General features: G+C 50.6%; 3 protein-coding genes and 2 long non-coding RNA genes across 9 annotated transcripts; 4 read left to right on the top strand and 1 right to left on the bottom strand.

The window, feature by feature from the left end:
* The first annotated feature begins 1,413 nt into the window (after positions 1-1,413).
* Positions 1,414-27,665, top strand: CORO2B (coronin 2B). Of its 2 annotated transcripts, XM_086620075.1 has the most exons (13): positions 1,414-1,464; positions 3,799-3,801; positions 9,889-10,089; positions 21,660-21,776; positions 23,431-23,580; positions 23,858-24,022; positions 24,611-24,727; positions 24,828-24,932; positions 25,342-25,438; positions 26,248-26,360; positions 26,717-26,807; positions 26,919-27,058; positions 27,534-27,665. In XM_086620075.1, exons 1-13 carry the CDS (start codon positions 1,414-1,416, stop codon positions 27,663-27,665), a joined length of 1,482 nt encoding a protein of 493 aa, XP_086476201.1. The 2 variants fall into 2 exon arrangements, with proteins under 2 accessions (XP_086476201.1, XP_086476200.1); XM_086620074.1 differs by lacking the exon at positions 3,799-3,801.
* Positions 27,666-33,574: 5,909 nt separating this feature from the next.
* On the bottom strand, positions 33,575-55,664 carry ANP32A (acidic nuclear phosphoprotein 32 family member A). Of its 2 annotated transcripts, none has more exons than XM_086620173.1 (8): positions 55,468-55,664; positions 39,789-39,938; positions 39,529-39,651; positions 38,191-38,389; positions 37,890-37,988; positions 36,287-36,384; positions 35,207-35,267; positions 33,575-34,992 (listed from the first exon to the last, which is right to left on the bottom strand). In XM_086620173.1, exons 1-8 carry the CDS (start codon positions 55,519-55,521, stop codon positions 34,931-34,933), a joined length of 846 nt encoding a protein of 281 aa, XP_086476299.1. In that variant the 5' UTR covers positions 55,522-55,664; the 3' UTR covers positions 33,575-34,930. The 2 variants fall into 2 exon arrangements, with proteins under 2 accessions (XP_086476299.1, XP_086476300.1); XM_086620174.1 differs by having other exon boundaries at positions 37,890-37,976.
* A 329-nt stretch (positions 55,665-55,993) lies between these two features.
* Positions 55,994-57,829, top strand: LOC147527831 (uncharacterized). 2 transcript variants are annotated; one of them, XR_015222542.1, is made up of 4 exons: positions 55,994-56,050; positions 56,781-56,837; positions 56,942-57,072; positions 57,323-57,829. It is a non-coding gene; the product is annotated as an uncharacterized LOC147527831 (long non-coding RNA). The 2 variants fall into 2 exon arrangements; XR_015222543.1 differs by lacking the exon at positions 56,781-56,837.
* Positions 57,830-73,163: 15,334 nt separating this feature from the next.
* On the top strand, positions 73,164-85,092 carry LOC147527830 (uncharacterized). The gene is made up of 3 exons (XR_015222544.1): positions 73,164-73,255; positions 73,330-73,448; positions 85,073-85,092. It is a non-coding gene; the product is annotated as an uncharacterized LOC147527830 (long non-coding RNA).
* Positions 85,093-95,258: 10,166 nt separating this feature from the next.
* Positions 95,259-104,961, top strand: NOX5 (NADPH oxidase 5). 2 transcript variants are annotated; one of them, XM_086620355.1, is made up of 15 exons: positions 95,259-95,378; positions 95,688-95,838; positions 96,576-96,786; positions 97,493-97,727; positions 98,306-98,459; positions 99,481-99,656; positions 99,996-100,178; positions 100,865-100,997; positions 101,490-101,632; positions 102,970-103,014; positions 103,348-103,472; positions 103,877-103,961; positions 104,148-104,247; positions 104,382-104,548; positions 104,830-104,961. In XM_086620355.1, exons 1-15 carry the CDS (start codon positions 95,259-95,261, stop codon positions 104,959-104,961), a joined length of 2,160 nt encoding a protein of 719 aa, XP_086476481.1. The 2 variants fall into 2 exon arrangements, with proteins under 2 accessions (XP_086476481.1, XP_086476480.1); XM_086620354.1 differs by having other exon boundaries at positions 95,688-95,843; positions 96,485-96,786.
* Positions 104,962-121,896: the final 16,935 nt, after the last annotated feature.

Here is a 121,896-nt window from a genome sequence, read left to right as displayed (position 1 = left end):
CTGGATTTCATGCAAACCATGGTTTTTTTTCAAATGCCGAGCAATTGCTTCTCACAGAGAAGCACAGATTCAAAAATTGAAGCCTTTGGAATTATAGAATCATGGAATCGTAGAGTGGTTTCGGTTGGAAGGGACCCTAAAGACCATCCAGTTTCATCCCCCCTGCCATGGGCAGGGACACTCTCCACTATACCAGGTTGCTCAAAGCCCCATCCAACCTGGCCTGGAACACTTCCAGGGATGGGGCAGCCACAGCTTCTCTGGGCAGCCTGTGCCAGTGCCTCAGCACCCTCAGAGGGAAGAATTTCTTCCTCAGATCCCATCAAAATCTCCCCTCTTTCAGTTTAAAGCCTTTGTCCCGTGTCCTGTCACTCCACGCCCTTGTCCAAAGCCCCTCTCCAGCTTTCCTGTAGCCCCTTTAGGCACTGGAAGGTGCTGGAAGGTCTCCCAGAGCCTTCTCTTCTCCAGGCTGAACAGCCCCAACTCTCCCAGCCTGTCTCCATAGCAGAGGTGCTCCAGCCCTCGCATCATCTCCGTGGCCTCCTCTGGCCCCGCTCCAACAGCTCCATGTCCTGCTGATGTTGGGGACCCCAGAGCCGAATGCAGCACTTTGCACCATTTGAGAGGTTTGCCTGGTGTCAGGCTGCAAAAGAGCTTTTCCCCGTGGCTCAGTGCGACCTCTCCCCTGTTTCAGGTGCTTGCCAAAGCCGGTTGCACTGAAAATATCTGGCAAAAAATAGTGTTCCCCCTTCTAGGTTTCCCCAAGGAAGGGGCTGCCCTGGGGAGGCTGCATGGACCAGCCCCTCGCCTGTCACAGCCGCTGCAGCCGGGGCAGGATCTGGCCCCAAACCCCGCACGGGGATGGCATGACACAGCAGCCTGTGCCCACGCCAGTGCTCTGGGGGCTTCGTGCCAGCAGCGGACTCGCCACTGGGCAAACTTTACCTGGGCGTGGGAATAGATGTTGTGTTACATCCCGCTGCTGATCCCAGGGGTTCTGGACAGGTTGATGAGCACGTTCCCGGGCTGTGCATGAGTCAGGTAATAAGTGCCATGTACGTAAATGCCCCCATTTGCCCAAAACCTATTTGTGTCGGAATAACTTTCTTCTCTAGAAGGAGGTAGGCGGCGATGCGTAATTATCCGAAATGGGGCTGGCAGTCACCAAGGAGGAGGAGGAGGGGGCTGGTGCGATGGCTCGGGGGGCTCAGCCTCGTGCCCTGCCGCCGGCGATGCTCGGCTTGTGCCAAAACTGCCCGGGAGCAGCTCCGTGGGGGTCGGATCCTGCCACCAGCCGCTCGCCGCCGCGGAGGAGCAGGAAAGGGGGTTGCGTGTGGTTTTTATCTCGACCTCCCGGGATGGTGAATTGAATGTTTTTGCTTTCCCTCTCTGCACAGAGCTCTTGTCGAGTCAATGAGAGACCTCCACAAGTCTAACGTGCTGGGGAGCAAGCACGGCAGCCTGGTGAGTGTCCCGCGAAGGGCAGCTTAGGGAGGCTGGGACAGAGAGAGACGCAGAGAATCAGTAGCCGAGCCCGAGCAAGCCAAGAGCCCAACTGGCTGGCTCTGCTCCCAAAGTCGCTTGGCACTGAAGAGAAACCGCTTCGGTTACGCTGGAGGCTTGGCATTTCTTTAGCCCATCCACTTTTCAGCTGAGCTGGGGCTGGAGATGCGCCCGGGCGCTCTGGCTGGAGCATCCATCCTGCGGCACCGCTGGATCGGGACTTTCAGACAGGTTTGGTGGCCGAGGGACACCCACCCACCCCGACATGGGTTGCTCATGTGGCGGAGTTGTTATTACAATGACCAAGGGGATGTGCCTAAATGTTAAATCTTACGGAGCCTCGTTAGCGCGAAAGCCATTAATGTGAACAAAAGCCGTTTTCAAGGTTGGCTTGAGAAGCATCAGAGCATTAGAGGGCTGGAGAGATTAAAGTCAGCATTTGTTTGGCTCTAATCTAATGTGCATGGAACAATAAGCATTTGATGACTAATTCTGGCGATGCTGGGTATCTTATCAAAATAGAGCTGTTGAATTTCAAGCTTTTCTTTAGGGAGTGGATTCCAGCGGCATAGATCCTACATACATGCTTTGCTAATGCACCGGGCATGCACGGAGCAGATCCTGTCCTCCGTGTCCGGAGGAGCCCGAGCAGGACACGTCTCGGGGTGGCCCCATCCTGCTGCCACCTGCGAGGGCTCTGCCAGCTCCTGCCTGGGTGTTTTTCCCTCCGAGTGGAAAAATGAGTGGTTTTGCTCAAGCAAAGCGAGTGGGGACGGGGTCGGGGCCGGGAGGTGGCTTTGCGGGGGCTCCCCCACCACGCGGTGGTTGCAGGGTCAGTGTTTTGCTGTTCGCCAGCGTTGGTTTGGGGTATGAGCACAGCCTGCCCATCGTGGCACGGGTCCGCTGCCGCTGCCCGGCGCAGGACCTGGGATCCTCCTCGAGCCCGTGGACTCCCCACATCCTTTGGGAAGGAGTTTAATCCCCGTTTTGGCCACGAGGCTCCTAAATCCCCCAGTGCTGGTGCTTACCAGTTGTGGAGGAGCATCGGGACTGGAGCGGGGTTATCCCTGCCCCACAGAGACTTTGGGGACAATGGAAGGCACATGGCAGCATGCTCAGGAGTGTGGCACGGCAGTGTTTTTTGCAGTAGTGTTTTTTTCCTCTGAAATAAGCCCTGATGAGCGATTTTGATGTTTCCTTCCCTGCTCTTGGCACGGGAGAGCTGTGAGGATTGTCTCTGGGTGATGGTGGTGGTGGGGATCGGGCACCCCTGTGCTTCCCACAAAACTGTCTCCTTGGTCAAGATGTGCCAAAAAGCAGCTCTTGTTTTTTGCCCAGTACCACTTTGTTGCCATAAAAGCTGTTTGATACTCGGAATGTCGACCTCGAGCACCGCTGACCTTTCTGATGGAACAGAACTCCTGCCCAGCAGCTCCCAGGGATGTGCGGGCAAAGTGCTGGCTCCAGAGAGGAGAGAGGGAAAATAACCCTGTGCAAGGGGGGCACGGGGGAAGTGAGGAGGTGGGTTTCATTTGTCTTTGGTTTTCTTCCTTTAAAACTGTGTCTTCGCTTTAACTAGAAAGCCCCAGATGGGGAATGCTGGCCAGAACTTCTCCCTGTGCCAGGAGGAGGCAAGAAAAAAGGGAATAACGGGCTTTTGGAAAAGCACTGTCTCCTGGAGTGCCACAAAACCCCTCCTGAAAGCCCCAGATTTTCCAGGCAAAAAATGAGTATTGGATTCCCTTTTCCCGACGCGCTTTTTCATGCAAATATCTTCCTGTTGCCACTCAACCACAACCCTGATGCTTATCCATGGGCAGAACAACAAGTCGTGATGAAAGAGCACCGGGTACCCATTAAAACCTCTCCAAGGCCACGGGAGATGCCACGTGCCATTGCAGTGACCCAAAGAACCCCCTTGTCACCCCCCCCGGGGACACAGTGCGAAGGAGAAAGAGCTCCGCTGGGCTGGGGCTGGACGGGGGGGTAATGCCAACCCCCCCCAAATTACTGCTTCATACAGGTGGAAGCAGAAATTAATTTCTCTGAAAGCTTTCGTGATCGAGACGGATTAAACGGCACTATTTATAGGATACACAGATTTTTTTTCGGGATTCCAGTTCCAGATTCCGGTGGAAGTGCCCGTTGTGGCGTTAGGGGCTCTTTGCGCAAGCTCTCGCTCCCGGCTGCTGTTGCCAAGACTCCCGGTGCTTGAAAAGATGCTTTTAAAAATAAACCCGTTGAGACAAGAGCTGTGTCCTGCTGCTGCTGGTGGGCAAAGGCTGGAGCTGCCAGCAGGTCAGAAACCCTCCCAGGAGGGGCTGGGTTTTTGCTTCTCGCTCCCTTTTTGGCTTTTTTCCAGGCGAATGGCTGTGCTGTTCCCAGGGGGATGTGGGCAGGATTGGTGCCCACGGGTTTTGCGTGCGCTGCTGGGATGCTGGAGTCACATCCACCCGCCCCACGGCATCCACTCTGCCCGGCTGCGAGGCGGGTACCATCCTCCATCCTAGAGAAATACCTGCAAAATAAAAAGTGATTTTTTTTTTTTTTTCTTTTAATGCAATTGCTGCTGACGCTGCTCTCTGCTGTAAAACTGAGCGGCAGCCTGAGACACCCACTTAAAAGCTTATTTCCCCTCCCTGCAAGAAGCTGGAGCTCGCGGGCTGCCCGGGCCGGATGCTGCAGGATGCCTCCGTTTCTTGCTCGTGTGCCAGCCGTGTGATACGTGATGCAAAATTGCAGCTCTTGGGATAGATGGGGAAAAAGAGAGAAGCTGGCTCACTGCAACCTCCATGCATGGGCCAGCCCGTGCTCCCGGGGAGGAAAACTTGCCCGTCTCTTCCTTGGTAGGGGGCTGCAGCCGCTCCGTGGCACCATCACCTTAATCCAGCCCTGCTGTGTATGGAGAATCTCTTGTTAACTGGCATACATCCCATGCTCCTGTCCATATTCTGCTCCTGGCAATGGAGCAGGGTCAGATCAGGATAGTAACGCAGCTCTGCAAAGGAGAGCGTGGCTGCAACGCCGGGCTCCTTGCCCAAAATATTGTCCCTGAGGTCTTTCCCCACCTTCAGGTCTGTGCGTTTTCCTCTGGTTTTGAGGAACAGCACCAAAACCCACCCAACGACGCGCAGGAACGATCCGGCGCTGCTCTGCGTTTCGCCTTCAATGATATATTTTTGCTGAGGAGGGATGTTCCCCCCCCGGTGCCCGGCTCGGGTGCCCGGCGGTGGCAGATATCGTTGCTCCGATTATGAAACCTCAATGAGCTGCTTTGTTCCTTTGTTTGGAGAGGAGGAGCGGGATGGCAGCGCTGCCCTCCCCTCCCCGGGGCTGCCTTGTGCCCCTCCCCAGGGCTGCTGGGGGGAGCAGGGGTGGGGGAAAGGGGCAGGAGATGCTCCACACTGGCCTGTATCCCTGCTCCAGGCTTCCCAGCACACCTGCTTGCTGCTTTGACTGTTGTTGTCCAAGAGATTTCCACGCTCCAGCTTGGGATTTTGGGACACAGTCTTCCCCTCGAGCACTTAAATAAGTAAAACGTTGTAATGAGCCTTAAAAACGCCGGAGCGGAGTGGAGAATTTCTCTGCTGCTGCCTGTTTTGTGAGGTTAACGTTGATGCTGAATGTCGGGATTGGGGATGTGATTTATTTTATTGCCTCACTTCAAAGTGCTTTGTAGTATTCTCATTTTTCAGGCAAGTTCTGCTCAAGCTAAAACAAGGGAGGAGTTTGGTAATGAAGGGAAAAACCAGAGTCCAAGAATAATGTGGAACTAGAATGAACCTTGGAAATGGTGGCACGTTAGTCTGATTCTGGAGATGGATGGAAATGGCTCCAATAAATCAATAGTATTTTTTTTAATACCTCTGAGCCATTGAGGGAAAAATGAAAACACCCATTAGCGTCAGCAGAATGTTGAGAATTACTCAAAAAGCGAGTTTCATAAAAATTATGTCTTGTAGGATTGCAAATGCTCTGGATAGTAACGTAGAGAATTGCTGGATGTGGCACGTGGTGGTGGTGGCAGGAGCTGCTGGGAATTCCAGCTGAGCGGGGCCGACCGGGGCTGCAGGGACGGCTGTGGCTTCACGCACGTGCAGCGGGGCAAGCAGCACGCAGGAGCTAAAATTAGCAGGATTTTGTTGTCTTCCAGCATCCTCCGTCTTCCCGAGAGCAGCCAGCAGCAGCAGCACGCCCGTCAGCTGCGGGGTGATGGCCCAGGGGGCCACAGGCATCCCTGAATTCACCCCAAATCCCTCTTTTTCATTTTTCCGTTCTGGAGCAGAGTGTATTTGTAGGGGGAAGATAATTTGCGGTGAAAACGGTAGGTTCTGAGCAAACCCAGCTTTGCAAAATTTGAGTCAAATAATTTATCAGCCAGGAGAAAAAGGAAAAGGAATTTGGAACAAAACCCCCAAGGGTCTGACGTGCCACGGTTCGTTTCCGTGGATGCTGAAACACAGATGGAGAAAGGCTTTAAATCCAAGGGGAGGACAGCAAAGGCAGCGTTTCGCTTTCAGTCCTGAGGAAGGTCCCTGGCCCATGGGGGGCCACCACGGCCAGGTCGTGGCCACCTTTCCCCGCGCCCCGTGGGACGTGAAACCCTTCCTCCTCTCCATCCCCTCCTCGTCTTCAAAAGCCTTCGCCGGCTCGGCCAGGAACAAGGATGTTTGTCCAGTGCCCAACTCCAGCGTGTCCCCTCCGAGTGCGGAAACCCGGGGAGTGACGGACTCTGCGAAGCAGCATATGGAGCGAAAATAAAGAAGTAAAGAGTAAAACTATTTCCTGTTTGAAACTATACCTCTACCCTGGATTGCGGAGGCTGTGGAAGAAGAGATTTTCATCCTCCTGGCTAGAAAATCGGACTTGTTTTCAACAGTTTTCCATCATAAAATGGTGTTTCTTGTGAAACCGTGGATTTCTCTGGGAAGACTTCCCACGCACAGCCCTGTTTGTAGCGGGAGGGCTCAGCATCACCCTTTGCACGTTGCTTTTTTGGTGACTTTCTTCCTTCTGGTATCCCTAAGGTCCCTTGGTGGCCTCATGCTCTTGTCCGCATCCTTTGGGAGCCGCCAGGTGCTGGGGAGATCTTTCGGACCGGAGCCGTGGTGTCCCGGAGGCACTGCCATGGGGGCTGCCAGCAGAAACCAAAGGGCTCCTGCTCCTTTCCTCATCCCCTGGATGCTTGGAAGCCCCCTGAGATGACACTAGCTTCAAAGACAAGGTTTAAGTATACATAGTGGGGAAAAATAAGTGGAAGGAGCTGGCAGCACCTCCACCTGCCAAACCCGGAGGTGTAGACGCTGCTTTTCCCAGGACACTTTCCAGCCAGAGAACACAACCTCTGCCAAAGCCACGTGCTGACAGGGCAGCTGTGGAGGTGTTTCAACGTGGTCCTTTCCTGCCCACCCACCTCTCAAGCACCTTGCTCTGACCACGGGACCAAACGCCAGGCGACGGGGCGAAGGATGCTCAGCTTTTGATTTTTCGAACCAGAATCGACGTCGATGCATCACTGGCCCATCAGCCGCTTTTCCCTGCTCCTCCTGCATCCCAGGGCTGATGCTCCCCGCAGCCGGTGGGGCTGGGACCCCTGTGAGCCTCCCACCCATCCCCAGGCCCCCGGCTCTTCCGTAGGGCGTGGGAGCTATTTCTGGCCTGGGAAAGCCTCCGCCAGCTGCCAAACTCAGGAATCTGCAGGAAAGGTCCCAGCCAGCAGCCACCCGCCGCACAATGCCGGCTCCGGGCAGCCCCTCGCCAGGGATTTTGCCGGCGTTTCCGGGCTGTCTGCATCCCCAGGGCGATGTGATGCTGTTTACAGGAAATACTGACTGAGGTTAAAGGAAAGAAACTCGGGATTTCTCCAGCGAAACAGGCACTTGAGCTTATTGCTTCCCCCCTGGCGTGGTGGGGGCTGCGTGGAGACTTGCCCAGTTTTTTTGGGAAAGAATAAAACAGAGATGCAAAAGTGCTGAGGTCGCGGCAGCAGCGTCGCTCCCGTGTCTGGGGACCGCGGTGAGTAGGGAGCATCCACGTGAGGACCCCATGAAGGGTAAAAACCCATCTCCAGGCTGCCTGGAGTTCATTTGTGTGGGCACTTTGGTTGGCAGCGACTCGTTAAGCTGAATTTCTGGAGGTAGAAAACGTTGGGAGCCCCTTTTCTGCTACTCCCATGCGGCAGGAGGGGTTTTGGCAGGAGGAGTCCATGGGATTGCGCCCGTGTGGGGACACACTACAAGGCATCTGAGAATTTTAGTGGGGAAAGGATTGAGGGAACGGCCCTTTTGGTAGAATTTGGGGATATTTTTTGTGGTAGGTCTGGAGCGGGGGGGCTCGGACGGCAGAAACGAAAGCAAAATCAAAGTCTTGGGATCACGGAGCCAAGTGAGAGCTTGAAAAATATCAAAATACATTTTTGTGCTTTTTTAATGTTATAAAAAAATCTCATTCTGGTATGAAAACTCGTCTGTTCAGACAAAGGAAAATGGAAGATTTAGTGAAACTCTTGAAAGCCGCTCCTCAGGCTGCGGTCGGGGTGTTTTTCCTTGCCCTGCCTGGCTCCGACCGCTTGGGTAGGTTTGGCAAAGATTCACAGCCCTTTGTTGGATGTGAGGCTGCATTTTTTCAGAGAAGAAACCTCTCCAGCCAAAAAAAAAAGTCTCTCTGCTCTCGTTTCGGGTTAAATCCTCAAGGATCTGTGTCCTTTTTCCTTGCAGCCTGGGGGTTGCTGACGGTATTGCCTCCATGTGCTGCCGTGCATCCTCCAGAGGATGCGCCCAGCGTACGTGCTGCTGGTGGGATGGCAAATACAGCTGGGATTTGGGGGGTGATGGGTGGATACGGGTCAGGGCAGCGCAGCGGGATCCTCGCACAGGACTCTGCCTATGGGCAGGTTTCCTGCAGGCCGGGTGGTGGGTGCTGTGAGGATGATGGGCACAGCAGGTTCTGCTTGCATGAGGTCATGGAATCATGGAATCATAGAATGGTTTGGGCTGGAAGGGACCTCATAGATCATCCAGTTCCAACCCCCCTGCCACGGGCAGGGACACCCTCCACTACACCAGGTTGCTCAAAGCCTCATCCAGCCTGGCCTTGAACACTTCCAGGGATGGGGCAGCCACAGCTTCTCTGGGCAACCTGGTCCAGTGCCTCACCACCTTCATTGTAAAAAATTTCTTCCTTAGATCTCATCAAAATCTCCCCTCTTTCAGTGTAAAGCCATTGCCCCGTGTCCTGTCACTACATGCCCTTGTCCAAAGTCCCTCTCCAGCTTTTCTGTAGCCCCTTTAAGTACTGGAAGGCTGCTGGAAGGTCTCCCTGGAGCCTTCTCTTCTCCAGGCTGAACAGAGCACTGCAACATGTCCCTTGACCCCAGCCCTGCAGTGCTTGGTGATGGCTATTACCCTCTGCCACTCCTCACTCTGCCTTTTGCCCAGTAGCTGTGGGTCAATCCTGGGCTTGCTCATAAGAGGCAGTGATGGAAACTCTACTGCTTCCACTCTTAAATCATTGCCCTTTGCTATTCAGGAGACGCTGCTTTAAGTACACTCTTACACACTTTTGTCAAGAGATGCTGGTTACGAAGACGTGAGTGGCTACGAGTCCTCAGGCACGCGATTACGGGCGTTTGGGTAGAGCTGAGTGCTTACGTTGCTCTAAGGTGGCTTAAATGCTTCTGCTCTTCTGCACGTTCAAAGTGCCTTAAATCTTCACAGAATTTATCAGGAACACTTGTGCTACCGTGGGGATCGTTCAAAAGAAGTCCGAAATGAAAAAAAAAACATCTTTTTTTGACTTAGAAAAAGCAAATTAGTGAGGACAAGCGGAAGCATGCTCAGTTCTGCGCACGTGACTGCGGCGCTTGGACTTGCTACGGGGAGGCTGGAGGAGCTGGTGGGTCCTTGGGCTCCCTGGGCTGCTGGGATCAGCTGGTGGGATCCCAGGGAGCATCTCACTGCTGGGAGCAAGGGCAGCCAGCCGGCAGCGAGCGCTCCCGCGGCGCTCCGGGTTAACCCACGCAGGGAGACCCGTGCAAAATAAGCCGAACGCGACGCGTACCAGCCCTGCGATGCTCGCTCCCTGCCTGAGTGCTCTTACTCAGCCCTGGTGCGTGCTTTCCTGTGCTCCAGACCCATCCCTTTCCAAGCCATCGCATTAAAAGCCTTAATTCCTTTGTCATACGCACACGAGGTAGCGGTGCCGTGTGCTCCAGGGAAGTGGTTCCTGCTGAAGAGGAGATGAGCTTAAATTTTGCAACAGCAGAGAGCCTTTTCGTGCCTTTGGCAAGCAGGACCTTGCAGGAGGGGTTGGGAATTGGAAAGCGACTGGGAAACAACACAGGTTGGGTATTTTGGGCTGGCTCAGCCCTCTGTGTTTGCCCCGCAGATGTCATGGCGCCCGCAGTACCGCAGCTCCAAGTTTCGGAACGTCTACGGGAAGGTGGCGAGCCGGGAGCACTGCTTCGACGGCATCCCCATCACCAAGAACGTCCACGACAACCACTTCTGCGCCGTCAACGCCCGCTTCCTCGCCATCGTGACGGAGAGCGCCGGCGGCGGCTCCTTCCTCGTCATCCCTCTCGAGCAGGTAAGAGGTTTGGCTCTGGATCCGGTCCCTCGGCGCGGGGTGAGGGCACACGCTCCATCCCGGGATGTGTCGAAGTCTCTGCTGTCCCTTACTGGGGTTTTCAGTGGGGGGTTTACAGCTGCCTCAGAGAATTGAGGTTTTTTTCTTTAAGAAGAAAACGAAACATTTGTTCAAAGAGGTTTTGGTGAATCTCCATGAGCACGTGCCAGCGATGCGGGCGCTGGGCACAGCCCTACCTGGTCCCTTCCCGGTGGCCACGGCCACTGGGGTTTGTGACCCGGGATTTCACAGCTCCTGGAAAGCAGGGGAGTCCCTGCGGAGGCCCAGCAGGTGCCACCTCCTTGCCCTTTATCTCAGCTTGTCCATAGAATCTCAGCCCTCAAACCCAAAGCCCTGCACGGCCTGAGAGGAGGGACGCGGCTGCGACCCCATCACCCACCCGTAGCCCCTCCCGAGCAGCCGATGCCCAGGAGCCACGTGCCGTGCGGAGGGCTCTGCGCTTCGGTTCGCAGCTGTGCCCGTCCAAAGCGCTTTGCCCAGGAGGAGCCCCGTGTACCCCTCTGCGCCGTCCATCCCGTCGGCAGCACGTGTCCTTTCTCCCCACCGCACTGGGCTTTTGCTTCCCCAGTTAGGACGTATCCCCCCACGTGAATCCGCACGTCTCTCGCTCGTGCAATTTAAATTCCCAGCAATTCAGCTGAGGTTTCAGAAGTCAGAGGGCTGGAGCACCTCTGCTATGGAGACAGGCTGGGAGAGTTGGGGCTGTTCAGCCTGGAGAAGAGAAGGCTCCAGGGAGACCTTCCAGCACCTTCCAGTGCCTAAAGGGGCTACAGGAAAGCTGGAGAGGGGCTTTGGACAAGGGCGTGTAGTGACAGGACACGGGGCGATGGCTTTACACTGAAAGAGGGGAGATTTCAATTAGATCTAAGGAAGAAATTCTTCCCTCTGAGGGTGATGAGGCACTGGAGCAGGTTGCCCAGAGAAGCTGTGGCTGCCCCATCCCTGGCAGTGTTCAAGGCCAGATTGGATGGGGCTTTGATCAACCTGGTATAGTGGAGGGTGTCCCTGCCCATGGCAGGGGGGTTGGAACTGGATGATCTTGAAGATCCCTTCCAACCCAAACCATTCTGTGATTCTAGCCACTCCGTGGGACGGCACTTGGTGTGCAGAAAGTGGTGCCTGGTGGGAGTGGTGGCTCCTGGCCAAGAACTTGTCTCCGTGGCAGACACAGACCTGCATCTCTTGGAGGAAAAGCTAGGCAGCAGTGACCTTGAACATGAAATACCACCTTTGCTTTGCTCCTGAAACTCAAGCACAGGGCACTGCCGCGGGGTACCATGGTTGTGCTGATGTTGCTGCTCTCCCACCGGTGCTCCAGTGTGTGGACCAGCAACTCTGAGCTGGTACTGGTATCGCACCCCGGAGCACCCTTCTCTCACCCCACAGCTCTTGGGCTGCAGGAGGGGACACAGGGGGTCCCAGTCACTTATTCTCAGGAGCATTTTTGCCATTGGAGGAGCTGCACACGCTCTCCTTAAGGATGCACCGACCTCCGGTAACTTGGCAACGCAGCGCGCGTGAAGACACACGACATGCATGGGGAGATGGTGGGCATCTCTCAGGCTGCCGGACAACAAAGTTGTGATGCCAAACCCGCTGGCATTGCCAGCCGGGAGGGGAGGCTGGCAGAGCCGCCCGCGGCGGGACGGAAGAGCGCTCCCCTCGGAGCCCCTCCACGCCCTGGCGTTGCTCGGAGATGCTTTCCCCACGTAACGTTCCCATCTCTTCCGAATTTTTCTTGCGTTTCTGGAGTGGAATCAGCTACAGATGGGAGAAATTATAATCAGCGTTTTAATTGCAGCGCACAGCTTGACTCTTATTAATATTCAGAAAACCAGGAGCTTTGTTGGAGCGCTCCAGCCTCCGTCTCTGCCTCCTCCCCGCGCTGCGAGGACGCCCATCCACACCACGCTTGCTCGTGCTCCTAAATCCTGAGCTAATAACCCGGTGCTGCTGGAAAATTATCCTTTTTTTCTCTGGCTACATCCTGGTCCCAGTGGGCCAAGAGCAGAGGGAGTGCGATGCCGTTTGCAACCTGTTCCGAAGGGCTCGTCGGCCCCGTGCGGAATTCCTGCCAATGTTCCTCCCAGTAAATCCCAGCCGGAGCGGACCTCGGCGCTCCGTGTCAAGTGGCTGCACACGCCTTTGTACAATCTAATAATTTCATTTTTTATTTTTTCTTTTTTTTTTTAAACAGGGGCTGATTAGCTCATTAAGAGTAAACTAATTTTCTTTGGAAATCAGCAGCCTTCTAATTAATTGGCATCCATATTTAGCCGAACGTAATTAAGGTAACCTAGATACTGCAGATCTGCTCGGGATTTGATTTGCTGCCATCATTTTTTTTTTTTTTCCCCACATCTCTGCCCTCTGTTCTGCTCAGAGATGTCCACCAGAACCCCCCCCTGCTTTATGCTCCCAGTGACAGCGCGTTTGCATACGCTGGGCCATATGTTCCTCTGCCCGCACATCAGAGATGCCGGTTCCTCGCGTATTTACGGAGCCATGACGGGGATGTGTAACCACTTCTGCAAAGCTGCGGAGGTTGGAAGGATGGAGCATGGCTGCATTTTGTTGTCCCGTCCTCTCCACCCAGCACTGCAGCAGAGCTGGGCCAGGACTCCAAAATTCCAGAGCTTCGGTCACTGGGAGCCAGCATCCCCCCAGCACCGCAGAGGTTTTGTGCTATAAATATCCCCGGAGAGCGGGCGAAGGAGGGTTTGTGCGCTGCTGCTCGGGCTGATGCTCAAGGAGATGACGATTTGCTCCCCAAACCATAGTGACAGAAGGATTTGGTCTGGGGAGGGGACATCAAAAATGCTTCTTTTGAGTCAGCAACAACCCATTGCTGGGTTGGGCTCCATCGTCGTGAGAAAAATCCAATCTTGCTCAGAGGGTGCAGTTCTGCAGGAAGGCAGCTCGGTGCAATTACCTCCTCGCCTGTGGTCCAGCATGGACCACACTTCTGCTCCATCTGCTCCGACACTCCCGAGCCACCCCCCTACTCTGCCTTGTGAAGGGATGTGTGAACGGAGCGGGGCTGGGCGAGCAGGACCCATGAAAGGACAGAAGAGTCAGGATTTGGGCTTTGTTTTTTAAAAAAAATCTGTGCAAAAATCCCAGAAGCCTCAGGAATAGTGTGGCTACATTTTTTTTAGCAGAGAATGTGCTTAACTGGGAGATTCTGAAATCAGAGGTTTTACAGCAGTGTTTTCCCCGCGGCTGCACATCCCTGAACGCCAACACTGAACCCATCATCACCATCATCATCAGCGGCACAAAGTCACCCATGGAGGAGCCTTCACCTCTTCTGGGCTTTCCAGCACTCCAGGGTGTGTTTCGTGGCATTTCCAGGTTTTTATTGGTAGCGACGAAGCATTTCTCTTCCTCTGGAGTGAAAGCTGTGGCTCTCGCATCCATGTGTGACCCCAGAGCTGGGATGGGGCCGTGTAGCCCCAGGACCACCCGCTCTCCCCTTCCCAGTGACTTTCCAGCCCTAAACTCTTGTCTTCAGCTTGGGTCCCTTTAGTCTCCCAAACGCTTCAGCGTTATCCGAACGCGCGGGGAGCCCCGGAACACGCCGGCCAAGGAAGGGACAAACACATGGCACTTTTTGGAGGTGCTGCATTTGCAGCCCTGAGAGCTGCTCTGCTCCCCGTCCCAGGGCTGGGACAGCTTTTAACAGCAGTTATTAAATTAAAAAATAAATTAATGTGTCTGTGCAGCAGCTCACCTGCACTCAGGAAGCTCGGAGAACCGACGTGCTTTGAGCAGCACTGAGGCTTTCCCAGCCCTGGGATAGCCAAAACAACTGGGGAAAAACCAGCTCCAGCAATATGTGGGTTTATTTCAGCTGTGCCTTGTTTAATTGGCTTCATATAAACCAGGCTGGGGGGTGAGGAGGGGAGAAGGTCTGAGGGTGGTTGTTTTTCAGCTTGCTGGGGTGGCCATGCGCTGTTGCTGGGGGAGGGTGGCTGGTGTTGCTCGTGCTGCAACAGGAGGGTTTTTGTTTCTCCAGGGGATGAGGATTGCTTGTTTTCCCCGGCCAGACAATGTTATCTGCCTGCGTGGCTGAAGGAAGCAGCGAGCAGGAAAGGGGAGTCTCTGTTTACATGCAGGAAGCTGAAGTCCGAAGCTGTTTCTCATGCCAGTGCTGCCAGTTGTAGCTGTGCTTGTTGTGCTCGAGCTGCCTGTGGTGTGGGACTGGTCCCTCGCCCGGGGGTGGATGCCTGTGCCCATGGTGTGAGCAGGGGGGTCCCAGGGGGCTGTCAGACGACCGAGCCCTGCTGTGTCCCCATGTCTCTTTCTGCTGCCATGGGGGTCTGGACAAGCCTGCCTGGAGCAGGGCAGCCCATGGATATGACAGACCCATCGCTGATCCCTGTGGAAGTTCCAGACCCCCACGGCAGCCCTGGGGAGATGGGGATGTTGCCTGTCCCTTTGTTACCTGGCACAAGGGGATGCAGCAGAGGAGCAGTGCCACTGTCCCTTGCCTGCTGGGATCAGTGGCAATACCTGGTGTGGGTGCCCTCCTGCCAGCCTGGTGGCTGGGTGGCAGCTGGTGAGCGGGAGGAGTGGGCTGTGTGCCCTGGGCAGCCTGCCTTGAATCCAGGGTGGGTCGTCTTGGCTCAAGGTCCTGGTGGCATCTGCTCTGTCTGTGCACTTGTGGCATCACCCGAGGGACCCCAGTGCATGACCCCAGCTCTGTGGGGGCACCTCGCTGAGGCTGGGCAGAGAATGGGCAAGCTCATCACCCAGCTGCTTTCCTTCCTTCTGGAGCTGCTGCGCTTCAAAGTACCAGGAGGTTTTCCTGCAGGAGAAAATAGTTTTCTCTATTTCTTTGTACTATGAACCAGTTTTCGTGTCCTTGGAGCTTTTGTACCTTTCAATGTAGGACACGGGGGAGTGCCTTGGTCTGTGCTAGGGGTTTTTTTTCAGTTTTCTGAGCATTTTTCTCTATCTGATCTTAGCCTGCAGGAGACATCTCCTCTTACTTGGAGCTGGCCAGGAAAAAAAAAGACAGACCTGAGACTTAGAAAAAAAAGCTGATGCTTCAGCATTACTGTTCCACGTTGGAACACAATCCCATGTCCCTGAGTTTATCGGAGAGCAGCTGCAGAAAGCCCAGACTGGGGCTCTGGCCGGTTTTAAGCCCCTGGATCAATCAAAAAGTGTCAGTGTAAAATTTTAATGCTGCCCTGAGAGCCAGTGGTGGGTCAGAGGAAGGAATGAGGTTTGGAAACGTGAGTCCTCGGGTCACCAGGAGCTCGGGAGGGGAAATGGGGATTTTTTTTCCCCCGTTAATGGTGCGGTGTTTGCAGCAAAGCCCGGAGAAGGGAGGACTGGTTTTGACTGGGCCGTGGCAGCGCAGCCCTGCCTGCCCCCTCTGCCGGTTGCACACCGAGAGAAGCCCCGGCCTCGCTGGGGAAAACCCCCCTTTTGTTCCCAATAAACACGGATTTCTTTTTAGCATCCGTAATCCAATTTAACAGGCACGTTATATGGGCTTTTTGTCTTTTTAATTAACAAGCTCGAGCCCGGCTACTGCTTTTGTGGTGCAGATAAATAGTTCTGCAGCAGAGCTTCGGGGTTTTAGTCTCTGCAAATGGTTTGTCACAGGCTGCCATGTGCATCCGTCACGGGATTTAGGGTTTGTAGGGTCCAGTGGGGCTGGAGCAGCTCTGCCGGTGGCTGCCCCGGTGGAGGGGATGCTGCTGGGCAGAGGAGGGGGTGCTGACAGCCCACAGCAGTGCTTATATTTAATGTAATGGTGTTTCTACCCACACGAGAGGGGTAACTGATATTTAAACCTTCATCCTGGCAAAAATGACCTTAAGCAATGCTGATTTATTTTCCTGTTTTTTCTCCTTGCATGGTTTGGTTGTATAACAAGAAGAGTAATTAAGTCATCTATAAATTGATGTGATTTTTTTTTTTTGTTTTATGGCGAGTAACCTGGTAAATCCAGGTCCGTTTGCTTATCCCGAAGCACCCCTGAACATGGAGTTTGCCAGAGAGGAGCCTTTGAGGCAGCAGTAGCATCATTGCTCCTGGGGAAACTGAGGCACGGACGCTTGTGATGTTTCCTCCAGGATCATGGTGTGGAGGCTGAGGCAGAGATACCATCCAGCTGTGCCACGAGTTGCTAAAACCTGCTTGGATTGCAGCCTTTCCTGCTTTCCCCTGCTCCCCACAAAATCGAGGGTGGCTGGGGAAGATGCCCACGGACCTGGGGGTGTGCCCTGTCCCACCCAGGTCATGATCCTGCTGGGAATACGTGTGGATGCCCTATCTCCTTGGCCTTGGCTGGCTCTGGCCAAACTGGGACCATGCAGTCACTGCTGTCTGGTGGTTTGTAGCTGCTGGAGGCTGGATGTGTGTCCTGGCAGAAGGGAGGCTGCTAGGAGAGAGCAGACAAGGTGGAGACAGGCTTGAGGCACCTGCCTTTGCATGTATTCAGTTGCTGGAGAGAAACATAAAATCATGGAATAGTTTGGGTTGGAAGGGACCTCAAAGACCATCCAGTTCCAACCCCCTGCCATGGGCAGGGACACCCTCCACTACACCAGGTTGCTCAAAGCCCCATCCGACCTGGCCTTGAACACTTCCAGGGATGGGGCAACCACAGCTTCTCTGGGCAACCTGGTCCAGTGCCTCACCACCCTCAGAGGGAAAAATTTCTTCTTTATCTCTAATCTAAATCTCCCCTCTTTCAGTTTAAAGCCATTGCCCCGTGTCCTGTCACTACACACCCTTGTCCAAAGCCCCTCTCCAGCTTTCCTGTAGCCCCTTTAGGCACTGGAAGGTGCTGGAAGGTCTCCCCGGAGCCTTCTCTTCTCCAGGCTGAACAGCCCCAACTCTCTCAGCCTGTCTCCATAGCAGAGGTTCTCCAGCCCTCCCATCATCTTCTTGGCCTCCTCTGGACCCGCTCCAGCAGCTCCATGTCCTTCTGATGTTGGGGACCCCAGAGCTGAACGCAGCACTGCAGAGGGGTCTCAGGAGAGCAGAGCAGAGGGGCAGAATCCCCTCCCTTGCCCTGCTGCCCACGTTGCTCTGGATGCAGCCCAGGACACGGTTGGCTTTCTGGGCTGCCAGCACACGGTGCCGGCTCATGTTGAGCTTCTCATCAACCAGCACCCCCAAGTTCTTTTCCTCAGGGCTGCTCTCAGTCCGTTCTCCACCCAGCCTGTCCTTGTGCTTGGGATTGCCCCAACCCACGTGCAGGATCTTGCACTTGGCCTTGTTGAACTTCACTAGGTTCTCACAGGCCCACCTCTCCAGCCTGTGAAGGTCCCTCTGGATGCCATCCCTTCCCTCCAGTGTGTCCACCACACCACACAGCTTGGTGTCGTCAGCAAACACCTCCAATAGCAGCATCCTTCCACCTGCACATAGGAATTTCCTTGGGAATTATTTGTGCAACTGGGGCAGCAAGTGCTGTCTCTTGGTGCAACACCTCCGCTGCCCGGTATCCCATCCCCTTGCGTTCAAACTCTCACTGCTCTTTGCTTTAAATAGCTGGTGCTGCAGATGTGATGCCCAGCTGTGCCCAGAGCCCTCCTGTTACCTCCCCTTCCCATAGGCTCTCAGCAGCGTGGCAATGGGTTTTCTGGGTCCCTGCCAGGGGTTTGGCCAATTTCTCTCTTGCTCCTGCTGGTTTCGTTTGACTTGGATCCTAACGAAGATCAGTTATCCCGTGGTGACCTGCCCTCGTACCGAAATCAGCCAGGGATCTGCCTTGGGTCAGGGAAATCTGTGTAATTTCCTCCTCTTTGGTCCTCGAGTAGGAGAGACCTTCTTTAAAAAGACGGCAGTAAATGTATTTGCTCTTAATCTCAGCCACTGGAGACTTGTGTGTACTCGAGGATTTCCTGGGAAACCCTGTAAATCCCCTTCGGCTCAGGCAATGCTTCCCTCACCCCCCTCTAAAAGCTAATAAGGGATCAGAGAGCATCTGGGAAAAGCTGCTGGGTGGGGAAGGGTGGCCTGGCCAGTCCCTGGGGCTGGTGGTGGGTGCTCCTTCCTCAGGGAGATTCCTCACCCTCCCACGCCGGGAGATGCTGGCATCGATGCCGGCGGGATGCTGCTATTGTTTCTGTAAAGTTTTCCGTGCACGATGGGTTTGAGGGTGGAGTTGAATAAAGGTTTTTCATCCCTGTTGGAAACACGAGGATTTGGAAACGTTCTGGGTTTGTGTTTCCAGGGAAGCTGGTGAAAAGCAGGTTTTGTGAAATACAGCTATTAATGTGATTTATCCGAGTTTCCTGCTGGTTTGCTGCGAAGCAAACGCGGAGTCGGGCCGTGGCGAGACGGCGGCTTGTGCTGCTTAGAGGGTCTGAAGTGCTGATGCTTCTCATCGCTTGAGTCTGATGATGATGACGATGATGGCCAAGAGGTTCACTGGGATGGACTTGGATGTCAAAATTGCTCATGATCTCACACCTCTCACAGCGACGCATTGATGACTCAGAGCACTTAAAAGTGGTGCTTCTAAGCATAGAGAGGCTTTTGTCCTAGTGATGGTCCCCCCCTTCCCTGGGAAATCTGACCTCCTGGGGCTGTGTGTCCATCCCTCCTGGGCTCTGCTTCCAACCCTTCCCAGGGGAAGGCTTCCTTCTCCGTCACCCAGCAGCAAAATAACTGAATCCAACCAGCTGCAGAAATCCATCGTCCTTTTCTTCCCGTTCTCCCCCAGCCATAATACAAAGAACTTTCTCCTGGAGAAGGGAGGGCTTTGAGGGGCTGGAAGATCTTCTCCTTCCAGTGTGTGCCGGGGAAAACATGGGATGGCTGGAGCCTGGAGAGCCGCGGCACGCTCTGGCTAAAGCGCCGGTATCTGGGTCACCGAGCTTCCCCGAGCCGGGGTCAGGGATCCGCGATTAGGATTCACCGCGGCTTAACGAACGGCTGCTGGCGACTAAATGGGAAGCCATGGCACGAATCTCTGATTATTATTTTTTTTCCCCTCTGTATTTTTCTTTTTATTTCCTTTATTTGGCTCCTTCTCCTCATTCCGGTGCCCTGGGCACGGGCACAACCCACTGCTGTCCTCCCTTCAACTAATTTTAACCAAAACTCTTGATTTCTTGGGCAGGAGCTATCCCAAGTCACCAAACTCTGTTTCGTCCTCTTGCAAACCTAACGAATTTTGACAGAAAACCATCAAATCTGCTTTGTGCAGGAAATCGCTCGGCTGGTTGCCTAAAATTAAGGTGATTGCATATTAACTTGTGCCGTTGAGAGGTCCGTGCGCCTGGAATTTAGCAGCTGCCACCTGAATTTCTCCTCTAGTCAGTGCATTAATAATGTCAGGCTAATGCAAATGTGGAAATAGGGGGAAAGCCGGATAATCGGAGCCGTTTGGGAATGCCATGTCTGCTGCTGTACTTGATTCTAACTGGTGAAGCTCTGCTTTGCACCCCGTTAATTCACAGGAGGGTCACTGGTGGGTACGTGCGTTTCTCTCCATCTCCTGTTTCTCCTCTTGGGGTTTTTCCTTCCCAAATCTCAGCTCCTCGTCCCGGGGGCTGCATCCCTGCAGCTCCTGCTTCGCTCCGTGTGATCCTTGAGTGCAGGATGAGACCCCGAGCATCTCGTCCTGGGCACGGGGCTGTGGGGCACAGGGCTGAGCTCTCCCCACCTGCGAAAGGAGGGCAGAATTATTATTTTTTTCCCATAGGAAAACTTACAGAATGTGAAAAATAAGGTTTTTTTCATCACTTTTCACGGTGTGATTTTTGCAGTGGGAGTTGGGGAAAGGCAATAGCTGCCCCGGGGGCTCCGTGGGGCTCCCCAGGCCACGGGCACCTCTTGCCCCGTGTCCCGAGTGTCTGTACGGGCAAACAGCCCCCCCAGGTGCCCGGCCCAGCGGGGGCATCCAACATACCAGGACACCAAGGAAACGGCTGCTGAATGTGAATGCTGCTTTTAGATATTGAGATGTTTTTAGTGAAAAGCAACATTTTCCCTAAATCTCCCCCCTCTGCCCCTTTTAGAAAAATCAGTTTAGTGGAAAATCAAATTTTTGGTCAAATCTGTTTTCTAGGCTCCGCATTGGAAAGACTTTATTTTTATTTCCGTTTCCCTTGCCTTACGCCCTGTACTCTCAGCGCTTGGTCAGTCGATGCTTTCCTGGGGTCCGTTGGATCCCAGCAGGAAGCTGGAGATGGATTTTTGGACAAGGGCGCGTAGTGACAGGACAAGGGCGATGGATTTAAACTGAAAGAGGGGAGATGCCGCTGCATCCCGCCCTCATCCCGGCTGCGGTTCACCGGAGCTGCGCCCGGCCGTGCAGCCGGCACCGGGGCTGCCTGGCAATCAGGGAGCGAATGAATTCCAATAAACCTGCCAGGGGTGGGTCCCTGGGCCTGATCCTGCTGCCCGGTGCACTCCTGGCCGTTGCCCTGCGCCGCGGATGGTAAAAACGCAGCGTGTTACCCTCGGTGCGTTTCTTTGTCCGTGTTAAATGGAGCTGGGAGCTCGATCCATGGAAAGGTCAGCGCCGGAAGGGCTATGAAATATTTAGTGGCTGCGTCGTGCTGACCTAGTTAGTTTGCACGCTCCGGAGCGTGCCACCGGCTGCGGTGAGGAGCCAATGCGGGGGAAGGAAGGGCGGTGGGGCAGTCGGCTGCAGAGCCACCCTGCAAGGTCCCTCCAAGGTCCCTGCAAGGAGCGGGGAGTCCTGCAACCCATCAGGAACCTTCTCCTGAAGCCTTTCAGGAGGCTGTGCCAAGTGCTGTGCACAGTCCTCTGCTGTGGGGCTCTGCAGGTCCTTGCTGTGCTGGGGTGCAGGACCTGGAGCATCCCTAGAAGTCTTGCAAGGGCTCCCATCTGCATGGAAGGGTCCCATCAAGAGGTGTAATGGTTGGGTTATGAGCGTCGTTAAGCGAGAGTCTTCACAATCCCAAAGGCACTGGAGATTGTAGGTGCCCCATCCCTGGAAGTGTTCAAGGCCAGGTTGGATGAGGCTTTGGGCAACCTGGTGTAGTGGAGGGTGTCCCTGCCCATGGCAGGGGGGTTGGAAATGAAGGATCTTTGAGGTCCCTTCCAACCCAAACCATTCCATAATTCTGTGATTTGTCTGGCGACGTACAAGTTCACACCTCGCTCAACATCGCTCCTAAAGTTTGGGAGAAAAGTACCAAACGTTTCATGTGTGACCCAACGGCTGGTCAGCCTCGAGGTCCAGGGATGGTTTCAGAGCCTCTCGAGTCCCTCCCAGCCCTTTTGCTCCTGGTTTCAGACCGTTGTCCAGAGCTCCCCAGCCAGTGGTGCCCCCTCCCTGGGGTGGGCAGACCCACAGATCAGCTGTGGCCACCCCTGGGAATATTAATGGGGTAAAACCAATCCCCGGCTCAGCCGGGCATCTGCTCCAGCCAAAAGCTGCATCCCAGCGTGAACCACAGACCTCTCCTCCCTAACAAGGCTCCAGCCTTAAAAAACCCTGATTTTATCATTAAATTTTATCTTTTTTATCTTTTTTTTTTTTTTTGGTTTATTTTAAATTACAGACAGGCCGGATCGAACCGAACTACCCGAAAGTTTGTGGTCACCAGGGCAACGTGCTGGACATCAAGTGGAATCCCTTCATTGAGAACATCATCGCGTCGTGCTCCGAAGACACCTCGGTGAGCTGGGACGCTTCGGGCTGGCACCTCTCGGGGTGGGGGGGACGAGTGGCCGCAGCCGTGCAGCTCCGTGCACCCTCCTTTAATTTGGCACACCCGGAGGTTGTGGGAATGGGGCTGCCGGAGGCACCGCGGGTGGGTGATGGCTCAGCGGTCTCAGAAACAGAGAGGGGGCACGGGATGGATGCAGAGCAACAGGAAAATTGTGCCAATCCTGGCTCTTTATTTTCTGGAGATGAACAAGTCCATCCCAAAGGCTGTATCCTAAAGGAAAAAAAAAAAAGTCTTTGTATGAGGGTTGTCCCTTGTGCATCTGATCTTCTCTGAAGACCAGAAGATCTTCTGATCACGATCCATCGCCCGTTCTGCGCGGCAGGAGCCAGGATTTGGGGTGATCCAGTTTTTAGCCAGTTACAAATCTGCCTCGCCTGATCCTCACCGTTTCACTGTGTTAGCACCCAACGTCTCATCCTCTCCTTCCGTGTAGTGGCATTTTTGTTAGCCGAAAGCTTGTCAAGGAAGAAAGTGAGTGGGGGGAAAAAAATTCAGATCACGGCCATGAATCATGGTGAGCTGTCTCCCACTCTAAATGATAACCATTTCCTTACAGTCGCTGGGGAATCGGAAGTGCTGGGAGGGAGGGAGGGCAGCGGGAAGACTGCGTGAGCCATCGTTAAACCTGAGAAATTAAATAAAATTGCCCCAGGCTGTCCAGTGGAGGGGGTTCCCCCTTTGATGGAGCTGAGTTGGAGGGGAGCAGTGCCACAGCCGGGTGGGCTTGTGGCTCCCGGTGCCACCCCGCACCCAGGTGCTGCTTATGGGCAGGTCCTGCCTCTTCGGGATCTCTGCGCTCGCTCCCAGGAGGTTTAACGAGGTTCACCCAAGAGTCTGTCAAAGAGAGACGATGCCCACGTCCTCGCAGAGCCAGAGCAGCAGAAAACAGAGTATTTGCATGGGATCTGTCACCCCGAGGCACCGTCGGTCCCAGGCTGGGGACATCGCTGCCACGGGAGACACGGAGGACCTGCCACGTGCACCGCCAGCCTGGGGGGAGCGTGGTGACGCAGCCAGCGGTCCTGCTCCGGAGTCATGGCTTTCCTCCGTCGTTCCGTGTGCGGAGAGAGGACAGTGTGTGCAGCCTTGTCCCTCGGACATTGCTGTGGGTTGATCCTCTCCAAGGGGATGATCAGTTCAGCCTGGAGAAGAGAAGGCTCTGGGGAGACCTTCCAGCACCTTCCAGTGCCTAAAGGGGCTACAAGAAAGCTGGAGAGGGGCTTTGGACACAGGTGTGGGACACCTTCCACTACGCCAGGTTGCCCAAAGCCTCATCCAACCTGGCCTTGAACACTTCCAGGGATGGGGCAGCCACAGCTTCTCTGGGCAACCTGGTCCAGTGCCTCACCACCCTCAGAGGGAAGAGACTACCCATTTTGGGCTACCCTTTGCCCCAACACTTGCTGGTCAAATGGGACGGACTCTCCGTGCTCTCCCCTGCCCTCGCAGGGGACCGGATCGACACCAGGACAACCATTAGGATGCAGGATGAAGCCGCTGGCATTGGGGCACTGATTCGGCAGCTCAGAGCCCCCCCTGGGTGGGTGTCAGGGTCCTCCCAGGGCCCCCAACTCCCCCTGACACCTGCCCTGTCGCACAGGTGCGGATCTGGGAGATCCCCGAGGGTGGCCTGAAGAGGAACATGACGGAGGCCGTCCTGGAGCTGTACGGGCACAGCCGGCGCGTCGGCCTCGTTGAGTGGCACCCCACCACCAACAACATCCTCTTCAGCGCCGGCTACGACTATAAGGTGAGCCCTGCAGAGGCTTTCCCTGCTCGTGACACGGGTGGGGGTCACCTGGGTGCAGAACGAGCCGCTGCACCCACAGCAGACCCTTGTGCAAGGATCTTGCACCCGGGCGTAAGGACTATTTTAATTTGGCACCAGCAGCAGCCAAACGATGGTGATGAGGGGACGATTTCAGCCAAAACAGGAGATGTTAAGATGCCTGAAGCAGACATGGAGGTTGCAGGAGGGGTGGGTGGGGGTCTCCAGGGGTGGAGACACCAGGGCAACCTTCCCGCAGGTCCTCATCTGGAACCTGGACATCGGGGAGCCAGTGAAGATGATCGATTGTCACACGGACGTCATCCTCTGCATGTCCTTCAACACCGATGGCAGCCTCCTGGCCACCACCTGCAAGGACAAGAAGCTGCGGGTGGTGGAGCCGCGCTCCGGCAGGGTCCTGCAGGTACGGTGCTGGTGCTGCGTGGGATGGGATGGGATGGGATGGGATGGGATGGGATGGGATGGGATGGGATGGGATGGGATGGGATGGGATGGGGAGGTTAGAAATAAGCTCTGGGGGAGGAATCCCTACTGAAACACGTTGAAACGTTTTCCAGGTACCATCCATAGATGATGTGGTGTTTGGTCGTTGTTGTAATTAGGTGGAGATGATGGGGAGGGCTCGGCCTCATCCCAAGCACAGGACCTGGAGACTTTTGTTCTTTTATTAATTAAGGATTTGTGGAAAATAGGAGGAATTGGGGGAGGGGGTGCAGGAAGTTATTGCAGAAAGTTCTAGAAGGAGCTACAGTTTGGAGGCAGACGGTTTCTCAGTCAAGGCAATATCTGACACTCAGGAGGTGGGCATTTTAGTTTCTGATGAATCGTGGTGCCTCCGTAGGGGCGACTGGCATGGAGCCGGTGTTTCACCAGGACGAGGCAGGGGAGGTGTTGGGGGGCAGCAGGTTGGGTACCCGCCATGGAAGGGGCTTCCCCAGGGCAAGGGCCGGGTGTGGGGGGAGCCGCCAGCGACCCCGCTGCTGTCTCACAGGAGGCCAGCTGCAAGAACCACCGCGTCAACCGGGTGGTCTTCCTGGGCAGCACGAAGCGGCTGCTGACGACGGGGGTGTCGCGCTGGAACACGCGGCAGATCGCCCTCTGGGACCAGGTGGGTGCCGGGACCCCCCGCTCCATCCCCACCAGGACCCCCAGCTTGGCACGAGCATCGGGACATCCCACTTCATAACGTGCGTTTCCCGGTTGTGCAGGAAGACCTGTCCATGCCCCTGATAGAGGAGGAGATCGACGGGCTCTCGGGTCTCCTCTTCCCGTTCTACGATGCTGACACTCACATGCTCTACTTGGCTGGCAAGGTATGGGTACGAGTATGGGTATGGGTGCGGGCATGGGTACAGGTACAGTACGGGTACAGGTATGGGTGTGGGTACAGGCTGCTCATCGCATCCCACAGCCACAGGGGCTGCGGCATCTCCCAGGGCACTGGGGAGAAGAGCTGGATGGGCAGCAGGGCTGTGCCAAGCCCCGAGCACAGCGCTGGGCAGCATTTTGGCCCCCAAAGGCGGGTTTGGAGAGGTGCCCGCCGCTGTCACGTGAGCGGGCGGCATCTGGTGGGACCGTGCACAAAGCTGTGGTGGTCCAGCCTGTATCCCCCCACCAGCGTTTCCCGAGGGCGGGGTGCTGGGGGGGGTGTTACCGTGGTCTTTATCCAACCTCGTGTTTGCCAAAGCATTAAACTGTCCCTCTTCCCTGCGCTCGCTCCAGGGGGATGGCAACATCCGGTACTACGAGATCGGCTCGGAGAAGCCCTACCTGAGTTATCTGATGGAGTTCCGCTCCCCGGCCCCGCAGAAGGGACTGGGTAAGGACAGCCACGCCGCCCGCCCTGCGCTCGGCACGTGCAGAAGGCAGATGGTGGAAGGTGCTTAATCCAGCACCGCGTGTGCGTGGGTTTGGCACGGGTTTGGCGGGCGCTGTGCCAGCTCTGGCCACACACCCCACACCTTTCCCAGGGGACATCAGTCAGTGATTCCGGTGATTTCTCCTGAATAAAAGCTGCTCATCCCTTGCCCGATGTCCCTGCAAACCCCACCCGGTGTGGCCCAGCTCCGTGCCCCGGGTCTGCAGGGTGACGACCGGGACTAACGTAGCGAGGATCTGGATCTGCTGATGGAGAGCAGGGACCTTTTGGGGTTCTCTGTGCCGGGAGGTGGGTGGGTTCGATGTGGATGGATCCCCGCTGGCCACCCAGGGTTCGCAGCACCCAGGGGTTATTGGCGTGGGTCCAGAGGAGGCCACGGAGATGATACGAGGGCTGGAGCACCTCTGCTATGGAGACAGGCTGAGAGAGTTGGGGCTGTTTAGCCTGGAGAAGAGAAGGCTCCGGGGAGACCTTCCAGCACCTCCCACTGAAGGGGCTACAGGAAAGCTGGAGAGGGGCTTTGGACAAGGGCGTGGAGTGATAGGACAAGGGGCAATGGCTGCCCGGAGAAGCTGTGGCTGCCCCATCCCTGGCAGTGTTCAAGGCCAGGTTGGATGGGGCTTTGAGCAACCTGGTGTAGTGGAGGGTGTCCCTGCCCATGGCAGGGGGGTTGGAACTGGATGATCTTTGAGGTCCCTTCCAACCCAAACCGTTCCATGATTCTATGATTGTCTGTGCCTCCTCCGCAGGGGTGATGCCGAAGCACGGGCTGGACGTCTCGGCCTGCGAGGTCTTTCGTTTCTACAAGCTCGTGACGCTCAAGGGGCTGATCGAACCCATCTCCATGATCGTGCCGAGGAGGGTGAGTCCCTCAGGGTGCGGGGGCGAGCAGTGTCCGGGTGTGTCCACAGCGGGTCCGGTGTGATGGAGATGCCCTTCCCTTGCCACGCTTTCCTGACTGGTCCAACGGCCACATCTCTTTGCACCAGTCTCACACCTCCCAGTCGTTGGCGTTCCCAGCCAGGGGATTCCTGGGGGATTTCAGTTTGGCGTTTGGCTCCCAGCACCATCTGTAGCTGGAAGCAAACCCAGCTGGGACCAGGCTCTGCCGCAGCTTGGCACCCACTCATCCTCCTCCGGTCCCACGGCTCGGTGACCGGCTGGCAATTCCCAGATCCAGCACGTGTGCCCCGAGCTTTTCTTTCCCCGTGTTTTCAGTCGGAAACGTACCAAGAGGACATTTACCCCATGACTCCGGGTACGGAGCCAGCCCTCACGCCGGACGAATGGCTCAGCGGGGTGAACAGAGGTAAAGCCGCCGGTGCCACGCGGGTGGGTGGCACGGCGCCCCGAAACGGGCCGGGCGGCGGGACGGGGCCGTGGCACCCCCCGACCCCCTCCCGTGCTCTGCCCTACACAGATCCCATCCTGATGTCGCTGAAGGAGGGCTACAAGAAGACATCCAAAATCGTCTTTAAAGCACCAGTGAAGGAGAAGAGGAGCGTCGTGGTCAACGGCATAGACCTGCTGGAGAACGTGCCGCCCCGGACGGAGAACGAGGTGGGGCAGCGTGGCCCCGGTGAGGGAATGGGAGGGGATGGGAGGGCTGGGGGGGGCATTTTCTGGGTGCAGCTTGGAAAGCCACCACTCTGTGGGTCTCTGCTTGTACCCCCAAACTGAGGGACCCGGGCACCGTGCTTCCCTGCGGGTTGAAGCATCCCGCTCCGCGTTAACCACAGAGCACCCGACAGCGTTCAGCTCCCAAAGTATTATTTTTTTAATTAAAATCCTCCTCTGGGAACAACATATATGGAGGCGCTGAGGAAACAGCAGCACTCTGTCCCGGAAGGAATTTATTTTGCTGGAGCTGAGGTTGAAGATGGCACGTGTAGGGTATCCCCGAGCTGGAGGGTGGAAAATGGGATCGGGGGGAGCGGGCAGCCTGGCAGATGGAATTGTGCTGAGGCAGCAGAGTTAAGAAGCGGCCCCGGGGAGCGGCTGGTGAGGTCCCTCCAGCTCCCTCCTTCCCTTCCAGCTCCTTCGGATGTTCTTCCGACAGCAGGACGAGATCCGCCGGCTGAAAGACGAGCTCGCGCAGAAAGACATCCGGATCCGACAGCTCCAGCTGGAGTTAAAAAACTTACGTAACAGCCCGAAGAATAATTAACTTCCAGGGACGTTTTATAAATAAACTTTCTTTGTTTATACTCGCTCTTTAATTTTATTGTATCCACTTACACAGAACATGAGCCAGAAGTCAAGTGACCTGCCAAGAGCCCACTCGCTAACTGGAAATACGTCCTCCCAGTCTTGTCTAGCACTAAAACCCGCCGTCACCGACAGCTCCTGCATGAGAGGCGGCCGGGGCGGTCCTGGAGTAAGTAGAACCACGTCCCCTCCGTCGGGATTCACCGGCACGGGAGAGCGGAGGCGGCGGCGACTCCTCGGGAAAGCGCGATGCTTCGTTGCTGTTCGTTTTGATTTTTGATTTTTCCTATGCAAAAAAAAAAAAAAAAGGCTACAGTGGGTGCGGAACTGGAACGGGGTGCGGGAAGGGTTGGGATTTCCAGCAGGATGCTGCCGCGGCGGCAGCCTGGGACCCTTCCCGTGACGGCGGTGCTGCTGGGGGCCGTGGCTGTGGCACTGCTGGGTGGGCTCTGGCATGGCCAGGCTTTGGCAGGAGCAGCGTGTGGTGCCCCCGGGATCCAGCCTGGGGAAGGGAGCTGCTCCGCGTGCATCCGTGCACATCCATCCTTTTCTGTAAATGAAACGGAGCGGCCGGCTTTCCGGACCAGAGAGGGAGTTTTGCTCCCTCCACCTCTTCGAAAGAGGGACCTACTCTCCTCCTGTCCGCTGGGACACGTGCCATGGGGAGGGGGGACGGGTGTCACCCACCTCATCCTGAGGGTCCCCGGGCGGGCGCCACGGCGCTGCCCCGAGGGATGGACCCGGCGGGTGCTCCGTGGGTTCAGCACGTGTGTACAATCACCCCTTTTTTTTTGTGGATTAGGCCTGTAGCACAGGGAACAACACCAAATATCGTTAGTTTACCTAGATAGATATATATATATTTTCATGAAGTCAAGTTGCTGAACTGCCGGGCACTGCCAGGGCAGCGGTTCCTCCCCTCCGTTGATTCACGTTGTGCCCCGTGCCCGCTGCTTCCCCCTCTTTCCGTGACATGTGCTGTCATTGCCTATTATTTATGCTGCCACCCGATAGTGATGAAATAAAATGTTTTCAAGATACCAAACCCTTCCCCTTGCGTCCGTTCTTTGCCGAGAGGCCGTGCGTGGCGGCGGGTGCCCACCCGAGAAAGGGTGGTGGGACCCCAAGGGGTGTTTTTTGGGTGTGCACAAAGGGGTCCTCTGCTTGTGCCACTGCTCTTCCCCCGGGCGGGGAGGACCCTGCGGGCTCAAGGGCTGGTGGCCCGAGGCTCAGCTTGATGCCATGGGATGGCTGCACGGGGCTCGGGCGTGTGGCACGAGGAGCAGAAGCCCTGATTGTGCAGGGAAGGAGGTGCTGGGAGCTGCCCCGGCTGGTCTGGGCTCCTCTGCAAGGTGAGCGGTGTCAGGGGGAGACGTTCCTTGGGGAAAGCAGCCAAAGATGAATCATGGAATGGTTTGGGTTGGAAGGGACCTTAAAGATCATCCAGTTCCAACCCCCCTGCCATGGGCAGGGACACCCTCCACTACACCAGGTTGCCCAAAGCCCCATCCAACCTGGCCTTGAACACTGCCAGGGATGGGGCAGCCACAGCTTCTCTTGGAAACCCATGCCAGTGCCTCACCACCCTCAGAGGGAAGAATTTCTTCCTTAGATCTGATCTAAATCTCCCCTCTTTCAGTTCAAAGCCATCGCCCCGTGTCCTGTCACTCCACGCCCTTGTCCAAAGCCCCTCTCCAGCTTTCCTGTAGCCCCTTTAGGTACTGGAAGGTGCTGGAAGGTCTCCCCGGAGCCTTCTCTTCTCCAGGCTGAACAGCCCCAACTCTCCCAGCCTGTCTCCACAGCAGAGGTGCTCCAGCCCTCGCATCATCTCCGTGGCCTCCTCTAGACCCGCTCCAGCAGCTCCATGTCCTTCTGCTGTTGGGGACCCCAGAGCTGAACGCAGCACTGCAGGGGGGTCTCACGAGAGCTGAGCAGATGGTTTGGGTTGGAAGGGAACATTAAAGGTTGCCCAGTCCAGGCCCTCTGCCGTGAGCAGGATCTTCAACCAGATCCGGTTGCTCAAAGCCTCATCCAACCTGACCTTGAATGTTTCCAGAGATGGGGCATCGACCACCTCCCTGGGCAACCTGTTCCAGTGCCTCACCATCCTCATCATAAACCCTTCCTCCCTTTTGTCTAGTCTGAATCTCCCCTTTGTTTTATCTCATCCCACAAGCAGAAGGAGAAACCACTATCGAAGCCCCTCTCGGCCGCTTCGGTGCCATTTGAGGTTATTTATGTCTCACGGCCTTATTCGAGGGGTGGTTTGGGACTTACTGTGCTGGGTTCTCTCCGGTAAGGGAAGAGCCGCCGTTCCTCCAAAGCCCCCCGAATCCGTGCGACACGAGCCCAATGCCGGCCACGGGTGGTGCTGATTAACGAGCCAATTAGCATATCTGCAAACCTCAGCACAATCCAGCGGCATTGCTGCCTCTGTTGCAGGTGAGGGGGTGTCTGGGGGTGCAGGATGCGGCCCCGGGGGGGGTGGGTGGCCCTGGGTGGGCTCTGCCATGCAGCGTATGGCATCGCACCCCGAACACGCCACAGGACCCCTTGCCTGGAGCTTTCGGGCTGCTCGGGAATCGTGAGACCCACCCCCTGCCCTTGGCTCTTGACAAGCCCATGGTGCCCTTGTGGGTTTTTTTGGATGGTCCTGGGTAGTTCGCAGTGTTTTCCAGGGTCTAAATGAGCCCAATGAGTCTGTAACCTCCCGGATTTTTTTTTTCTCTCCCATCCTTCTTGCAGACATTACAGTTTCTTTAAAGCCTCCCAGCTGCTCCCTGCTCCTGCAGCGTCAGCAGAGCTCATCTCTCAGCTCCCCAGGATGCCTCCAGGAACTTCATCCAGCCTCAATAAATTCACAAACACCTCATTTGGTGAAACACTGGACCAGGTTGCCCAGAGAAGCTGTGGCTGCCCCATCCCTGGAAGTGTTCAAGGCCAGGTTGGATGAGGCTTTGGGCAACCTGGTGTAGTGGAGGGTGTCCCTGCCCATGGCAGGGGGGTTGGAACTGGATGGTCTTTGAGGTCTCTTCCAGCCCAAACCGTTCCATGATTCTATGATAATTTAATCTGCAGCATTTCCCAAGCTCTCCCCTTCCAGCCCCAGGCTGAGGTCTCACCCTTCCTGTGCTGCTGCTAATTGCAATCACCTCTCCAGCACAGCCAGCCTCTTTGGGGATAACAGGTTTTAAGGAAAAAGGCTTTAAATATCTCAGCTGTCCGGAGCAGCCGGCCCCTTCCTTCTTCAAGCGGGGCCACGGGGTGATTTCTTTCCTACTTTGTTTTTCCCCTCCGTATTTCTGCTGTCCCTCTGTGCTCATCCCCACCAACCTGACCTACTTTCTGCTTTCTGGAGGTTTCGCTTTGTTCGAGGTTTGCCCTCCTCGCACGCTTCCTAGCTGCAGGATTACTGCTAATTCTCTGTTTTCCAACATTCTCCGAGCGCCTACTTGAAAAGGTTTCTGGTGATCAACACCATCCCCTCCCAAATTTATAGATGAAGAGATAAGATCTGTTTTTTTTTTTTTAAATCTAAAATTAAGTAAATGCTGAGGAGAAGCCACTATGGGGTTTATTTTGATTAAATGGGAGTTTCCCATCAATTTGCTGAGGATGCCGCTGGCCCCTCCGTTTTCTGACATCCTTAAAATCAAGGGGAGCTTTGCACTCGCCCAACTCGGCCCCGCTTGGTTCAGCACCTCCAGCTCCACACTCGGGGACCCTCCACGGGGAGCTCAACTCCCTCACAGCAAAAAAAAAATGATTGGAATTTTTTACCAATTTAGTTTTTAAAAATTATGCACCGCTGCCTTCCGACCTAAAGCAAGATCTCCAGAATCCGACTTTCCCACCCTCTCCTCCCGGGAAGAGGTTTTCAAACACCAGAGAATTTGGGGCTCAAACGGAGCTGAAGCTCCGCCGGGCTCCGCGGAGCAGCCGGCTGCTTCTCTGGGCATCCTGGCAAGCACCGGGGACGTGCCATGTGCCACATCGACCTGACGGCCGTGCTCGGAGGTACCCGCTTTAGCCAGATGTGACCAACCCAGCTGTTCCACAGCATCTGGAAGGGCTCAGCAGGGAACCACCTCATCACCTGCCATACTGTCCAGCGCTGGAAAACGACGGTAAAATTAGCAACTACAGCAAAGCTGGTCTACAGGGATGTTCGGAGCAAGGACCGGTGGTGTTCTCATGGGAACGCACGTTTGGCAAGCGCCAAGCGTGATGGAACAATAAAAACTCTGAACAGTGAGTGTTAAAGTCTTGCCAAAAAGTTTGACAGGGCAAAGCATCAGCTTTCCCCAACTATCGCTCTCCTCCTGCGTAATTGGATGACGCTGACAATTATTTGGGCTCAGAAGGTCTCCCTGCCCTTCACCACAGCCCCGTGCCCTTGCTCCAACCACCACAAACAGTACAAGAAAGCATTATCAAATCATAGAACCATGGAATGGCTTGGGTTGGAAGGGACCTCAAAGATCACCCAGTTCCAACCCCCCTGCCATGGGCAGGGACACCTTCCACTATACCAGGTTGCCCAAAGACGACCATCTCCCAGCAGATCAGAGCTTCAGCAGAATCAGTGAACAGGACTGGGGAGCAAACTGCTGCAGTTTTCTTTGAGAAACCTAATTAATTCCAAAATAAGCCTTGAAACAATTAACCGTTTGGAGAGAAGAGTCACTTAAGCGACACCCAGGCCGTTCACTGCGAACACCGGGTGAAGAGCTGAAGGGTTTCTGAGCGCTTGCAGGGTAAGAGGAAAAACTGCTGTGCCAGCTGGAGGCAGCTCACTAGAGCCCAAATGTCACTTCAGCGTCACGGTGCGAGCCTGGCATCGCTGTGCCTCCTGCACGCAGAGGGGGCGTTCACCTGGGCATCCTCGTTTGCCTCTCTGGCACCTACAGAGGCTCATCGTGCAGGAAAGGCCAGCTCCAGTTGCTGCTGGTTCCTCCTGAGAGCTGAAATAGAAAGCTGTGCCTTTGGAAAAGCGAGTTTCCCAGTACAAAGGCGAACTGAAGCCTTGGGCTGAGCGGGTTCAGAGCGCCACAAGCGGGTTCTGCAGCTGCTGGCCCTGCCCCTGCCGTACCCAGTGCCAAACTGGTTGCTCTGCAGGAGCCCGACCCTGTCCTGCCAGTTCACGGTTTCGGTTTCACAGCAGCTGGCTGGGGAGGGAGTGGTTTGCCCAGTTGGATTTCCTCTTAAAAAAAAAAACAACAAACCAACAACCAAACAACAAACCCCACCCTACACAAACTTCAGGATAGTGTAGTTTCCCACCTATAGAAAAAAGTCTGTTTTTTTTTTCCCCCCAAAGAGCTCCAGTTCAGAAGAAATACGTGATCCTCCGCAGCTTCTCACGCTCTCGCAGGGCACAGAAACTGCACCTGAAGCCCACGGAACACGCTACCTGCTGCGCCGTGCACCTGTAATTCCCAACTCTGTAATTCCCAGCTCGTCTCAGGCCACCACAGCTCCCAGACAGACCAACCCAGAGCTCTCACCCTGAGCCGCAGCACCGCGCTCGGCCGGAGGAAATCAGGGGTTCTTCCTTCTGGGCCTGGATAAACAGGGATAGCATTAAACAGTAGAAATGAACACGCTCAACTGCAATAATCACGCCAGTAACACGGGAAAAAAACTCAATCTGAAAGCAAAATGGCAAACCATTATTTGGATTAAAGCCACAGCCTCTCCTTTGGTTTCACCCAACCATGGCTAAGAGTCGTTTTTATGGAGCAAAACGTATCATCGAGCTACTAAAAATATCAGGGAACCTACCAGAATAGCTTAGTAAATGCCTTTTCAAAAAGGTATGTGATTCCTTCCCAGTGGCCCGTTTTACTCAAATAAGCCACAGAAAAATTGTATAAAAAGATTTATTGAAATTCATCAATGACAAACAGACATAAAACTCAAAGTTTGGCTCTTCTGGGAAAAAAAAAAAAAACTGTTGCAAATGTATTTATACAGATGAAATATTGACTAGGAAATACAAGTCACTTCTAAAGCTATTTTAAAGAGGGATATGAAAGTAAAACTGTACATTCACTAGGTATTTTTCAGTCATTTTACTGACTTCCACTAGGTAAGAAAATACAATTTTGTATTAGTATCTCGTGCTTGAGTGTATGAAAAGAAACCTCCTACCCTACATGCTGAACTGCCTCCTGTATTTAGGTTTGTAAAAATTTTCAAAGTATATAGCACAAGTGGAAGTAGTTTCTCATCACTTAAAATTGACTAGGTGTTATATATTACAGACCAAAATAGTACACACCTTATTTAAAAGGGTTGAAACATTTTTTTTATTACAATTGTCAAATTCATTTCACTAGTAACTCAGGAATTAGGAACACTTTTTATATATATTTATATATATATTTAAATGCCTGCCATTTTCAGTGGATTGGCTATACCCTAGCCAAAAAAAAAGAAAAAAATAACCCCAAAAACAAACAGAAAGGAAAACACACAACACACAGGGCGGGGGAGGAGGGCGGGGATTTCAAATTCACCCCACAAACCAGATCCAAAGGAACACCCCAAGAAAAACCAAGAGAAAAACGTTTGGTCACTATTTACAAAGAGCAAAAGAAAAGGTACCTACAAAAGCCAGGAGAGCTCGGCTGAAAATGGCAGTCATTCACGGACAGGCAACAAAGAAATCACTTTATCCATATGCCATTCTCACACCTGTTGCTGTGGAGGGATGCTCTGCCCAGGTTTGCAGCATCCCCCAAAAATATGCTCACAACCTCGTTAGTGACTGGCAGCGGTGGAAAAATCCCAAGGACCAACGCTATTCAGCTGTCTCAGAACAGAGTATGTGTATTCGGGCTCTCATCCGCTGATCTTCAACTTTTTTGTCTTTTTTGTTTGTTTGTTTTTTAAAAGATGTCAGACTATCCACTCCAATAATAAGAAACAAATTACCACTTGGTTTATACTTACTATTGCAGTTACAGGGACTAAGAGAGGGACAAAAAGAAAAAAAATTAAAATGAATAGGAGGAGGAGTGGCAGTAAAAATAGTATTTTATTCCCTTGCCCACCCAGTCTGCTTCTCCCTCTCGTTCCCACAGCAACATTACAATCAGGAAAAAAAAAAAAAAAAAAAGAAAAAAAAAAGAAAAAAAAAGGTTGGGGGTGTGGGGAGGGGAAATACAGGGTAAAAACAGTCAAATCACAATAGGAAATTTTCAAAATAGGTTATTCAGTTTAGTCGTCTTCATCCCCTTCGTCTTCAGGTTCTCGTTTTCTCTTCTGTCCCCGCTCTTCATCTAGAAAACAAAACACCATTTGAATTACGTGAGTGCTCCTCACGCTGCTGAGAAGCTGAACAAGTTCAACAAGCTTCTACTTTGGCAACTGGCTTGCTATCAAAGGAGCAGGAATACAAACATGAGCCTGCTTCTTTGAAAAAGGTAATTTACTTTAAAAAAAAAAAAAAAAAGTATTGTTTTATCTCTAGCAAAAACTGGATTGCTGCCATACCGGGCTCTTCTTCATCTTCATCGTCATCTACTTCACCATCATTGTAGCCTTCTTCATCCTCCTGGATTTAAAGGAGAAAAAAAAGAAAAAAAAAGGCGGTTTCAGTGCAAGACCTTTCACAATTTGGCAATATCCAACAGCATTTTACAACAAAGTCCTTGAAGCATCTTAAACAAAAAGCAAACAAAAAGGCAGACGCTTCCCACGTGCTTATACAAGTGCAGGTTTTGCCACTGGATGTGGGAAGGGGTTCAGCCGCCACTCAGGAGGGGCAGCTCAGGATCTAAGATTGTTTGGCCAGATAACATGGACTTGCTACAGTCAAAAGTCCCTGGAGAGGGACTTTTTCCAAGGGTGTGTAGTGATAGGATGAGGGGTAATGGCTTTAAACCAAAAGAGGGGAGATTTATTAGATCTAAGGAAGAAATTCTTCCCTCTGAGGGTGGTGAGGCACTGGACCAGGTTGCCCAGAGAAGATGTGGCTGCCCCATCCCTGGAAGTGTTCCAGGCCAGGTTGGATGGGGCTTTGAGAAACCTGGTGTAGTGGAGGGTGTCCCTGCCCACGGCAGGGAGGTTGGAACTGGATGGTCTTGAAGGTCCCTTCCAACCCAAATCATTCCATGATTCTATGAAATTTTAGCCCCATACCCTGTGTTTCTCAGCAGACCCTACACACAGGAGCTGGACTACACTACGAATTTAAGCATCCTGAAGCATCACCAGGTACTTGCCCAAGGAGGAACCTCTGGGAGCGCAGGGTCAGTAATTTATGTAACGGCTCTTCCTCTATAACCCCAGCCCTGCCCAGGCCCCACAAACCAGCCCTGCAGACGTCCCGACAGTATTTTTGGCAGCTCGATAAACAGAGTGATTTCACGTCAATGGTCACTAGATGGCAGCTGGCTCACAGACAGGCCCATCTCAAAGCCAACCCCCCCACACTGGGATGCTTCTCAAGTGCAAAATAAAGTACACACTTCAGGTACTACAGCCGCCAGTATGTGGTCCATTTCTCACCCAACTATTCCCAGGTTAGAGAATGGTCACTCCACAGCCATTATTAACTGCATAAATCCTTACCTCCTCTTCTCCGCTCACATCCTCCTCTTCTCCTTCCTCCTCTTCCTCCTCGTCTTCTTCGTCTTCTACTACCTGAGCATCATCATCATACTCCTCCTCTATACAGTCAAACAAAATTAACCACTCAGACATTTAAAGTTTACTTTTTTCCAGCACTGCTACCTGAGATGGGACATCCTATCGACACAAGGAGCAAACTGAAAGCGTTGCCTAAAGGCAGTACAGAACTAAAGGCAGCTCCCCAGCTGCCAGACCGGGCTCTTTAGCCCAGTGGCAGGGTGGTGTGGCAGCTGCACCCATGGTCTGAGCTGCTCCAGGGCTGCAGGGGCCTTGACAGTAAGCCACGGCAGCCTCAGGACTGCTTTAGCTTCAGCTGCTCCAGTTCCCACTACTAATACGGATTTTTGAGCCCGTGGGACACGTGGAGCTCTTCATCTGCAAGCGTCCATCTGCTCCCACCAGGGACAGAGCAGAACTTTACAAGCCAACCATGCACTGGGACCCCCCCCCCCCTTGCCTTTACGCTGCCAGAGCAACACAAAAGGGTCACACCCCATCCGCCTGATGGGTTTGCAGTCTCTTTCCAAGAGGAAAGCGATTAAACGCAACCAGCCCAAGCGACAAAGCAGAAATTGTTTTTCCACGCTGCAGGAATGGTGTTTTGGAGCTTTTTCATGCATCAGAGTGCAGGCCCAGACTTGTGCTCTGCCGAGGAGAAGCTGTCCCCGCTGAAAGCGCGTGCTGCTGGCGGAACGCACCGCGCTGCCAGGCACCGCGGAGCACTCGCCCTCTCGCCAGGGCTCACGCTCAGCACTCGAGGCAAAACTGCAAGTCCAGCTATTCCGCTTTCGCTGTGCAGCTGGGTTTGAAGAGTCCAGCAAATTCCCCAAACCCAGCCGGATACTCATCCGACCGGCACGCCGCTGCCTCCGAGCGCAGCCTGCCGGGGCGGCAGAACGGCGCCCACGGAACGGTGCCCATGGCACGGCAGGACACACCGTGTGTTTTCCTCACATTAAAAAGTCAGGAGTGCCCTTCACAGACCGCGCCCCGGGCAGACTCCAACACGTACACCCAGGATCCCCTCTTCTGCCCGATCCCATTTTGTCCTCACGGAGCAGCTACCAACTCCTGCTAATGCCCTGGCTTCTTTACTTCATTCTTTGACTCAGCTCCTTTTTCCTGTGCCCAGCCCGGTTCTCCACCCTGCCCTTCTGCACCAGGCTCTGGGCAACTGCTCATACTTCCCTTCGTGCATCATGCTGTTCCTGGAAAACTGCAGCATGTCAACGCCATCCTTCCTCACCCATTTCTGCCCCACGTCCTCGTCCCCTGGGGTGTGCTGTTTCCTGAACTCCTTCTGTGTCTTACTCCTCCTCCCACCCTTTCACTAGAGATAGGACAGAAAATAGCTCTTTCAGGCCCTGCCCATCTCCTCCCCCCTCCTTCATTCACAGGACACCATGATACTCCTGCTTTACATCAGTCAGAAGGACTTGCTGAGGATGCCCTTCTACTGCCAGCAAGTCAGAGCTGGAAGCAAAACAAACCACGCAGCACAACAATCTTTCAACTTGTGTACACTAAGCACAAATTCACATACCATCTTCATCTTCCTCCTCGTCGTCTAAGCCCTCCACGTAGCCCTCTGCATCAGAGTCCGGCGCTTCTTTGTCATCCCGATCTTTCACTAGGGATAAGACTGAGAAAGTAGCTCTTTCAGGCCCTGCCCATCTCCTTTCCCCTCGTTCCTTCAGAGGACACTGAGGTACTTCTCCTTTACGTCAGGAAGGAGCTGCTGAGAACACCCTTCTCTTGCCAACAAGTCAGAGCTGGAAGCAAAACGTACTAGGCAGCATATCGATCTTTTAACTTACGTACACTAAGTAGCACAATTCACATACCATCTTCATCCTCCTCCTCGTCCTCTAAGCCCTCCACGTAGCCCTCTGCATCAGAATCCGGCGCTTCTTTGTCATCCCGGTCGTAGCCATCGAGGTATGTGAGTTGCGGGAGGAGCTTGAAGACGTTTTCTCTGTAATCGTTCAAGTTGGTTACCTCGCAATTGAAAAGATCTAGACTCTTCAGGTTTTCTAACTTTTTCTGCAAAGAAAGGAAAGCCTCTGAAGTTCAGCGTTACGGTAACTCTCTACGGAGCAGAGAATGCAGCGGCAGCCCGAGTCAACGTGCTCAAAATCTTGTCCTGACAAAAGAGACGGTTTGGTCTCTGCCTGCTAACGTGGCGTGGAACAGAAACCTGCAACGCCCGGCCATCGCTGCTTCGGCATCTGAGAGGGGAAAAGGCTCTCAAGCTCAGCACCTCGCGAGAAGACTGAAGTTTGGAAAGAGGGAATGTGCAAAATCACACGTGCTGCGAGGGGCCAGCCTAAGAAAACACCGTAGTCCAGTCAATTATCCCAAAAGCACAAGGCAAGATACTGGAGCCAGCAGTCAGGTATATTTAAACTACCACTTTCAATGGAAGAAGTTATTCTTTGGACACAAGAATTTTGCTAAGAGAGATTCAAAAAATTGTAATGATTGTACCTTAGCCTTCGGAAGAAAGAAAAAAAGCTTAGAAATTGAACAGGAATTCAATTCTTGTTAATTTTTTTTTTTTTTTTTCTGAAGAGGAGGAGGTGGTCTGCATTGCCCACAGTGCTTTGAAGTACTAACAATAAAAGTACAAGCAGTTGAGGATTTGTATCAAATCCTAGGAAATATCTCCCTTCTGGAGTTCAGCGCGTAGATCAACGGGGACACCAGGAAAAGAATAAGCCTGAAACTGGGAGCAGTTACAATCCTCTCTCTAATCTGTTTACTCCATGAGTTTAACTGCTCTGCTCTCCCGTTCTGCTGGGGGAGAGGCAAGATGGACTCATCCGGGATCTGCTCCTCGAGATGTTTTAAGAGCAAGTAATTAGGAAAGAGCAAGTAATTAGAAGAACAAAGGGCACACACACCGATAACTAGAAAACAGCACCACCGGAATGGACACTTGGATGCTTTTTGGAACCGCACCAGCATGGAAAACCAGCAGAGCCGCAGCCGCTAGAGGGAAGCAGCCGTTCACGCTGCCGGTACAGCCCCGGGGCAGGGCTGAGCCCGGCAGCGACCTGGCCGGAGCGATAAGCACCAAAGAAGACGCCCCACTACAAGCTGCTTCAGACTTTCCAAGCCTGAAACGCCTCTACTCATCACAAAATTGAGGTCTGACTTCATCCCGTGGCGCACGGACTTACCAGAGGTTCTATTGTACCGAGATCTTTTATTTTGTTGCCGCTTAGATTTAGATGTGTGAGGTTCGGACACTTTTCTGCCAACACTTCCAGTCCTCCTGAGATTCTGTTGTCGCTTAGCTCGAGCTAAAAGGCACAGAAACATCTTGAGTTTTTAGTGCAAACATGTATCACAAAGCAGTTTGGTCAGGTAAATTATGTTTTTATAGGAATAACTACTTTACACACAGAGAGAGAGATACAGCACAGGACATTTTATTTACCTTCTTAAGTTTGTTTAACTTTGGTAAGTTTGCAACTGAGGTTAAGCCTACGTTGATTGTACTTAAGAATTCCAGCTCTTCAAACTCATCTGTGAGGCCTTCGATTTTGCCTTCGTATGACCTACAGTTGTCAAGAACGAGTTCTTTAACCTGGAAAGAGAACAATGCAAAATAAGGGTAAGACGTGGAGGATCAAGCTTTCACCCACGAGCAAAGGATGACACGGATCAGGCAAAAATGAAAGGGATCCCAGTAAACCGGCGGGTATGCCAAAGGTTGTTTTCAGTGCCTGACCCCTACTTTTGCTGGCATACCGGGTTAGCCATGTTTCATGGACACAGATATTTGGCTTTGCTTCAACTGTCCACCTTTGTATCACTCTGCAAATGGTATACACAGTTCAAAACCATTAATCCCAGCTTAATCGACTGGGTTGTTAGGAGTGGCATCGTCTCTGGTAAAAGCAAGCAGTGATCGTTCTAAAAAATACGAAAACAATCTATTTTTAAACGAACCTACAACTCTGACACTGTGTACAAAACTCGTGTTGCAGAGCTTCTCTCTGCGGGCAAAAATTATTCGCGCTTTTCAAGCGCGGAGAGATCGCTGTCTGCTCAGACACTCCTGAAACCAAAAGCAGGTACTGGTGATCCTACACCAGGTCTTGGTGGAGGAGTCCTCCACCCTCATCCCTCCTCACCAGGGCAGCTCGACAGCACTTTAGGGGAAGATTTTCTCCACGGAGGCGACTCCTTTTTTCTTGTGGAATTAGATGGGATGTGTTGATGCTGCTGGCAGGGGGGTTCGGCAAGCATCCCCGCTGCGGCGGCACTGCACCCCTTATCTCCCCTGCCCCATCCCAGCAGGGCAGCTTGAAGGGAGAGGTGAAGATAACGTCCCCATGGGCTGAGCAGCACAGGCCCTGCCCGACAGCCGGAGCCGAGCAGCCCCATGGGTGTGCACAGCAAGTTACAGTCCACAGGGTTTCGTGGGGTTTTTGGGTTTGTTTTGTTTTAAATAGAGCACTGCTATTTTTGCAGGTGCTATCTTCAACGGACACAAGACAACAGCATCGATGCAGGAGAGTCCCTAAACACACCCCACCCCGAGTAAAACTGCTCCTTTTCACCCTAAAGCCAGGTCACCCCTCAGGGACTCAAGTCCCTTCTTAGCCAACGTGAGTTTTCCTGGGCTCTCAGGAAGCTCTGCTGCCGAGGACTGTGACTCCACAGGAAGGGCTCATCCAGAAGTTTTCAGGCCAACGGAGAACTTCTGGGGGCTATTTCTCCCCTACAAAATACCCAGGAAAACCCATCCTTCTGCGTGTGCTGCAGACCCCGGCCCGTGCCTGAGGTTTGTTTATGGGTTTGGTGCTGCTTTCCGCTGAGGATGGGATGAAACAAGTCTGCAAGAACCGTGTGTGCGGAAACACGAAGCAACTCTTCGCACCAAGGACAGTTAATATGCAAATATTTAATTTTCTTAATTTTTTTTTTTTTATTACAGTAATCCCTCTGCACTGAGAAGAATCGTATGTAGTTTTATGGCTCCGCATAACATCCCTAGATTTCTAATTAAATCCCAGGCACTGAAGTCAATAGGGAAGTCAGCCCAAAGCAACACGAGAGTACAAGTGATTCATTGAGAGTAGGAGGATCAGCGTTAGACAGGAAATACGTTTTTCCAAGACTCTACAATTTTCGTAGAAGAATTGATAGGGAATGACTCCACAAAAGTCTTCCAGAAGAATTTTAGGCTGGTTAGAAGAAACCGAAGATTAAGTCAAATGCTCCTGATCCCACATATATCTATTCCACTGGAGAGGAGGAGCCCCAAATTCCAAAAACAAACTACAAAAACCTCTCTTTGCTTTGGAATTCAGACAGCAGGAAAGCCATTTTAAAGGCAAACATACGTATAGCTTCTTCCTGTAACAGCATTTAAGTATCAGGATCCTCCAGCGAGATCAATTCAGGAGCAAATACCAAATATTCTCAGTCATCTGCTCCACGCACACACACAGAGCTCCCACCAAAAAAAAAAAAAAAAAAAGTAAAATCAAAGAAGCTCCACCCCAAACCCAGACCATACAGCAGTTACATTCCTCCCTATCTCTGTCCTTGCTCGCCAGCCCATGAGGCCCCTGCCTGCCCCATTATCTCCCTTGGCCAGCGAGGTGGATCATCCAGGACAGCACCCACCTACGGACACATTTCGGAGCCAGGAGGGCAAAGGAGAGCACTGTGGTGCCGACTGCGCTGCGCTGGTGCACGGCTGGAGAGCCCAGAAGTCTTCCTCTGCCTCACCTTCTCTGCAGAAGAAGTTTGCAAGGGCACACGTAGGAAGGTGAAGCAAGGTGGGAGGGAAAAGCTCGTGGCTGCAGCAGCCAGCAGAGTTTAGGGTTGGCTCTGGCTTCGGGCTACGCAGCGAGTCCAAGGCACGGCGCAGGGCAGCACCTAAAACTCACACGGAGAAAGAAACGGCATCTGCCCTCACCCCAGGAGCTGGGACACCCATCCCTTCATCTTCCCCAGGGGCAGGATGGAGAAGGGGCAAACAGAGAATGGGACAAAGCTTCCTCAGGGGTAGAAAAGAGATTTGAGGGATAGCTGGAAATAGCCATGGATGCAGAAGAAAAGCCCTTGAATATGGTGGCAGAAGAGCCAACTGGCCGCTACCTGTAGTTTGCTCTTTCCAGCACATGACTGCTCTTTCCTCTCTACCTTCCCGAAAACTTTGAGACAGAACAGCAGCACGCTCCTCTCTGCTGTGCCCAGCACAAGATACCGGGCAAAAGTACAGTCAAAACCACTCCGCGGGGAAGCTGTCACGGAGTAAAACCAGCCAGGCTTGCAAGTGGCTGGAAGCTTGGTGGAATCGAAGAGCTGGTTTAGGAAAGCAGAGCACAGGCTCCTAACGCTCCAGAAGCGCAACCGCAGCAACGTGATACCAGTGCTTACGTGGTCAGAGGTGTATCACAGAATCTCAGAATGGTTTGGGCTGGAAGGGACCTCAAAGATCATAGAATCATAGAACAGTTTGGGTTGGAAGTGACCTTCAAGATCATCCAGTTGCAACCCCCCTGCCATGGGCAGGGACACCTTCCACTACACCAGGTTGCTCAAAGCCTCATCCAACCTGGCCTTGAACACTGCCAGGGATGGGGCAGCCACAGCTTCTCTGGGCAACCTGCTCCAGTGCCTCACCACCCTCAGAGTGAAAATTCCTTCCTTAGATCTCATAGAAATCTCCCCTCTTTCAGTTTAAAGCCATTGCCCCGTGTCCTGTCACTCCACGCCCTTATAAAAAGTCCCTCTCCAGCTTTCCTGTAGTATCAACACACCGAACCGCTCCTCAAAGAACAGGAGTCCACAAAATAAAATTCAAGTCAAAGTTAAGCCGGTGCTACGTTCTAAGAGACTCAAGAATCCCGTAGAAAATACACACGTGCAAAAGGAGGATGAAGCGGGCTCGTGGGGCTTCTCCCAACGCTGCTGCCACGTGCACGCTCACTGCTGCATCGCACCCAGTTCTCTCGCACGCAGCACAAGCAGTAAATACCAGCTTATACTGGTTTTATAAGTATTAAAATTACCTGTAGCCGTTTGCCCGCAGCCTCTCAGCCTGTAGCCTCGTGCATCCCACTCTCTCCCATTCCACTCTCGCTCCCCATCTCTTCCTCAAGAACTTGCTGCTTCGCAGCGAACCAGAGAGGCAGCGCTGTGTCCCCTGGGACAGGACATTGCTCTCTCCAAGGCCTCTCTGGGTTATTAACGGGGCACTTTCACTTTTCCAAGGCGCTGGCTGCTGCACAGAGGTCTCTTCTCAAACCTCGGCCTCCCCTTGTGAAGGTGCCGGGCCTCATCCCAGCACACTCCAGCCTCGACGGCTCGCGAGCACGTAACGGTGTCAGTGTGCCGGGAGGGAGAAGCGGGAAGGTGACCTTAGTAAAGCTACATTCCATCTAAACCAGCTCACTACCACAGAAGTATGACAGGAGGACTAAAAACCTATTCCTCGTTTGTTTTTCAGAAGTCTTGGTAATCATAAGGAAAATTCCAGCTCCTGAATCACCCTCCAAACATCTACCAGACTTCCCTGAAAACGCACAGCGAAACTACAATCTTCACATCTCTTTCCTTGTATTCCGTCACCAAAATACAGAATAAACATTTGCCCGACGCAAAAGTGCCCTCAGCTCATCAGTGTTTAGCTGCATCAAAGCCAAGAAGATGCAACTTGCAGTTGTCTACCTCGACCTTATCACTGTCTACGCCACAACGCATAAACGAATCAAAGCACTAAGTGGAGTAAGTACTAACACGAGCAAGCACCAGTACATGGCAAACCACACGATCTGTGCTTATCTTCCCAAAAAATTGCTGCACAGTGAGGAACAGTGGACGAACAACATGCCGTAGGTCACCAAGCACCACAGATAACCACAATGCTTACCTGAACGGCCAAGAAGGCACCTGCAGGTGAATGCCTAGCAGCAAACCTAAGGAGCAGGTGCCAAGGTTGGTTCCCATCGTACAGAACCGTGTCTGCGATAGCATTGATGATAAGGCACCATCAGGTGCTTGGGCAGGGGTATCACACACTGTGCAGCTCCAGCTGCCAAGGGTTTCTCGCCCAGCCTGCCTCTCTGCCCTGGCTCCGCGTTCCCAGGGTGGCTCGGGGCTCCGCTGCCCCTCCGGCCCGTTCAGCAGGTGCCATCTGCTCGAGCAGGTGCTTCCTGGTTGTCCGCGTACTTCTGCCCGAGCGTTGCTCTGTGGTTTGCTGGGATCAGTCCTCAGTTTTCAGCAGTCACACGTTAAGCGAGGAGACTGCTGCTTCTCCAACAAACTCTTCAGACCACGCACCTTGGACCTGTTCTCCTGTGGTCAGCCCTGGTTCTGAGTCTCGGACGCCCTCGGCACATGACATCACATCTCTGTTAACACACGCTGCCTGCTCACTGCGGATTACAGCGTATCTCGTTGTGACTTTCACGACATCACACTCCACACTACTGCCTGCTTGATAACCAGGGACTCTTATCTGCCTCCCAGCATGGTTACTACACTAAACCGTGTTCCCAAACGCATGCACACCATCCTTAATATAGCCACGGGGCGTACTGTGAGACTCCAGCCTATTCCTGGGGTAAGTACAGGCAACCACGTGTAAGCAGCCACTGGATTTCACCAGAGTCATCACAAGTGCCATGTGGGACTCGCTCGCTGTGTACGGTACCCAGCAGACCTTCCCCTGCCTCCCTTCCCCAGTGCAGGCTGCCTGGCTGGAAGGGACCATGCTCTGGAGTTACCAACCCATACACAACCAATAGGATGTCATCACTCACAGACAACTATTAAGCTGCACATGTTATCACCTTAACCTTTAATCTGCATTTCCATTGTAACATGTAAAAAGGCAAAGCCTCTGCTTTGGAAAGCCTACAACCCACGGGCAGGGTGATCCATGAACTTAGGACTAAGTTCCTGAATCCCAGTCTGTAATTGAAGGCTTAACAAGGGGACAGAAGGACACTGTTGTGAATATAATTTCTGAAAGATAAAAGGCACATTTACAAGTACAATTCTGCTGCTTTACAAGTAGGAACAGCAAAGGCTGTTAACATCTCATTTTCAGCACAATGGACCAGATGCTTTTGAAGTGGAAGTTGCATATGGTACCCTTAGGACAGCAATATCCCACTATGTGGCATTTTTATCCAAAAAGACAGGTAAAGATGAGGTTGTTAACTCTGTCTTGCACTGCTCTCAACTAAATGATCCAGGGGAGCACTGAGAGAAGTCCTTCGTACCTCTTAACCAACGAAAATTTCATGTGGAGGAGGGCAGGGCTGTGGAAAGAAGGGAGGGGAGAGCAAGGAAAGCCTGTTTGGTTAAGTGGAAGTAAAGTCCGAGTTACTTTTGAAAGCAGAGAGTTTTCTTCTCTCCCAGATGCACCAACATTTCTTCAAGACACCTGGGTTTCTGTCTTCAGCGTTTTTTTTTGTCTCGAAAGCCGGGATAGTCCATGCCAAGCCCTGCATGGCTCCACAGTGAAGAACGGCCATTGCTGTCTACTGGAACCAGACTGCCAAGGGTTGTGTCCTTCTAGTTCTTCCATAGAACTCTAGATTCGTGCTCATGCAGATTTGGGGATCCCTGAGCAGAAACGGATCTCCCTAGCTTTCTCTTCCACCTGATTTGTGCAGCAAAGTTTAAGAGAAGTCAGCTCTCCCCAGGCACGACGTCCCCATTTGTTGGGGAAGGCATGAGTTTGACAAGGTTCAAGATAGTCTAACTCTTGCAGGAGCCCAACATTCTCGCTTAGCTCCGCAGTGACGGTAAGGATGTGAGGTTCTCCACACTCACGTTACAAGCTTCCCCTAAAGTTACTCCTGGAGGAGATAAACGTTGCATTAAGTTTCCATTTCACACACTACCTGGAACGTGACCAGGCCAAAAAACGCTTGAACGAACAGCCTACTTAATACCTTGGGCTAATGAAGCTGCTCTGAAGGCTCAAAGACACAATGCAACTTCTGCTCTAAGGTAGTCACCAAAGTGTAACCAACCTGAATAACTGATTTTTTTTAAACAAAAATTAGGATAGCACCACATGCCTTTTGCCACCTGCATTCAGGACAAATCTTCAGCCATGTTCGGGCCCCCTGTGATACAAACACCCAGCAGAGCCAGGCAAGGCAAAGCTCAGCTTCTGGTGGAAAACAGCAAGAGACAGAGGAACGCAGAGCAATCTCTAGCCCAAACGAGCAGCTGCTGGGCTGCTGTATGTCCAGCTAGACACAGCTCAAGAGGTGATCAGCCCTTCCAGCCTTGCCAGAGCACTGCCCGTTCGGGTTGTGCCCCCTCCTACCTCTGGCACGCTGCCTGTGGGCAGGCAGGGCAGGTGCCACGGCACCGGCTGTGCTGGCGTGGTGCCACGGGGGATTCCCCTTCAGCAGGGCAATCCTCGGCTGCTCCTTCCGGGCAGCTCAGCATGGCCCGCTAGAGATGCTTGGGATGAGGATCTAGCCACAAAGAGAACTAAATTCAACAGGGAAAGGAAAATTCCAACAGCGTTGACATCCTCTTCCTCCCCCAAGGTACACAGAAGTGAAAAGTAAATCAGAATAAAGGCACCAAACGCAGGTGGCAGCAGGAAGTTTTTCTCGTTACCAAACCACCATGGGATTTTGGATGTTGGTATGCCCCTCCAAGGCTTTACTACGAGTACCTGAGATGGGACAAACAGATTTCACTCACTTGCAGTACATGTCTCAAACTAGTTAGACAACAACTATTTACCTTGCATGGCTCTGGTCAGTATTGTGGTGGGCAGAGAGTCTGCAAAGCCAGGGGCAGGGAGAAACGCTGCAGGAAAAACGGCCACACCACACAAACCGCTTCCCTTGGGATACGGGCAAGACTCTGAGCAGCCGGAGCGCTCGGGAATTGGATCAGCAGAGGCAGTGACTGACGGCTGGGAAGGGACTGGATGGGATTAAGGCGCGCACCTTGTAATTTTGAGCAGTGCTCCATCACCACCACTATGGACACCGGGTACGAGCGCATCACGGCTGAACGCCAGGCGCCTGCCAGGACTTCAAAGCAGTTCAGGCTCAAGTTTATGGGATTTCCCCCCCCCAGCGCCCTCCCCACACCTGAACAAAGGCGTCCCTTCCACCAGCACTCTGCAACTGGCCCCTTCCACTCCGAGCGATTCGCAACCGCTGAACAGAACAGCTCCCAGAGCAGCCTGGTGCAGCGGCAACCCGCTCCACTTCCAGCTGTTCTGCCTGTTCCATACCCATTCAACGGAGCTGGAGCTCCAAATTCTGGCAACAAGGTCACACGAAACTACTACTGGACCTCAAAATTCATCTAGGGTTTCTCAAAATGACACAACCCTGTCAAACTTTCAGGTCAGAATCCCTCTTCTGCATCTGTTTCTCAGAACCTCCCCCAGTACTTTCAAACACTTCAGCAGAGGGTTTGAGAAGCCCAAAACTGAACTTCCAGCATCACGCCAACAGTTTTGGTGCCTCTCACACCTTTCACTACAAGCACCGACACGCACAGATGTGCACAGATCCCAATACTGCTGTCTTTGAACCCTAATGCCACGGTTCCCATACAGGTTTACTCCGTGTTTGTAAACTCTACCCTAGCAAGTGCTTTGTATTTAATTTAGTTGCTCCAACAATCATGCCACGAAGAAACTCGGATTTACTCCGGACGAGGCTGCAACCAAGGAACTTCATGAAAACATTTGCTGAGGGACCAAAAATGAGCCAGTGACACCACGGACATCTCTGTGGACATCTGTCACCAGCCCAGACTCCAGCAGCTTGTTCAATGGCTGTACCCAAGCCTGAAGTGATGCCGTAAAATGGCAGTTTAAAGCCACCTTTTGACCCCACCTCAAGCTGAGCTCTGTTTATGTCAACTCGCACCACCAGGGTCCCCTTTTTGCTGCCCACTCTGCATGTGTGGGGCACCCTGCAGCATCCCTACCCCCATAATTTCATTTATTTATTTATTTTTAAATCAAAGCTGCTCTGTGTTCAGCGACAGCTTAAGGCTGCTTACACAGCTCAGAAAAAACCTGGCTCCATATCAATACATTTACTTTTTTTACCCTCTAATATTTTACATAGCCGAGCTATAAACCCTGAGAGCAACACATATGGCTCCAAATAATTTTATGGCTCTTTGCTCTGCTCTGTGAGAAACTAAAGGTCCAAGTGAAACACGTAAGCAGCAGAAGGGCGAAGAGTCTTGGCAAGTCTGACTACATCTTATGCTCATTATCTAATTACGAGGCATCTCCAGCGCTAAAAAACTTCCAGAAAGAATAATCTACCGTTGTCTTTCTCAAAAAACACCGTCCAACCAAGAAGGCCCATGAGTCACACAAATGTATTTTCACACATTTACAAGGGTCAGTGTAGCCATATGCAGAAGCAACACACTGATTAATAAATCGATAACACACTTTAGGGACAGAGAAAGCTGTTTCATTCAAAAGCATATAGCTAGTTTTCATTTTCGTTTCTACTGTTAGCAGCATAACTCCGGGAAAACTCCAAATATTTCTTTGGACAGACTGTTTCAAATACATAAATTGCTTGATCTTTGCATTAAATGCTTTTTAATATTCCCATTAATGTTGCTTGCTTCTCTCTTTTGTACAGATGGTATCACTGACCAGCAGAGCCTGAGCTGGGTGACTGTGCACGGGTCACTTCAGCTCCACGGCTCAGCTTCTCCCTGCTGGAGATGATTCGTGCTGGCGAATCATTTGTGGAAGATAAGCTTTTCCTAGCTTTTTTTTATGGCTTTGAAGGGAAAGTGTTCGATAGACTGAGTCGCTGGACAAATGAGTGCTCCAATAGAGAGCACAACTTTCACACAGTAGCGTAAAGGCAAAGCAAACCACTGAGGTTTGCTGGGTTTTTTTTTTTGGAAATATTTCAAAGGTCATGCTTACATATGTGAGGGCTTCAGGGCTGATTTTAGCAACCTAGTCAAAAAACACAGACTACGTATTTACGAGTTATTTTGTCTGAAGGACAGCAGAGCAAGAGAGCAGACAGGAAAAAAATTATATGCAGAACAAGTCCAGCAGTGTCACAAAAATAGCTGAGAAACATCCATCACTCCACAGCACAACAAAACCATCACTGCTCTCTATTCCCACTTGAGACTTGCAGACACAGAGTTTGGTTCATGGAGCTGAGCCGTTTGCCAGTCAAGACTGCTGAAAATGCCCCACACATAGCAAGGTTGGCCTCGGCAAGTGGCATGGAGAAGACCTCCTTTCCTCCCGTCCTGGCACCCCGGGCACGTCCTGCTCCCTCCCAGACATGGCGCTGGGATCCCAGAGGTGCCTGGGATTCACCGTTGGGATCCCAGAGGCGCCTGGGATTCTGGTGTGCAAACCAGAACTACTCCCGTAACTTTCCCTCACTTTTAATTCATTCAAAAAACGTTCAAGACACAGCACTCATTCATGTTCCACAAGTCCAGTTCTTAATTTTCAAGCTTCTCCAACTTACCAATACCTGTACTTTTAGGGCAGGAGGATGGGGAGGAGTAATCCATAGAATGAGATGAGATGAGATGGGAATAATTAGTCAGCATCAGCCTTATGGGATGTAAATATTGAAGAAAACAGCCACGGATACTCGCGCCACCATTCAATGTACATTTAAAGATGCATCACTGACGTAGACAAAATGGTCTTTTAAATACAGTAAAAGAAAAAATATTTTAAAAGTCTGAAATGCCTGCATGTGATTAGTGGTACCTTGAAACATTCAGGAGGTTTTGGTGTACATTTAGAGCAGAACAGCAGAAAAGCATATTCTATTTATTGATATATAACACACAAATCCTGCTGCAAGGATGGATCATAACAGCTAGGCTTAACCCTAGGAGGCTTGTACTAAGAAGCTTCCCCCTCCCTTTTTGCTTCCCCTCGTTTCAACAACTTGTTTCATTTCTTGGGCAGGACAAGAACCCTCATTTCTGTATGAGATGTGTTTCTTGATGGACTACAACACAATTACACCAACTAAAATCCAGCTATTTCTCTTCATATATTTTCATCAAACCAGGATTTGGACACACTCCTGAATCATACAGAGAATTTTCTAACTGTGTCTGCACTTTACGTACTGCTGGTCAAAAGGGAACTCTCAAGAGTTGAGGGGAAAAAAATTAAAAACAAAAATCTACCGTTGCTACTTTCTAGCAGCATCACAGAGAAATGGGAAAAATCAGGCAACCAGTTTTAGATCCGTATACTGGTGTTCTTCAATTCTACGTTCATAGATCCTTTCACACACTTAAAACTTAGGCCAGGTTAAGAGAAGGGAATTTGCCAAATGCTTCCCTGGCCATTTCACTGTCAGCTGTGAAACTAGTCTACATCTCAACCAGAACAGCTCACACCTGTTCTCCAGTCTGATCTTTGTGGGCTGTAGACCCTCCAAGATGAGCATCCATCCATCCAATAGGATGCTCATTCGAGAGGTTTGCATCTGGAAATTCAGAGCCATGAAAACCAGCTGCTACACAACCTTGGGAAGTCTGCAAAAGAGACAACTACTGCTTTGTATGTTTACATCCTGCTGTCAGCTACATAAGTGGTTAAGTGATACAAGTCTGCCAAAATCCACCATAATCTGAACATGCTACAGAGATTGTAAGTGCTGATCTCAGGCCACCCGTATCCCACACTGTTTCAAACTGAGAGAACATCCCCGTTTCATCTTGAGGTTGTTCAGCCTACAGAGAGCAACAAAGTATGTACCTGCACCCATGCACGAGACGGAAATATTTTTTAAACGGAGGTCTACAAAGTGATGCATGCCACTTCAAATGCTTTACTTGCAAGCATCACAACAAAGAACTTGCTTGGGGAAAAGAGCTTTTTCATTTATATTCTTCATTTGAAAGAACACTTTGTATAGATGCTTGCACCCTATTTTCCCTCAGTGTTTAAAACAAGAGAAAACCAGAGAGAATCGGGCTGTCAAATAAGTTTTAAAGTGCAACAGAGAGTTAGAAGAACCGTAAGAATTACCCGATGTTGCAGTCAGTATTTTACCACTGTTGCAATTTTGAGTGGATAAAGCATTAAATCCTCAGACTAAACGAAGTGATGTGGTAGCAACAAACCAGAGAAGATGAGTTTTGTGCATAATTTCAAAAACCTACCTCTGCGTCACGAGGAGGCAAAGAGCCTTACTACTGAGCTTATTTCACAGACTTTGCATTTTACTAATGAGTTTATGATGGGAATTGAACAAGGATGCCCACAAACATGGCCAGGTGAGCACCCCCCTGCCAGGTCAGGAGTTACATCACTACCAGCTGATGGTTCTGGAGGAAACACATGTGAAATAATTGTATCTGGCCACCTGCTAGCAGCCAGTTAATTACAACAGAAAACCACGTCGATAAGATAAGCAAAGTGACAAAGACTCTAGAGAGTGACCATTACATGTAATGGGATAAAAAGTTAAAATATCTGGGCAGAAAGCAGATGCACAAGCTCAACCCTGGCTGTACACCACAGAGAAAAAAAAATAATCAAAATTTCAAGCAGCAAAACCCCAGACCTCCTACCAACACTGAATTAAAATGCTCCTTCCATTTTCATATAAAAAAAAAAAAAAAAGCAGCAGCTGAGGAAGAAAAGGAAGAAATAGCTCCTGTAGAATCCACTTCAGGATATTTGTATCATGTTTTTTATCAGTCAACACGTAACCTCACAGGGTTACACGACCAAACAGCTCGAAGCAGCTAATTCAGCTGTACAGCAGCACACAGGAGCCGTATCAGCCAGATCCAACTACAAAATATTAACGTAGGCTCAGAAAGAACCACAGCACCTTATCAACATCCTCTCATCTAACTTTGATTTTCAAAAAAGTTTTGATCCGGCACCTTCTGATAACGGGATATACTCAACATCAGACGTATCACAAAACTTGAGCGCATCCAGGGCAGAAGCTCTGAAACATTCACGGTCATTTTGACCAAAATTTATTTACGTTGCACTTAAAAGTTTGAAAATAACCATCCCTCACAGGAGAAAGAGAAATCCTGCCCATCTATCAACGAAGAGACTAAGGAAAACAATTCACAGAACCATCCTGTCCAAAGACTACTAAAATCCATATATAAACGACGTTGGCATCAGAATCGCTTCTAAACCCCAGTCCCAAACATTTTAGCTAAAGCACGAGCTGGATTTAGCTGGATTTTATTTTAATAGGTGTTTTAGAGAAACAGACTTCAAACCATACATTTCTCAACGCCACAAAAACATGTGCAGACATCTGTAATCAATGGCTTTACAAAGTCGACTCTGAACAGAACAGCGTTCCCCAACGGCATCTCTCCCCCTCCGTAGGAAACCAGAAAGATTTGGCTCTGTAACACCGGTGTCACCTCGGGAGGACTGATACAAGTAACTCATTGACGGAGTTAAATGCCAGCAGGTAAAAAGAAAAAGCAACAGGCTAAATAAGCCTTATTTACAACTATCTGCTGCATATTTCTGAGTTACTGAGGAACAGCCGACCCCCACCAGATCCGAGCTCTCTCAACTTTCTCTGGCGTAAGCCAGAACAGAGCAAAAACTGAACAAAATCCAAGCATGGAGGAAAAAAAGAAAACAAACCAACATTAGTCCAGTTTATACCTAAAACACTTTGGATCGAGTCTTTAAACCGTAGGTATGTGTTTCAAACGGTGAATAAGCCTCTAGCAGCAGGAGTGACGGCCCAATCGGCCAAAACGAAGGAAAAAAAGGCAAAAAAACACGATTAAAAAATCCCCCAAAAATTAAAAATAAAATGAGCCTCAAAAGCAGAGACCTACCTTCCCGCAGGGCCCTGCCCAGGAAGAAGGCGTATTCCCACCGCCGCGCTCGCTGCCCGGGGGGGCTGCAGGGGCACCTCCCGCCGCCGAAGGGCACCCCCGGCCCCGCGGCCGCCCGGGCGGGCGCTGCCGGGGCGGGACGGGGCGGGGCGGGGAGGTGCGGCGGCGGCGCGGCCGGCCCGGTGGGGCCCGGTCCCCGCGGCGGCCTCCCCCCCACCTCGTCCCGCAGCGGCACCCGCGACATCACTTAAAATTAATCACAATAAAAAATAATAATAAAGGGCGGGGAGGGGGGGGGGTGTCGAAGGCGCCTTTTTACCCTCCTGGCTCGTCCCGCTGCGGTCGTCACGAGCCTCCTCCCGCCCCGCGCTCGGCGACAAAATGGCAGCCCCGGCGGCTGGCAGTCATGTCGGAGAGGGCGCCCGGGCGCCCCTCCGCCGCCCGGCCCCGCCGCCGCAGCCGCAGTGCCGGCGGGAAGGCCCCCTCCGCCAACGCCTCATGTCGCACTTCCACACAGCGCCGCTACCCCCGGCCCGCCAGAGCGGGAGCCGGCGGCGGCGGGCGGACCGGGGCGGTGGGGCTCCCCTCACGACCGGCGCTGAGGGCCCGGCGGGGCGGGCAGGGCCGCCGCCCGCGCCCGACCGTTCCCTCTGCTGCAGCTGAAGAGGAGGAGGAGGAGGAGGAGGAAGCGAGGGGGGGGAAGCAAAAAAAACATGGCGCCGCGTCCTACTTGCGGTGTGGCGCTGCCAGCGCGGGGCCGGGAGCGGCCCGGCGGGGCGCGGGGGGGCGCCGGGCGGCCGGTCTCGCTCGCCTCGTCGTGCCCCCCGCGCCCGAACAATGAGCCCCCGCGGGGCCGGGCCGCGCCTCACCGCCCGCCGGGGACGGCGGCGTGTGCCGCGGCGGTGGCGGGAGCCCTCCTCCCCACCCCCCCCACCCCGTCCTCCTCCTCCTCCTCCTCCTCGCCCAGGAGTTTTTAAACTTTAAAGAGCAGGTTCCATCGACCTGCCCGCCTTTGTCCCTCGGACACCGCGCTCCGCCACCGAAAAGCCGCGGGGCCCCGTCCCGCCGCCTCGCCTCCGCCCTCCCCCCAGCGCCCCCCGGAGAGGTACGTTCCCCCCTTCTTCCCCTTCCCGTTCCCCTTCCGCGGCGGGGCCGGGGCGCACCTCGCCCTGCCCGGCCATTATGCAAGGGCCTGGCGGCGGCGGGCCATGGCGGGGCGGGGAGGGGAGGGCAGGGGAAGGGGCTTCCCCGCCGCTGCCCTCGGCCTCCCCGCGCCCCGAGTTCGCGCCCCGCCGGAGCGGGCTCGGGGCCCCGCCTGCCTCCGGGCACCCCTTTCCCCGCCGCCGACTTTTTATTTTTTGGGAGGGGGGTGGATTTTCTGAGGTGGTGGGGGTTTTTTTGTTGTTGTTGTTTTTTGGTTGGTTGGGGTTTTTTTTTAATTTTTTTTTTTTTTTTTGTCCTGACAAAGTTTTTTTCTCTCTCTCTCGTTTATTCCGCGAGACGCGGAACAACAACCTGAAGTCCGGCCCCGGGGGAAGGAAGGGGGGGTGGGGGGAGAGAAAAACACGCACACGCACACATCCAGCCTTTTTGTGCGTGTGTGGGGATGGAGGGGGTGGAGAGTGCGTTTATTTCTTGCAATATTTTTTTTATTCAACGCTCGCGCTACCGGCGGCGATACCCGATCGCCAAAAACGCTAAGCATGGGTTTAAAATTCTTTTCTTTTATCTTCTCAGCATCTGGAGAGAGGGAGAGAGAGAGAAAGGGCGCGTTCATGAGGACTACAAAGTTACAAATATGGCTCCCCAGTCTCTCTTGCCTGATCACTGCAAAGAAATGAAGACGCACTTTAAACTAAACCATTCGCAACTCACTCGCAGTCCCTGTCTGCCTCTCCCTGCCCAGCACCCAGTACAAATATTTGCGAACTAAACACGCCAAGAGAAGAGCACCAACTTATTTTTATTTAATGCACGGCGAGCCCCCTCGAAGGCATCGCGCACCGGCAGAGTCAGGAGCAGCCTCCAGTTTCCCCCTAGACCATAACGCGTGCGCCTTGGGGCACCCCCAAACTGGGGTGCACAGCCACACACGCACACACAACACACACAGGTAGGCACCTCAAGGGCAGCAGCGGCCCCGCCGCCCCCTCGCCGCCGCCGCTTCCCCTCTACCCCTTCCCCGAGCGCGGCGGGGCTGGGATGCACCCCCCTAAAAAAAAAAAAAAAAAAAAAAAAAAAATGTGGGATGGATTTTTTTTTTTTTTTTTTTTGGTATTGCTTACATCTGAGGGCGTCCTGTTCCGCAGCTCTAAGTGGATCCTTTTCTTCATGTCCATGTCCGTGGCTGGCGGGAGTCGCTCGCTGTGCCCGGCTCCGCTCGCGCAGTGACACCGATGGAGACCCCCCCAAAGCCAGCGCGGTGAGGGACTTTGAGGGCTCAACCAGCTCCGCTCGGAATCCCGAGCCCCAGCACCGCGGCGAACACTAACCTGATAACTGCGGAGGCGGGCGCTCCCGGGGGCTCCGGCCTGATTGACGTCCGTCCCCGCCAACCGCGGCGCCGCAACGCGAGGCCGGAGCCAATGGGGCGGGCAAGGGGCGGTGGAAGCCAATGGGGGAGCGGCGAAGCCGGCCAGGGGGACAGCCCGGCTGGGAGCGGAGGATCATTCCGTGCTGGTGGCTGATGGGGAAGGAGCGGCGGCGGCTCCGCGCCGGGGATGGGGCGCGCTCTGCCTTTTCCTCCCCCCCACCTTCCCCCCCCGCCGCTCTGCCGGATCCTGGGGGAGGCGCCGAGGCGCGGGGCGGGGAGCGGCGCTAGAGCCGGAGCCGCCCGGGCAGGGGCGCGGAGCCAGGAGGGAGGGAAAGGTGCGGAGCGGCGCGGCGGAGGGGCGGCGGAGCGCGAGGAATGGCGCGCGGGCCGCCGGCGGCGGGGGGCGGGGAGAGCGGGGGGGGCGGGCGGACCGGCGGAGGAGGAGGGGCAGGGGCGCCCATCACCGTGGCGGCGGCCGGGAGGGGAGGCGAAGCCGCGCTGCTCCGTCGGGGAGCTCCTGCGGGCCCCGAGCCGGGTCCCGGCGGCGGGGGAGCGCGTAGCGGGTCGGCGCCGCTTGTGCCAGGCGGTCAGCGCGGGGAATTGCCGCGGAAGGGGCTGCCGAGGGCTCCGGTGGAGAAAGGGAGGGCAGGAAGGCGTTGGTTGTGCAGAGCGATCCCGGGTCGGTCCGCTCCCTCTCTGGAAAGCGTCCCGGGAGATGCGCGGAGCTGCTCCGGGGGACGGTGCCCGCAGAAGCCGCGCGGTTCGCCGGTACTCGCGGCCGGTTGTTGGATGGGGCGGGGGGCAGCGCCCGCCTTGCCAGGAGGAGCTCTGTTCTCCTGTATCCTTTGCCAGGCAGGCTGCTGAAACGAGGTGCCAAGTATGCCCTGGCAGGGCTGTCTGTCCGCGTCAGGTGTCGGATCCGCTGGCGTTCGGGCAGCGGGCTGGGCTCCGGGTGCTTCTGGCTGGTTTGATAAACGCCCGGGACCGTTTTCCTTGGGCGCAGCAGGGGGTCGGTAAAACGGGATTCATTTGCTTAGCGACATTCCCGCTTCTCCCTTCGCGCAGGGTCGCTGGAGTTTCGGGGAGTTGTTACCCTTCCCTTCGCCTCCGGTGGCCGAAAAGGTAGGGCTGGGAAAATCCCGGAGTGTTGTTGGAAACGTTCGGGGTTCAGTGTCAACAAAAAGATGAGAATTGCTGGAAAACTGTCTTGTCGAAATGTTTTGCAGTGCAGGATGGAGGTGATGCTCTTACCTGTGTCGTCTGCGGGTAAACCGTAGCGAATGCAGCTGACGACGAAGCACAAGTTCCGTTGAGAGCGTGTGAGCTGGGAGAAGGGTCAGGCTGGATCCAGCTTAAGGTAAAAAGTGTAACTTAATAGTATTCTGCCACAGGTTATTATTTTTGTGATGATTTAGGGCCTCGTTCTGATTTAGCTGTTAGAGCTGTTGGATTTCAGTTTTATCTAAGTCGTTTGTTGTTCTGCGGCACTGGTTTCAACATAGCAGAAGTTACTGTGGTAATTTTAGAATATAAACTTTACAAAGCATTTAAGACTTTTGGATTAGGGTGAATTTTATTTTAGCTCTGTTTTAAATTCTCCTTTACAGGTGTGAACAAAGGTGCCCCCCGGGCTGAGGCTTCACAAAGGAAAGCTTGGTCTGGAATTTGTTTTCATGGCACAGGCGAAGACCTTTGGGAAAGAACTTTTCTCATGGAAACAGAGTGTCTATAGGTATTAACTAAACCAACGTAATATTTAAAAAGAAAAAGTTTCTGAGAATACAGAGGTACTTTTTCCTCCGTTTTCTCAGAGAAATAATGTGTTCTAATTATATAAGGTTGTATAAAATGCCCCCTTCCAAACTGTTGGGGGAAACTTATTCAAAGTTCAAAACCAAAATTAGATGTTTAAAACTGTTGACTTGCTCTCTGTCCCATTCATGTGCATACTGTATTGTGAGGGTTTGAGAAGTCTTGAGAACTGTTTGGAGAACTAAAATTGGATGGAGATGTTCCACAAGCCAACTCTCTAAGCGTCTTATCGCAACAGTAAATAAATGTTAATGTTAAATAACATCTTTGCAGAGTACAGCTTTTCTTAAACAACAACAACAGCAACAAAAAAAATCTGGTCACTGAACTGACTAATACTTTTAGGATACGAAAAATATAAATCAACTTTAAAAATGGATGTGATGATGCCACTTGAACTAAAGATCGGGTTTTTTTTTTCTTTGTAGTAGAGAAACAAACTTGTATTTTGATGAAGCAATACTAAGTCTTAGTTGAGGAATTTTTATTATGTGTTTCTATGAATAAAGCTGTCGACTATCTTTATAGATGTCATTGATTATAAATATTGAGTACTGACAGAGTGTATGGAATCCTGTGTTGTCCAACTCCGTAACAGAGCGGAGTGGCAGGAATGGTCTGAGCCCTGTTTACAGTGGGATCCCTGTGGGGTCCCTGGTCATTCTCCCTTTAGAAGATCAAAATATTCTCTGCTCTTATCTGTATGTTCTGGTTTCTGAAGCTCAAGTACAAAGAAGTTAATACTGTGAGTAATCACTACAGTTAATCTTTCAGGTATTTTCTGATCTAGCTTTAAAAACTTATTTAATGGAACTGCAGTTTGGTCAGTTAGGTGATTTCATCCACAGTTTATATGTTGTTATGGATCGTTCTCCATGTTTATTTCCTTCAGTTTTGTTTTGTTTTTAGGACAAATACTTCAGCCTTACACTAACACAAGTTTCGTATGAAGGGCTCCTGTACATGAAGCATATGCATGATGTGTGAAATCCTGTGTAAAGTTGCTGGGTAGCTGAGCGTTTGCTGAAACGAGCTACTGATTGTTTTTTGTGCCTTATAATACTCCTTTGTAGGTCTACTGGTATCTTGTTTGTTCCTGCTGCTCTAGACAATGCATTCCTTCATGTTTTGTGTAACATCTTCTTCAGTCATTTCTGTGTATGTAGATATGGTAAGTGGAAAGAGAAAATTCCATTCTGAAATTGTCCGTTTTCTCACCCTTAACTTCCCCACCCCTCAGCATAGCTGGAGTATTGGTCATTAAGGGGAATTTAGAACAGTATTGATGGCTGGTATCCAGGAATTCTGGGAAAAGGGGACAAAATGAGCATAGAGAAACGATATAAATTTTCTGACAACACAAATTTACACTTTGAGACCCTTAAAATCAATAGGGGAGTGCTATAGGCAGAATAAAAAAAAGGCAGAAGAAGAGCTCAAGACGTTGGATGAATAAGCTCTGGAGCTTACTACTGTAGTAAGATGCTTGGATGTTCGTGCTGGGCCTTCTGTCTGTCGTCCAGTTGTTTAAATCTCTCCCGGTAGTGGTTAGCAAGGTGTAAACTGGTCAAGTCTAAACCCAGAAGGGTTCTTGCGTGCTGTTATTTGCTCGTTTTTCAAATGCAATCAGCCCTTTGAGGGAGTTGGGCAAGTTCAAAACAATATGTTTTTCAGTGCTTGCTGCTGGGACTGGTGTGTAATTGCTCTGGCTTTTGAGTGATTCTCCTTGGTTTCTGCATTAATTGCTTGCAAATTCTCCACATTTGTGACAATATTCTGTTTTCTCGCAGCGTTTTAAGTAAGAGACTGGTACTCAACTGGGAAGCTCAGACAAGAAATGAAGAAAGGTTATTTAAAGCAATGTATAGAATGGGAAGCAGCTGGTTTAAGTTAGCAAATTAGGAGAAGAAGAGGTGAATACTTTTGGTATGTCTCAAAACTGGCTTTGTTTTTCCAGAGTTGAGTGTAGGATGTTGTTTCAATTTTATTTGCATGATACAAGGCGTACTAGTGAAGCCTAGAAATTCATAATTAACAAAACAAGGGAAGAAATAAAGTTCCACACTTTTTTGCTGGTCTACAGAATTGACTCATCAATATAGACACCCGTAAACCTTCTGTAACTTGTACACCAGCTTTTGAAATAGTTTAAAGTCTTTTGCACCCTCCTGCAAGTTTCTGTTTGTCAAATACATTTTTTTTATTTCCTACCAAAACTGGTTGCTGTAATTCAGGCACTTTTAGGACAGGGTTTAGGTAAGTTTTGGAGCATTTTTTTTGTTTATTTTAACCAGGAGGTAACACTGTATGTTGTCTCTTTTTTGTGAAAAGGATCCTTAAGAGTATTCCTTAAGTTTATTCTTTGGTGTTCTTTAGATAACCAGATCGTTCCTCATGTAAACTGGCAAATTTCCTGTTTCTTTTCTGAAGCATTAATCATTTTATTATGAAGGTAGGATGACATCATTACAAATAAGTGGGTTTTTTATGGCTTTGATGCTTCATTTTACTCTACAGGATTTAACAAATGAAAAATAATTATTTAGTTAGTTACTTATTTTGTAATTGAATATTCCACCATTCTTACTGCTGTTGGTCTTATTTTTACAAGCTGTCCTGTCTATGATCAACTTCAGAACTTTGTTTAAATCTCATGAATTAGACACTGTAAGCCAAAAATATCATGGATTAGCTTAGTTACTACATAGACCTTCAGGATATTTTGGTGGAAAAATGCGTGTATAACATGAAAGTGGAAAAAATCCTAAATTGAAGAAATGGCATAACTTGGAAGTCAGATGAGCAGGCCGTGCATCTTCCCAGAGCAGTTTGTGGAGAATCAAAATACAATAACTTGTTAGGCATGTGACAGGAGGGAGGGTAGGAAATCAGCACTATATATATATATTTGTTTTTTTTTTAGCCTGTCAGAAGTCTGTGAGTGGGTCAACACAGAAGTAGGAAAAGAACTTCAGAGAGTCTTGCAAAACTCCTGATAAAATTCCTTTAAAAAAGCTGATAAACTCAACTATAGTGTGATGGAATATATCACAAAATCAGCGGTAGGAAAGAAAAAAGGCAATTTTTAGTACAAAAAGTTTGAGGTTACATACCAAAATTCAAAGCTGAAAATATGTGGTGTTATATTTTGTAACTAAAGTGGAAACTACGATAAATGATGATGTCAGAATGAAAGTGTATAAAATGAAGTTTATTGAAAAGAGTTTGCAGGACTGATTTAGCTCTTCCTGAAGATGACGAGACATTGGGAGGACTCAAAATAGAAAATTCAGAGATTCTTGTCAAACCTGTGTGTGCTGGGATTAATAGAAAGGGGTGGTGGTTGGTTTTTTTTTTTATAGCAGTGTGAGTAACTTAAAGGAACAAGAACATGATGTCAGGTTTTTGCATGGCCTGCATACCAGCAGTGTGAGTGCACTGGAAAGTACAGCAGCCCTACTGTTCCACTAAGACTTTAAGACTTTTGGGAGTATTTGACCAGTTCTACTCTTTTCAGAGGGGGGGGGGAGAGGAAATGCACTTGTAGTTTTTTTACTTTGCAGAATGATTTGCTTTTGGTTTAGCAGAAGTGCTTCAGAAGAACGGAGTGCATTTCTTTCTTAACACTCCAAATAAGAAGCACCTGCTGTAGAAAGAGGGTATTGTAGACAACTTGCTGCCTTGGACGTGGGAGCTTTCCAGTCTGACAGTTTTAAGTAGTGAAGATGAAAGTGAGGACAGTTCTTGGGCAGGGGACTTGAAGAGGAATGTGATTCATGGGACATATTTCCTGGCATAATTACCGGTGCAGCTGCCGTAGGAACTTCTGCCAGTACTAAAAAAACTCTGTCCTGTCCAGTGTGCTCTGTTGGTTGTGGTGGAAGTGATGAAGATGGGAGCAGCAGAAGTGTAGGACCTTGTTCCACTTGCCAACTGCAGCGCAGCATGTGCTGATGGAGCTATTTCTGCTGGGTTTCAAACTGGCACCAAAGCTTCACAGGATTTCCTGCAGTGTTTAGGCTGGGCTAAAATTCCGAATTAGAGGTGGCAAGGTTTCATTTTGTGATTTCTGTAAATAACAGTGAAAGGGCAGGGATTCAGTCCCTCTGAATCCCTCTGATAAGGAGTAAAACCTGTTGAATTCAGGCAAGAAAACACCCCAACCCTTAAACATAAATACCTTCTACTTTTGCCCTTTATTACACGAGGTTTTATTTCAGTAATAAATTCATTCATTTCAGTGTTGTAATAAATAGGACTTTTCTACTTGGTGATAATACTTTCTATTTGCCATTCCTTAAACTATAGGTCAGACTTTATCTATGTTTCCCATTATGTTGAATGAAACATTTCAGATTTGATCCAAAATAGAATTTGGAGTGAGGAACTCTTGAAAAATTTGGGGGGACAAGCAACAAGGAATGTTCTGCTAGACCCAGGCTTCCTTCGAATATAAATTTCTAGTTCAAACGAGAAAAATCTTATACTGGGAAGTGGGGGACTTCTGAAATACTAACCCCAAAATGTTATTTCCTTTCACTAAAGTGTGACATCAAAACTCACTTTTGTAGCACTCCAGTAAGTGCAGTTTCCATCTAAAATCGTGTTGAAGTGAATTGCCAAAGGTCGTGTATCAGTCTAGTGTCAATGATGGGTCTGGAATTCAGGAACTCTGATTTCTGTAGTTTGAGCAGCCTATGTAGCTGCCTGTCCTCAACATCTACATTAGCAGATCATAAAATTTCATCTGTGAGTAGAAACAATTATTCTGTCCTATTTAAGAGAATACTTGGCTTCCTTCCTAGTTGTCCTGATTGTCAGTGGCATACGTACACACACACAACCTTCCAAATTCCATTCAGTCTTCCTTACCCTCTTCAAAGAATTGCCAGGTTTGCTCTTCTCAGCCTCTCGTCTGCCTGTTGCTTCACTTTTGTCATTTCCACCTCCTATTTCTTAAGAACTTAACCTCCTACACCTTATGTGGTGTTTTTGAGCAACGGCTTTTGGGTCTTGATTCAGGAAAGAGGTAAAGGGAATCAGAAATTTCGGTATATGAGGTTAGCACAAGGTTGTTAATGAAAACATTCTGTAAGCATCCCCGGCTGTTGCCCCTGTCGATTGCTGTGGGACAACTCCTACAGACTTACATTCAGGCACAACACGAGTCCCACTATAGGATGGAACTCTACTATAAGGCAAAAAGAGGCTCCTTATACTCTTCCCAAGCACCTCCTGACTGCTAGTAGAGTGATAGTAAGTAGTGTAGTCCTGTAGCTCCCATGCCTGGCGTGTATATGTATGCGTTGGGGCTCAGCCCTGATCAAGGGACCTTTTTTCGTGGCAGTTCTATTGTGTATTTTCTTCATCATAGATGGCTATTGGTTTATGGAATGAGTCACACAGCGTTTTTGAAAATACCATTAAAAATTAAGGTTCTCCACAAAATTTATTTTTGCCTGAAGGTTATGTGTTGTTTGTTGTGTTGTTTTTTTTTTTTAAACAATGAAAACCCCAAGCCTGAATATTGTAGTTTAATCCTTTTCCTATACCATCTTCAAACCTCTTTCCGATACAGAAAGCAGGGTGAAAAATGGTTAATTTAAAAAAAAAAAATTAAATCTCCTTTCAAAGCCAATGAAACACAAATAGTTCTAGTTCTAAAATGAAAACTACAGTTTCAGCTGGTGTAAAAGATCAGCTCATCCGAGAGTATTTTTTCTCAACAATTAGGTCTTCACCGTCTCGAAAGTAGGTTAACTATGAAATAGTTTAATAATCCTTTAGTTTCTCTGCTTTTCTTTCTGCCTAATGTGGAGGTATGATGTGTTGTACATCCATCTCTTCTTTTTTTTTTTTTTTCCAATTACATAAATAATTCCATTGTTAATCCCCGAGGTCAATCACAGGTGGCGATAGGATATGAAACTCCGGTTTCAGCCAGCGCTCCAAAACAGGATTTTGCAATTCTTGTAATGGTTCAAAAACTCATTGAGCCAGCGACAAACCCGGCCAATGGATTGATAACTGTGAATAATCATAGAATCACTCATAACTATGAACAATATCCATGAGATGTGCAGACTAGGAGGAAGACTTGCATCCATTTTATAGACCGGTAAGTGGAGCTGAGGTAAGTGATGTGCACATCGTGTGGGAAACCTGGAGATCTTAGTGGTCCATCCGTCAACTCCATGTCTCTCCAGTTCAGAGACAAGGATGTCGTGTGGGACAGTATCAAGTGCTTTGGGTAAGTCCAGGTAGACGATGTCAGTTGCTCTTCCCCCTCCATCAATGCTGTAACCTCATCGTAGAAGGTCACCAAATGAGTCAAATTAGAAAGTTACAAAGCAGGATTCTTGTGTGCCTCCACCATTGGTGCCTTTAAAGAGGAAGCGATGTACTGGAATAACTGTAGTGAATTGGTGCTGAATAGGAAGCTGAGCAGAGGCTGGATGTGGTGGCCTGGCTCATGGAGTTAATGGAATTGTTGCCATTGGCTTCTTGAGTGCTTTGGTTTCTTCTCAGAACCCGCTTGCTGTTGCACTTCTGCAGTGAAAATAAAGAGCAATCACCAAGTTTGTACAGAAGCTACTGGTAGACATCGGCCATGAGCTCTAGCCTGGCATTTAATTAAAGTTTAATTAACTAAGTGTTTTTCTGGAAATAATTGAGAATCCTAATCCACTTGTGGCCAGAGTGTTGTTTTCCCTCCTAGGTGGGTCTGGAGTTTCTGGGTGGCAAAAGCAGGAGTTTTACAAGTGGTCCATGCACTCTGTCCTGTACAGCTGTAGCTCGAGTAGGTTTTGTGTCTGCTAACACAGTAGTAGCTGCAGGAGTGAAGCAGAGCTTGGGTAAGCAACGTTCAGCAGTCTGCAGAGTGAGGGTCCCTACCTCCTTCCTCGTGGAAAGAGGACCCTAAAACATAGGAAGTGCTTCCTGCACCACCCTAGTAAATGGAGGCCAGTAAACTGGGTACGCTGCTCCAGTGAAACACGACACGCTTGTTATTTTCTGGGCAACAGCCAAATCATTTGTCGTCCCTCCCCACACACACGCTTCCATTTATAAAGGAAGTCTTCAGTCTTCTGAATGTTGCACAAAACTCTGCAAACCCAGACTTGAGCAATTGAAATTCAGTTGGTTCCATCAGAGCGATTCGATTGACGCAGCTGAGTTGTGTGATCTGAACAAAAGGTTTTGCTGTAATTGTGGAGGAATAGATAAGTGATGATGTGATTCTTGTTCCCAGCCCTCCCGATAGATGTGGTGTGTTTGAAATAGCATGCACCCCCTTTTACTACTTGAGGTTTATGTGGTGCTTCAGCCTTGCATCAAGTTGCAGGTGAAACAGGCCCCTGGCAAACTCCAAGTGTCCGTGTTTCCCGTGGGTGAGCCTGGTGGACGTCGGGGGTTCGCACGTGGCGTTACACCGAAGTTTGGTAGATGGCTCAGTCGCCCATTCTGTCGCGAGATGTGGTCTGTAACATCTGTTCGCAGCTGATAAATCGTGTGAGGTTGTGATTTGTGGCGATGTTCAGAGTCAAAAACTGAACTTCATCGCAGAGCAGAAGAGGTTATGATGTCTGATTTTCTTAAATCTATTTACACTGGTCAGTCTACACCTACAGGGGGGTGCAAAGCCACCGTAAGCAGATTTATTCCCTAATAAGAGGACCAAGATTCTCTGCTAGCTAGAAGCAGAAATTTCCTTGGTCATCTTGCTTCTACCACTAGCAGTGATCCTCTTGGACTTCTGTTTTCCTATGGCATCAGTGACTGGTTGCCACCAGTTCTTTTCTCACCTTCCCAGATGCTTCCTTACCAAGTCATGTTTGTTTTTCTGTATGTCATCAAAGACCGCAGTCGTCGTCTTGCTGCTTCCGTCCCTCATTTTGCATAAGCATGAAGCTAGTGGTCATACCAGCGGTTCTGGTGTTCCCTAGTTCTGTTTTCTGCCACAATTTAAAATGTTATTTTGTCTTTCTGAAAGGGTCTGTGTGAATAAGACATCACATCACACAGTTAAACTGGAGATTCCCTTCCCCTGCCAGTGTTCCATCACTGTCCTGGTCGCAGCACATAAAACAGCCTTATTTGCTTATCATGCAAATTCAAATTGAGCAGCATCTTTGAAATAAGATTTTCTCTAATTCTGAGTAGGGTTGTCTAAATTTCCATATTTCTCTCTATATGAAATCATAAGTGATGAGGTCCTAGGCCATCTGCACATGGAACACTTGGGCAACGTCTCACCATCTAATTAATCACTCCTTCCAATATTGTTTTCTCTAACGTGACAAATTTCATCACGGGTTACATCAGCACAGAGCGATGCTGCAGAGGGCACTGTACAGGATGGTGCTTTGGTATTTCATCCCTTCCTTGTGCTCTGCTCTCTTGCTTTCCATAGGAAGTATTTTTCCTTATCTGAGATCCCCACTGCCTTATTTCTCATCGCCTCACCTTAGCCACTTTTTTTTCTCGTTGCTGTGTGCCAGCCTCCCTTGTCTCTCTATTGCATTTAAAACCATTATTTTCATACAGGGAGGAGGATCCCATAAACAACCCCTTCTCCTAAACAACTCTTAATTTTCCTTTACCACGATGACTTCAAAAGTCTTTGGAGTTATTTGGTGACGTGTGTTGGGACTGTCAGTGCTGTACTGCTGTTTCTTTGGGCCTCCCTACCTGTCTGTTCCCACTGTCGCCTCCTGTATTTCTTTTTTTTTTGTGCCCATTGTGGAATTTCTGTCCCGTATTTATCCTATCCCAGGACTTGGCATGAGTCAGCGGCTAGACTTTATAGACATCATAGTAAAACAAGTAAATAATGATAGAATATGAAATAATCAAACACTGACTCATAAGTACCTAAGGCCATCTGGTCCGTGCTTCCTTTCAGGGCGGCTCAGCTACACGTAACTTTCTTGCTAACAGATGTTTCTGTGGGCAGCTCTTGAAGTTAAGTAATTGAAATTTCCACTTCCCAGTAATTTGCTCCAGTACCTTGCTAGTCACAACAGCTAACCTGAGTCTTCCTCGCTGCAGTGGAAGCCCACTTCTTCTCATGCAGGCCATGAACAGGAAAAAAAAAAAAGATATTTCTTTGTTTTTTCTTTTTTAAACACTTAAAATAAAGTACTTACAGACTTTGTGGTCTTTTTGTCATGCCATTCTCTTCTTCAGCCCTTCCTTGCAGGCTGTTTGCTGAACATTTGGCCGTTCTTACTGGCTTTCTGTGGGCAGTCTGTGTTAGATGCTCCTCCTTGAAGCACAGTGTTGCAAAGCTGGGTGCTGTGCTGCTGAAGCCTGGGTTGTGTTTTGTCTTTGATCCCCATAGAGCGCAGCACTGCTGTCAAAATAAACAGGTGAGTCGTGTTCACCTTGTAATTTCTCTGCAACCGTTGGATTCTGTTCTGTAGTTACTTAGCTCATTCTTTCCAGCCAGTACTTATGTGATTGAAGTGGCTGTAATAATAAAGTAGCTGCAGTTTTTCCCCTCAATGAGAGGCTCAGTCTGGATGGTCAATATGTCAATGAAAAACTGGTCCTAGAGGGAAGTGCCATCAGGGCGAGGAAGTTGTGCAGCCTTGAGCTGGAAACAGAGCTGGAAAAGATGCTGAGGCTGTTCAAAAGTCTCTAGTGGATATAAACCATGTAATTTATTTTTTTTTTTAAGATGGTGTGGCTGTGTGCTTGTAGTCACAATACCTGTTAGATCAAATAGCATCACCACTCTGATATTTATTCCTTAGGTATTAGAGGGAGGAATTTTATCCCTTTTCAGCCTTTATTTCTGTGAAGTGCTTATCTATATACTCGATGAGATCTGTTACAAAGATAATCTTAGCTGTTCTTCTCTGGACTTGTTCTTTGGTAACAAGAATAATTAGATTTTTACTCCCTTTTCTGATCTATTTCATCTTGGGTTTTGCTTACAACGTGAGGGATCCAGGTTGCATTGTTGAATCCTGAAGCTTAGAAACAACGTGAAGAAGTGTTTGTAGATCTGATAGTCCTTTGAAGAGTGAGTCTGCAGCCAAAGTGGCTGAACGTTCATCCTTCCCGTCTGCACAGTCTGAGTGCTGTGATGGGTGAGGAGCAAACTGTGCCAATAGTGGACCCAGCAAAATCTTACAAGGATTTTCAGACTGAAAAAAATGCTGGAGGGGACAGAAAAGATCTGGGTAGAAAAAGAGGAATGGTTTCTTGTTACTAATCACTATCCATACTGAGTGCAGTACTACTGTTCTGGGCCTTGGGAAATGCCACGTTATTTTCTTTTCAATATGACAAAGGCAAAACCTAGGACTAAGTGGTGGATATTAAATATTGAGTATACCAAAAGGATTTGTCATCTGCTAAGCATAAAAAGACTTCACTTTGAAAAGAAACAGACTGACTAGGCCCTGTATGTTTGTTTTTCTTCATATGGATCGTGCATTCCCGTTTCTGTTGAAGCTACATTTACATTTGGGTAAATGGAAGTGCTTTTCCTTTACAGAAACACTGCTACAAAAATAGTAAGTGATTTAATCAGACGAGCTTCACAGAATATTCACAGTCCACCCTCTTGCGTGCTGGAGTTGAGCGTTGTACAAACAGGATTAGAGATTCTTTGCTTACCTAGCAGCAAGCTGGCTGCTTAGTCAGATATGCAGAACAGCCTGTTGAGCACACGATGCTGAAACAAAGTGGTGATAATTTAGCTCACTTCCATCGTGTCAGCTGTCGCGGGGTCAGACTTTTTGGATAATAGCTGCACAAAGTGCCTCAGCGTTCTGCCTGTCTTCTGAAGGAAGCACAGAATCTTTACGCTGGGATGTGTGCTTGGGGATGAGCTCGGGAAGCAGAAGGTTATCATTGCTCATGTGCTGCATCATTCTTTTTGAGAATTCCCAGAGCTTGCGATATGTTGTGGATATTTAAAAGCCCCGTGCAGGGAGGAGTGAAATAGGTTCTTCTTTCCTCCATATTTCATGAATAGCTTCTTTCTCGAAAGTACAAAATGATATAACTTTGTTTATTTTCTTACTTCTACTTTTACTCTTTTTACAGTGATCTTAAAATATATATTCTTTCTGTCATTATTTCTTAAATACTGGCTTTTCTATCTCAGCCTCATGAGTAGAAAGCCATAGGAAACGATGTTTGTGGTTTATTAACGTTTTAAGTGCCTCTGGTAGTTGAGAGTTGTAGAAATCGCTGCAGTATGGGCAGAACAGGTAAAGTTGCATTTTCAAATATTGTTTCTCCCTGTGGAAATGCTGTGGCCACCCTCTGATTTTTTTTTTTTTTTTCCCAAGGCAGTTCCACAGGTCAGTCAGGCATTGGAAACCCAAATTTGTGTGAGAACAGATAGAAAACAAATTCAGTTGGCAGTTACGGGGTGTCTTACTACAGGCATCAGAAAACACGGGAACGCCAGCTAGCATGGATGAGAGAGGGTGCTGATAGAGAAAGGTGGGTTTCATCCCAGGAAATAGGTAGATGCACAGGATCAGATTCTGAAAATGTAGAAGGGCTGGAGGAGCGTGTGCAGGTACCTAGAGCTGCATGCCAAATGTACCTGCTGGTTTGCAATGGCCATCCATGCAAATTGAGCTTTTGTGGATGCAGATGAGCTGTTCTTGTTTTACTGGGCACGTATCTAATCCGCACACAAGTTCATGGCAAGCAGTTACACAAATGAGAAGTCAAATGACTTGAGTGTTTTGTGTTAATTACTATGTTTGTGAACTTTTAAAGCACTCTGATACACATGGTCATATATGTTTGAAGCTACATCACTGCGTAGAGGTTACTAAAGGGAAGTTCTAGTACCAGGAAAAGTACTAGTACAGTGATAGAGACGAGTCACCGTTGGTTTTTTTTATTCCTTGAGGTAAAAGGGAGGGCTTCTGATGTATTATTTCCTAGCGAGGGTTGAGACTGAAGGTGGGGTTTTGTTCTTCTGAAACAAAGACAGTGGCTCACCAACATCTGCTTTTCACAGACACCAGCAAAATATCTTCCCCTTGAGTTAATCTTCAGCGTGTTCCAGCTTTCCACCTTCCTTCGGTAGATACGCACAACGTGTCTTTACTCAGCGTCTCTGGATGCCAGGGAAACAGGTGGAACTTAAAGCTGGGGGTATGGAATTAATTTAAGCAAAGGGAGATACTACTTGAATTTTTTTTTTTGTGCAAAGGGCTGCTTCTGTCCCAAATTCACTTTATAATCATAGAGCAATGTTGTACTCTCCAGAAATACCCAAACTCCACCTCTCCTCCGAAAAAATTGTGCACAATAAAGCAGGGACAGGCGTGTAGCAGTATCTGCAGAGAGCATGTTTTGTCTTTTTGGTTCTTCTAGGGGTATCCTTTAGGTTCCTGCCAAAATGTCCTATTACTGAATCCTGTACATTAAGCTCATGAAGTGTATTGATTGAAAAGCATAGGCACTCCCCATAAGTCTTGATTAGATGTACACATACATCGTTCCCTCTGACAACAGAGTCCCCCTGCAGCTGAACTGAGGCCTGATGGAGGCTGGAAACCCACAGATTCACAGCACAGTTGCACAGCTGATCACACGTACGGAAACCCATTGGTTTTAATTGCTGGTTAAAGTGCTGAAATTGGGGAAGAAAAGCTCTTGAGAACCTCAGTGTTGCTGTCCTCTTTGATCTCCTTGGCAGTCCCTCTGTTTAGGCAGGTCAGATCCTTAATGACTTGGGGTTTGATACAGATAAATCCACCTCACTGCAGGGATTAAGTGGATCTGTCCTGCTGTGTTAGAATTTTGCAGTTTCTTTGTTTGATGATTCTTTGATTACCTCCAATCTTGGATCCTTGCAAGATGCCATCATTTTCCAGGGGGTCCCTCCTCTTGACAAATCAGGTCTCAGTGAGTTGTAGTTTACTGTCCAGCCTAGTTCCTTTCAGTGGGGTAATCGTAAAGTCAGTTAGTCCCCTGTTGCTATCCTGTACCAGTACCTTTAAGGGATTTCCATCCTACGTGGAAAGTAGAAGAAAACAAGATGAGGAAAAGCCCAAGTTTGCAATTTGACAGGTACCATCATTTCAGCAGGAGACCAGTAACTGTTGGAGGACTTTGAGCAACGTGGACTAGTGGAAGGTGTCCCTGCCTGTGGCAGGGCGGTTGGAGCTAAATGATCTTTAAGGTCCCTTCCAAACTGTTCTATGATTTCTAGATCACTTTAAGAGGAGGACTGGAATGAGCTGTGCCCAGGGAAAGTGGAGCAGAAGGAGCAGGGTCCATATCCTTGGTGTGGCTGTGACCAAAACTGGACCACGTCATCTTCAGATGAGCAAGTGAAGGTCAGCGAGCACAATAGTGCATTGAGGAGTCTTTGGAAATAGGCTTGGAATTAACCAGGCCACCCCATTCAGAACCTCAAACACCACCACGAAGATGACTGATGAGGCAGAGCAAGTGAAACAACCTGAACCTAGTGGGAGTTGTGCAGACCTGTGGAATCGCGCTGCTGGGATGGGGCTGCGGGTGGGATTCGGCCGGACTGTTGCCCTTCTGCAACTGCTCTCCCCAAGACAGAGTTCACAAGAACCAAACCTTGAGGTAAGGAAAACGTGCTGCTGCTGTGGGATTAACACTGGGAAAGTGTTCAAATGAGGGGGGTGCATCCCACTACTTGCTATTTCTTGAGGTCCAACCATCTTTTTGTTCTGTAGCCGAAATTGTCGGGAGTATCCTGTAACAGTGGGTAGCAGAGTAGAAGCCAGTTGCTTTTCTGCTGAAGGTGACTGGTTTTTGACTAACCTACCACTACACTTTGAAGTTTTTTTATGTGGCAATCATACTTGCTTCTTACTCGTTCATTAGTGGCAGTAAATCCATGGTAGCCTTTCTTTTGAGGTAGAAGAATGGACATTAAATGTGTATCTAGACAACAGCCTGTCTTTCCAGTAACACCCATCAAGTGCCACAATGTTTGAGATCCCTTCCAATCCCTAACATTCTGTGATTCCCATTTATTCTTGCTTCCAGGTAAGTGTGTGTGACTTGGCTGTCAGTGTGGCCAGAACTTAGCACTGAGGTGCAACCAGTGCCTAATATACATGGTCAGATATTCCAAAAACCACAACAAAATTGTCTTCTCTTGGTGTGGGTGACTGTGACCGCCTGGTGAACAGCATCTAAAAGTGCTTTTAACTTGTTGCCCGACAAAAAAATGTGGTACAGCAGCACTTTGTTAGCATTAACATTTTTCTGGCCATATCCACTGCAGTTTCCAGGGTCTTATCTTATGTTTCTGGCTCTGGAATTTTGCATCTCTGGATTTCTAGAAGCAGAGTTTGTTAATCTTTCACGCGTTTAGTAAACACACATCCCCAAGCAGGCTTTATTTTGTCTTTTGCCTAGGGGCTATGTGCATAGAGCACAGCAGAAGTTTTACTAGCTATACTTGATTTTAAGAAGTGGAGGTAATTAATAAGGTAAAATCCTTAGAGAACACAAGTTTGGACCAGGAGGGATTTCTACTCTGTGAAATTTTCATAAAAGAAAGGTGTTTCTGGCTGTCTTAAATTTAACATTATTTATATAAATATGTTCTTAAGGCTTTTGTATTGAAATTTCTTTTTACCATTGCCCCATGATGTGCAGACGTGTTGTCCTCAGCAGAAATTACTGGCTTGGCTATTTTCTCATGTTATTGTCAGAAAACCCAAAAGTAGTATGATTTACAATCGCCTTCTACAAAGTTTACTCTTCCACTGATACTGATCTCTGGCAGATACTAAATGCAAAAGATTTCAGAATGACAGGATTGACTAGCCCGAGCTCTCAAGTAAGTGCAAAAACAAGGAGCAGAGTGATTGAGCAACCTGTGTGGAACATCAAGGGTTCTCCAGATGTGACTTTGTGGCCTCGTGTCCCCAGCACAGGTTACCAGTATAGACCACAGGTGTGTGTAATACCTAAGGAAGTGTTAATCAGCTCCTGGACTTCCCAGCAGACTGTGGAACGCTCTCAGGAGCAGTCTGCCAAAGAATGCTGATCATCAAGTGGTTCTTAACGTGCATTTCATTGGGGAAATGTGGTGTCAGTCAATATCTTGCCAAGCAAGTTTAATGGGGTGGAGATTCCGGGAAAACTGGTGGGACTGGAAGTAAGTAGTACTCTTCTAATATTAAAATGGAGTTAGGCTTCTGAATAAAAAGTGATTATTTGCCTAATTTCCCTTCAGATGTTCTAATATACACATGGGTCCAAAGCTAATTCTCTGACTATTTAATAGCTTTTAGCTGGTTAAGATGCAGACCTTAGAATTGGGGGGGGGTGGTTGAGGAACAACAATAACTCATGGCTGGGAAATCAGGTAAGTAGAATTTTTTTTTTTTTTCCTTCTGAAATCTTTTTCTCCATGGTTTCTCTTATTTCCAGTTCTGATTCCTTTGTGATCTATTATTTCTATGGGTATTTCTCAAAAAGCTGGTGTTCCTGCTTGTGGTGTATAGCAGAATGGGGAGAAGTGGTTTGTAATGTCATTAAAAAAAAAAAAAAAATATTTTCCATGATGCCTAAAAAAACAGGATGGAAAAGAAATCCTCTTTATCCTTTAAGAAAAAAACAGCTTTTTTTTTTTTTTTTCCCCTGTTAGGTGACTGTGGATAACCCAGAGATGGAGGGCTGTCAGCTTTAGAAACCCTTGCTTGAAAGGGCAAGGATTTGAAGTCTCAACCAACTTTACATCTCCCCAGGTATTTGAGTTAATGAACATAAATAGAAACCAGATAATTTTAAGCCACCTGTAGTAAAGCAATTTCCTTTGCAGAACAAATTTTGCTACAATCTCTCTCGTATTCTGACTATGTGTACCCCACGGGAGAGAAAACCTCAGCATCCAATGTAAGATCTCAGCAGGCAGAAACATTTTTTCCTTTTAAACAAAAGGTAATGAGTTACACTTCCTTTGGTTTTAGAGTATGTAAAGAAATACACAACCAGGGGGAAAACAAAACAAAACAAACTTTTTTAATCTTTCCCCCAAATGAATCAGTTTGGAGTATTTTTGAGCAGATTGACTTTCCCTTGAGCTGTGTGTGTCTGTTCTATAGGCTGTGTTGTCCAAAGACTTCCAGATATTTAAGATCCTTGTTCCTGAGGGTACCATGCCTAAAAAAACTCCATTCAGGAGTTCCTAGAGTTCTTCTGCATTTGAAACCCATCACAGGGTCTCAGTATTTGCATTAAGCATTTTGCATTTCAGCCCCTGTGGAGAGAGCAGAGTGCCTGTAGTGTATAGACACTTTATGATTAAGCTGTTTGAAGTAATGGTATAGCCAAAGAGCCTGGTGATGTTTTGAAACAGGTAGTCATCATTCTGGTAAGCCATCTCATGGTTTGCTGAGGTGGAGGTGTGCCACGTGTCTGGCAATTACTGTGTCGCGTGCTATAGAACCATAGAATGGTTTGGGTTGGAAGGGACCTTCAAGACCATCCAGTTCCAACCCCCCTGCCATGGGCAGGGACACCCTCCACTACACCAGGTTGCTCAAAGCCCCATCCAACCTGGCCTTGAACACTTCCAGGGATGGGGCAGCCACAGCTTCTCTGGGCAACCTGTGCCAGTGCCTCAGCACCCTCAGTGCAAAAAATTTCTTCCTTAGATCTCATGTAAATCTCCCCTCTTTCAGTTTAAAGCCATCGCCCCCTGTCCTGTCACTATATATCCTTGTCCAAAGCCCCTCTCCAGCTTTCTTGTAGCCCCTTTAGGCACTGGAAGGTGCTGGAAGGTCTCCCCGGAGCCTTCTCTTCTCCAGGCTGAACAGCCCCAACTCTCCCAGCCTGTCTCCAGAGCAGAGGTGCTCCAGCCCTCCCATCATCTCCGTGGCCTCCTCTGTTGTACGAGTTGTGTTGGGGTAATTGAAATTTGGGACTTCAGCTCAAACTGAGCAATCCCTGTGATGCTTTCTGGTTCATACCATAAACATACTTGATTTTTCCTCCCCCTCCAAAGTAGAGACAAGCCCTAGTAAAGCAGTGTGCAGTTGCACTGCATTCCTCGCAGTGGCGAGTCGAATCCAGCTGCTGCAGGCTTGTGTAAAGATAGACCCAGTGACACTGAGAAAGGGGCTGATGCAGAAGAACACGCTGCTTTTTAATTTTATTTGTGTGTTACTTGAGAAAATTCGTGCAACAAAGGACAGTTTGGGGATCAGCCAGCTGACCCTGCCTGGGAAGTGCTGTAGGTCTGCAAGAAGAGAAGCTGAGGATGTCTGGAATGACTTTTTTGCTGTCGCAGATCTTGCTTTGTGGCTCCACAACGTTTACATGCTTTCACCACTGCCTCCTCTCCAGCTCCTGGTCCATCGCCAGCCAATTTGGTATTGACAGATAAATCACTAGGGCTTCTCTAATGGAGCCAGCACTGCTGACCAGAAGGTGTTTGTCCCCCCTTGGGTCATTTTTTGTCTGAGTAATGCACAGGAACTTGATAATGCTTTGAGATTTTATTTTTTTTTCTCTTAGTGGAGTTTTTGAATTGCACAAAACCCACCGATGGGACTCAAGAACTGATCCCAACCCCCTTGCTGAAGCAGGGCCAACTAGGTTGTCCAGGACTCTGTCAGGTCAGGTTTGGAGACTGTACCTCCTCTCTGAGCAACCTGCTCCAGTGTCTGACCACCCTCACAGTGGGGAAAAAAAAAAAAGAAAAAAAAATCCAAACAAAACAAGAAAGTGTTTTCTTGTGTTGAGATGACACTTCCATATTTTTTAAATTCATGCCCGTTGCCTCTTGTCACTGGGCACTACTGAGAACAGTCTGGCTCCCTCATCTTCATTCCCTCCCATCAGGTGTTTATACACACTGGTAAGATCTCCCTGAGCCTTCTCTTCTCCAGGCTTAAGAGTCCCAGCTCTCCTGTCCTCTCCTTGTGTGAAAGATGCTCCAGTCCCTTCATCATCTTTGTGGCCCTGCACTTGACTTGCTCCAGGACAAGTCCATGCCTGTCGTGTGGTGCAGAGCCCAGGATGGCACACACCGCTAACGGGGAGAGGACCTCACTGGCTTTTTGCTTTCTGCAGCTGGTCTCTGAGCTCGTTTTCAGCAGAGGGTGTTTTGTCCAGTGTTTTTCCCAGCCTCTCTGACCACCATGAGGTGACTGGGAGGTTCCCAACTCCAGGAAGGTATTAAGACAGGGTTTTTTTTTGAGAAGAAAAGGGCCACAAGATACATGCAGGCTATAACATGCTCTGAGTGTTGGACCATGTTATTCAGGAAGACCTTGGCGTTGTCAGCCCTGCCAGGTACTGCCTGTTTCTCTGTCCTCTCTTCTGTCACACTTTATGGAACTTTTACTCCATAAAACTTCCACTTTTTAGCTCTGTTTTGGCCAAAGCAGGCTCTCCAAGAGTGTATTTTGTGCCATCGTTCCTTTGGTGTAGATTGGCCAGGATTTGAGAGATGGATTTTAGCATCATTTAGGATTTTAGCACCACTCACCACCATAGTCAAGTAGCAGGGGGAGAAGAGAGAAAATTAATTCTAAAGATTGGGTAGAACACACCAGTCTGGCAGAGGTGTAACAGCTGTTGGGGGGTGACTGACTGCCTGTGAACTCCCTCGGTGTCCCAGTAAACCTATTTCCTAAGAGTTTCTAAATACCAGTTGCTTCCTAACAATAGGAATACTTGGTAACACCAAACAGCAGAGCTGCAAGAAGTCTTGGGTGTAGGCAAATTGTTAGACTTGAGGCCTGAACGTATTTTCTGGAACTTAATACCATCTCTGTGTTCCTGTTAGCTCCGATTCCTAATTTAGAGTTGAGATCTCCAAGGGGTTCATTCGAACATACTCTTTACTAGCACTTTAAAAATGTCAGGCATATGTTTGTCAAATTTAGAGCTGGTTTAAGCACAATTATGCATGCATTTAAGCACGGTAGTTAAGTGATTTCATGAACTGTATCAGTAAGTTTATGCTAAGATAATTACACTGACACTAGCAGGTTTTATGAATTAACTGTATTTGTTTCCAAACAAATGCAGTTCGTTGTGTTGGCACAAAATCTGTGCGTAGACAAAGCCTGACTTCTGCTAATTACACAGTGTTGCAAAGGTGGGATTATTCTGTAAGATGCAGCATAATATTCTTTTCCTAAAACAAAGGGAAACTGAAGAGTTGGAACAAGATGCTTTAGTAAAAAGTGGGTGCAGATTTTGTTTGTTTTGTTTTTTTTTTTGAGAGAGGTTTGTGGTTTTTTGTTTGGTTGTTTTGGGGTTTTTTGTTTGAGGGAATAGGGGGCTACAGATCTGGAGGAAGAAGCACACTTGGCAGCAATCCAGAGATTTTCAAGGGTACCATAGCCAAAAAAAAAAAAAAAAGCCAGAATAACGTGCAGAATGAGTATTGTTGGGGCTGTCTTGAGTGGTGATGACCAGGGAAGAGCATCTTTGGTGGGTGAGCCCAAGGGGAGCCTTGGGAAGGCTCCTCACTTCTGGTAGCTGAGCATTCACCAGGTAGAGGTGGAAAAGCCATGGAGAGAGTACATGGATTGTTCCTGGGAAGTCGTTTCTGAGTCAGGTCCTGCTCCTGCAAACCATGCAGTAGGAGAAACCTCCCCTCCTGGAGCGGGGGGATTTGATGGGTGCGGAGGAAGCAGCTGCGCGGCGTTAGGGCTCCTCTGGGTGCCAGTGGGGAGGAAGAAGAGGATGGGAGCCCCACTGTGATAGCCCAGTCCTCCCGTGGCAGGGGCCTTGGAACTAGATGACCTTCAAGATCCCTTCCAACCCTGATTCTATGATTCTCTCTCCAGCCCTGGCATGGCATTCCCAGCATTAAACAGCAAAGTTAGCCTTTTCCTCCTGTTTTCCAAGTCTCCACACCCTGTGTAAGCCCTGCCACCTCCAGCCCTTGGGAGTCCTGCTGTGCTCCGACCGCTGCTGCCACCCTGCCGTGGTGCCAGCCCCGATTCATCTCCGAGTGAGACTTGTCTCAAAGGCATGAGCCCATGTTTTTAAATCAGCTCTATTTTAATGGGGCTGAAAGGTAAGCCAGAGCCTGAGCTGCCAACTTGCTCAACAAAAAGAAGTTTTATTTTGAGAGGAATGCAGCAAAAAGTCCGGTCTTTGGAGTGGATGCCATCTTCACTCCAGCTGCTTTGCTGGTAGAGGAGCCTCTCAGCATCAAGTTCTCACTGATTTGGTTTCGGGACTAAACTGGAATGGGCAGAAACATTTGGATAGAAGTTTTGTATCAAAGAATTTTTTATTTTTTTTTTAATTAACATGTTTGACGTTTCAGTAATGTTTGGGGGAGAAAAAAACCCCTGTAAAATCCTCAAAAATTGAAATCATATTTTGGTTTGCCTTTCCCACCTTAGAATCATAGAATAGTTAGGGCTGGAAGGGACCTTCAAAGGTCATCTAGTCCAACCCCCCTGCAAGGAACAGGGATATCTCCAACTAGATCAGGTTGCTCAGAGCCTCGTCCAACCTGGCCTTGAACGTGTCCAGGGATGGAGCATCCACCACCTCTCTGGTGGTGGTGGACCACCTTCTTTTAGATTTGATCACGTGAAGGGTCGTGTTTGACTTTCGCACTTGAGATGTTCTTTTTGATATTTTACGGTGGTTCTGGTTCTGGTTTCAGCAGTTCCAGTGGTTGGAACAGCCCTGCTGGCCGTGGAGAGCTGCTCTTTGGCCACAGCTGCTCCAAAGTGTTTCCTTCCCTGGGGGTGTGGTGCTGGTTTGCAGGAGTACCAGTACCCCCGGTACTGGTACTCGCCGGGGTTCCGTGGGGGCTGCTGGTGCCAGCCCCTTCCCCTCACCCCCACTCCCAGCACCCAACCCAGTGGGTGCTGCAGCCTGGTAGCTGGGCCAGTCTGTTTTCTCCTCTGCCTTGAAACGCATCAAAGTGGAAGAAATGTTCTAGTAAATTTGTTCTGAAGTGCTGAAAGAAAACTGTCCTTTTCCCATTTTGTTGCTTTTGCAATATCAACTATTTATCCCCATTCAAATTTTTTTTTTTTTTTTCACAAACAAAACAAACCAAAAATTTTTCTGGAACAGAAGTCCCTTTTTCACACATGCATTTCCATTGATTTTTGTGGGACTACTCACACACGTAAAGTTAAACAGCTACAGAGTGTTATTGAAATCACAACCATAAATTTTGCAATAGGTTAAAAGCGTCCTGTCAAACTGTGGGTAATAGATTCTGGATATAATGAAATTGTTCATAACTTCTTTTTGGGGGAAAAAAAAACGAGACTGCCTTTTTCCCCAGTGATTTACAACGACACTAATTTAAAATTAAATTTTTAATATTTTTCCCCCAGGTATTTACAACAACTGTAATTTTTAAAGCACCTAAATTCACTTTCCCATTTAAAATGATTCGGAATACTTCCGTAACCAAACAGTGATGCTATGTTGGCCGTACTGCTACCTAATTAAATATTTACTATACTCTGTGTCTGGTGGCTGAACCAGGAGCTTGGAAGTGCTGATGCTCCCAGCCCTGGGACGGCTCTGCGGGCTGACAGCCCTGCCCTTGGCACTGGCACCGCGAGCCTTTCATCCCTAAAGCTCTTCTGGCTTGCATGGATTTTATTTCCAAAAATCTCTTTGACAGGTGAAAATGTCTTTCTTTGGAGTTCCCTGGAGAGGCAGATTCCCCTTTTGTCTGCAGTTTGCTGCACCGGCGCCTGTGCCCTCTGTCTGTACAAATTTCTGTTTGCTCTGTGAGCCTTTTGCCTCGAAATATTCCTCATTTAATGAAATGAAGTTCTTTAATTACTATTTTTCTTCGTGGAATGGCTCGTGGTCCCTTGGTCTTTTGATACTATCAGACTGAAAGGAAAAAAAAAAAAAACCACCACATCTCCTTTTAAACAATTTTCTGACTCCCTCTAGAGGATTTCTTTCCAAGCCCAGAAATAGCTCGGCAGTGGGAGAAGCGGAGCGCTGCGCCCGCACAGCCAGGTTTCAGTGCAGATTACATCTTTTCCAGTGCCCACAGACTGTTTTTCTTTTTTTTTTTTTTCTGTCAGTTGCTGCTAATGTCTCCCAGATTTTATTCCCACTGTTCTTTAAATATAAATGCTTGCAGTCATTTTTCCTTAGGCAACACGAGCCCGGCGTTCTCTGCTGAAGGGCCCCACTGCAGGCACCGCTGCCCGGAGAACGGCCGTTCCTGGGATGTGCTGACTCCTCTGGACCAAACTCTCTGAGATTATCAGGTAGAAAGCTGGCTTTTTAACACCTTTTGGGTGCCTTCTTTCCCATTGCCATAGTGAAATTCTAGTGTCTGTTGTGAATAGCAACTCATTTTCATAGAATCATAGAATCATAGAATGGTTAGGGCTGGAAGGGACCTTCAAAGGTCATCTAGTCCAACCCCCCTGCAAGGAACAGGGATATCTCCAACTAGATCAGGTTGCTCAGGGCCTCGTCCAACCGGGCCTTGAACGTCTCCAGGGATGGAGCATCCACCACCTCTCTGGGCAACCTGTTCCAGTGTTCTACAACTCTCATGGTAAAAAATTTTTTCCTAATATCCAATCTGAATCTACCTCCCTCTATTTTAAAACCATTACCCCTTGTCCTATCAAGGTATGATGGTATTTCATGATGATATGGGGTTTTTTTCCCCCTTCATATCAAGGAACATGCATAATTTTCTTGTATTTCTGCCCTTTCCCATTGTGCCATGCCAGAGGTGATGAAAAACGCTGTTCAAGTTGGACAGACTGGTGTGGCTTCTTCACAGAGGTCACAAGAAAAGCAGAGACCTTTTTCCTGGGACACACTAATGCAGTCCTCGCGGGGCGATGGTGGTCTGTAAAGAAAAGTGCTCCAGGGCACTCTGCGTGAGGCTGGTTTCTCTGATGACACGAGTTTAAATGATGAGGAACTTACTCCTCATGTTTCAGGTGCATTATCTTATGTAACTGTTTGGTACCGTTCCCTTATTTAACCATTACAGATGCATTATCTTATTTAACCGGGGGCATATCGCTAGCAGTGGTCGGAACAAGCCATCCCAGACTCTTCTTCCACTTCTTTAGTTCACAATTCTTTCAGGATCTTCCTCGGCAAGTGGCTGTGGATAAGGGCCAACGGCTGGGTTATTGCTGCCCTAAATCATTCTCAATTTGATGCAGGATGCAGCCACCTCTAATTCACCCTCCTGTTTCCTGAAGGAATTGTTAACCTGAACAATCACTTTAAAAGCAGTAGCTAATGATGGGAAATATTGTTTGATTCTTTTAACACACTTCCCATCAAGAGAGAAGTAAATCACGGCGTGGCCGGCTGACGCTACCCTCGATCCCTTGGATTGAGGGATCAGGGGTGGGTGTGTGCGTGGGTCTCTGTGCTCCCTCGCCAATCCCATGCTAGTTTTTTTTGGAGGCCCAAGACCTGGATGATCTCATCCGTGGCAGAGGATGCAGCCCAAAGCTGATGTCAGGTTGCCCCTTTCTCACCCGTCGCACCCCTGACACGTGGTGCTGGGACGCAGCAGCCCCTGCCATGCCATCTGTAGGTAGCAGGGTTATTTCCACCCCCTGGCCAAAGTCCCTGCAAAAGCACAGCGAGGAGTTCAGGGGGTTAGAAGGGTGGTGGGTGTTTTTCCAGGGCTGTTTCCGAGGACCACGGTGGCAGCGGGCACCGAGGGCACGGTGGCAGCGGTTCGTTATTGCTCATCACGCATCCTGGCTGCCACTGCACCTTTCTCTGCCCAAATTGCAGCAAATTGCAGTAATTTCACGTTTGGATCCTAAAAATGGTTCGGTTTGATGGTGTTTCCTACGTAATAGTAGAGAACCCCCAGAGTGCCAACATTTAATCAGACTTTATCCATGTTTTCCACGCGTGGCTGAGGCACGGCTGTCTCCGGCGAGCCGGGCTGGCCGGGGCCCGCGAGTCCCGCCGCCGCTAAAGGACATTTATTCCCCAGGTCCCTGCTTGGGACCTTTTTTTCATATTTTTCTTTTTTTGTGTGTGTGTTTTAAACCCAAAATCCTGGTGGTCTGAGGTTTTCCCGAGGGCCTGAACAAAGGGGCTGGGGCTGCAGTGGGTGGCTACCAATTTATTGTTTAACTGGTCCTGGGCTCACGTGCCCATTTAACCCTCAGGAATTGTCCTGGTTTGTGCTGTGCTTTATTCACGGTGCCGAGCGTGTAAAAACAACTTAAAATGCTGAATACTGAAAAAAATTTTATAGGGATTATCATTATAGCACTGAAGTTAGCCACATTGGGTGATTTTTTTTCACTGTTTCCTAATACTTCTTCTGAAACGGTGGTTGGAAGTGCCTCCAAGCCGTTATAAAAATACATTTCTGTCCTGCCAGTTACAGGTTAAGGGTTGTTACTCCATCCCATCACGAGGGCCCCCAAGGAACATAACGTTTCCCTATTTAGGGAAGTGGGAAGCCAAAATAGCTCCTCGGAGTGGCCACGTGGTGCGAAGGCTGGAGCTCTCCTGCCGCCGAGCGCGACGTGATGAGCGACTGGCCCGTCCTCTCGCCGCCGTCATCGCCTGCCGTGACTCATGTTGCTTTAAAATGTCATTTTCTCCACGGCGTTTTCGACCTGTTCCTTCCAATCCTGCTCTCGTGTCGCAGCCTGTCGTTTGTTTCACTGGAAGGGTTTGATGATGACCCAAACCACACGCGTTTGCTCAGTGGCAGCGCGTTCACCTGTTGATGGAAGTTATCACTTACATCACGACCCCTCTTCTTGCTGAAATCAGGACTTTATCCAGGCTGATGTTGCCAGATGTGTTACTTGGCACATCAGATGTGTTACTTGGGGTTCAGCGTGGGAATGAAAAGGAGTGAGCGAGATGGGGAGCCTGGCTGCTGCTGGTGCGGCCAAGAGGGGGGGAAGGCATCTCCGAGCGCTGTCACCAACCCGAGGAAAGCTCGTGAATTTATTCCAGGCTGAGCTGATGTTCTTCCATAGCATATCGCTCTTCAGCCTTGGAAAGGAGCGGGCACAGGAGAGATTGGCTGTTTCTGTTTGTCCAGAGTGGTGGAGTGGTACGTGTGGCTGCAGGAAGCCGTTGCTCACGTTACTCGTACGACGTAAACCACCTTTTATCCCTTTGATGGTTTGCTGAGCGGTGGCTTGTTTGGGAAGGCAAAAAACCTTTGCATTCTTCCTCGAAGAGTGAATGAACTAGAACAAATCTACGGCCTGTTCACATTGTCTTCTGCGTGCCTTTTTGCAGAATATGTGTTTTAAGTACTCAGGCATTATAGAAAATTTACAGAAATAATAAAACTTTTACGTTGTCTCCACAAACTTCTGCCTGAATAGGCTGTTAAAACACTGTTGTACCTGAAGGCGATGCCAGATAAACCTGCTGAAGGGCATCTATTACCTGAAACCTTTTCTCCTTCACATATAGTGTTCCCAGCGTGGTGGAAGTTGTAGGGCTGTTGCTAACTGGGGCATACTGGAAAGAGCAGAAGGCACGTGCAGATGCCACCAAAGTTTCTAATGTTTGTATTTGGTTGGCAGTTGACTCCATGGTAGCATTTACAAGTGTTTTCCGGTGATACAGAGGAGGGGAAATATCTTTTTTTTTCTTTACTCATTGAAGAATCAGTCCCTGTGACAGTGATGCCTTTGAGTTCCCAGCGGACAGCGTTGGGTCCGTCAGCAGCTTTGTGGGACAGGAGCTGCCATTTCCGTAGATGGAAGGCCTTGCTGGTGAGCCAGAGGGTCGGAGGAAATTTTAAAGAAGACAGCTGAGTACAAATCAATATTTTTCTTGACAGCTCTGATCCTCTTCCTCTCTTTCCAATTTGCATCTGTCTTCCAGAGATGACAAATGGCAGTGTAGTAACCAGAGAGGCTTTCCATCTTCTGGATTACGGTGTGGGTTTGGTGGTGGGGGGTTTGTGATTCCACAGACAGAGTGGATTAATCAGTGTACTTCCTCTGCCGTAAACCCTCTGAGATCCCTTAGATTTTCAAGTTCTTCCATTGCTTGAATAGCTTGAGCGTAGCTGTAATTTTTTTTTTTTCCCCTGTTCTCAGGTTAATTTTTAGTCATCGAGGTTGTTCATCTAAATTGTGGGATTAGAAAGCACTGAAAGCACTGCGTGAAACTCTCTGTAAAACCTCACTTGTTAGAGAAGAGATCATGGGAGGAAAGCTCTCTGTCATCAAAGGTCCAATTTATTTTCTTTTGTGGTTTCAGCCTTGCTCCAAACATGACTTCTTGTGTAGATGCTGTTCCGTAAATAAAGTTTTAGCTGAAAAAGTTATAGGGTCTGATTTATTACGTACCTGTTGAGGCGTTGTGAAGCCTCACAAAAGACAGGAGAAAGGCAGAAGTTTGTTTGCATTCTTTCAGAAAAAAAAAAAAAAACGCACACTTTTTAGCAGATAAATGTTTTAACATTTTAATGTTTAAGTAACATTTTAATTTGATTTTATAACAGTTTTAGTTGCAGCGCTGTTTCCTAGCCTTTGGTTCCTGATTAACCATGAAGGCTTGAACTGCGAAATTCTTCCCATTTTACGTTGTCTGTCTCAGAAAAAACTAGAATTAGGAAATAATTTGAAGTATTTAGGTTGAGCAGTAACTGCAACACGGCCTAACTATTAAGCTTCAAGGTTCAATGTTGTCTTTGACGTTTTTCCCTTTGTGTGTCTTTTTAATTTTGAAGCCCTACTGCAGTGCAGGTTTTAGATGATGTAGATAGTGACACGGCCATGGGAACGACCTCAGGTTGTACAAACACCCACGTTCCTCTTCTGCTGTGCAAGTTATTTAATAGCTGAGGTGGAAACTCGCGTGGCTCCTTTATCCAGCAGTGGAGATCAGATCTCATTTTTATATTACCTTTCATGCATTTTTTCCAAAGCTGCTCTTTTGTGTTGCTCAGGAGGGACCAGTAAGACTTTTCTGTACTCGTGCAGTGTCGTCCAGGCAAATTGCCCCTGACTTTATTCCTAACTCGCTCTGAAATTGTTAGGATGAGCTGATTAGGTAGGGTGGAAGTCAATCCCCCCCCCAAATAAACCTCTGAACTTTTGTGAGCACCGGAACGCTTTCAGACCTGTACTGGGGGGGCCATGGGAGCAGCGTGGCACGGGGGAAGGAGCTGTGTCCTGTTGTTTAGCAGGTCAACGATGCGGCTGGACGGCGTTTCGTTGGAGGTGGTCGGACCGTACTGAGTCGCTCGATGGGATGCATCAGTGTAGCATCTTTATTAAGATGCTACATGGGAAAATAATTCGTTTTCTCCTTGTTTTTAGAGGTTCTGATCCTCTGAAGCAAGGGAATCTGCTTTTCAGGAAAAGCTTGGATGAGTTTCAGAGGACTTGTTCACCTGGCTGTGGAAAAGAGACCACCCTTCTGTCCTTTCCCAGTAGAGCTGGGCAGCTTTCCTTTACCAGAACCGCTTACGACACGGCAACTTGTGTTCAAAGCAGAGGATTACAAAGTACAGAGAACAGCAAATTCAAGCCCATGTATCAAATTGAGCTCACGTTGCTTGTGTTTGTGCTGAGTGACTGATTATGTTTCTAAATTTTTCCTTCTTTTAGCATTGCAGCGCGATTTCAGGAATGCAAAATGTGTAAAGGTAATTTTAATGAGGGCACTTTGGAACGTGGATGTGTTTATTTCTCATTAATTACTCACTGTTTTGGTGCTACTGTGTATGTGATAAGCCAAATTCTTCTGCTCTTGCAACTACTAGGAAGCTTTCCCGTTGATTTTTTTTTTTTTTTTTTTATGGGAGCAATGTCAAGGGAGACAAAGGGGAATCCTAATAGGTTCCCAGTATGGAAAGACTTGCATGAATTTCATTTTAAAATTTGCAAAGTGGAACCTGTCGTAAAGACACTTATTTATTCCTAGTGAAGAAGATTAATTTCACCAAGTGGCACTTTTTATAATATGTCCCTTTGTTTTGATATGCCACACTATTCCAGTGCTAGGATTTTAATGATGACATAGGAATAATAATCTTAGGTGGTTTTCTGATTTCACGTTTTTCAAACGTAATCATGTGCCATGTTTTTCAAATTTTGTGATATACTGTGAATTTGGTGACGTTTTATTGTAGTTGTTAGTGATGAGAGACTTGGTTCAGTACTTGAGAATAGCTCTGGGTGGACAAACGTTGCTGCTTCTGAGATGCCAGTTACATCAGAAGATGAATGAAGAGTACTTTTTCTTCTTCAAAAGTTGTGCTTTCTTAGTTGTGCTGTACTGTTCAAAAATACTAATTCTGATGATAGAAGAATATACTGTACACATGCAGGGCCACTGGCCTTATATGAGGATTTAGGCCTGAATGTACGTTAATTCATATTCAGAGGTTTGCACGTGGGGAAGTTTGTACATTTATTTCTTGCATTTCAGCATGCAGACCAGGTAGCTACTTAGAACCTACCTGCTGTCATTTTTTCCCAAGGAAAAAAGGTAGAAAAGCAAAGTGTAAATTAGAACGTTCAGCTGAAAGTGTTCATTTGCAAGTTGGATTTTGACATTTTTAAACTCGAAAAAAGCCTATATTCTCCCCCACATAGTGTGTCTAGAGGAGAAGCAAATTTATGAGTTGTGAGTATTGTAAAGAATATATTCATGAATATACTGGTTTTCTTTTTTCCTTGGCCTGGTTTGATCGCTTCTTTACCAAAAATAGTAGCCTTAACTTGGAGTTTCCAGGCCTCTCTAGGCATAATGTTTGGATTAAAGTTTTTTCCTTCCATCCCAGTTTTTTTTAAAGTAGTTTGTCTTCATTTGAACCAAAAAAAAATGCAGTGTGATGATATGGTGATGAATGTTGTCACGTCAATGAGCTGGAAGTCCTGATGTGCTTAAAGTTAGTTTTTGTGTTTGGCAGGTGATGGTCCATCATCCACCCTCTTCTGCCGCGATTTCGGCTGCAGGCTCAGTCGGTGCCGTAGTCCACGGTAAGAACTTTTCCCCTGCACAGCAACGAGCCACAGCTCAGCTGCAATGCTAAGCAGCTTTTCCAAACCAAAAAGCTCTTGAGGAAGGCGTCCCCTGCCCGTTTCCCGTGCTCATCAGGGCATAAAAACTGCAGCTTTCAAGAGTGGCACGGAAAAAACTCCGTCTCACTGCAGAGACAGAGCAAACTGGAGAACTCGCTGCATTATTCATTCGTTCAGAAATGGGTTACCATCGAGTATGGCAGAACGAATGGATATGTGACTAGGAAGATTATAATTATTCCAGCAAAAGTGTGTTGGTGCTGAAGTTTGTGCTCTTTGCGGTGTTGACTAGAAGGTGAGCGTAGCAAATGTACGTCTGGCATTTGCATGAACGCACAACTTACCAGCTATTTAATGCTCTTTTGCAGCATCTCAAGCAACTGGCTCTGGGACAGAAGCAGCTGAAGAGGAGGAAACCCTGAAGAGCCTCGTGGACACTCTGCAGCAAGTGGCGTGAAACGTGCCCACGCAGGGCACGCCAGCTCGGCGTTCAGCCGTTAACGTCCGCTCTGAACGATACCAGTGATGCTCTTTGGTTAAAAGAATACAGGAAACATGCTAAAAAGCAAAAAAAAAAAAAACCTCTAGAAAATGTCACAATGACAAGAAAACCTACTCCATCTGCAACACCATCAGTTTTTTTGAGACTCCAAACTGACCCAGATATTTCTGGTTTATGTGTCGACTCGGCTGACGAGCGCTGGAAGAGCTAGCCTTAATATTTCAAACTGCTGCTACAAAAAAGGAAAATAAGACTCTTGATCAGTTAATAAATGGATTTAGTGAAATCTTTGAAGGATGTTTTGAAAAAAAAAGGAACGTTAAGTGTCACAATTACATTTGAAAACCCAAAACCTACCAGCAGAACGATGAAAAAGGTTGCACCGGTCTAAGAAGGTGGAACATCAAGCTGTAGGCAAAGTCGTCTTGGGAATGATGGAAACGTTGCAGATAGCAGTGGAGAACACACCTGAGAGGAGGAAACAAACCACATCTCAAAGTTGAATTGACTGGAATCTAGACAGCAAAAGCTCAAGCACTAGGAAAAAGTAGAGAATTTGTAAGAAAAAACATAAAGTTTTTCTAATGCTTCCTCTGCTCCTCTGTCTCCATCTCTCTCTCCACTAGGTCTAGGAGAGAGCTCAACTGAAACCAGAAAAGTAAGATCTTTGATTAACCAGTTCTATGATTTTAGTCCTCAATTAAATAAATATATTGATAGTTATGGGGAGAAAAATATTCCTGCTTTAAAGAATGGTGAAGACACTCTAAGAAATAGCTGAGTGCCAATATCTGGAATATTGTCGTTGGCTTTCCTTGAGGTTTAGAAGATCGATTTCCAGTTTTGTCAGTCACCCAGACCAGATACAACTGTATTTATGGCAGTAATCAGAAGTTCCCGTTTTTAAATGTTTTTACTCACGCCTGTTATGTGACAGTGATAAATTGGAATAAAGAGTAACGCTCGTTCGGCTTTTCCGGATTTTACCGTGTCTCGTATGAGCGTGCAAGAGAAGACAACCCAAGTCACACATATTTTTAGAAGACACCCAAATGTTCTACTAAGGGCACAAGGATAAATTGGCTCCAACAATTTCTCAATATATTTTTTTTTTCTTTCGTGGGTGTATTCCAACTTTCATTTCATCATTGGAAAATATGTTCTTACTTCCAAATAGTACCGTGCAGTATCTGCATTGTCAGCTGCTAGTTGCCAGATTTTTGGAGCTCTGTATTATTTCCATTTTGCTACTGTTTATTTGGATTTTCTTTTGGGTTTAGTTGAATTCTTAGAAGGCTTCTGTCAAATATTGTTCGTTCTTGAAACATAGTCTTCTGCATGGATTGAAGGCTGAAAATGAAAGTTTTAGGGGTTTTGACATAAAAATGTTTTCAAACATGACATACTTTATTGCTTTTTTCGTTAAAAATGGGTTTATACTATGATGATATAAGGCTTATATTCAGAGAATATCAGGCACAATCTTGGTGTTTTCATAGCAAGTAAAGAAAATAATTATATTTAATTGTAAAGTATATCTTAACTTCCTAGTGTAGTCATTATCTCATAAATTGGGCGTATTCAGTTAAAACGTTTTCTTAAAACTTTTTTCCTTCTGCCTGACGAAAATGAAGAGCAATGGGCTGTTGGCTTGAAACCATTGGCCCTGCATGTAGGCAGAAGTGGTGCACAGAAATGAAAAGGGGACATGGAGATAGGAAAAAAATCACAGAAAGCAACAGAGTGCAGGTCCTGACCGTGGTGCGCCAGGGTCTGGTAAATACGGACCATCTTCGTGATGAAGATGAAAACTAAAGTCCATGGGGACAGAACGGAACTGTCGTGGGGAAGTTCTGGCATAGGCTGGGTAAGGAATATGTTTTTGTTTGTTTTCTCTGGTGGGAGCAATTGCAGGGAATTTCTCTGCTTTTCCACTTGGAACTCTACATAAAAGATTGTGTGGAATAGTGGCTTAAGTTTCTGCTTAGAAACAAACGGATTTTCTGTATGCAGTTTGTTTATAAATTCTTGACAGCTTTGTTTTCCATTTATTATTATTGACATGGCTTGTTTGGAGTTAATAATTCCTGTTCCTTCAGTGGGCCACTGGAGCTTTGAGGCAGAAAAATAACGAGTAGTGAGTACAGGACCCTGAACCACAGGGATATTGTGCAAGTAATCTGTTCTGACCGAGTTTTTTAAACTCTGGCTTTGCAATAGTCTCACCGACTCGAGGTCGCTGTCTGAGTTGGTGTCGCTGTCAGTGGAGCAGCCACGTCGCAGGAAGAGGATCATAGAATCACAGAATGGTTTGGGTTGGAAGAGACCTTCAAGACCATCCAGTTCCAGCCCCCCTGCCATGGGCAGGGACACCTTCCACTACACCAGGTTGCTCAAAGCCCCATCCAACCTGGCCTTGAACACTGCCAGGGATGGGGCAGCCACAGCTTCTCTGGGCAACAACGAATTTTTTACTCCTCAAGGTCAGTATCAAGAAAGATCAAGACAATTGTAAGTGCAGGGTTTTGGAGAGTCAGATGCTTTTGGAACAGATGCCTTATTTTCACACACGTGTATCGATACAGGCTGATATATGTGTGTTTTGGTAAAGAGAGATATTTAAAAAAAAATCCCACACCACTCTTAGTATGTTGGAGTGCAAACGTCTTATGGCACAAGTCTGTGGACATAACGTGCTCGGAGTGGTGCCCGTTGACAGGGATGAATTGTTTGTAAGACTTTTGGTGAGACCCAGGGAAAGATTCCCTTCCAAGTTTGCAGAGTTTGGATGCAGAATGGGAACAACCTCCAGCGCCTCGGCAAACGTCAGCGACACCTTTCCTACGCGGGGGCGTTCGGAAACAACTGGGTAATTATGGAAATGTCACAACCAGGTGCTCCTGAATGGTTCAGCTGAAATCTTTTTATTTGACATGAAAAGCTTTCCTGGGGCTGACGTAGCTTAAACCTTTAAAAGGGGACGAGTCTCTGTGGTACAGTCATTTTGGGTAAAATCACTTCGATTGGAACCCGCAGCTAACTGGAGAGCACTGGGATGTTGCATCAACAAGGATGAAACCTGTATCAAACGCCTGATTTAAGGTGAGTTTAAGCATTAAGAATGTTATAGCAGCCTGCTCTTCAAAGAATAGAATCATAGAATGGTTAGGATATGATATATTCAGATGTATTCTATGATGTTCTAATCATAGAATAGTCACTTTTGACCACTTTTCATATAGTTTAAACATCTTTTCCTTTTCTACTTTGTAGAAACATTTGCATAAAATCGGAGCAAACGTAAATATTCGTAGGTTATAGTTGCATAATTTGTTAATATATTCATATACACATCATTTCTTGCCTTAAAGCAAATATTCTGATAGTTGGTAAATCCCAAATCAGCTTGACTTTTTTTTTTAAAAAAAAGGAAATATAATATTTTGGGGAGAATTCTTTAGGTTGATATGTATTGGCCAGTTATAATTTCGTATTAATTGTGCTTAGTTTGAGTAGTGAAGTTATCCATTGCAGATTACAGGTTGTGGAATGATAAAGTGATAAAGTATGTTTCACTTAGTTCTCAGAAAACAAATGGAGTGTAGCACTTACATTATGATACTTTTGTGCATATTTTTGTCATGAAAGAAACACTAAATTGGACTGCTGAGCAATTACCTGATTTTTATTTCCTCAGATATTTTTGATAGGAATTTTTCTTTTAAAAAACCCTAAAAATTATTCACTCTTTAAAGGATATGAATTTCTCCTTACATTTGTAAACATTTTCGTTCTCCAATGTGTCTTATAGTACAGTAATGAAACGATAGTAGCTTTTTCCCCTCTTTTCTGTGCAGGAAAGCACTTTGCTGTATTTCTTTTTTTGACTGTCTCTACCTGAAGCTCAGCGCTGAGTGAATACACCGATAAATTACATTATTTCCCTTCTCCTTTCAAAAGTCGCCCGCCAACCTGAGGTTTGGTCGATGCTCTAGTCAAGCGTGTGCCCCTCGTGTTAAGCCTGAGCTACTTCAGGGTATTTTCAGATTTTTTTTTGACTCGTGCAGAGCCCCACAGCTCCCCACCCAGGTTCCTTCCCTTCTCCCCTTTTTGGGAACATTTACAGCAAGACGCCGTCAAAACGCAACGGTGAAATCATCTTGGAATTACCAACATCAAACACCCTGAAATCACGAGCCAGATCCTTTACAAACTCGCCTGACTTAGAAACGAGGATTCCTGATCAATAATAAAAGTCAGTCCCTTTTTAACCAGCTGCTGGTTTGGGGCCTTAAAAATCCCTGTTGGGAAGCCAAGGAACCCAGATGCTCGATCCAAAGAGATGGAGAGTCATGAGTTTCAGACGTCATGACGTGCCTCTTGGTGTTGAAGCTTTGGAAAAATACCAAATCTCAAATTTATCACTGAGGTGATGAGGTCCTCAGCTGTGCCCGTGCTGCGCGTAACCCGCCGGGGCACGACAGCGTCACCGGCTTCGGAGGTGACGGTTGGGAGGGAGCGAGCTGTGCAAATCAAAACGTATCAAACCTTCAGGGGCTAATAAATGTGAGAAGCAATGAAAAATAACAAAAAAATCATGGCTCACGGCTTGACCATCCTCAGGCTACACAAAGACCCGGGGCAGGTGACTTTCTCCCTAGAGCAGAGATGACTTTACCTCTGCCCCCTCCCCGCAGCGTGATGCCATCTTGACCACCTCCCACCCAACCCAACCTTTGTCGTCCTACATCTACGAATATCTCGATTTTCAAGCTCCATTAGTAGGGATATTCCCTTCGAAGAAGTGACTCAGGAAGGCAGGGGGCACATCACTTCTTGCCAAAATTATTGCTCAGCACTGTTACAGGGATGTACCTCTTCTGTGTTAATTACTGCCTCTTCGTTTAAGCGGGCATGAGCCTCGCTCTTTGCTGCTGGGGCATTATCTGCTTCTCATCCTTGGGTGTTTTGCTGATTCTAAGGGCATTGAACATGTTGGTACGTTTGATTTTGCTCTTGGAGCACCAGGCAGTTGAGGCACCGTCCCGTGAAGTTTTACAGATGTATAATTTGACTCTAGAAAGTAGTTTTAATTAGGGATTTAAATGGAAACAGCCTGCGTTGGGCTCTGCTCTGGGTTTTTGTAGAACTGGGTCCTTGTCTCCAGGCTGGCTTGCGTGGCTGGGTTACCTGCATACCTTCCCAAAATCCTGGGTTTGTGGTCATCTTGGAAAGCCCGCGAGGGGAATCTCTGCAGGCAGAGAAAACAGAAGTGCTTTTCTTGAGAGATGGACTCGGCAGCCTTATTTTCATAAACTTACATGAGGAATTTAAGGCAAGAACTGAAATAAAACAGACTTGCGCTGGCACATCCGCCAGCTCCGAGGGCAGTAGATAATCCAGTATCCCACTCCATGTAGTGCCTGATAGTCTGATTATAATATATTATGTTATTTTTGTAGCAGCCTGACCACAATTTATTAAGTCATATTAGCAGATTTAAGCTCTCCTCTTTTTTATTTTCGATATCTACAGTATGTTTGCATAGGCGAAATACTCTGAGGATAAAGGGGGGCTTGTGTCTGGAGGATCCAGCACGTACTTGAACATGATTTATATTTTACTCTCCCCTTCCCCTAGTAAATGTTTTCCTGACCTCGGATTGCCACGGTTTGAGAGTGAATTCATCTGGGTTGTGAATCGACAGTTTCAGCTCGGTTCAGAATTTGCACGTGGTTTCTGCTGGATCCCGGTGGGGAAAGCTGCGACTTCGTGTAAAACACAGTTGAGAAGAAATACTTCTGCACTGGGAAACTGGGAGAATAACCCCCTTGAAACTGTCTTACTTCGCAGCAGAGCTCGGTGGCAGGCAGTGCCCGCAGCACCTATCGCTCAGCTCTGGTTTGGATTCCCATAGTTACATCTCTTTTTGTGCACTTTCCTATCATCTCTTCGCTGTTCCAGCATCGTCGGGATTAAAGCCTTGTCGCGATTAGGGAGATGAGCCTTTATGTGAGGAATGAGTCGTGACCCAAGGAGGTGCTTTTTGTGGGATGTATTTTGTGTTCCCTGGTACTTTCCACCACGATGCCTGGTCAGGAGGAAGCGGTGCTGGCTGCGGGGCAGCGCGTAGGGCTTTCCGAGATGTTTTGTTGGGTTCCGTTGGCTTCTCCACATTTCTCCCTGCTCTTTGCAGACCAACTCGCGGGGCACACATCATGGTGACTCTTGGGTGGTAAGGTGGGAGAGATGAGGCTGTGGGTGCTCCTGACGTCGGGTCTGTGTGTGGCACAAGCCTTGGTCATAGAATCACAGAATGGTTTGGGTTGGAAGGGGCCTTCAAGACCATCCAGTGCTAATCCCCCTGCCATGGGCAGGGACACCCTCCACTACACCAGGTTGCTCAAAGCCCCATCCAACCTGGCCTTGAACACTTCTAGGGATGGGGCAGCCACAATTTCTCTGGGCAACGTGGTCCAGTGCCTCAGCACCCTCAGAGGGAAGAATTTCTTCCTTAGATCTCATCGAAATCCACCCTGGGCAACTGGCAATCTACCCTGGTCCTTGGTCTAGGTCTCCATCGGAGACATCAGCCACGTCTGCAGTTCCCGTGAAGCCCGAGGTGGGTTTTTTGTGCAAAGCTCAGCGAACTTTCTGCTAAACAAGTAAGTAGGTAGACCAAGGGAGTTTTCCAGCTGGGATCGGCTGCCTCGGCTTCGGCGACGAAGCGAAACTCTGCCGCTTAGCGTGCAAAACATCTCCCGGCTCCCCACGCTTGTTTACTGCCTGGAGCACCCGTGACATCAGCTGGAGTAGTAAAGCAGGAATGGTTTACTACCTGGCTTCTGGTTCTGCCATTCCCATGGCAACCTTCTCCCCTGTTCAGTGCCGTACAAGCAGGATTTGTTCGGAAAGGAATAAAGGTGGCAGTATGGAAAAGACACGTCCCTGTGTGTTCCTGATGGCCGGCAAGGAAGGATGGAAGCGCCGGGCGAACACGAGCTCTCTGTTGGGCTTGGCACGGCCTGTGCTGCCCAAGGTCAGACTGCTTAACGGCACGGGAAATAGAAAATTAAGGAAATTAAAGGGATAACACAACAGCTGCAATCGGGTGGATTTTAAATACCGTGCGGCAACAGAAGAACCGGGCTGCAGCTGCAGACCTGATGATAAAACTGGGTGTGAGACGGGAGAGATGGTAACTTGGTGGTGGTGTGAAGCAGGACAGGGCTCGGGAGCGACGTCCCTGCGTGCCAGCAGAGGTTTGTGCCTGGTTTCCAGCCATGTCGCCCCAACTCGCTCTGTCACCGCCTATCCTCCCCGGGAACACCGCGTCCCGCTGCCGAGACCCCCACTTTGTGTCCCTGTTTGAGAGGGGTGAACGGAAGGGGCTGGTTGGGAGTTGTACAAAGGCTCTGGGCTCATTTTCTCTTGGTTTCCCCAGACGGGAGCCAGCGGTAATTTCGGACTCCGTTGGCAAACTGTCAAAGGACCTGGTGGAGGCAGTGGGGCTTCGGAGATGTGGAGATCTGGAAGAGGAGAGGGGAGCAGGCAGGGACCGCAGGGACCAAGGAGCAGCCTGGAGAGGACAGGGAAGTGGGGAGAGGGCTGAGTGCCAGCAAGGAGCAAAGATTCCCATCACCCTGCTCTGGTTTTGTCTGTGTAGTGACAGGACACGGGGCAATGGCTTTAAACTGAAAGAGGAGAGATTTAGATTGGATATAAGGAAGAAGTTTTTCACTCTGAGGGTGATGAGGCACTGGACCAGGTTGCCCAGAGAAGCTGTGGCTGCCCCATCCCTGGAAGTGTTCCAGGCCAGGTTGGATGGGGCTTTGAGCAACCTGGTGTGGTGGAGGGTGTCCCTGCCCATGGCAGGGGGGTTGGAACTGGATGGTCTTTGAGGTCCCTTCCAACCCAAACCATTCTGTGATTTTATGATTGCATCCTGCAGGAAGGACTCACGTTGGGGAAGTCTGTGGACTGTCCCGTGAGGAGGGGATCCACTGGAGCAGGGGAAAAAAGTGTAAGGAGTCCTCATGTTGAGCTTCTCATCAACCAGCACCCCAAGTCCTCCTCCTTCCAGCTGCTCTTGATCCATTCTCTGCCCAGCCGGTACTTGTGTTTGGGACTGCCCCGACCCATGTGCATGTCTGACCTATCCGACTGGTTCTGGAGCTGGGGAAGCTTTTTCACAGCTACTTACAGGGGCCATTTCTGCAGCCCCTCCCATAAACCCAGCACGGCCCTCCCGCAGGTTCCCGCACCATGAGCGTGGCCGAGGATGCCGAGTGGCTGCAGTGGGTGACGAAGCAGTTCGGGAACATCGCAGGGGAGGACAAAGAAATCGACCTGGAAGAGTTCAAAACTGCTCTGCAGGTGAAGGAGGTGAGTGATGCCGCGGAGGGGCTGGGATGTGCCAAGGGGCTCAGCAGCCCGACACTGAGCTGTGGTCCCTTGTTGTATTTAGAGAAGATGAAGCTTAAAAAATAGAATTGTGTGATGTTGTGCGAGAGAGGGAGAGAGAAACTTGGCGGTGCTGTGCCGCAGGCAGGAGGGGAAAACGCGGATTAACCATCCACAACACAAAATCGATTGGGGATCTGCAGTTTGTCTGGGCTATTCCCAGGAAATATTCCCTCCCGGCCGGTGCCGTGCATCCCACCGCTGGCGAGAGCATTGCCCTCCTCCCCGCAGTCCTTCTTCGCCGAGAGGTTCTTCGCGCTGTTCGACTCGGACGGGAGCGGGACCATTAGTTTGGAGGAGCTGCTGGAAGCCCTGAGCCTGCTCGTACACGGGAACGAGACGGACAAGCTGAGATTCCTCTTCCAGGTTTACGACGTGGATGGTAAGGTGATGAAAAGCAGATGAATTTGTATTTTTTTTTTTTTTTTGAAATCGGGTTGCGATTCGCGAGGGCGTCACGGCCCCTGGCAGGTGAAGCACAGCTGGGGGATGGGGTAGGTGGGTCTTCACAGCTGGATCTTCGTTAAACGGTAAGTATCTCTCTGGTGTAACGCCGTTGCCTTCGTCCCGGGATGAAAGCGTCAAAAATCCATCTGAAAGCCAGCAATTGAACCGGCTGCGTGTCAGGATTTCCCCCAAAATTTCCCCTTTGGCTGCGGAGAGGAGTGGTCTCTGCCCCACTCCAATATCAGCCCTCAATCCTATTGATATTTATGGATCCCAGCATGCTCTCTTCTTCCTCCACCAACTGGGAAAGCTGGAAATAACCAAAGCAAAGCTCTTCTTGAGCTGCTTTTCCTGCTCTGACCTGCCTGGGCATAAAACGCCGGCCGAAGGACTGAGCGCTGAGCCACTCGCCCATCTGCTCTGCTCTCGTGCCCGGCCGCCCCATGGCAACGCAGTGGCCACAGCCCAAGTGCCAGTCGGGTTTAAAATCCACTGATTTGGAGATTTAGGAGCAACGGCACAGTCCTCGCTCCGCCTGGGGCACCGTCTCCTCCTGAAGCTCCCACATGGGAGGAAGGGAGGCGATTTCTGCGTTCAAAGCGCGAAACGGCGGTGAATCCGTGGGGTTAATGGGGTCCCCGACCCACCGTGGTGCCCGCTCGCCCCGCGCAGGCAGCGGCTCCATCGAGGCGGACGAGCTGCGCGCGGTGCTGCGGTGCTGCCTGCGGGAGAGCGCGATCGCCCTGCCCGAGGAGCGCCTGGCAGCCCTCACCTCCGCCCTCTTCGAGGCCACCGACAAGGACCGCAGCGGCTCCATCACCTTCGAGGAGCTCAGGGAGGAGCTGGAGGGTTTCCCAGAGGTCATGGAGAACCTGACCATCAGGTAGCTGCAGCGGTGGGTCCCTCCGGCAGCTCCGCAGGGTTGCAGGTTCCCTTCCGAGCACCTTTTTCTTCCTGCGTGGAGGGAGGAGTGTGGGATTTATGCTCATCTCAAGGCTCTTATGGGGTGCCCAGACCACGAGGTGCTTGGCCAGCACCGGGAGCAACTCAGGTGCCTCATGGTGCCAAGCTGGGTGCGGGGCTTGGATGCAGAGCTGGGTGCTGGGACGGCTCCAGGGATGGCATTGGCATGGGTGCAGTGCTCAGGTGCAGGGATGGGTGCAGGAATGGTGCTGGAATGATTACAGGGATGGCACTGGGATGGGTGCAGGGCTCGCATGCAAGGATGGGTGCAAGGATGATGCCCCACTGGGTGCTGGCCTTGGATGCAAGGTGCAAGGATGGTGTTGAGATGGGTGCAGTGCTCAGGTGCAGGGATGGTGTTGGGATGGGTGCACAGATGCCATAGGGATGGGTGCTGGCCTTGGATGCAGGAGTAGATGCTAGGGTGGGTGCAAGGATGGTGTTGGGATGGGTGCAGTGCTCAGATGCAGGGCTGATGCAGGGATGGTGCTGGGATAGTTGCAGGGATGGTATTGGGAAGGGTACAGGGCTCAGATGCAGGGCTGGGTGCCAGCCTGGGTGCAGGGACGATGCCCCAGCTTCCCCAGTTTCTCCGGGCAAGGAGCACTCACAGCCTTTGCTCCCAGCGCAGCGAGCTGGCTGAAGCCCCCGCCACCCACTGAGAGCACCCGCCGCCCACGCTGCCTGACCCGTCTGTACTGGCACAACCACCGTGGCAAACTCGCCTTCCTAGGAGGCTACGCCAGCCTCAACCTCCTGCTCTTCACCCTGGGCGCCCTGTGGCACGCCGGCCTCGGTGGATGGGTGCTGGTGGCCCGTGGCTGTGGGCAGTGCCTGAACTTCAACTGTGCCTTCCTCGCAGTGAGTGCCCGGTGCCAGGAGGGGTGCTGAGCTTGCGGGGGGCGCGGGGTGATGGTTGCCTGGGCTGTTTACAGTCACGTTTGCACTGGGACCGTGTCCCTGTGCCAGGGGCTCTTTGGAGGGCAGTAATTGGAACCGGTGGGATTTGCCGTTGTGGGACCAGACTGCCTCCTCTAAATAATTCTGTGTAAATAATGGGTTGGGGAGGTTATGAGCTCTTTGGGACAAGGGCAGTCCGGGCACCCTGCAGATGGGTCCTGGATTTCTGCCTCTGGGTGCTCCCCAGGCTGACACCCTAGAATCGTGGAATGGTTTGGGTTGGAAGGGACCTTCAAGACCATCCAGTTCCAACCCCCCTGCCATGGGCAGGGACACCCTCCACTACACCAGGTTGCTCAAAGCCTCATCCAACCTGGCCTTGAACACTGCCAGGGATGGGGCAGCCACAGCTTCTCTGGGCAGCCCTGCATTAGCGGGAGCTGGCCCTGGAGCCCCAGGGGACCAGCCCCTGGGTGAGCCCCCCCACCACCTCTGATTGCCCCCTGGCATCTCGGACTGCTCCTCTCCCTCTCCCGGAGGTGCTGATGCTGCGGAGGTGCCTGACCTGGCTGCGAGCTACCCCCATCGCCAAGGTTTTGCCGCTGGACCAGCATGTAGTTTTCCACCAGCTCGTGGGGTACGTGGTGCTGGCACTGGCAGCTGTTCACACAGGCGCCCACGTCGCCAACTTCAGTAAGTGGCAGCTCCCGGGCACGGGGGGCCCTTTGGGTCCCAACCTGCAATGGCTTTACCTCGGGTAACACCTGCCCTGACACGCCCCGTGGGTGCCTCCCCTTCCACTCCCTCTGCTAAAGTGGAAAATGCCCCTCGGTGCAGGGGGCATCACCCCCCCTGCACTGATCATCAGCTGCGGCAGCCTGGAGCGGGCCCCGAGGGAGGATGCTGGTGTCCCGGGGGGTGCAGATGTCCCAGGGAAGGCACATCCATGTCCCAGGGGGGTTGGTGGTGTCTGGGGGGGGGGGGTGTGGGATGCTCATGTCCCAGGGGGGAAGTTTGTGTCCTGGGGGGCTGCAAGCGTCCCGAGGGGGAGGGATGCTCATGTCGCAGAGGGTTACAGGTGTCCCCGGGGGTGGGATATAGGTGTCCCAGGGAGGAAGCTCATGTCCCAGGGAGGGGGATGCAAGGACCGGAGTGGGGGGGTCCAAACGCCCGGGGGGGAGGTATACGAGAGCGCAGGCAGGATGCAGGCAGGGCGCAGGCAGCGTGAGGGCGCGCGGTGCCGCAGCCCGTGCCCGGTCTGTTACCCCCCTCTAGTGGCCAACGACACCCCCCACCCGCCCCCCTGCAGCTCCGGAGTGGGGTCTGTGCCCCACGGCCCCCCGCACCCACGGCAGGTGCCCGGCGCTGCACCCTCTGCCCGGGGGCATGAGCAGCACATGGCAGGGGGGGGGTTGTGGCGCGTCTGCTGGCACTACCCACCCTCCCGTGAAACGCCCCCCGCCCGCCACGATGCTGAGCCCAAAAATGGGCCCTGGAAAGCAGGAATTGTTGCATTTTTCCAAATGTTGTAGAATCACCGCGCGGGTTGGGTTGGATGGGACCTTTAGACCGCCCAGTCCCAACCCCCAGCGAGGCACTTGTGTCTTTCTTAATTAAAAATCAATAATGGGCAGCAGGTCGGTGGGTGCAGCAGAAGTCTGGGTGGGCAGCAGGTGGGTGCCCTGCACCCCATCCTGACCATGCATGTGCCCAGGCAGGTTGGCACAGCGCGACGGGCGCCATATCCTCACCGAATACCTCTTGTCAGCCCGGCCCGGAGTGGGGGGCCTGGGGGGCACGGCCTCGCAGACAGGGCTGGCGCTGCAGGGGCTGCTGGCTGCCATGCTCGTCTTCTCCAGCCCCTGCGTCCGTCGGAGCGGCCACTTCGAGGTGGGTCCCACCATGAAACCCCAGTTGTGCCCAAAGATGCTCCAGCTTAGGGAGGGGGGCACTGGGGTGAGGGTGTGGTTGGTGGGTCCCCCTCTGGGTGCTGCCCCATGGGTGGGGAGAGCTCATGAACCGGTGTGCGGTGCCCCCTGATACCTCCCTTGGACATCCCTCTGCTCCTCAGATTTGGAGTTTTGAGGGTTTGCTGCTTTTCTTCATCATTTGAGCTGCCTCTGCCCACTGCAATGCCCTGGCACAGCCTCACCATGAATCACCCTCTGGCTTCACCGGTTCCAGTTCATGCTCAGCATCCCCCCTGTACCCCTTGCTCCCTGCCCACAGGTCTTCTATTGGACCCACCTCTCCTACATCTCTGTCTGGACCCTCCTCATCCTCCACGGCCCCCACTTCTGGAAGTGGTTTGCGATTCCCGGCTGCCTCTTTGCCCTGGAGAAGGCGGTTGGCTTGGCTGGGCGGCGTGCCGGGGGGCTGCGCATCGTGGAGGTCAACCTGCTCCCCTCCAAGGTCTGCACCCGCGGGGGTCTCTGCGCCCCTTCCCACCCCCCTCCTGACGCTCTCCTCTTCCGAGGAGACGTTCTGGTGCCCAGAAACACCTTCGATACTTGCAGAGGGTTCCATGGGTTGGGGTGAAACCTCTTTGCAGGTGACCATGCTGGTCATTCGATGCACAGCGAGCTGGGAGGGGGACGCTCCCCCAGCCAAGCACGGGAGGGACGAGGTGCCACAAATCACATAAAATATGTGGGTTTGGGTTGCTTCAGGCTGCGTTGGCAAAAGTTTGCAGCAAGAGGTGCAAGTGATTTTTTTTATTTTTCAAGCTGTTATTTCTTTCTTTTAGAGTTTTTGCCTATTTTTCAAGTGAAAAAAAAAAAAGGAAAAAATCTAAACTCATAGAACAACTGGAGACAAAATGAAAACTGTTTTGACTCTTGGTTTCTTAAAAAAAGTTGTTGTTTGTGGCCAGCCCAAACTGAGATTTTTTTGTTTGGTAGCGAAGCCGGGCAGCGAATGGGAGAACAAACCCCTTTCTCGGGTCAAAGCTGCCAGTCCGTCGCGTGGTGGCTGCTGTTTGAAACGAGGGGCACAGACCTGGGTGCTCGTGGGCTGCAGAAGGACCACCCTGACAGCGACCGGCCAGCGTGACGTGCTGGCTGGGTGCTCCCAACTTTTCCGATCTCCTTTTCCTCCAGGTGACTCACCTCGTGATCGAGAGACCCCAGTTTTTCCACTACAAGCCTGGAGACTACGTCTACCTGAACATCCCGGCCATCGCCACCTACGAGTGGCACCCCTTCACCATCAGCAGTGCTCCCGAGCAGCAAGGTGATCATCCATCCTTCCCTCGGTTTGCATCACTGGGATGCTTCTCATCACCGGGATGTTTCACATCACTAGGATGTTGTTTTGCATCACCGGGATAACGTTTTGCATCACACGAGCCCCATCTGGGTGGTTGGCCCCTCTCTGAGGGTCATGCAAAGAGGTGTCCATGCCAATGGAGCCAGGCAGCGCGTGTCTGTGCATATCTCCACTCACCCACCTTCATCTCCACCTGTACATAAGTGCTGTATAAAAACTATTTTGGGCTGTTTCAATCAAGGCACAGGGACTGAATGGCACCTGACTGCCCTGCCTGGATCCATGGGCGCCCAAGGTTTGGGATTTGGGCTTCACCCAGCTGTTAGAGCAAACCAACCCCTGCTACCAGCCGGGGCTGATGTGAAGGATGTCATGGGGACGATTCCCAGGCTGGAGCTGTGCGGCATGGGCATCCTTGCATAGGATGCCCACCCACGGCTCCGCTCCATCCCACAGAGACCCTCTGGCTGCACATCAGGTCGCTGGGCCAGTGGACCAACAAGCTGTACGAGTATTTCCAGCGGCCCGAATCGCCCAGCCTGGAGCCAGAACCACTCAGCGGGAGCCTGAGGTGGAAGAGGTGCCAGCGCTGGGCACGGGTTGGCGCGGACGGGGCTCGGCTTTCAGCAAACGTGGAGGTTAGACATTAAAACGTTGGCAGATGTTTGTGGGGGCGACGCCTTTGCCAAGCTGAGGACCCCGCAGGGTGCCCACGGGTGTCTCAAGGTGATATCCTTGCCTGGCATGTACAGAGGGCTCTGCCCAGGTGGTCTGTCCTCATCAAACTCCAAAAAAGCAAAGAAGTGAGGAGGGGTCTGGGCTGGACGTGCGGTGCCGAGCGGCTCCCGCTGGGGTCACCCCCATTTCCAGCCGCCCCTGCAGCACCAGGCTGGGTGCTGGGGGTGTCGCTCATGATGCACCTCCCCCAGAAGGTGCTTGGGCACCCTTGGAGGGTTTCGTGTCCCACCTGAGGCCACACAACCCTCTTGGATGAGGTGCCAGGTGCCTGTGACCATCACATCCAGTGACTCTGTGGCCTTTGGCTTCCAGGAAGGTCTCAGCAGCAGGGCCGGCTCAGAGGGGGGGTCCGTGGCCACTGGCGGGGACGGAGCCATTCAGCTGATGTCATACAAAGCCACCAGTGCTGCTGCCCCAGGAGAGGACCTGCTGGCAGAGGGGGTGAGCACCATCTCCCACCCCATCTGCCACCCTCGCCCAGCACCACCGAGACCCCCACATACCCGGGGGGGGGGGGGGCATGGGTAGAGCCCCTGGGGCCTGCGGGGTGGGGAAGGGGGGTGCTCTCCTCAACACAGCAGCGGCCGGAGGAGCAGCCTGGAGATGCGAGCAGGAGCATCGCTTCATCCCCAAATGGGCCAAAGCTCCTTAAAAAGCTTTTTTAAAAGGAACTCCTGGGATAAAAATCATGGCAACAGAGCCACTGGCTGCGACTTTCATCCCCCGACACCAAACACCCTCAGGATATTGATTCTGTCTGGGCTGGGGGAGCAGATAACAGATTGATGTGCACTGGTTTTAATCAGTTTCTCTGCTTTTTTGCTCTTCCCCTGGTGAGCAGAGGTTCCCCCCCAGCTGCTCCCCCCCCCTGCACCCTCACGGTCGCTGTAAACCTCTTCCTCACCCCCAGCTTGTGCGGGGATTTGGCTAATTGGCTTTTTAATCAATACTCCAACCGATGACGACCCAGTGACATCACCAGGTGACAGGTTCCCGGCGCTGGATGCTGGTGGGAGGTCCCAGTGGAGGTGTGGGCGCTGCACTGGGCTCGGCTTGAGGGCTGTGGTGGAGGATGGTGTGTGCAGCCCCCCCAAAACACCCCACAAGCCCCCCAGGGAAGGAGTGGGTTTAACGATAGCTGTTGTGGAGGGGTCAGGGATGGGGAGGGGGAGATGGTCACTGCTGCTTTCCCTTGCAGGTCTCCACCGGGCTGGGTGAGACCCATCGGCTCTGCAGCATCAAGGTGAGGGATGCCCCGGTCCTTCCCTGGCTTCCCTTTGTGCTCAGCATCCTCAGGGTGGATCCACGCGTGTGCCCAGCCACCCCACGCGTGTGCCCCTGTGCACACATGGTCCTGCCTGGGGCTGTTGCAAACCCTGCACTACTGGAGGGCTTTGTGCTCCTGCCCAGCCCCATTTTCCTCTGCCTCTGCTCTCACAAAACCCCCCCAAAAAACCCCAAATTCCACCTGGGGTCCCTATACCTGCAGCGCACCAGCCCTGCTCCCATCGCAGCCTAAGAGTTGCTTTAGCACCCACAGGCTCCTGGGTCTCTCCCTGTTTCTCCTCTCTCCTAGTGCTACATCGACGGTCCCTACGGGACCCCGACGCGGAGGATCTTCACCTCGGAGCACGCCGTGCTCATCGGCGCCGGCATTGGCATCACCCCCTTCGCCTCCATTCTGCAGAGCATCATGTACAGGTTGGTGCTGTGGCAGCAGCTCAGGCTGCAGCCGTGCCAGCGGACCCCAACGCGAGCTCGGACGTGGTTCTGGGATGCCCAAGACGTGATGTATGGCATGGTAGACCTGTCCTTTGACACTTCCCCTGCAGGATGAGTGCCCTGGGGCAGCAACCATCGTGGTTTCTCCTCACTTTTAGCATTGGGGCTCATAACACATGGCCACGAGTCTTCCCTGGGTGCCAGGCTCTCCCCCTGGTGCAGGAAACCCACTGGCAGGAGGTTGGCCAGGGGCACAGACCAGAGCTGGGGAGGAATGGGTGCTCAGGGTGTCCCTGCAAAGGTCTGCTGGGGTCTGAGGGGTGCAGGTGGTGGGGGAGGCAGGGGGCAGGCAGGGGCAGGCAGGGCTGCATCTGCCCATACAGGTACCGCCGGCGAAAGCAGAGCTGCCCCAGCTGCCACTACTCGTGGTGCGAGGACGTGCGGGACGAGGAGATGACGCTCAGGAAGGTAGGAACGGGTGGAGGCGGATGCAGGACCAAGGGGATGGGGGGCAGGAGGGCTGCAGGGTCCTGGGGTGGGGATACAGCCTGTGAGCATCTCTTCCCGATCCGGGAGGTCTAGGGCAGTGGGGGGGTGGATTTGGCCCCGGCACTGCCCACCAGCTCCGAGGCAGAGGCTGCTGCAATCTTTCAGGTTGATTTCATCTGGATAAACCGGGACCAGAAGCACTTTGAGTGGTTTGTCAGCCTGTTAACCAAGCTGGAGATGGAGCAGGCTGAGCAGGAGCCGGGAGGTGAGCGGGAGGCAGGGGGTGGCCAGCACAGCCCCCTGACCCCCCTGCTTGGCATTGCTCTGGGAGAGCCCAGGGGGCACGGTTTGGGGCTGGACCCCCCCCATCTGCAGCCGGGGTCCCCTCCAACACCCCAGGGCGGTTTTTGGAGATGCACATGTACATGACGTCGGCCCTCGGCAAGAACGACGTGAAGGCCGTCGGGCTGCAGGTGGCCCTGGACCTGCTGGCCGCCAAGGAGCAGAGGGACTCCATCACGGGGCTGCGGACCAGGACCCAGCCCGGCCGCCCCGACTGGAGCAAGGTGAGGGCTGGCCGTGCCCCGCTGCTAAAATCCTGCTCGTGGGAAGGGAGTCGTGTCACCAAACCAGCTTTTTGCTGGGGACACCATGGGAGAGCCCTGTTTTGGTGCGGGAGGATGCACCGGGATATCCAGACCTGGGGAAGCCTCTTCCTCCCACGGGAAAGCGAGTGCCACGGGGTCTCAGGGAGGCTGAGTTGTGCCAGGCAGCAGGTGCCAAAGCTGGCAGGGATCTGGCCATCCTGGGGGCAGGAGGTGATCTTCTCCTTCCACCTGTGCCCTAGGTGTTTGGGAAGGTGGCGGAGGAGAAGAAAGGGAAAGTCCAGGTCTTCTTCTGCGGCTCGCCGGCACTTGCCAAAGTCATCAGGGCACACTGCGAGCACTTTGGCTTCCAATTCTTCAAAGAAAACTTCTAACCCCTTCCGCCCTGCCTGCCCCTGCCAGCCCTGATGCGGGGTGATGGGCTGCAGCGGCCGGATCCTGCTGCACCGTCTGTGTGGGTCAGAACTGGGCAGGGTGGGATGCATGGTGAGCAAGGGACAGGGAGGGGAAGGGGCCGAGCCAGGCCATGGGGCTTTGGGATGGAGGGGATGGGGTCTTGGAGCCATTTGGGGTGTCCTGGAGCATCTGTGCAGGGGTTTTGAGAGGGAAAGGACTAGTGTCCCAGAGCACTTTGGGATGAGGGGGGACTGGGTCCTGAAGCACTTTGCAGAGCTTTGGGGCAGAAAGGATGGGGCCCTGTGTCACCTTTCAGGGGTTTGGGATGGAGGGGACAAGCATCCTCTGTCACCTTGCAGGACTTTGGGATGGAGAGGTTGGGGTCCTGGAGCACCTTGTAGGGCTCTGGGATGGAGCCCTTTGGGGTGGAGGGGACAAGCATCGTCCATCACCTTGCAGGGTTCAGGGTGGAGGGGATGGGGTCTTGGAGCCATTCAGGGTGTCCTGGAGCATCTGTGCAGTTTTGAGAGGGAAAGGACCAGTGTCCCAGAGCACTTTGGGATGGGGGGACAGGGTCCTGCACCACCTTGCAGGACTTGGGGACGGAGGGGATGGGGTCCTGGAGCATCTTGCAGGGCTTTAGGATGGAGCTCTTTGGGATGGAGGGGACAAGTATCCTCCATCGCTTTGCCGGGTTCGGGGTGGCGGGGCCGGGGTCCCGCAGCCCCGGGGCCGGTGGGCGGCCGTGCCCCGCCGGCGGTGCGGTGCCCACAGGAGGGCACTGCAGACTCGGCAACTGGGACCGAGAACCAGCTCTGCGCTGGTCCGGGTCCCCCCCGGCCCCCCTGCCCGAGGGCAGACCTGTCCTCCCCGCTGCCCCCCCGCACCCGCCCCGAGCCCGGTCCCGCACCCCGGGGCAGCCCCAGCAGCTCCGGCTGCGCCTTTCCAGAGGGCACCGGGCATTTTTCTGCAAAGATAAATAATTTGGCAGCCCCCCCCCGCCCCGTCCCAGCCCCAGTTTGCAGCGCAGAAGGGGGTTTGCCTCTTTTTGCATCAGGAAAACAGATTATTTTGGCTGCCCAGCACAGCCCACCCACCTCGGGATGGCTGGTGGGATGGAGTCACCTCCAAAATGCTGGACCCCAGGGTCCGGGGATGCCCCCATGTGTGACCCATGGTGCTGGTGGGAAGGGACCTTCAAGACCATCCAGTTCCAAGCCCCCTGCCATGGGCAGGGACACCCTCCACTACACCAGGTTGCCCAAAGCCCCATCCAACCTGGCCTTGAACACTTCCAGGGATGGGGCAGCCACAGCTTCTCTGGGCAACCTGTGCCAGTGCCTCACCACCCTCGGTGTAAAAAATTTCTTGCTTATCTCTGATACACTCACGTGAAGCCGCCTTCGCTGGCTGATTCACACGGCCCATACGGGCCACCTGTGTGATACGCTGATGCTTTTGTGTAAAAAAGTAAAAAGGAAAGATTAAGGCAGATGAGACCCTCATCTGATGGCAAAAAGCCACCCGAAGGGAAAGCAAAGGCTGCTCCGAGCCGGAGGAGCAGCCCGCTGCCAGCACGGCGTGCTCCCGGCCATCCCACCGAGCCAGCGCAGCCTGGCACCCCAGGGTGCAACGTGGGTGCCGAGGGACCCGTGCCCAGGGAGGGCTCTGAGCACCCAGCCATGCCACGGGGCAGGATCGCACCCCTCGCTGCAGTGGGAGCCCACGGCGGAGGAAAGAGCGTGGCAACCTGCACCTTGTGGTCCCCAGTCCGCTCTGCCGGCCTCATCCTGGACCTGCTGGGATGGCAGCACGGGGACCACCGACCTCATCACTCAGCCTAGACCCGAGGCTGCGGTGGGAGGTGGTGAGGAGCTGGGCTGTGCTACCGCCTCCAGCGAGACGGTGAAACCTGGAGCCGGAGAGGAGAAACCATTTGACGTGGGAGCCGCGACACAAACTCCGTGGCTCAATCTGCTTCGGACAGCGTGATGGATGGGCTGGGTCACATCCCCCGGGTCACATCCAGCACTGACACGTGATGGATGCCGAGGCAGCGGAGAGCTCCCAGCGCCCCGCGAACACACAGCACGAGGTGAAGATCCCAAAGCCAAGTGTCAATCTTTCTTAACCCTGGCTAACGAGGGCTCCGTGCCTCCTCCATCAGCGGGATGGAAACGTAAGGCAGGTCAGCGAGCTGAGCTCCTCCAGCTGCAGCAGCGCAGGAGAGGATCTCCCTCTTCCTCTTCATCCCACCGCATCCCTCTGACGATGTATTCCCCAGCTTCACCTCTCTCTGCGAAGTGTCTCCTCCTCTCCACGCTCCCCAGCGCCGCTCCGCGTCCCCTTCCAAGCTTTGGCCCAGGAAACCAATCCTGCTCAGGTTTCCTCTGCGCTGCAAAACAGAACCTGGACGTGCCTCCCCCCCCCAAACCCATGGGCTGATCCTCTTCAGCACGGACCGTTCACCAGCGTCGCCGCAACGCCAGCCCACGCGCCGTAATTAAGGGCACTGCTTCAATCAGGGGATGATGTAAGATCCTGCTCGCCACGTCCAAGGGAAAATCAGGACAGCTGCAGCCTCCTGGGGTTTGCTGGGATAGAAATACCCACCCCTGCACATGGAATTACAGTTGTTTAGGGATATCTTTCAGCTATGCTCCCGGATTGACTCCATTCCTGCGCACACATCTACGCTTTCCCATTGCTGAAGACACCAGAAAAAAAAAAAAAAATTGTGGCTATACGTGGCAGCGTCACGTGGTCCAGGAAAACACACTCAACCCAACCCTAAAAAAAAAAAAAAAAAAAGAGTTAATTACATCTCCCCATCCTCCCCGTGTTTCAAAGCAATTCCAAACAGAATGAATCATTCCGGTGCCCCAGCGCTCCAGTGCTTGCAGTGGCTCCTAAAAAAGACCCAACAAAACCCCCCAAAACCAACTGATTTCGCTCTTTTTTCGGCAGCATGGCATCAGGGCACCCAAAGCAGAGGAATTTGGGGGAAAAGCATGGAAAAACACCCAAGAAATGGGGCTGCTAGCTTGGTGGGATGCCCACCAGCACAAAATCCGCCAGTCTTTGGTTGCTCGTTTTGGGGGTGTGCCCCCTTCCCAACACATTTTAGGAGGTGTTTTCCATTGCTGGTGGGCAGGAAAGGCAGGATGATGCTCAGCAGATGATGGGGGAAAACGTTCTCCAAGGGAGGACAAAGACAACATCAAGGTCACCGCTGACATGACGAATCCTGAGCTGCTCAAGTCCCAGCCGCGGCGATGAAAAATTAATGATTTTCTTCCCCTTTCCAGCCACAGAAGCGCCGTCAGCTGCCGGTTTCCCTCCCTGCCATCTCCGGTTCGTCGGATGTTTCCTTTGGATCGGAGGAATAAATGATTAAAAAGATGTGAAAGTTGGGGAGGGGGAGTGGGAATTGCTGCTGCTCGTGGGGTTTTGGCCCTGGAGCGGGTATGGAGAAATGGGGTACAGGCAGCTGTGGCTCCTTGGCCAAACCAAGCAGCAGGTGGGATGGGAAACGGTTCCCAAAGAGGGGCTGCTCCCCTCAAGCCTGGGGTCTGCTTTATTTTGGGGTTCTTTTTCACGTTAAAGCAACAGGAGGCTCCGCATGAGGAGCTGGGGAGGCAGGGGGGGAGGGTGGATAATGATATACCTCCTGATTAATGCCTTCCCTTGGCTGGCTTCATTATTGTGATTACACTCCGGCTGTAGCATAGCAACAGCTAATTGTTGGTTGGATGCAAAGTGCATAATTCCCCGTATTAAAATTTTATTAAGATATAATTGCATCCATCCCGCAGCAGCGGATGCTTCGAGGCTGCTGAGAAGAGGCAGCAGCGCTTGGGTTTCAGGTTGGAGAGGGTTGGCTGAGGGCACCGGGGCTGCAGCACCTCTTGCACGGAATATTGCACGTAGGAGAATCCCTGAGAAACCCTCAATCTATAAATTTTCATCCACTGACGGATGAAAATGAGGATTCGAGAGGGGACGAAGGGCTGCCGTGTATCAGCGCTGCAGGGGGGCTGCGAGGGGCAGCAACCTCCCCTCGTAGGATTTTGCAACCTGTTGGTAAGAAGAAACTAAAATCGGAGCTCACGTGCCCTGGCACCATGTCCCTGCTCCTCCAAAACCCAGACAGAGAGGGAAAACCTTAAAGAAACTGTATTTATTAACAGTACGATCACACTTGGTGTATTCTATTACTAAGTGGTCCTGGTACATAGATATTAGTCACTTAAGTAATCAATCACTGCCAACAAATTGCAGGATACAGGGAATGAAATTAGCAAAATGAACTATGGATGTAAAATTCATTTGAAATTCAATTTAGGAGCAACATTAGCTTTCAATTAGTCTGCCCAACTGTTTGAGCATCATTTTGTCTATCAGATTTTTAAATAAATGTAATTAACCTTTGCTGTTAAATTGTTGTTGATTTCATCGATATAATTATTATGCGACTCCTAATATTTTGCTTGGATGATATCTCATTAGCTGATGGCTTCTAATTAGGAAAACGATGGTCCAGTGGTGATTTCTGGGTCTTCTTGTTCCCTCTGCCTGGTGGGGCAGGGCAGGGAGATGCTCCAGAGCCGGGAGTTTGGGTGTGAGATTTTGTACAGGGAGGGGGCATGATGTGCCCCTCCTGTCACCAGCACAACTGGTCCCAAACTGGTGGAGCTGGGGACTGGGGGGGTGCCAGGGACAGGGGAAGGGCCATGGTATGTAGGACCATGAACATAAGGAGGATGGGGGGAGGGTCCTGCAAATAACGGTGGCAGCACCCAGGTGTTAGATGCCTCCTCGGGCACAGCTGGAGAGGCTGAGCCCAGAAAGCCAACCGTGTTCTGGGCTGCATCCACAGCAGCATGGGCAGGAGGTCGAGGGAGGGGATTCTGCCCCTCTGCTCTGCTCTGTGAGACCCCCCTGCAGTGCTGCCTTCAGCTCCGGGGTCCCCAACGTGAGAAGGACATGGAGCTGTTAGAGCGGGTCCAGAGGAGGCCACGGAGATGATGTGAGGGCTGGAGCACCTCTGCCATGGAGACAGGCTGAGAGAGTTGGGGCTGTTCAGCCTGGAGAAGAGAAGGCTCCGGGGAGACCTTCCAGCACCTTCCAGTGCCTAAAGGGGCTACAGGAAAGCTGGAGAGGGGCTTTGGACAAGGGTGTGTAGTGATAGGACAAGGGGTGATGGCTTTAAACTGAAAGAGGGGAGATTTACATGAGATCTAAGGAAGAAAGTTTTTGCACTGAGGGTGGTGAGGCACTGGACTGGATTGTCCAGAGAATCTGTGGCTGCCCCATCCCTGGCAGTGTTCAAGGCCAGGTTGGATGGGGCTTTGACCAACCTGGTGTAGTGGAGAGTGTCCCTGCCCATGGCAGGGGGGTCGGAACTGGATGGTCTTTGAGGTCCCTTCCAACCCAAACCCTTCTCTGATTCTCTGTTTGTGATGGGGTGTGTGGGGTTGGAAGGACACTGGAGCTGTTTCGTCCTCCCTCCGTTGCCGTTCCATCCCCACCGCTGGCAGGATGGGGGGTGGTGAGCCCCAGCAGTGTTTGTGCCTGAGCACCGCAATAAGAAAATGATCCTTAAAGGTCTTTTCCAACCTAAATGGTTCCATGATATTTGGGGCTTTTCTTTATGCCCGGCGCGGCTGCCGCGATGCACCGTGTGCGGCCACAGTGGTTCAGTTTGGAATGAAATTCTTATTTTGGGGCAGCAAAAACTGTTTTGAAAGTGGTGATTCCCTGCAGGAGGAGGGTCGGGGACCGTCCCATGGCAGGGGGGGGAGCGAGAGGCTGAGCGGCCGCGTTTCCCTCTGCTGCCCTCCGGCCTTTTGAGGCGGATGAGACGGAGTTGTTTAATTAGAGTTAATTAAACTAACTTGCCACAGCAGCTGAGCGGGGCTGGGATGCTCCCCACATCATGGGCACCCCCTGTTCACAGCCAACGGCCCCAATAGTTGGGTCCCCCACCCCGAAAGAGAAATATCTTTGACAGTCACTGAATTCCCATGAGTTATTTGGAACAAATAGAGCTTTCCCCCTTCAGCTACACGGAGCTTTGCGAGGTTATAAATCAAGCTAATATCTGATATATAGGACTAATTCTGCCCCTGTTGAAGCCGATGGAAATGTTTCCATTGACGTCAGCGGGAGCAGGATTGATCTCCGTGCGCGGACTATTTGTTCCTGAGGTTTTAAGAATTCATTTCCTGCTTCCATTGCCAGAGACAGATAGCAGCAGTGGAGGTAGAGGAGTCATCTAATAACCACATATTAATACATGAATCACCAGCTTAGAGCCCAGTGCAGGAGGAGGCTGAAAGGAGAATAACGGAGCTCGGCATCGGGCTGGCGGAGGGAAAGGATTCCGCAGACAGGGGCCGGCAGCTAATCTGGAACAAGATAATAATTGCAATGTAAATTTTTTTATGAACTGCATCTTCTAAGCTCTGTTTAAATGCATTATGGTAGACGAGGCCTCTGGTGAAATCATTTATCCCGCGCTGGAACCAGAGCACCTGTGATATTTCTTCACAATACACTTTGAGGACACTATTTTATTTTTGTTTTTGTAGACTCCCAGCAGCACTTAAACAAGGCAGGGTGGCCAACGTGCTGGCACGCTGGCGTGGGGCTGGCAGAGACAGGCCTTAAAGTTTTACCTTGACACTTTATTTTCACTTTTGCATTTTAATGAAGGAAACTGGCGTTATTTTTTTTTTTTTTTTCATTTAACGATACCTCCCGTACAGCACTTCAAGAACTTCTTACATGAAAGCAGAAAGATGTATTCTGCTCGACCTATTACATCCTCCAAAGTATGCAAAAGCATCAGTGGGATTTTGAACTCATTTGCAATGGAAATTTCCCGGCTCGGCTGGCTCCGTGCACAAAGAGGAACAGCAATAACCTTTCATTATCTTAAAATCTCTTTTGCATTTTACCCTGTGATTTTGTTTTCATGGAGTGTGACAAATAAGACTAACCTAGACAAAGGAGTGGGGTGTGTACGTGTGTTTATTGCCATGGAAACAATCTTTGGGCCAAGCTAAAGGGATAATTCTTTTCCCAGTATTCCTGCTTTGCAAAGCCACCAGAATCCCATCGTTTGAGAGGTCCCTGCGGCGCACGACCTTCACCAGCTCGTGCGACACAACCGAAGGTCAGCATCCAGCTCTGCACTTTTCACACATATTTTTCCTTAAGGGCACCCACAAAATGCCCCCAAATGCACCCCCTTCCGCTGCTGCTGGTTTCCCAGACCTCGCACACCTTGTGCCGGGGCTCTCGTGTTGGCACTGGAGGAGATAAGACCGAAGAACCATGCTTTGCAACCGCAGGGCGACGCGGGGAAGGTGGCACGGCAACGCCGAGTCCTCACGTCTAGTAAATACGTTCCTGGGTCTGCTAATGAGTAATGAAGATAATACAGTCATTAAGACACTCGTTGAGCATCTTCTTACTTGGTTACATCAAAATCAGGGGAAGGTCAATCCACTGTTTCCAGCTGGAGATCCCGAAACCTGGATTTTAGCACAGGGAGTCTGCAGTGGCAGAGAAGCTGCAGAGGCAGGTGGGCTTGGATGATGCGGGCGAGCCCCCGTGTCCAGCACCTCCGTGCAACCTGCACACAAACTGGGCTGGGAGAGTCAATCCAGCCCATGCAGCCGGGAGATGCAACGGGCCCCATGCTCAGCTCACGCGCCCCAGAGCACCACGCTGCTCCCACAGCTCCTTCATCATCCTGCTCCGAGATGTGGCCCCCGTTGTCGCAGCACCAGCGCTGAGCAAAGTCTTTTTTGGAGCTGGTGGTTGAGCTCCGGGGAAAACCAGCCCCTGGGGTTGGATCGTGGGTGCAGGGGAAGGGGAGTGGGGCAGCAAATCGCTGCCCCATGGGCAGGAGAGGAGAGGACAAGGCTGCAAAACACAAAGGAGGGTTTTGCAAGAAGCATCATGCAATGTTGTGTGAATCCATCCCGGCAGGATCCAGCCTTTGGATGGCCAAGTGCTGCTTTTGCAGAGCAAAACAGCTTTACAGAAGCTGCAGGCAAAAGCTAAAAGAAGGGAAATTCGGTGTCCGTTCCCTGCACAGGGATGAGTTGTTTTATTTCTGGGGGGAGCGTTTGGATCTCTCTGGCTTGGACATCTCCGAGAACACACAGGGTGGTGTCACACGCGGTCACACGTCATCTAACGTTACAGCAAAGGGTTACGGAGGCGATTTCAGCGTGCTGAAAAGGAGCAGGTAAAATCCAGTTCACGCAGCAATTACCTTTATTTTAAGAGGGAACAAAAAAAAAGCAGAATAAATTTTGCAACAGGTGAAGTATGCAACTGCTGGGCAATCCGAGGCCAGGCTGCGGCGGCACACCAGCCACCCGCCAGGTCTTACCGAGGGAATTGGCGCGCTGAAAGCAGCGGAGCGGGGAGCGGGGGGGGGGGGCACACCGCCCGCACCGGAGCAACGCCCGGTCGGGGCCGTCGGTCCGCGGCGGGAACACGAACGCCCCACGGCAAAGGCGCGTTTTGCTACGGGATTGCTAAAAGGCGTACAGGTTATTTTAATTAAGAAAAATATCCCTCACCGATTATTTTAATTAAAAAAAAAAAACAAACAAAACCCCAATCACGGGACCGCTCACCCCGCCACGATCGCGCCACGCCCGCCGCTCCGCCCCGCGCCCCCGCCACGTGCGCGCGGCCAAGGGGCGGGGCAAGGCGCAGCCAATAGGCAGCCCCTCTCGCCCGGCAGGCCCGCCCCTCTGGCTCCGCGCACGCCATTGGCCAGCCGCAAGCCCCGCCCAGACCCGCCGTTCTCGCGGGAAGTAGGGGCGGGGCGGGGCGGGGCCGGGCCGCCCGTTCCCCCCCCCACCTCGCCGCACGCCCCCGCCCCCGGCGCTGGGGTTCCGCCGCGGCCGCCGAGCACCGCCGCTCCGCGCGAGGCCCCGCCGCCCGCCCCGCCCCGCCCCTCATGTCGGCGGCACCGCGCAGGTAGGGGCGCGCCGGTGTCTGGAGCAGGATGGGGTGAGGCCGTGGCTGAGGGGGGAACGGAGTGGGGGCGGCACAGGGGCTGCCCGCCGGGTGGATGTGGGGGCGAGAGCGGCGCCGCTGTGAGCCCGGTGCTCCCGGTGCCGCGGCCCCTCCCGCCCGCCGCTCTCCGCCCCGCCGGCGCCTCTGTCACGGCGCGCCGCGCGCCCGGCGCCGCGCGCTCCCATTGGCCAAAACCTTCGGCGCGTCCCGCCCGCCGCGCTCCCATTGGCGGAGCGGCGGGAGGGCGTGGCGCCGCGCGGCCCCTCCGCGCGCCCCCGCCCCGCCGGCGCTGGGGTTCCGCCGCCGGCGAGGCCCGCGCCCCCGCAGGTAGGGACCGGCCGGCGCTCCCGCCCGCGGCTCCTCCGCCCTCCCCCGGCGCCCCTCCGCTTTCCCGCGGCAGGCCTCTCGCAGCCCCTCCGGAGGAGCCGCGGCCCCGCGCCCCCTCCTCAGCTCCAGGCGACCCCCCCCCGCGGCCGCCGCTTCCTTCAGCGCGTCGCCGGTCACCGCAGCGTCGGGGCTGTCTGAGCGGCGGGTTGTGCCATCCAGCGGCCTGGGGCTGCCCGGGTGGGTGGCGGCGGTGCCTGGGCACGCGCGGCCCGAGGGGGGAGGTTGGGGGTGTCTCCCGGAGCCTGGTAAGGAAAAGGCAGGAATTCGGGCTGTGGTTCGCGGGAACACGCGGAGAAACCCTCTGCTTTCCATCTGGTGCGTTCCAGCGCTGTGAGTGCTGCCTGGAAAACCTCCAGTTCAAGGTGAACCGAACTGGAGAAGGAATAATTGCGCTAATTGAGGCCTCCCCATCCCGGTAAAACCCAGTGTGTGTCTGGGCGGGGGGGCGGCAGCGGTGCGGGGGTGTTACCGGGTGAGGGGCAGCGTGGGTTGTGTATGAGGGGCTTTGGACTGGGGTGTGGAGCGACAGGACACGGGGCAATGGCTTTACACTGAAAGAGGGGAGATTTACATCAGAAATATGGAATAAATTCTTCTCTCTGAGGGTGGTGAGGCACTGGAACAGGTTGCCCGGAGAAGCTGTGTCTGCCCCATCCCTGGCAGTGTTCCAGGCCAGGTTGGATGGGGCTTTGGGCAACCTGGTGTAGTGGAGGGTGTCCCTGCCCATGGCAGGGGGTTTGGAACTGGATGATGTTTGTGGTCCCTTCCAACCCAAACCGTGCTGTGATTCCATGATATCTGGGTAGGCTTGGAGAATAATAAGGAATCGTGTTTAGACGTGTCGTGCAACGTAGCTTCTGCTGGGCGAGAGGGGGGCGAGTGTTTTTCAGAGGTCGGCTCCGGGTACGGAATGACGCACTGCTCAGGCAACCAGGCTGGATACGTACCTGGGGAAAACCTGACTTGGTCAGGTGCTGGATTATTCCCACTCAGGTGTGGATGCTCCTCTGCCCCACCAAGGTGTTTTGCACGCGTTTGTGTCCGTACCCGAGATGTCGAGGTGTAACAAAAGCGACACGAAGGCGGTAGGGCTGAGACGCTCCGTCAGGTGTCCATAAAGCTCAGCTCAGGATACTTTAATTTTTCACTGGGAGTTCAGGCACGTCAAACTTTGTCGAAGCAAGCTCCGGAACGGCTTCTGTGCCGGCAAACAGCAGGTTTTCCTTTGCTGGAATCAGCCAAGTCACGGCCACCTGTGAACCTGTTTACGTGGAGGATCTCCACGTGCTTCAAGCCAGTGCTGTCGCAGGTGTAACGAGATGAAATCAGCTTTGTTTGGAAGGCTGCAGGGTTTTTGTGCTGGAGGTGTGTTAGTGTGGGAACAGTCACCCTCCTTAACGGGACTCAGTTCAAAGAGAATTCTGGAGTTCACAGCCACTTGAACAGTGTGAAGAGGAGAAAACCTCATCAACGTGAGGAAGGGGGGGATTAAAACAATATCCTTGTTTTTTGTAAGAGCTAGAATGAGTGCAGGTGAGTACTTGGATAACGAGGACGGTATGTTCCAGGGTGATACATACTGTGTCTTCTTTCAAAACACAGCATGCGGATCGGCTGCTGCAGACCGTGCACATGAGATTGTGGAAGATCTCTCCTAATGAAAGAGATTTGGGGCGTTTTGTTGTAAGGCCAAGTCATGAGGACACGAATAAGATGTGCTTGTGCTGTAGTTGCAGATGAGTTTGAGCATCCGTGGGCTGTTCTGCTTCTGCCCGTTTTGAGAAGCGCAAGAAAGGTCCATGATAGCAGTATAATGATGAAAATCTTGAGCTAATATATTCTGCCTTTAAGCAAAATTTTAGTGTTGCAAAGGCGAATACCTCACAGCTTCCCAGGTAGTTGAGGAGGATCAGTTTACGTACAGGAGCATGATCTTCCAGTTCTTCCTCACGGTGCTTGTTGGCTTCAGGGGAATGCAGCACCTCAGACACAAAAAGTGTGGGATTTTGGGGTTGTTTCTGTTTTTTTTTTTTGTTAGCTATTAGGAATTTGAGTCTTTTGGCTTGTTCCATTAGATACAGGAGTTGCCAGTAGTTAATGTTCTCCTAGTTAGAGCTGGCCAAGCAAGAAAGGTTTTTAAGGATGTTATATACTTCTAAACTTGGCCAGTTGTAACAAGCCTTAACAATATTTAATATATTTGTAAAGGCATCTTGCCCTACTAGGATATTCTTTGGCACAGTTGTGAAATCTGGGTGAAATATTGCACTCTGTTTGTTTAAAGACACTGTTTTCACTGAAGTGGACCGCCAACTCTTCTGATGGGTAAATATAGTTGAGGTCAAAGGCATCTTGGTTGTCCAGGTGCTCTTTGTACCGTTTTTAAAAAGCGAATCCCTTCTCACCAAGATAAAGCACAACTTCCAGGACTATTTTGTCTGCCCAGCTTGTGGAATGGCTTTTGACATTGTGCTCTAATAAGGTAGGAAGACTTGCTTTAACAAGGAGATACTGGCACGTGTCCCTTCAGGTGGTGCCTCGGGAAGTCCTTTAACTTTTTATGAGGTAATAATGTCACTATCTATGTTTGGGAGGGTGGTTATTTCTTTTTAAAATAATCAATAAAAGCATCCTAAAGCACCGCCTGGACGAAGCTGCCCCTTTTGTATCACGCAGCGTGTAACACAGCTAAAAATTAGTAGGGACCTGAAATGCTTAGTATCTGGCTGGTGGCCCAGAAAGAGGGAAAGCTGGGTCTGGCAGCATTTGACAGTAATTTTCTGTAAGACAAGTGTCCTTAGCTCTTTCATTGTCCGATTGATTCTTTAACAATAGTGCTCCCGTTTGTGATGCTGAGTCTATAGTGCTACTCCAGCGGGAAAGACAAGAGGTGCAGTAGTCACTGGCTAGTGCTCATGCTGCAGTAGTCACTGGCTAGTGCACATGCTGCAGTAAACAAAACGTCCTGGGTGACTGCTTCACGGAGAAATAGGTAAGGTGTGTTAAAAAAATCCCTGAAAAATCATATTTGGCAGGAGTGGCAAGGCTCGCCTGTGGCACCATTGTGGCATGAGCAGGTGGTAATCCAAACTGCTGCTTCGTGGTCTCTCTGCCTGATGGCTTGGGTGGTGTTCTTCGTTCTTGCTGTTCAGGGTCTCTACTCCTTTGGTGGGAAAAGGGAAATAATAAGTTTGGTTTCACTGGGGTTGCATTTAAAGTAGCTGTCTTTCTCTGAAGGCTTAATTGAGTCGTAAGATTAAAAGGCATCTGCTTGTGGTGTTTCTTACGCTGGTTACTTTAGTACTTGGGAATGTTTTTGAGGAGCTGGCTTGCATGTCGCAGCCGCAGTCAAAACTTTCAGATGTAATTTCTGCTGCTTTTCAAAGCAAGTTGACTCATCACTTTAGCCTTGTGCTGCAGACCTAAAATGTCGGAAGATGTTCCCCTTTTTACAATATTGCCATTTTGTGATACTCCTTGGTGGTTGTTGTTTTTTTTTTTTCCCCCTTAATGCTAGAATTCTGATGCTCCTAAATAAAATTTGGGGAATAAACGCTGGTGTTGGGGGACTATTTGCACATGCAAGTAAACCTGGTGCAACTGTAGTTACGCTGGATTTTCACTTGGCGTTTCTAGAACGAAATGTGAATTTGCTTTCCTATCGGCACGCGCTGTTTTCTTCACTCCCTTCCCCGTCCTGCACAGCTGCAGCTTTTACTTCTGGTTTTTTCCCCTCGTCTCCTCTTGGCATCCTTTTTGCTTCCTGCTCCTTCACGCTGGCACGTGGCACGTCCTCTGCGCGTGATGCCAATGTTTTAATCCCTCCTTGCCTTCGTGGCCACCGGACTTGCTCGCGGAGCCGTGGGTGAGCCTCGGCGCTCGCTTGTAATCCGGGTGAAGCAGCACCCAGACCTGTGGTGGGAGGGAAGGACTTTGGGATGATCTAGTTAATATTTAACCAAGTTTGCTTGAAAACCGCGCGTGGCTTCCGAGCTGCGTTTCAAATGTTAATATTGAATTTGAAATATTGGAGGTGACAGATAAAATTCATGGTAATGAGTTCCTTCTAAAGAAAGCTTACTGCTAATTCCAAAGGAAATTAGCTTTTAATTAGTGTCTTATCTCAAGTATGCCACCTTTTCTTTTTACCTCGTTCATGCTGCTTGTGTTATTAGAGTTGAAGATCAGCTGGCGTCCCCCGATATGGGAACCAGTTGGCTGGTGTCACTTTATAAAATCTGATTTACAGACTCTTGATTACGTATAGCTTGTTGATCACAAAATAAATTGGTTTGGCCATGTTTTCAGGAGACAGAATTTATTGTTGTCTAAAGTTGCACTTTCAGAAATTAAGATGTTCGGGGAACGTGTTGCTGCCTGTGTGTTATCTACTGTATAGATGGAGAATTTGGAGCATTGAATATCAGCTCTTTCAGGAATGATGTATTATTCCCTGTTTCATTATAGTAAAACCTTAACACAGAATTTTCTGAAGCAACTGTAAATGCTAAGAAGCAAGGTTAGCCACTCAAAAAAACCCAACCCAAACCTCAAAAACCCATTAGCTTGAGCTTTATGATGATCTCCTGCTGACCTTGGTAAGGTTGAGAACAATAAGGTTTCTATTTGATTAAGATTCTTTTCAAATGGGCTTTCCACAGCAATATTGGTTGAAGAGTATGTAAAGTAGCAGGTAAGATTTTTCAACTTCAGCGAGCGTGCGTGTAGTTTGGATCTAGGTTGAAGGACATGCATAGATGGTTTGAATTAGGGAGCAAAGTCTGCCTAACGAAGCTCACTGGAGCAAAGGATTGGTCATAGAATGGTTTGGGTTGGAAGGGACCTTCAAGACCATCCAGTTCCAACCCCTGCCATGGGCAGGGACACCTTCCCCTGCACCAGGTTGCTCTGCTCTGGATGTTCCCTGGAGAAGGTGCTGGGGAGTGGTGGTGACCCACGTTTGGTGGGTTCTAGGGCAAGTGCACATGACAAAGCAAGGCAAGAAGAGAGCTGAAGTGGGCGAGCATGAAATGAGCTCGACTTGGTGGCAGAGCACTCGATCTTCTCGTTCGTGGGGTGGACGAGGAAGGTTAATGCTTGGTTCAGCTTCTAAAGTGGCTTCATTCAAGCTCAGTGTTTTCTGTCGTGCTTCCTGCCTTGAAAAACTAAGTCTGTCCCAGAAGATTGGAGCTTTTTTGTGTCTCTTGTAGGATGGTTGTGAGTTGAGGCTGTGCTGCGTGTTTCGGTGAGAAGCCTTCTGAAGAGGCAAGTTTGATCCGAGCGTCCCCGAGCTGGTCTGGCACGGGAAATGGGGCTGTCCATGCGTTTCTTTTCCTCTTTTTAATTGCATTAAATTATGCAGGAAATTCCAGAATGTTTTGAAACAAAAAGGGTTTATCAGGATCTCCTAGAGGCCGTGGGACTTCCCGTGGAGGTGAGCACTCAGGGTTTTATTTGTACTTCTCAGTCTTGGAGATACCGAAGGGTAACTTCACCTTCAGTAAGCGTGTCTGGTGCTTGAAAAGGCAGCCTTGTTCCTCTTCACCTTTGGTCTCCGTGTTCAAAGTGAAATGATTTCCCCGGCTCTTCCTGGGTGTGTTTTTCCTGAAAAAGTGGTTTTGCTGTTTTCTGTCCTTTACAGAAAAAAGGAAATCTAAGTATGAAACAGAACGAGCTTATTTTACCAGTTGTTATATTTAATGAATATTTGAATTTCCCGTTTAAATATTCTTAACAACCCCAAAAGATACCAATTAATTCCTGAAAAAAACACCTGAAAAAGTAAAGAATTGTTTATACCTGTCAGTTGAAATGGGTGAACGTCAACCACGCTTCCTACCCCGCTTCCTTAGTGGCACGTTGGCACGGCTGCAGGCGTTCAGTGCCATCCGGGTGGCAAAGGTAACTGTGGCAAGGAAATAGTCTTCAAAAGCGATTTTTAAGAATTGATTTTTCTATAAAAATCATTCCCCACAGTGCAGTTCTTGTTGCTTATGGTGGGATACAGTCCCGGGAAGTGCCTGAGGCTTTGGGATCTGCAGGATTCCTAACCTGGGCGGTTGGTATCTCCATTTAATTTTGGAATGCTTGTGGCATTTGGCACGTTTTTAGATAGAGCGGAGTTGTTTAAGTGGGACCTGAAGGTTATCCAGTCAGGTAACCTTCACAAAATATTTAATTTTACTTTTGTTTGCGTTCATATTTGCCCTGAAAAGCTGCTGGATTGCCTTGTGTGGTTTGATGTTCTACGAGATGGCTCGGTACTGCTTTAACGCAACAGGAAAGAACGGATGGCTGCTGGGTGAATTTTTCCCCTAATGGTTTGTTTTAGGCAGCATTTGAACAGGTCCAGGGGTTAATTGTGGAATTGTTCATTGGGCTGACTAAGGGCACGGTTTGCATTTGCTACTGGTTGTCGTAAGCGGTCGAGCTGGTGAGCTGACCTGGACACATTTAGTTGCTGCGTGTGTCAAGACTTTAGAGAGGCAAGATGTCCCACGTCTGCAGAAGCTTCTGTCAAATCAACATCTGAAAATAGGATTCTGGCTTGTGCTTTGAAGTAGGAGGAGCCTTTGGAAATAATTTTTTTTTTTTGTCTGTACTCATTTGATTTATATTTCTGCTTTTTGATAAGCAGAAAAATTTTCAATGTCGACTTTGAGTTTTGGGAAGTTGAGCTATGACTTCAAGACCTATTTATTCATCAAACTCTCCTGTTGAAAAGGTACCTGAAGACGAAGTTGAGTACAGAAGGCTGCAGGTTATGTTGTCTTAGCTGATTCTTTTAAGTTCTTTTATAAAAATAAAATAAAATTGTGTTAACTGTGCTGTCTGTCTCAAGCTGAAGGACTAATCGGCTCTTGCTGTCCCTGCTGTTTAATGTAGGCTTTCTTAAAAACCCTAAGAAGCTTTCCTCTCCTCGTAGGGCTTTCAGATGTCTCTCCTCCTAATGATAAATGTCAACAAATGAGATCAGAGCATCTTCTGCTGCAGTAAGGGAGAAGTAATTTTCTCCATGTCATTGGTTTGTTCCAGTTTGGTTTTGTTTTGTTACTTTTTTTTTTTAATATACTCTTTCTCCATGTAGCTGAGAAACCAAAATAAGAAGTGTTTTTGTGGTGCACAGTTAGTTGCCAGTGGGATCTGCTGGCTGCTCTGGGACCGTCTGGTTGTACTCGAAGGGAAAACATACATGTGCAGGCAGGGCTTGTGAGGTTTTCTGCTGGTTGATAATAAAAATGTAATGAACAACACGAACAGCACTATGGTTGCTCTACAGATGAAGAAAATGAAGGATGAGGCAGCTGTGGAAGAACAGGGAAGATGCTGAGCGTAACTGAAAGTATTGAGATTCTTTTAATCCATTCTTAAATGGAGTTGTGCACCTCTCTTTTGTGTTATAACTGATTTTGAGTGGTTTTCTCCTTGCCCACATGGCGAATTTGCACTGGAGCTGCCGTACAGAAGGTGAATTTAGA

Source organism: Tauraco erythrolophus, chromosome 14 (genome assembly GCF_009769465.1).
Source record: "Tauraco erythrolophus isolate bTauEry1 chromosome 14, bTauEry1.pri, whole genome shotgun sequence".
NCBI classification, from domain to species: Eukaryota; Metazoa; Chordata; class Aves; order Musophagiformes; family Musophagidae; genus Tauraco; species Tauraco erythrolophus.
Note: the sequence above shows the minus strand (reverse complement) of the source record. Positions and strands in the feature narration are given on the sequence as shown.

Excerpts from the sequence above, each read along its gene's own strand:
- ANP32A (XM_086620173.1), bottom strand. The coding sequence starts at position 55,521 with ATGGACATGAAGAAAAGGATCCACTTAGAGCTGCGGAACAGGACGCCC. Across the intron at positions 35,268-36,286 it reads ATGTGAGCGGAGAAGAGGAG|GAGGATGAAGAAGGCTACAA; the intron begins GTAAGGATTTAT and ends CTTTAAATCCAG. Across the intron at positions 34,993-35,206 it reads TGAAGATGAAGAAGAGCCCG|ATGAAGAGCGGGGACAGAAG; the intron begins GTATGGCAGCAA and ends TTTGTTTTCTAG.
- CORO2B (XM_086620075.1), top strand. The coding sequence starts at position 1,414 with ATGAGAGACCTCCACAAGTCTAACGTGCTGGGGAGCAAGCACGGCAGC. Across the intron at positions 21,777-23,430 it reads CGTGCTCCGAAGACACCTCG|GTGCGGATCTGGGAGATCCC; the intron begins GTGAGCTGGGAC and ends CCTGTCGCACAG. Across the intron at positions 24,728-24,827 it reads AGATCGCCCTCTGGGACCAG|GAAGACCTGTCCATGCCCCT; the intron begins GTGGGTGCCGGG and ends CCGGTTGTGCAG.
- NOX5 (XM_086620354.1), top strand. The coding sequence starts at position 95,259 with ATGAGCGTGGCCGAGGATGCCGAGTGGCTGCAGTGGGTGACGAAGCAG. Across the intron at positions 103,962-104,147 it reads AGGAGATGACGCTCAGGAAG|GTTGATTTCATCTGGATAAA; the intron begins GTAGGAACGGGT and ends GCAATCTTTCAG. Across the intron at positions 104,248-104,381 it reads GGCTGAGCAGGAGCCGGGAG|GGCGGTTTTTGGAGATGCAC; the intron begins GTGAGCGGGAGG and ends CCAACACCCCAG.